At 39.9% G+C, this 144,179-nt stretch overlaps 2 protein-coding genes across 4 annotated transcripts; one reads left to right on the plus strand and one right to left on the minus strand.

Annotated features, from left to right (window-relative positions):
• Positions 1 to 9,311: 9,311 nt before the first annotated feature.
• Positions 9,312 to 56,595, minus strand: DNASE1L3 (deoxyribonuclease 1L3). 2 transcript variants are annotated; one of them, XM_087883722.1, is made up of 9 exons: positions 56,526 to 56,595; positions 21,199 to 21,282; positions 18,953 to 19,041; positions 16,719 to 16,802; positions 15,450 to 15,562; positions 13,219 to 13,331; positions 12,961 to 13,118; positions 10,299 to 10,395; positions 9,312 to 9,428 (listed from the first exon to the last, which is right to left on the minus strand). In XM_087883722.1, exons 3-9 carry the CDS (start codon positions 19,018 to 19,020, stop codon positions 9,330 to 9,332), a joined length of 732 nt encoding a protein of 243 aa, XP_087739848.1. In that variant the 5' UTR covers positions 19,021 to 19,041; positions 21,199 to 21,282; positions 56,526 to 56,595; the 3' UTR covers positions 9,312 to 9,329. The 2 variants fall into 2 exon arrangements, with proteins under 2 accessions (XP_087739848.1, XP_034264615.2); XM_034408724.3 differs by lacking the exon at positions 56,526 to 56,595 and having other exon boundaries at positions 21,199 to 21,330.
• Positions 56,596 to 59,504: 2,909 nt separating this feature from the next.
• ABHD6 (abhydrolase domain containing 6, acylglycerol lipase) lies at positions 59,505 to 104,207 on the plus strand. 2 transcript variants are annotated; one of them, XM_034436351.3, is made up of 9 exons: positions 59,505 to 59,576; positions 68,606 to 68,738; positions 81,962 to 82,118; positions 83,082 to 83,195; positions 94,719 to 94,851; positions 96,027 to 96,184; positions 99,636 to 99,690; positions 100,617 to 100,717; positions 101,595 to 104,207. In XM_034436351.3, exons 2-9 carry the CDS (start codon positions 68,620 to 68,622, stop codon positions 101,769 to 101,771), a joined length of 1,014 nt encoding a protein of 337 aa, XP_034292242.1. In that variant the 5' UTR covers positions 59,505 to 59,576; positions 68,606 to 68,619; the 3' UTR covers positions 101,772 to 104,207. The 2 variants fall into 2 exon arrangements, with proteins under 2 accessions (XP_034292242.1, XP_034292234.1); XM_034436343.3 differs by having other exon boundaries at positions 59,521 to 59,692.
• The last annotated feature ends 39,972 nt before the right edge of the window (positions 104,208 to 144,179 follow it).

Raw genomic sequence — 144,179 nt, forward strand, 5'->3', positions numbered from 1 at the left:
TTTTATCAGCTTCCATCTTGAGGGAAAGGAAAAGATGCAATATCTACACAATTTAGAAACAATCCATTTGAAGGCATTCCTGGAGGAAAGGAAGGAAGGAAAGGAGGAAGGAAGGAAGGAAGGAAAGAAGGAAAGAAAGAAAAAGAAAGGAAGGAAAGAAAGAAAGAAAGAAAGAAAGAAAGAAAGAAAGAAAGAAAGAAAGAAAGAAAGAAAGAAAAAGACAAGACAAGACAAGACAAGACATCTTGGCTGGTCTTCCTATTACCCTGAATTATCTGCCTCCCTCCAACTGAAAAATCACATCTGAAAGATGAAAACATATTGGGAAAACAAGGATTTCTATGGGGAGACATGTCAAATTAAGTCAATTGAGTTGGGTTGGGTTGATCGCAAGACTATAAGCATCAACATATTTTTACCCCCTTCCAATTGCTGATGCCCTTGCTGCCATTCATATCAAGAAGAGGAATTTATTTGAAGGGAAACAGTTCCCATATAGGCACAGATTGACTTCCAACATCACCACAAGTATTAATAAATTCAGTGACCTTTCATCCTATCTAAGGTTACAAACATTTATTGTATTTCTTTACCCCATATTCCATCCCTTATCTAAAATAAAATAAATATCATTTTAGTTCTAGAGGCTTGGGCAGACACTGGAGGCCTAGCAGCATAAGATGGTAGAAATGGGAGAAATATTCAGACTAAATAGTAAATAGGTAGATGTAGATAGAGACAAAGATCCAAGAAAGGAATATGGGAGGCAAGCCAAAAAACGAATAAGAATTGAAGTACTAAAATGGGCAAGACATGATGGATAGAAAGGAAATGCCTTTTAATATAATGGTAGCTTGACTAAAAACTAGAATAGAGGTAGAAATAAGAATACACATTTTTATGTAATAGAACAAAAGCAATAGCTAGACAGAAAGATTATAGGTTGAAAGATGGTATTATTATGTATGTTTAAATAATATAGTGACTGGCATTAGAATGGCATATTGAAACATTGAACAACTAAACAATGAAGGACTATATTTAAATACAAACATGTGTATCAATACTAGGACTAGTAATGGTGGCCTGCTTAGAAGCTTGAACAGAGGTAGAAATAAGAAATAGGGGGAATATTAGTATACACATTTTTATATAATAGAATAAAAGCAATAACCAGATGGAAAGACTAGAGATTGAAAGATGGTATTACTATGTATGGTCAAGTAATATTGTGATTGGTATTAGAATGGCATATTGAAATTCTGAACAAATAAATAATGAAGGTTTATATTTTAATACAAACGTGTATTAACACTAACATTACAAAAGTTTGACTAATGTAATAAATATTATTAATGTTATTATTGTTATTTGTATCACAATGAACGATACCCAGATGCCATACTGTTCATATATTGATGTTGATGAATATTTTAAAATAAAATTAAAAATACATAAAAAACAAACAAAGAAAGTTACAATGGCACTTTCATACTTACGACCTTTGTAGCATCCCCGTGATCATGTGATCAGATGTTTGACAGCTGGTTCATACTTATGATTATTACAGTGTCACAGGGTCATGTGATCACCTTTTGTGACCTTCTGACAAGCAGAGTCAATGGGGAAGCCAGATTCACTTAACAACTGGGTTACTAACTTATCTACTGCAGTGATTCACTTAACAACCATGTCAAGAAAGATCATAAAATGAGACAAAACTCACTTAACCAATGTCTCACTTAACAGCAGAAATTTTGGGCTTCATTGTGGTCGTAAGTTGAGGACTACCACTACTGAATTTTGGCAAGGAGTTGAGACAACTGAGGAAAGTTTTCATCTGGTTTACTCAGTGCCACATTCTTTTGGCATTTTCAAGCCACTTTTCAACTTCTTCATACTACATTTTATGGTTACCCACTGAACTTTACCAGAGAACAATATTTAATCAGAATAATTTAGTTCTCAAGATTCGGGGACTATACTTATATAGAAATGAAGATTTTTGTAGCAATATTTATCCTTCAGTAATTTTTCTACTATATATAACTTGTTTAATGTTCATGCTGCAGCTAATAAGAATTTCCTCTGATTCTTGCTTTGCCCCCTCCCCCTCCCATGTTGAACCAAGCAAGCTAAAGACTCAGGGGCCTCACTGGGACAATTTACTGAGATTTTTTTGTGTGTGTGTGATTCCGCCATCTTGGGCAAACTCAGTCCATTTGGTTGATGTATGATTGAACATATTGTTCAACTCAAGAAAAAAAAAGTGAATTCAATAAGCATCTCATTGGGTCTCAGTCCTACAAAGCATGTTAGTTTAGCCACTAAGCTAGTCAGGTTGGGTTTTTGACAGTAGGTAAAGTTTAAGGCAGATACCAAGTGAAATTTTCAGCATGGCATAGAATAAAATAGAAAATTACCAGAAATGTTGAGTTATGATAAGAAACAAAGAAATCAGGCTCTGGAAATCAGACAGGGAAAACTACAGGGGAAGGGTTGCCTTTATTTTAAATCTGAATGAGTTTTGTTGAGGCTAGGAGTTGATCGTTTTGGTGGAAGAAATAATTGATTATTTCTGGCTTCTTCTGCTCAATGGAATGAAGCTATGTTGGGGAAATAATTTTATTGTTGTGAATATTCCCAGTTGAGTCACAAGGAAATGAATGGATAAAATAGGAATTTGTCCTGGGTCAGGAATAAAGCACAGAATCCTCATTCCCCTCCCCTCCCCATGTAAGCTCTGTGTTTCCTCAGTTTGAAAAAAATGCCCAATATTTTTTGGGCTTGGCCACTCCATCAGCACCAAAGCAATAAAAATTATAACTTTGGGACACCGTCCTGTAGGCTGAAAATAAGTCTCAGGAGAACCTTAAGTTGGTTAAAATTCAGAAATACTGGTTTGTTCTATTAAGTAAATCAATTTTTTTTTAAAAAAAGCAGTGCTTTATAGTTAAATAGGTGTCTTGTGAGCTTTTAAAGCAAGAAAAGGTTTGTGCACCCTCTGGTGGGAATAGTAATGCAATATAGAATGAAGAAAAAAAAATATGTAAAAGAAAGAAAACCACTTACCGGTATTCCTTTATTGACAATCATAGTCCAATGTTTATCTAGGGTATTAGAGTGAGCAAATATAATGAGAAGGACAGAAGTGGATACAGTTCTAACTTGTGCAGTTTTTTTAAATAAGAGAAGCTCACATTTTTTCAAAAAATTATGTAATTCTCTTATCCCAGAAGGGACAGAATCTGCTACTTTTTGCTGGTAAAATCCTGCTTCGGGGAATTATTGATATATAATTATGTTTTAGTTCGTATGTTATTTTTGGAAGGGCAATGAATTTTCCTCCCTTAATTACATCTAGAAATCCTGTCAGGTGGGTTTAGATGGGAACTTTTGGCTCGCTTTTGGCTGCTCCTGAAGAATGACTTGCGCACACTCAGGCAGTAAAGGCCCTGAAGAAGGTTGCTGAGAAATGTGGTTTACAGGTAGGCTGGGTTTAACTGAAGTGTAGATGGTGTGATTTTACTTGGCAAGCTCTATGTTTATCATTCGTCAGTCTTTGGTTTTGGAGATTTACACAAGACTAATTCCTGTGTTGTGTTCCCTCAGCAACATCTTTCATTGTCCATTACCTGACTAAATCCTCTCTATAGGACAATGATAGTTAACCTTTTCGCCGTCATGTGCCAAAAGCAGGGGGAGTGCAGGGGGGGGTCACACGTGTGTGTGCCCACACCCATAATTCAATGCCCCCCACCCCCCGCCCCCCTGTGCATGTGTGCGCGTCAACCCCCACCCCATACTTCCCTCGCTTATGACACACAACAGCAAAAAGGTTACCAGTGGGCCCGGTAGGCCTGTTTTTCGCCCTCCCCAGGCTCCAGAGGCTTTCTTGGAGCCTGGGGAGGGCGAAAACAGCCTTCTCCACCCTCCTGGAGGCCCTCTGGAGGCTGGAAACAGCCTATTTCCCGACTTCCGGTGGGCCCGGAAGGCTCAAAAATCAGCTGGCCGGTGCATGCATGCAAGCTGGATCTGACCTTGGGCAATACGTGCCCACAGATATGGCTCCATGTGCCATCTGTGGCATGCGTGCCATAGGTTTGCCAACACGGCTATAGGATAATCATCTGGTTATGCTAGTTTGCATTTTCCTTTAGCATCCATCATTCTATTTGCATTCTTGAACTTCTCAATATTCAAAAGCATTGATTTGGGGACAGGAGGGAGAGCAAAATGTTTTTCTTATTTGACTTTCCAAGCTGCCATGTTTAGACTCACCTTATCAGCTTTTTAATGTCTTCAACTCAATTTGACCAAAGCTCAAAATACATAAATGAAAGTTGAATAGTGCTGGTTTGATATAAGGAAAGGATGGGGAAACAGAGAGGCAAGAAATATGGCAGTTCTATTACAACGTTAATAACATGTTCCTGTGGCATCTTGAAAATCTTCTTTACAGTTCTGTAGAACATTTGCTGCCCTGAGTTGCTTGACATGGGCAGCATATACATTTAATAGGTGTATTATAAATAAATAAAAAAATGGGTTAGTTGAGATATCAAAGCTGTTATTTGATCTCTCCATATTTTTCTCTTGAGAAAAATCATCAAAGCAGATAAGATCTTTATAAGGAAGCAAGACTGGGTTGCTGACTTGAGCAACAACACAAGCAGGACATTGTTAGCAACTCGTCACCCACCACAGGAAGTAAATAAATCATTTTCTCTCTTTCTGGAATGACCCTGCTAGAATCAAGTGTTTCCATTTTAGGGCAGAATTAATTATATCTGTAATATAGAACACCATTGTTGAAAAGAAGAATGACATTCTATAAAAATAGAATGGGGATGACAAAGGTAAAAGTTTATTATATATATATGCAAATCTTTTATGTCAGTTCTTATTAAGGCTCTTCCTGAGGTAGGCAATATATAATAAAAGTGTAATAAATTATTATTACTATTATTTTTAACATTGTCAGCAGGCCAATCCATAGCACAGCTTGCTTAATTTTGCCATAGTATACCGTACAAGTCAATAGTGGCATATTCAATAAACCACAATTAAACTATGATGAATAAATTAACCAAGTCTATATAAGCCATTCCTAATAATCCAAGGCACTTTCATTCAGGGGTGGGTTCTACTTACCTTTACTACCGGTTCACAATGGGGCCATGCTGGTTTCAACACTTACATGGTTCCTACCAATTGTATACACAGTTTGAAAAGATATTTCTTGTTTGCTTAATGAAAAAAAGCCTTGTATAATTGTTTGCTCTACTAATATAAACACTCACTGTTATCAGGTTTTAAACAACATTATCTCTAATAAGTTACTATAGTATCGCAAAGAAATTAAATCCTACACATCAAAGTATAGTCAAACCATGAGATAAAATCTGATACAAAATAATAGTCTTCAGTGGGCTGACCCATCTCTAGTTGAATCATCTTTCATGTCTTACTTGCCCAAAGACCATCAACATACATTACTATGAAAGAACATTTGGGGGCAAAAGCATCTTGAGGAATTCAAGAACAGCTTGCATTCAAAAATGTCTGGAGTTCAAGGATATCTAAAGTCATAATTTATTTCAATAATTATTTGGAGACAGAGCACATTGGGTTGGTTCATACATTTTGAGCCACGAACTCCAGGCTGTGTCTTAGCAATGTATGAACCAAGCCACTATCTTAGTACAAGAGAATTTATGAAGGCGACCTTTGGCATCCAGTCTGAAATCCATCTTTCTCTGAACTTTGTACATAGTAATGTATGTTGATGGTCTTTGAGCAAGTAAGACATGAAAGATGATACAAATAAAGATGGGTCAGCCCACTGAAGACTATTATTTTGTATCAGATTTTATCTCATGATTTGACTATGGTTTGCAAAGAATTTGAACATATGTGTATATATATATATATATATATATATGTATGTATGTATGTATGTATGTATGTATGTATGTATGGCTAGCTGATGAAAGCTAAAAAGCTTGAAATAGATCTATACTAGTCTCCCTTTATTTCTTTATCAGCAAAATATAAATTTGGTATAAAATGGTTTACCGTGAATGCGACTCCTTGAGGGATCCTGGATTGGAGCTGAAAGGTGAAAGGGAGCAGAATACCCCCTCCCACATGTTGGGGTAGACCAGGTGTCTTGATAGAAAAACACTTTATATATATATATATAATATTTTTGTCTTTTCACTGGTATATATGTGTGTACAGGTAATGTCTCGGGTGTTTTCCCGTGTAATTGTAAACATATCCTTAAAAGGGTAGTAGCGACGTTTCGACGAAATCACATTCGTCATCTTCTGGCTGATGTTCTCGGTTTGCTGCTTATGGGCAAACTGTGTGATCGTAACTGACGTTTTTCTATGAAAAGAGGCAAAGATGTATTCTGATTGGTCAACAGTGTTGTTGTATTCTGATTGGCTGATGACGTAGCTGTATTTTGATTGGGTGGAAGCACTGTTGCTTGATTGTGGGTCAATGGATAAGTTATTCTAGAACTGGTGGCAACACAGGCATTTTGATGAACCTTTGATCTATGGTTTATATTTTGTGTTAAGGTTCATCTGCTTATGAGAGCAGGTTTCCAAATAGTAGGCAGACGGGAAGTGTCATCATGTTTATTCATACAATATGGTCTTTTCTCTATTTCAATGGCCTCTCTGATTATTCTGCCATTGAGATGTTCTATTTTTGCAACTGTTTTTGTGTTATTAAAATTAATATTATGTCCTGTGGCATTTATGTGTTGTACTAATGATGATGTGTGTTCTTTCTTTTGTACAGAGTTTTTATGTTCCTCGATGCACACACTCATTCTTCTGTTGGTCTGTCCAATATATGTTGAGGGGCAGGAAGCACACGGGATTTCGTATATGCCTTGATCTTCTAATTCTATTTTGTCTTTAGGGTTTCTCAGAATAGACGATATCTTTCTGTCTGTGCAAAATATGGTTTTGATGTTGTGTCTATGCAGTACTTTGCTAATTTTATCCGTTGTTCATTAAAACATTAACCACAAGAACTAAACGTCTGGCTGATGAAGCACATTTACAAACAGAATTATATACATTAACTAACATACTGACATCAAATGGGTTCTGTAGAAATAAAATCATCAGTATGATCCAGCATGCAACATCCAGACAGAAGAGAAATCAACAAGAGGAACAAAACAATGGGAAAGCCATCTTGCCCTATATAAAAGGAACAACGGATGAACTAATAGGAGAATAAATGCACGCATTGCAGAACACAAGAATGCAGTCAGAAAAGAAGAAAAAACTTCCTCTCTTTTCCAGCACCTTAAAGCTACAGGACATGAAATTGATTTTGAAGGAACCAAATTAATCTCCAAAACTGAACACCTCAACAAGACCTCGGTGCCTTCCGCCGTGCCCTTAAAACTTTCTTTTTTCAGCAAGCCGGGCTAGCTTAACACTTTTAAATGTTTTTAACTGGTTTGTCATTGTTTTTTTAATTACGGGGCCAAATTTATATATATCTTTTTAATAGTATTTTAATGTTTGTAGTTTATGTTTTTATTTGGCTGTACACTGCCCTGAGTCCTCAGGGAGAAGGGCGGTATATAAATTTGATATAAAATAAAATAAATAAATAAATAAACAAGAGAATAATTATGGAAGCCATTGAAATAGAAAAACGCCCCCATAACATGAATAAACGTGATGATACCTCCCACCTACCAGACATCTGGAAACTAGCCCTTGTCAACAAATGAGTCCCAGCACCCACAGACAGAAAAATCTACATCCCAGAAGCCAAACACCCACCCCCCCGAGACCTCCAACCAAATCACATTCCAGCCAGCCACAAAGATGAAGCCCTGCCATCTGGTGGAGAAAAACCGACCATACACCCAAAGCCAAGCTAATAAACACAGACTGGGACTCCCAACCAATTAGAACGAAGAGGTGGGGACATCCCAGTAAAGCACACTACCAGCACCAGATTTGAAATAGTAATGGCAGTTGCTGCAAAAGACCCCTTGCATAAGCCTGATGATGGCAGATGAGATTCTGTCGAAACGTTGCCAAAGTGCTCTCAATCTTACACAGGAGAAGACCCGAATACACCAAGACTTGCATACCTGTACCCATGAAAATCTACGAAAACAAACATATATATACAGTATATACATATATACTGTACTGTACATATACACACACATACATGTATACACACACACACACACACACACACACACACACACACACACACATATATATATATATTTCCTCTAGCCAGGTTTTCCCTATGTAACCAAGGTTTTTCTGCAGCCCCAGCTCAGTAGAATCACATCCACTCGATTCTGGGCTTTTTTCTTTTCTAACAGCTAGCAAGCTCTTCCTGCTAGGTGGGAGACCTATATAGATCCATTTCTAGCTCGTTTGCTTTCATCAGTAGGCCACACCCACATCTTATGTATCCTCCCTGTAAAGGTATAGTATCTATTTTCTTACTTCTTCGTAGGGTTTATGTGTGTTTTTCCTCTAGCCAGGTTTTCCCTACATAACCAAGGTTTTTCTGCAGCCCCAGCTCAGTAGAATATATATATATATATATATGTAAAAAAAGAAGCAGACATAATGCGAACTCCAGAACTTAAGATTTTAAAAGAATTAAAATTTTATTTTACTAAGCTTTCATCAGCCATCTGCTGACATCGTCAGAGTATTAAACTACCATTAGAGAGATCTCTCCCTTTATACAGAGAGGCAGACATCTCTTTAATGGTAGTTTAATACTCTGACAATGTCAGCAGATGGCTGACAAAAGCTTAGTAAAATAAAATTTTAATTCTTTTAAAATTTTAAAATCTTAAGTTCTGGAGTTCGCAGTATGTCTGCTTCTTTTTTTACATATGTACCTGGAACTCGTATTTTTAGAATAGTTTGTAATATATATACACACACACACACACACACACACACCACACACACACAAACAGATCTGTTCTGGCTATTTAAATTTCTGTGTTTATAAGGTCAGATATGGAACAATTCTGAACAAACTCTTTTACCAAATAATCCATGGGACAGAGATGTAGACATTCAAATTAACCTAGATTGTTTATTTTATGAAAAAGCAGCATTTAATTAATCTTGAATGTTTTGAATATTAAAGATATGGGCTTTGCATTTTTTGGTTAAATATATCATAGTGTAGCAAGATTTCCATAGCAAAAATGACCAAAAAAATCAGCTATTTTCGTGTGAATATACATTTTTGTGTTTGCGTGTTTTAAGTTTGACTAGAACGACATTTGACGGGATTTATTATACAAGAGTTCTACAATATCTGGCTATTCTTCCTGAGGAACGTCTGGTTGTTCTCAGCTGGAATTCTACTGGGAAGTGATCGCTCACTGCTAAGGCCTGTGAAGAAATATATATTTTAAGTTAAGAGACTATGTTCGGCCATCTTTGCATTAATACATATCACAACTATTATGTATAAAATTAATATTATGATTAGTAGCTGATATTCATTGTTGTTTACAACAAACATGAAGCAAAACTACTTCTTTTCCCCAATTATATTAACTCCAGACCATGGACTTCGCTATACATTTTAAGAACTTAAATGGAAATAGAGGTACCCGTCTATTGCACAGACCATACTTCTGAAGGTATAGAAGCAAAGAACAGGATGGTTGTTAAACAAACTCAGTGGTTATTAAGCTTTTTTGGGGGGTAGGTGGGGAGGGTGTCTTCAAATGGTCACTAAGCAACCATTCATAAATCAAGGATTATATAGTAGCCTTAATTTTTCTGAAGACAAATTGGTGATATTTAGAGAAGCAGACACTGAAAAACAACAATTAGTGTAAAATCTCATAGGCCAAGATTTGCATATAGATCACCAACCCCACCAACACAAACACTTGCTAAGGTCAACCGTGAATTGTAGCAATTACATTTCCAACATACTGAGAGGTCAGCTGGGGAAGGCTGCTTTAGAAATGGGAATTCTTGCTTGCTTCCTCTCTCTCACTGCATCTTTGTCCATAAGAATCTGATTAGCATCAATGGAGGACTAGTGGGAAATCTGATGCCCATTGCTTTATTTTCCCTTCTTGGTCTACCTTGGTCTCAGTTCTTCCCGTCTTCTTTCCCGATTGATCCCACTTCCATTCCTCTTTCCCTTTTGATGCCACAGAGCTGTGACCACAAGCCCTGGCTGGTCCCAAAGATACAAAACCTCAGAAAAGTTTCCCTGGAGCATCACCTTATCCTTCAACCAACCTGTTCTTCAGTCATGGAGAAGGCACTCTGAAAATCAAAGATATTGGCTGAGCCCAGCATGGTGCTATTTATAAGCGTCTCCCCATGGAGCACAATCCTATAGAATAAGAGAAAGTGAAAACAAGACTGTGGCATGAGTAACTACCTAAGCACTCATAGAAGAAATACATTGCAGGAAAGGTTGCATATGCTGGAATGGATGGATACTCAAAAGCACCAATGGCCTGCAGCCAGCGCTCTGACCCACTGCTACGCTGCAGTATCATAAGCAGCTGGGGAGAATCTCTTATCTTCTGGCTTTTCGGAGCTGTTTTGTCCCTTGTATCCTTTGCACATAACACAGCAAGAAGGGAAGCATACAATAAGATTATAGGCAGGTGTTGTTTTTTTTAAAAGGCATGTTGAATTTAATGTATGTTGCTCCAATGGAACTGGTCTGGGTAATAGGGCTGCAATAGTTTATTAATGTGCCATTATATAGGATAGACAGTCTCCTGCTTTTTTTTTTTTTTACTAGTTTTCATTCAATTAAATAAAATATAATTTATTTTTTATAAATTGTCCAGGATAGTTCTGGAAAAATTCTTAGCTGTGGTAGTTTTGTACTAATATCATGTGATGACCTGGATATACAACCTTGTCTAAAACAGTTTACACCCTCCCTGATTTCCCATACTTTTATTATATACAAAGAGAAAATATCAGGGTAGAGAGCTGATATGAAAATTATGTAAAGTTCATGATTTTAGGCAGAGTTACAAGGATGCAAGCCTCATTAGACTTAGACCTTTGTGGAGTTTACCTGCACAAGATTTCATCTGCTTCATACGTAGATTATGAATTATAAGTAGATTATAAATAGATTATGAAGATGAGTAGATTTGTCCATCTTTTTTATTATATCGTTACCGTATTTTTCGGAGTATAAGATGCACCTTTTCCCCCCAAAAAAGACGGTGAAAATCTGGGTGCATCTTATACTCCGAATGTAGCCCCACCCAGCCTCTCAAACGGAGGTTTCAGAGGCTGAAAAAAGCCTCTGAAAGGGAGCTTCAGAAAAAAAGCCTCTGAAACGAAGCTTCAGAAAAAAAGCCTCTGAAACGGAGGTTTCAGAGGCAGAAAAAAAAGCCTCTGAAACTGAGGTTTCAGAGGCTGAAAAAGCAAGGCACATAGCTCACAATCAACGAACCTGTTGCTAAAATTCACTTCTAGGAACAGCTAATCGGGGATATTCCGGGAGGCTGATCCACCCGCCAATCAGCTTTTTTCTTATTTTCCTCCCCAAAAACTAAGGTGTGTCTTATACTCCCGTATAAAGAATGGGTTTCAGCAGGTTTTGACTAGTTCTGGAGAACCGGTAGTGGAAATTTTGAGTAGTTCGGAGAACTGGTAAATAACACCTCTGATTGGCCCCAACACCATCTATTCTCTGCCTCCTGAGTCCCAGCTGATCGGAAGGAAATGGGGATTTTGCAGTAACCTTCCCCTGCCATGCCCATAAGCCATGGTCACCAAGCATGCCACACCCACCAAGCCACACCTACAGTAGTAAAAATTTTTTGAAACCCACCACTGCAGCAATCCTACCTTCATCGCCAATGGAATGTTGTGGATAGGAACACAGATGAGGAGCCAGACTTCCAGCAGCAATGTTTATTTTAGATAAGGACTCAGTAAAACCAACATGCAATTTCTGGCTGACAGCCCCTTTCAAAGGAAAACTGTCAGTCTTTAACCAATAACTTTAAAATATTTCCTGCACTTGGGTGGCAGAAGGAAAAGCCTCTGCTCGTGCCTGCACGGACATAACACCAGGCACAAAGTTTTCTTTCTGAAAATCAAAGAAAAGTTCTTCCAGCCAAAGCTGGCAGCTTTAGTTCCATTTTGCTGTATCACACGGCACAATATGAATTAACTTGCTAAGAAGCTGATTGGTGTCCAACCTTCTCACCCTAGCTTTCTGTCATTAGACCAAGAAGCATTGGAATGGTCCCACCATTTAGACCTCTGAGCCAACCTGCTCTCAGCTAGACATACTTATGCCACGAGAGAACCCATGCTACTGATTGGGAAAGGTTGAATGATGGCCAGCCCACCAGCTGGCCTCCATATATCTTGGTCTGGTTCAATTGGTGGGAGAGGCTACCATAACTGAGTACGATCCTGGTGGAACCTTCTCACAAAGGATGGAAATTTATCCGCCAAAGCAGCCCAAGTAGGGAAGAGTGACCATATTAAGTGGTTGGGACAATGATGTGAAGAACATGGATTAAAAAGCAGAGATTTCCAAATTTTCTTGAATGTGCGCATATGTGTATAATAACACATTTCTTTGTTGCATGAAGACTTTTTAGGGTGCATATAGTTTTAGTACTCCTTGCTTCAAAATGATGGGTTGCCATGTCATCTACTTTTGATAGTCAAAGAGAGAATGGGAGGCCAAAACTGGGGGCTGCAGGCAATCTGGGACTATAGATTGTCTATTCCTGCCTTATATATAAGTTTGCTAGCTTGATTCTCACTATTTTTGTGTTTTGTGTCTGTGATGAGTCAGCTAGAGCTTTGCCAACCTCACAGGACAGGTTCTTTTCATACTGCAAATAATAGGTAGTATTAGTAGATGAACTGAATGGAATAAGAATGAGTCAGCCTGAAACATTACCTGTCATAGGGACAGTGTGTTGTTGATTTCACAGTTGTGTCGTTTTTATCATCAATTATCCAAACAAAGTCAGTGTGATTTCGTAATCGGATATTTTTCCACTGCTTCTTTGCCACATAGCCACAGCCAGCATTGAAGTCTCCCATAAATACGAAATTCTTTTAAAAATGAGAGACATATATTCAGATAGAGTTCCTAAATACATAATGCACACATGAGAGAAGATTGGCCCACTCCGTTGAGCTGACCTTGACTAACCTTGGTCTTCCAGCGCAACATGACATCCAGAAACACATCATAGAGTTCATCAATTTCTTTCACAGCCATTTCAGGCGTTGTGTGTATTGGGATGATCACAAATTCCTTGACCGCTTAACAAACAATTTTTTAAAGAGAAGAACAATGATGGATTATTGGCATTTTTAAACTCATAGACTGAAGAATCAGACATTTAATTTTCATGGACTTGAACCCAGAGATAATTTCCGAAAAACAAAATAAACTTTTTGTGCCCCTACCAATTGCTTTCTTTCTTTCTGATTTTCTGTCTTTAGTGTCTCATCCAGTGGTGTGTTGTTACCGGTTCGCCCCGGATCGGGTGAACCGGTAGCAGCGGTGGTGGGAGGCTCCGCCCACTTGCCCAGATGTCTCTGTGCATGCGCAGAAGCGTCAGTAGCGAATGAAATTGAAACCCACTACTGGTCCCATCCCTTCTACACTGAAGAATTACTTTTAAACTGGCACTGGTGGGAGAAGTAGGATTGTAAAAGGGGAAAGAAAGCAGACAAGCCTGTTGTGACTAGAGTTTCATTCAGCTATTCTGCAGGGGGAATTAATGATATCTCACCACCTGAGTCAGGAGAAGGCTCCAGCACTCCTCCTACCACACCACTTTCCTTGATGCAATAGCACCAGTTCATGCAGCTGGGCATCTTAGAAATGGAAACAGAAACAACCCCAGTTAAAAGTTGTCTATGTAGACCCAAAGGTGCTTTTTCAGGAGGCAACTGGACTTTCTTGTTTTTTCTTTTCTTTTTCCTTTAGGACTTGGATGACTGAGAATCTCTACAGATGTCTATTTGTCTATGTAGAGAAACAGCTAGAGAGTGGTCAGCTAGAGGAGCAAGCTGTTCTGAAAAATCTCCATTCCCTCCCCACCCAACACACGATGCTTTCCAGCTCTGTGCGCAGGGCAACAAAAGAAGACCCAGCCAATCAGCTGGGACTCGGGAGGCAGCCAATAGATGGGGGGCGGGGCCAGTCAGAGGTGGTAATTGCTGTTCTCTGAACTACTCAAAATTTCCACTACTGGTTCTCCAGAACCAGTCAGAACCGGCTGAATACCACCTCTGCTTTGGTGCAACGAAATGGCTGAATTACTTGAGAACAATGAAAAGGGCTTCACTTCAATTTGCCATTCTCCTGATCTGCTTTTCAAAGCTGCTGCTTGAATTTACCTAATAGTAGCTCTATTATTATTTTGGATATACTGTAGTATGGATAGTCCACAACTTATGACTAGTCATGTACCGACAGATCTCCCCAAAGCTACTTATGATCTGCTTTCTAAGTTCTTTTTGGGCGTTCAACAACCAACCCACATATACAGCTGTATGGAATGCCTCATGGTCACATGTCCATGATTTACCACAATTTTGTTGGAAACTGACATTTACTTCTGGTTTCTGGCAAAAAATGGTCCATAGCAAGCATTGGTTTTGCTTAATGACTTTCCATGCTCACTTAACAACTGCTACAAGAAAGGTCATAAAATTGGATCTGATCGTGTGATGACCCACTTTAGGATTGTCACAACTTTCAACCATAATTGCCAGGCACAATTGCAGTCATAAGTCAATAACTATCTCTATTGCCTTCTACAGTGCAAGGATATATGTGCCTTAAGTGTATGGACCAATTGAGATGCTTTTGTAAAGGCAGAAAAAAATAGCTTGATCTTTCTTTTGGCACCTTAAAGCCCTTTTTAAAAACATGTGATTATATCAATTGTGCTTGCTGGGATAATGGTGACCGTATCAGATTCACCAGATTGGTCCAAATACCATGTTAAAGCAGTGCTGCATTGAATCTTCCCTCTCCACATATACCCATTGGTTTCTGCCTAGCACATCAAGATCACCCTACTGAAATGAGATAGCTTCTGCAATTTGGACACATTTTTCAGAGTTGAGGGTCAAGAGTGAGTATTTGCCTCCTGGAGGACCCCTATCCCTATTCTTAAACACCTCATTAAAACTAAGTTGGGGGGAGGGATGGCCCTCTTTGGGGTTTGGGATAGGACCTGTTTATTTGGGTGGGAATGTTGGTGGTTTGCCAAACAGATATTGGTTTAGAAGAGCTCTGGTGTCGAATCCTTAGATTTAGAGGGGAGGGATATTTCTGGTTATTCCAGATCTCAGGCTTCTCCAAGGATCCCATTTCTTCTGACTTTCAACCTTCGAACAGGAAGTACATTAACTGTATCTAACCTGTTCTTGGAGAGTTGAACCAAATAACAAAAGGTTCTCTGGAAAAGGCATCTTCATCACCTGGCTGCAGATCAGGATACTGATAGATTTGCTTCACACAGACACTTTCCGATCTGCAGTATAAATTAACATATCAGTAGAAGGTTACTGTCCCAAGTGCAGACATGTTAATGTTGATGATTCCAAGGCTGCCTTTCTAATTTAACATGGCGAAGATACCTTACAAAATAAAAAATTAGGTAACAAAAAAAAATCTTTGTATGGTTAATTTACAATCCTAAAATAATTGAATTCAGTGGGACTTAACATCTAATTAAATTAGGTTAGCAAAAATATTTGGTATAATTAGATCTAATACCTGAGGAGCTGATGCACATGGGCACTTGAGCCTAGGCTAAACTGAGCTGGACAGTTTGTGATTTAACTTTCATAGAACCCATTCACAATGTTACTTGTTCATTATTAATGGCTCTAATGGCTTAGAGTTGTTATATTTGGGTTGTGAAAACCCAGAAGACTACCAAAAGTGTTTTTCCCCTTGACATCTAATGAATATCTAGGTTTTCACATGCTCGTATGAACTTTCAACCTTCTTTTCAAGAAGTTTATAGTCAATAGTCATTACAGTTACTAAGTATAGTAGCTTTTTATGTCTTCCTTATTTTAGCAACTGCAGATGTGCTAGATTCTGCTACCTATAATGATGCTTCTTTTTTTGTTTCCCTGAGAGCCTAGTGCATTAATAGAAAATTTCCTTTAATTTTCCTCCTATATTTTTATTTCATCTTACTGTTTTAACAACTTTTTTTTATAAAAGTTTTTTTATTTTTTTAAAACAAACACATACTACATCAATCCTTCCTTGTGTCTTCTCGTCTGTTTTAACAACTTGTGCTTATTATTGCATTTTATTTTTGTACATTTGTATATTTGTAGATAGATGATGGATGGCAATAGATAGGTAGATAGATAGGCAGGTAGGTAGGTAGGTAGGTAGGCAGGCAGGTAGGTAGGTAGATAGATAGAGATAGGACATAGCGAGATGGATGATAGATAGATATGGATAGATAGAGAGAGAGAGAGAGAGAGTGAGAGAGAGAGAGAGGACATAGAGAGATAGATGGTAGATAGATATGGATAGATAGTTATAGAGATAGATAGATGGATAGACAGATAGGGACCATTTCTGTAGCTGTAGACCTCTAATTTTTTCCTCACAGTTTCTGAATAATATCATCTATACCGCATGAAATTATGAAATCAACATACCTGTAGAAAAAAGCATATTGCTCCTTGTAATTCCTTCTTCCTAACCTGTTACTGACCACAAACCTGTATGGTCCTTCTGACTGTCTGGGAAGAAAAATAAATCTGATTTTTAATCTGTTTCTCAGATGCAGGTGGGCTTATCTTAACTGCCCCCAACAGTTTTAGGGAGAGCAAGAAGGCACATTGTCAGGTCCTTCCTTTTAGCCCACCACAAATATAATCTCTGCCTGTGTTCTTCTGCTCCCTGTCCAAAGTAGCCTTTTTCTGGTTTGCACCAGTGTAAGCATGGCAGTAGTTCACTTTCTTTTAGGCAACCCCCTTTTGCCAGATACTTCCTTAGCTCCTGTGCATAGGCAGGAATGCCCTCCTCCCACCTATTCTTCAAGAAGATCTGTAGCTTTTGCTATAGGTCATTCTCAGTGGCATAGTGGTTATAGCACTTGCTTAAGGTGAAGAACAGCTCCAGTTTCAAATTTGATCCATGTTTTTAAATATTATTTTTCTTTTCCTGAGCCACTTACTTTTCCTCTACGCTTGGGAGCTGGGTGTAAAGTCTTTTAAACTCAAGTGACTGGAAAAACCAATGAACCTTGCATGATGGACTTATAAAAGATTAGCCACTGGGAAGGAAGGTAGCTCAGGGAAGGAAAAATAATAATTAACCCCCCCCCCCACTTTGGCCAATTTACAAACTGCAGCAGACTTTTAAGAAAAGCTAGGAAAAGGCAAGAATATATATATATATATATATATATATATATATATATATATATATATATATATATATATATATATAATATATAATTTTAAAGTTGGATGTTATGCCTCCTGGATATTATGCATTTAATCCTTTAAATCTGTATTTGTACATTCTACTTAACGATATAAATGTATTTTTATGTGCATTTTTACAGTATTGGTGTCCAACTGTATTGTACTCTTTTACTCAGATCTCTGTATATGGGCTGGATTTATGTCCATTTAGAACAATTTAAAAAACTCCTTTGGAGGGAGGTATAAAGAAATGCACAACACGTCACAATAACGGTTCCTTTCTTGTGGTTACTATAAGTTCCAATCTTACTCTTTGCACATTTATTGTATTAGTTTATAGTTTTAATCATATTAAATATTTACAATTATAGTTATAAATGTTAGGATATGGTATAAGTCTAACAAGTTGTCGAGGCAATATATGTGTGCTATAACTTTAAATGTATTCTGTAACTTTAAATGTAATGCTGAGTAATTGTACTGCTGAGTCATTGTAATGACTAATGACTGCTGACTGAATGCTGACTGCAATTATCCTAATTGTACTGTTGAGTCATTGCACTGCTGACTTCACTTAAGTGGATAATTACTAGTATAAACTGTATATAAGGAGGAAGCCGAGCTATAGTCATTGTTGGACCTGCTCTCATCATTGCTTGACTTGCTGCTTGACTTGCTGGTTGGAACTGTTACTGTTGTGTGTGAAGACATGGATGGATATGCTACCATCGTGATTTGTTACCAGCGTTGAATTGCTGTTTATTACCAACTGCTTTTTGTCTGGTAAGAAGATATCTGTAACTTCGGACTGATTTGAATGGCTAAAGACTTGGATTAATTAAAAGACTATGCAATTGTTTTTCACTACAAAGTAAAAGCTTTGTTAAACCAGTTTGTATGTATTGTATTCATTGCTCTCAGTACTGTTTCTCTGTGCACTTACTCTGCTGGTTGGTAACACAACAATATCCTTAACAATAAATATAAATACAGTTTTAGTTATAAACATTATAATAAATATTATAAATATAGTTAAAGTGCAATATAGTTTTCAAATGTGCATGGTACAGACCAGTGGTGGGATTTAAGTAATTTAACAACTGGTTCTCTGCCCTATTGATTTCTTCCAACAACCAGTTTGCCAAACTGCTCAGAAAGTTAACAACCGGTTCTCCCGAAGTGGTGCAAACTGGCTGAATCCCACCACTGGTACAGACTAATATTTCATTCTGATCATCTTTAATCAATATTGGTTTTGTGACTCATACACATATCACCCACCCACCTATATATCAAACATATATTGCCTCTCTTTTTCTCTTCTTTCCTCCAATAATGATGAGAGCAATAAGGAAATATTTACTCTAATTAGTGGCTCCATTCCGAATATTTTATCCAATGTCACCCAAAACTGCATCCAACCCTGCCAGTTTTAATAAGACTTCATTTCTGTATCTTACCCATTTAGTTTCTCTAATAGAAAGGGACATATTCTGTTCCTATTGTCCTTTATTTCCATTAGTAGCATAATATCACAGCGAGATATAATCTGAGGAGCAAACAAAAATGGTCTGTAAAGGCTCTGTGCTTGGCATGTTATACTATGAGAACTGTTGATTAGAGCTCTAATTTAATTAGGATCCTAACAGTTACATTTCAGTAATAATGACATTGGAAAAAATAATACTGTCAACTTGACCATGCCTTTTTTGTGGAGAAATGTTGAAGGTATTTTTGCAGTTCATTTAGTTATATTTATTCATAATTTTCGTTTCTAAGATTCCCATTCACCAATGAACATTCTCTATGACCCTCATTCCTTTGAGAATATGTCCCCTTCATTGAAGAGGTTATGTGGTGGTGATGGTTACAGATGACACATTGGGAACATATTGGTTCAAATTTGTAATGCTTTCCAGGTCCTATACAACCTGTTATTCAGAGTTTTTCCTGATGATGTTCCTTGATAGTAGTTGCCTTTTTGTGCTTCTTAGAGGAAGTAACAACTCCCAGCTGACTCTTTGCCAGGCCTTAAGAAGCATTGCCATGGGGCAGTGATTGGGGCATCTATGCTGATAACCACTCAGCATTCTTTCCTGGGAGTGATGACAGGTGCTGGGACACTGAGGAATTCCCAGGGAAGACAGGTTGGTAAATTAAATTCTCACACATTTGTAATTAATAGTCTGTGTTGTACTAATAAATACTGAATGCTCAGTGTATTGGGTATAGAAATTTTATAAACCCACCCCCTGGAATGGGTATACCATGATGGACCAGTAGTGGGTTGCCCCCCCCAGTTCGGACCAGTTCTATAAAACCGGCAGTAAAACCGGAGGGACGCTCTGCCCAATCCCGACATCATCAGAATGCTTCTGCGCATGCGCAGAAGAGTGTGCGCGCGGCCCCATTGCAAACCGGTAGTAAAGGTAAGTAGAACCCACCCCTGTGATGGACCATTGCATACATACCTGGTATCCATTCCAGGAAGCACTGCATGTTTACTCCTGTAAGTATTAAACTTTAATAAGGCTTATTAGCTTTTGGTTTCTCTTTCTTGGAAATCTCTCATAATTAGTGTCCTGAGGGAATTTGCCTTGACATTTGGGTTAACAATAATATAATTGCATATGTTTTAATGCTTTGTGGGTTTTTTTTGGCTCAATTATTTATTTGCTGTTGTTTTATACCACCAGAGGCAACCTTGTTTGAATGGGGCAGCCTTACAATTATTAAACAAATTACAACAGTCTATGTCAGGGGTGTCCAAACTTGGCCCCTTGAAGAGGGGTGGACTTCAACTCCCAGAATTCCCCAGTCAGCATGCGCTATAAATATGAGCAAGTTGCTGGCTGGGGAATTCTGAGAGTTGAAGTCCACCCCTCTTCAAGGGGCCATGTTTGGACACCCCTGGTTCTACATCTCTAAATTTAAACACATACACATGGACAGGAGCACAGCTCTGTTAATGATTAAAGAGCCATAGGGGTATTCTAAATCTGCCTAAATCCAAATATTGACATACTGTTTGCTGAATAGCCAAATAAATTCATTCTGTTAAATGAACATTTTGGGCCACCCTTTAAAACACCACAGCAATGAGCCTGCATCAAGAGAATCGTACACACAATAGCATATTTTATCAGTATTAGAGATTTGAAATTATTTATTTATTAGATTAAAAAATCATGGAAAGAAGCTGCATTCTACTTTTCCAGAGAAATATAAAATGATTCCAAACAGAAGTCATTGCAATGTGAGAATAAAATACTATTTTTGTTAACTGCTCCTATCCAAACCTTTGAATGTATTCAACTCCTTTTCACTTTTGCCCCCAATGGCATCTTTTGACTTGTCACTATCATTTCTTCTTAATGAGCTCAGAAGTATTTTACAGTGGCAATTAAACTAATTAAAAGGGGCAATATACGAGGACACCTTGGTAAAGAATGTTTTTTCCCCCCTAAGAAATCAAATATTTTCATAATCTTACATAGTTATTAACAACAGCATTTGCAATTAAAGTCTTACTATCCATGTAGTTTTGATCTGGTGATGACTTTCTGGGGTAAGTTTGTTGCTAAAATCACAGATTTATTAACGCTCAAATAGACATTAATCTGAAACTCATCTATGTTAATATATAATCATTCAGTTGAAAGCCCCACTATTTAATTTAACTTAACCCCAAGAGTGAATTACATACCTCTACAATAACCTCTATGATTCCTGGGTTTTTTCTCTTAGCTTCTCCAAATGATCTCACGTTGAAAGAGCAGATTCTTAGGCTCTGAACAACCGGGCCAAAAAAGAGCAGGAAAAGAAAAAAACGGACCATCTTTTAAACTTTGCCAAAAGAGAATGCAGTATGATGAACTCCTTTCTCATTAGCATTCACACTGCCCCAAAAAGTAGAATTTATAACTATGCTCCTTTGTGACCACTATGCAAATTAGTGGTCACAAAATCTCCCAGCTCCATTCACTTCTGTTTTCAGTTTAAGGTTAACCTCAGTTGAGGAACTTAACTTTCTGCCCTGCGAGGATTGCCTGAAATGGAAGTTACCCTCACATGACTTGGACTACAGGTGACAATGATAGTCATTGCTTTTTCAGTCTCATATCAGGACAAAATGGTTCTGATTTTTAGAGGAAAGGGAGCCCAAGAAGGGCTCTTTTAGATCTTCATGCTTTTGGTTGCAACTTTCCACATGGGGTTGCAGCTGCCATCTTGACTGGCTTGACCTCCATGGACTGCACTAAATGGGACCATGCACATCCTGCATCTGGGCACTGCTGCTAATGAAATCCCAAGGCCTCCTCACTTCTTCACTGGAGGTTTTTGTAGAAGAGTTTGGACAACCATTTGGCTTAAATTTAATAGGGTCTCCTGTTTGAGCAGGGGGCTGGACTAGATCAGCGGTCACCAACCGGTGGTCCGTGAGAAAATTTTGGTGGTCCCCAGAAAAAGTATTTGCATTTTTTATATTGCACTAAATCAGAGGTCCTCAAATTACGGACCCTGGGCCGGATACGTGCAATGAACATTTGTGTTGCTGCAGAGAGTCTCCCCCTTTGGGGTCTTTTGTGCGAGTTGGAGGGGGGCAGAAATTCTGACTTGGGGTCTGCTTCAGCCTCCTGGTGTGGGGCTTTGGAAGAAGGCTGGAGGGAAGTGCCGCTGGTGACAAGGAGCCGGAGGGCCTTGTTCCAGTGGGATTGCATCATGGCCTGGAACTGGATGACCATTTCAGCGTGCTGAGCCTCCAGGCGCCGGTACCTGGCCTTGCACTCCTGCAGGTCTTCCCTCTGCTTGGAAAACTTATGCTCGTAGTCCTCAGTGAGGTGCTTCTGCTGAGTATCCTTCTCGGCCAGATCCAATTTGAACTGAGCCAGCTGTTTTGCCAACTCTTTCTCATGATGGCTGCTTAGCTCCAGCAACTGCTTCCTGTTGGGGCCCTAAAGAGCCTGGGCGGGCAGACGAGGAGTAGCGAGTAGAGGCTGGCAAGATGCCCCTCGACATGAGTGACATTGAGTTGGCCATGCCCACCCAGTCACATGACCACCTTGCCACGCCCACCCAGCAGGTCATTAGGCAGATCATATTAGTGGTCCGTGGGATTTAAAATTATGAATTTAGTGGTCCCTGAGGTCCGAAAGGTTGGTGACCCCTGGACTAGATGACCTCGAAGGTACCTTCCAATTCTGTCCTTCTATGATTCTATTTCCTTCTCCTTTTCCAGCAGCCACACTCTTTTGCTATTGGGGAATTCACCCAATGAGCGATATATAACATTTAGAAAAGGCTATGGAGAATCAAGCCATGAGTAATCCTGTTTGTTCATCTCTTTCAGGAGATGGAATTGGAAACTTTGTAGAAGTGGCTGGGCGGCCATTCCCTGAATCCCACTTAACCATTGGCTTGTAGGGCTAATTCAACAGTGTCTGGAGAGACCTACATTCCCCTTCTATTTAATGGACAGGGACTTTATAGGATTTAAATCATTATTTCTTTTTCATATGAGCAGAGACTTTTGGATATTGTATATGTTCTCTATTATTAAGTTTCATACACTTCCATCTTTCCACATGTGCAACTCCTTTTCTTGTCTCTAGTTTGCTAACAAAAGGTCAACTGGAATTTACAAAGGTGAAGGAGTCAGGGCTGTAGTTCCCCTATGACATCTGCAAAATTTATTCAAGTATAATATAGGAAACATTCTCAATGAGGAATCTGATTCCTTCTAGTTTAAATCAGTGGTGAAATCCAAATTTTTTTACTACTGGTTCTGTGGGTGTGGCTTGGTGGCATGGCTTGGTGGGTGTGGCAGGGGAAGGATACTGCAAAATCTCCATTCCCATCCCACTCCTGGAGGAAGGATATTCCGCTACCGGTTCTCCAGAACCTGTCAGAACCTGCTGGATTTCACCCCAGTTTAAATCCAAGTTTGCTCATGAGACAAACAATTGAAGACCCAGGATTTTTTCACATTGGTCTGTAGGACTTCCTATGATATTCTCACAAAACAACTCATACATACCACCATTCCTATCTATTATATTCCCTTTCAAGGTGTACAACATTGTGCTCACTGCTGAAAAAGAGAAAGAAGTCCTGCAATCGGTAAAATAAATTAGAGGCAGGAGACAAAATGAAACTATACATATAGTTTATACTGTTCACTATAATGATATCACAGTGTGGTAATGGTGGGGAGGAAAAGATTAGATCTAATTACTAAATATACAAGCAAAAACAGGAACGGAGAAAAATGAAGAGGAAGATCAGGCTTTAGAAAGTGAGAACAAAGCCAACGTTTTATACTGTTCAGGTCATAATTACATTTTCTGCTTAAATAGTAGTTGCTAAGCTCTTGTTCCCCTTTCTGATAGCTGTGGCTCTTAACTCTAATGCTCCTACAGATTGTTTCAACTTTGACTAATGGATGGGACTAGTCTGATTAATTCCTTTTGCCTTGATGATATTATTGGTGTGGGAGATAATTTATGAGAGCCACATGCACGTGGTCTCTTGCCACTAAAGCTAAGCAAGTTTAAACGTAAAATAAGGGGCGTGCATAAGTGCACCAGCGTGCCTACCATCCCTGTCCTAATATTCCTTTTTAATTACTCTTTTCATGTATTCAAATTATGTTTATACTTTTACCTGTTATCTTATATATGCTTGACAAATAAACGTATAATTATAATTAAAATGGGAACCTGGAGGGGTCCAGGAGAGGAGCCTTTTCTGTCATTGCGCCTGCCCTTTGGAGCATCTTGCCCCCCCTCCCCCCCCAGTGAGGTTGGTTCCAACCCTCCTGATATTCCCTGAAGACTTAGATGTGCCAGTTAGCTTGGGGCTCCAATGTGGGAGCATCATAGTGGAGGTGGTTGATGGATTAACAAGAGATCCCACCTCTCCCTCATCTTGCTGTGCCCTCCCCATCTTTTAATTGAGTTGCAGTATTTGGTTTTTCATAGTATTTTATTTATGTCTTTTATCTTGTGTATAGTTTTTACTTTTAGTTTAAGTTTAATCCTATTTTCTAATATAATAGTAGAAACCTTTTGGGTGGAAAGGGGTAAATAGGTTCTTTTTAGGGGATTTTAAGGAGAGTGGGGCATGAATTTGTTACATTTAATTGGAAAACAATCTCATTTGGGGAAAATAGATTGGTTTTGGAGACTGGTCTTATCAGATTTAATCAATCAGCAACTGATAAGAGATGGCATTAAGAAACCAACTTGGATATTTGATCTGGGACCAATTAGGGTTAATTTGGGATTGGGATTGAAGCCATTGTAAATTTTCTACAAGTTGATTTCAATAACAGTTCGTTAACAGAGGGTTTTGGAATTTCAATCTTGTCTCTCTTTTATTATTAATAATAATTTTTATTATTTTTATACTTATATATACTTTTATTATTATTGTTTTTCCCATTAACTATATTGTTATTAATATAGCATATAGATGACAGCCTAATCATTTGTAAATTGATTTAGTATTTTAGTCGGTAGTTTAAAATTCTTTTGGCCTGCTTTGCAGGGGGTAGGAAACTAACATTGTTGCATTATATTAATCAGCATTCAACTAAGCTTCTACTTATAAATATTATAAATGAATGAATGAATAAATAAATAAATAAATAAATCCTCCTGAATGTTGTTTGAGAAGTTTATCCTGATTGACAGGGCATGCATATACTGCAAGGGTGCTATTCAGCAGGTTCTGACAGGTTCTGGAGAACCAGTAGCGGAAATTTTGAGTAGTTCAGAGAACCAGCAAATACCACCTCTGGCTGGTCCCAGAGTGGGGTGGGAATGGAGATTTTGCAGTATCCTTCTCCTGCCATGCCCACCAAGCTACCCCCACCAAGCCACACCTCACCTACCAAGCCACGCCCACAGAACCGGTAGTAAAAATATTTGAATTCCACCATTGATATACAGTAGCTTGTGACACAACATCATGGCTAAAGCATTTGTTATGTGATACAAAAGCAAACACAAAAGACTGAGATTGGGAGACTGCCAGAATGGAAAGAATACAGATGAGTCAGAAAGTAATAGTCAGTGAACTTCACTGACATTAAATTGAGGAAAAGTGTTATCATGGAAATGCAGATACCAATTATCATGTCACCACCTAGCTGACTAGCTGTTGTGATCCGCCAACAACCTGCGGACCTGGCAATGGAGTCAGACAGTGAGGAGGCTGGGGAGGACAATGGGCCAGTCCTGGAGTCAGGGGAAAGCCCGGACGAGGGCTTTGCATTGGAGGCAGAGATGGGGCCAGGGCCATCTGGGAGCGATGCGTGGACTCCGGAGCCTCCAGAGTCGGACAGCAGAGAGGCAGAGGAATAGGAGGAGCCTGTTCCTAGTGCATGCATGCGAAGAGCTACCAGAAGGCAAGAGCAGCTGAAGAAAAAAGGACAACTCGGGAGTAAGGCCAGAAGATGATTGGCCATTCCCATAAGGCTTAAAAGAGCAGCAATGAGCTGTTGGGTTCTTTGTAGAAAAGCAACGTTGATTCCCATGCTTCTTGTCAACGTCTCTTGAACTTTGTGGGGTTTTTGCCATGAAAAGCCTTTGACAGGTTGCCAAAGACATCAAAGGTTGGTGATAAGGCCGACGGACTGGTTATTAAGAATTTTGTTTTGGACTAAGCTGAGAATGAATTAATTCTCAGCTGTTTTAATAAAATAAGTTTGTTGAGGACCGAACTGTGTTTGGTAATCACTACTTGGGCCTTGGTCACAACACTAGCATACAAATAAAAGCACACACACACACACATACCCCGTTCATGCCAAAAAGGTGCATATGCGAAACTCTCAAGCGGAACAATTCTCATGTGAAACACAAATGACCAAGCTATTTGGCCTACTTTGAACATATTATGGAAAGCCCCAGTTCTCTGGGAAAGGACAACTAGCAACAAGGTGGATGGACTCAGATCAGATTAAAGAGAGATTGTCATGGAGAAAGTTTATGTGGCCACTAGGAATAAAAAATGATGGCAATTAATAGTCAATCAATTATGGACTTAATAAACAATGCAAATGGACTTCTCCATGAATGTGTCTGGTTTCTACCTACATTAGTAGCCATCACAAACTCTCACAGTATTAAAGTGCAGTTTAACTAAGCACTGAGTACAGAATTACTTCATTTTAGCCATCTTGCCTTTAATTTTTAATAGATGGTCCTGAGTCAGTATGCACATGAGGGACAAATACTTCTTTTTCTTCACGTTTTCCATACTGTGCATCATTTTATATACATGGACCCTGTGTCTTGTTAGTCACTTTCTGTTTAGAAGTCCTAAAATCAGTGGTGGGATTCAAATAATTTAACAACCGGTTCTCTGCCCTAATGATTTCTTCCAACAACCAGTTCACCAAACTGCTCAGAAAGTTAACAACCGGTTCTCCCGAAGTGGTGCTAACTGGCTGAATCCCACCACTGCCTAAAATCCTATTGGTTTTCCTTGTAACCCTCTATAATTTTAGTAGCTCAAGTGCTTATCTGAAAAAGTATAAAAATTGGGGGAAAGAGAAGACACGACCCAATATGAAGTGATGCTAAATGGATCCTGCTTTCCAAATAAACATTCCTAATATCACACGGCTCTACAAATACTTTTGCCTGTCCTTTTTTTTAAAAAATAGTTTTTATTGAATATTTTACATTTTTAAAACCAAAAACATAATAGAAAAAGACAAAAAATGAAAAAAGAAGAAGAAAAAAAGAAGAGAACATACACCAAACGGTGCCTGTGCTTTTTAGAGACATTTATGTGTTGCTCTTAACATCTCCCAGACAAGAAGGAGAAATTCAAGGCCACATTGAAGAACTGATAGCAAAACAGGGAAGTTATAAAAAAAGTTTCTAAGGAAAAGAGATGCAGTTGTGTTACCACCTGGCAATTATTTTCATCCTCCAGAGGAAGTCTGAGTTTACAGATAAAGGAAGAGCCATTTGGTTCTCTAGTATGGGAATGTAAGAAGAATGGATGCAGATTTGAGGGGAAATATGGAAAGAATGACCATCCTGTGCTTTCAACCTAGCAGGTTTCTCTTTTTAAAATCAGATCCATTTTTTATATTTTCCTATTAAAACAGTGAGAAAACATAGTTGGCTTTGTTTTTAAAACCAGTAATTGAGGTTTACAATTCTATACTAGATGTAGGAGGATCAAGAAGCAGCTATACAGTATAGAAGGCATGAAGGGTGTTCCAAAAATAGACTAAAAGCAAAATATGACTAGAAGCTAGCTGAGTGTTATTTTTGACACAAGAAAAAAAATACAAGCAATAGTTGAATGAAGACAAACAATAAAATTGGTTTCAGAAGAATTTGAAATGATAATTGTGGAACATAGAAAATGTTACTCAGTACAATATTTTTAATCCATATCTTGCCCTTAGATATTAATGATTATTATTGCAGGGGCTTAGTTGCTAATTTGATTTATATTAATGCTTTATAAGTGAACAGGTATTGTGGAGTTGTGAACAAATGACTTCTAATTTTTTTTCCCAAAGGGAAGGGCGGGGAATTCATTGTTAGTAAGAATAGTAACAAAGTCTTTTTCTTAGATAGCTGTATCTAACATTTTACACTACCTGGAGTGCCTCAGGACCTATTTGTATTCATTGTGGGAAAAGCTGGCAGCTGTTAAAAAAAAAAACAGTGGAAGGAAAAATCTCAGAAATGGTCTCAGAAAAATGTATTGTGAGAAATGTTACTTCAGATTTACCTGTGACTGAAATAATTGTCTGCAGTTAGAGAAAATCTATGCAAGTGAACCCCTTGGGCATGTTATCTAGAGCTGCTGGGTATTCTAATTCAGAATGGATTCAGGGAACTACTCAACTTTTATATGTGAGCCATACCTTATAGGAATAACAGGAGTGGTCTGGTGGCCTAGAGATGGAGCTCTTGCCTAACAATCAGGAGCCTGTGAATTTGATCCTAGATAGAGGCAGATCCTGCCAACGAAAGTGCGTATAGTCAAGGCTATGGTTTTCCCAGTTGCAATATATGGTTGTGAAAGTTGGACCATAAGGTGTCAGGTTCCAAACAGAAGGAAATAAAAGGAGACAAACCTGGATGGCTGCTACCTTAGTTTAATCACTTCTTGGCACTCACTGACGATCACAGATGAAAATCTTGTTAGGGCTACTGCCCTGTGCTTCCCACCACCATTTATCCATTAGTTATCACCACCCAACCAATCATGCGCGCTGCTCCCTCCCATGTCACCCGGAAGTTGGCTTATGTTTAATTCTTGAGTATTTACAACCAGCATCTAAACAGTTAATCCACTTGTTATTTCTGGAGTAGGGTTGCTATGTTGGGGTTAAGAACTCCTCTTTTTTTTTTTTCTTAATCATGTCTGATTCACAGAGACTCCCTGGACAAGTCCCTGCAGCTTTCCTGGCAAGATTTTCCATTGCTTCCTTTCTGGGCTGAGAGAATGCGACTGGCTCAAGATCACTCTGCCTAAGGCAGGACTGAAACTCAAGGTCTGCTCAAACTAGCTCTCTAAGCAACTATTAGGAAGTGCTGCCATCTAGTGGTATCATTACCCTGATCACCACAATTTAGAGGCACTGGATGGTACAGTGCTTCTGTACCACTGAAAAAAGTAATCTAAGATTAAGGTGCACTTTAGCAGGGCTTGTACAAGATGCTGAACCCTACATCTGGATTAATAAAAGACGGCAGCTTAACATGATGTCATAGAACAGGAGTTTCCAAACTTGGCAATTTGAAGACTTGTGGACTTCAACTCCCAGATTTCCCCAGCCAGCATGGCTGAGTGAGGAATTCGAGGAGTTGAAGTCCACAGGTCTTAAAGTTGCCAAGTTTGAAAACCACTGTCATAGAACATCCTTGGAAAATGACTAGAGTCTCAAAGAGTGCAGTATCACACCATTTCATTTTGATCCAGTTGGTACATACAAAAATGTACAGAAAGTACTAAGATCAGGAAGGAAATGTATAAGAAAGAGAGTGCCTTGAACCCAAATATGAATGCATGTTTTATCCTGTGGAGAATACTTCCCTATTTTTCTTTTAATTTCTCATCTGCAGTAAAAACTCTTTTATGTCAACGTGCTGACAAGCATTCACTTTATATTCACTCTGGGTGCAGGGACCCTATGTGTGGACTTCAACTCTCAGAATTCCATAGCTAACGCAGAAAATTCAGAGTTGTCACTTTTTGCTAAATACCATTTAGACCTTAAGACAGCAAAATGGACAAGACACTTAACTCCCACTTCCAAAAAAGAGAAGATATAATGTATATATACAGAAAATGCTTGCATAAAATATATTTTAAAGATAAAGATTCTAAGTTACAAATAATTATTGCTTGTTGTTTAGTTGCGAAGTCATGTCCGACCCATCGCAATCCCATGGACAATTTTCCTCCAGGCATTCCTGTCCTCTACCATCCTCTGGAGTCCATTTAAGCTCATGCCTACTGCTTCAGTGACTCCATCCAGCACCTCATTCTCTGTCGTCCCATTCTTCTTTTGCCCTCAGTCTTTCCCAGTATTACACTCTTCTCCAATGAGTCTTTCCTTCTCATTAAGTGGCCAAAGTACTTCAGTTTCATCTTCAGGATCTGGCCACCTAGAGAGCAGTCAGGGCTGATCTCCTCTAGGACCGGTTTGATCGTCTTGCAGTCCAAGGGACTCTCAGGAGTCTTCTCCAGCATCATAGTTCAAACGCCTCAATTCTAACCTAACAATATACTGTATATACCTTAACTGAATTATATACCTTAACTAACCAGGGTACAACTTTTCTTGGCAACATATTTTTTTCTGCTGTATCCCTGTGTTCATTGCCTCTCTATCCATGAGTGAGATAGACTTTAATTGTCTATCTTAAGAGCAGGTTATTGCTCTTCCCTTGGTACCGGATGTATTTGGCGAGTGAGCTTCGTGCACTGCGAGACTCCCCCCTCTCGCAGGTTTGGTCCTCCACGCTATTGAGGGCCTACCTTGAGGATGGGTTTTGGAACCCTGAGAGGTGGCATGTGGCATGCGGCGAATAGGAGCTTGAGGGGATTTCTGGTTAAATTGTTGGTGAAAATTTTAAGGGGTTCTGGGAGGGAAGGGGTTAGTTATGTGAATGGACCTGGGGGGGTCCTGATAGATTCAGAATAGCATGCTAGCCTGTCTGAGGGTCCTGAGGAGGGGGACAGGGAGGGGGGACGGGATGGGGTACAGGGGGCAGAGGGTCACTTTATCACCATGAGGGGAGGTGCAGGGGTGGGGAATGTAGAAGGCCTTATGGTATTAGAGCGACGTGCCCCTGTTTTTTACAACAGGTGGTGCGCTCTGGCCCTTGTAGTCTGCCCTGCTTTCCCGGGGGGTCGGATATGCGGAATCTGGGACTCCGACTGGTGTATGTTAATGCCAGGTCCGTTGTGAATAAGGCCCCCCTCGTACGAGATATTACTGATGACGGGAGTGCGGACCTGGCTTGTATCACGGAGACCTGGTTGGGACCGGGAGGAGGGGTTCCCATCTCTGACCTATGCCCACCGGGTTTCCGGGTGCTACACCAGCCGCGACTCCACGGAAGGGGTGGGGAAGTGGCACTTGTTATTAGGGAAAGTCTTAGTCCTAGGGAGGTCACTGTCCCTCAGATAGGCGGGTGTGAATCCCTATTGTTGAAGTGGAACCCTGGAGTTCAGTCGGGCTTGTTGATTACGTACCTGTCTCCCAGCTGCATATCTTCGGCCCTGCCTGCACTGCTCGAAATCATTGCCGAACTGACGGTTGAGCTCCCCAACTTGTTAGTTGTGGGAGATTTTAATCTCCCATCAGCCGGCGAGACTTCTGGGCTGGTTCGGGAGTTCATGGCCTCTATGGCGACCATGAACCTGACTCAAGTTGTTCAGGGCCCAACTCACAATGGTGGACACACACTCGACCTGATTTTTATCTCTGGGCAGTAGATTAGTGCTCCGGGTAGGGGGCTATTACCCATCCAACCCCTGTCATGGACCGATCATTCCCTCCTTACGCTGGACTCTCCTTCTGCCAACACTCACCGCTGGGAGGCGGAACTGATTCGTTGGTTCCACCCCAGGTGCCTGATGGACCCTGAAAAGGTCCAGACGGAGCTTGGGACATTTCCCACATCCTTATCCTGCGATTCTCCAGAGGCCCTGGTTGATGCCTGGGAACGGGCTGTTACCGAGGCACTGGATCGAATTGCCCCATTGCGGCGTCTCTCCCGACGGGGATCCCGAAGAGCTCCATGGTTCTCCGAGGAGCTTAGGGAGATGAAGCGTCGGAAGAGATGCCTAGAGGGCAGTTGGAGATCCTCCCATGCTGATCGAACACAGTTCTGATCGAACACAGTTAAGAACCCATATTAGGTCTTATCTTGTGGCAATGAAAGCGGCGAAACCGTTGCTCTCATTGCGTTGCTCCGTTGCTCTCATTGCGTTGGCAGAGAATCACCCAGCAGCCTTGTTTTGGGTGACCCGTTCCCTCCTTAATCAGGGAGCGAGGGAGGACCCCTTGCAGGGTACTGCTGAGGATTTTGTCCAATTCCTGCAAGACAAAATCGCTCAGATCCGGATGGGGTTGGACTCTGATTGGGCAGGGTCCGATGAGGGGACGGGAGCAGATCTTGCATATCTGGATTGACTTTGACCCTGTTTCCTTGGAGGAAGTGGATAGGACTGTGGGTAGATTGAGTGCCACAACGTGTTTGTTGGACCCATGTCCCTCCTGGCTTGTTGCGGCAACCAGAGAGGTGACCAGGGACCAGATCCAGGCGATTGTGAATGCTTCATTGAGGGAAGGGGTCTTCCCCGCCATCCTTAAGGAGGCGGTGGTTCGACCCCTCCTCAAGAAGCCTGCCCTGGATCCAGCCTCCCTTAATAACTTTCGTCCCATCTCCAACCTTCGCTTTATAGCGAAGGTTGTTGAGTCCGTTGTGGCGTATCAACTCACGCAATTCCTGGAGGAAGCGGGACCCTTCTAGACCCTTACCAATCGGGCTTCAGGTGTGGACACAGCACAGAAACGGCATTGGTCGCTCTGGTGAATGATCTCTGGCCAGCCCAGGACAGGGGTTATTCCTTGCTCTGGTCCTACTTGACCTCTCAGCGGCTTTCGATACCATCGAACATGGTATCATGCTGTGGTGACTCGGAGGGTTGGGAGTGGGGGGTACTGTTTTACAGTTGTTCTCCTCCTACCTCTCGGGTCATTCGCAGTTTGTTTGGGCGGGGGAGCAGAGGTCCTCCTCGAGACCCCTCATTTGTGGGGTGCCTCAGGGCTCGGTCCTCTCCCCCTTGCTCTTTAACATCTATATGGAGCCACTGGGCGAGATCATTCATAGTTTCGGGGTGAGTTACCATCAATATGCTGATGATACTCAGCTTTACATCTCCACCCCGGACTAATCCAGTGATGTCTAAGTGTCTGGAGGCGGTAGGGGTTTGGATGGGTAGGAACAGGCTCAAACTCAACCCCTCCAAGACGGAGTGGCTGTGGATACCGGCATCCCAAGATCTAGTGGCCCCATCACTCTTGATGGGAGGGGAGATGCTTACTCCCTCTGAAAGGGTTCGCAACCTCGGCGTCCTCCTGGATTCATGGTTGTCTTTAGTAGACCATCTGACGGCCGTGTCCAGGGGGGCTTTTGCACAGGTTTTCCTGATGTGCCAGTTGCGACCCTACCTAAACAGGGATGCCCTTTGCACAGTCACTCAGGCTCTCGTTATCTCTTGTCTGGACTACTGCAATGCCCTCTACATGGGGCTGCCCTTGGGGTGCACCTGGAGGCTCCAACTGGTCCAGAATGCAGCCGCACAGGTTATTACGGGAGCTTCCCGATACTCCCAGGTTACACCTCTCCTAAGTGAGCTGCACTGGTTGCCGGTGGTCCTTCGGGGCCGCTTCAAGATTTTGGTTTTGACCTATAAAGCCCTTCATGGCATGGGCCCGGGATATTTGCAGGACCACCTCCTACCGGCCTCCCACCGCCTAGTGCGCTCGCATAGAGCTGCCCTCCTTCGGTGCTGTCGGCCAGACAATGTCAGCTGATGGGGCCCAGGATGAGGGCATTCTCTGTGGCTGCACTGACCCTCTGGAACGAGTTACCCACTGAGCTCCGGATGGCCCCTGATCTCCGTTCCTTCCGCAAGGACCTGAAGACATGGCTCTTTAAGCAAACTGGCTGAGTCTGTTCTGGGAGCTTTAATTTAATTGTGGGTTTTAAACTGAGTTTTAATTGTTAATTTTAATCGTCTTTATTATTGTATTTATTGTGATTCTATTGCTGTGAGCCACCCTGAGTCCCTTGGGAGAAGGGCGGCATATAAATTTTAATAAACTTAAACTTAAACTTAAGGATACGGGTGTAAAGGCTATTTCCCTACTTGAGTCAATAACAGCTTCTCACTATTGCAACCCTTCATATCAGGGAATGTTTTGGACTCCGGAGCTTCCAGAGTCAGACAGACGAGAGGCAGAGGAACAGGAGGGGCCTATTCCTAGTGCACGCATGCGCAGAGCTGCCAGAAGGCAAGAGCAGCTAAAATAAAAAGAATGACTCGGAAGTAAGGCAAGGAAATGATTGGCCCCTCCCATGAGGCTTAAAAGAGCAGCAAATGCTCTTGGGTTCTTTGTAGGAAAGCAACATTGATAAATCTATTTCCAGTCAGCATCTCTTGTTTCTGAACTTTATGGGGCTTTGCCAAGAAAGGCCTTTGCCAGGGTGCCAAAGAAGATAAAGGTTTGTGATAAGCCCGGATGACTTTTTCTTTTTTCTTTTTTTTTGTAAATATTTTTTTATTTTTTTCCAAACATAAACAAAAAATATAACTTTCAAGAACAGAGTTTCGATCCGGTCATAGATGGTTAACATGCTTACATTCTTTTAACATGCTCTATTCCACTTTTCCATTACATCTTTTAAAAGTTTAAAACAGGAAAAAAACAAATTTAAACATAACATTCTAACATTTTCATCTAAACAAATCTAATATATCAATACAATTTTAGCTTCAAATTAAATTTTAACTCATTATCTCTGTATCTATAACTCATCAATATCCAATTAATTGTTAACAATATTCTAGTCTCTTATTCTAATTATATACCTTACAATTTTATCATCAGAATTATCTAGTTCAATTTCAATACAACTCCATTTTGTTAAAATTTATAAAACACAATTTTATCAAAATCTTAATTATTTGACCCTTTTTATCAAATCACAGTATCTTAAACTTTCCAATTTAATATCCTACTTATTACACAGTTTTATCACAAGAACATATTACTTATTCTTTCCCAAGTTATCAACTCTTTTGAGATTATTCTCAATATTATCTCCTCCCTATCTCCCCACGTTATAGGCTGATTTCCAGCATATTGTATTTGGCTAGTTTCTAGCATAATCTTCTCCCATACTCCCTCCATTGTTTGGCTGACTTCCAGCATATTTTATTTGGCTAATTTCTAGCATAGTCTCCTCCAGAACTCCTTCCATTGTTTGGCTGATTTCCAGCATATTGTATTTGGCTAGTTTCTAGCATAATCTTCTCCCAGACTCCCTCCATTGTTTGGCTGACTTCCAGCATATTTTATTTGGCTAATTTCTAGCATAGTCTCCTCCAGAGCTCCTTCCGTTATTTTTCTCCAATTCTCCTCCTTTTGCTTGGCTGATTTCCAGCATTTTATTGGCTGATTTCCAGCATTTTGTGTTTGGCTGATTTCCAGCATAGTCTCCTCCAACTCTCCTACCATTGTTTGGCTGATTTCCAGCACTTTAGTTATTTTCCCACTTATTTCCTCTGAGTCTCTAACTCTTATCTAGTTAGTATCCTTCACCTCATTATTTTAGCTTTCCCTTACATCATAATTATCTATTTGATCTTTATGTCTCAACATATTCATCAAAATTAATTCTCATTATATTTCATAGTAATCATCATTTCCAATATTTGTTGAATTAAATCACAATTTATCTCTATCATCTGTGTATTTCATAGTTTCATTCAATAATATGTTAATCAATCATAGTCACCAGTCTAACTTTGTTTGCAGAGTATAGCGTATTACAACAAATAATAGGTTTTCTTAAAGTTATCTCACGTTAGTATACACTTCTCATTGTAATTTTTAACCACTTAGTATATAAATCCCTATTTTAATTGCCATTTATTATTTTCTTTCATTATTATTCCAAAAACCTTCCTGTTTTAATCCAAAAAAAAGGAAAAATAAAACCCTTTTATTCCTTTAAGCTTTTAAGCATTACATTACAATTTAATTACATTTAGTTTAAATCTATTTTGTTTCTTGTTTTTCCTGCCTGTCCACCTGTTCCACTTCAAAGTTCGTCTATTCAAATTAAAAGTGCTACATATCACTTTAATGCTCTTAAAATGTCTGCTCCAAGCGTGATATATCCACTTCCTATCTTGTATTCATGGGCCGCACCTTCTTTGCTAAGTCTGTAAATTTCCATTATAGAAAGGGTCCAGGATCTTTCTTCTTTCTTCTTAAAATCACCCAGAACAGAATAAAAATTTCCAAAATCCATTAGTCTAATGTTAACTCCAAAGTAATCATAATAATCCAAAACAGAAAGCCATTTAGACTATTTCTTTTACAAGCAGAAAGTAAAGTCTCTTCAATCAAACCCCCCGCACCTTTTTCTTGCTAGGCCAGTTAGTTTCATTTCTAGTAAATCCAGAGTGTTTCTTTTTTCTTCTTTTTAAAATCACCCAGCGACAGAACAGGAATCTCCAAAATCCTTAAATCTAAAGTTAATTTCAAAATAATCCAAAGTAAAACTCCATTCATAGTGTTTCTTTTCCAAATAGAAGGGAAATTTCTTTAATCCACATTCCGCCTAGTCACTGCAGACTCCATAGCTACAATGTTCATCAGCTTTTCTTCATTAACTTTCCAAAGTTAACTCCCAAAAAAAGGCACAAAAAAAAAAAAATGTTTCTCCAATCCATTCCAATTAGAAAAATAGGGAAAATAAAATCCAATTTTCTAATTCAGTAAAAGCCAATTCTTCCGAATCAATTATACTAAAAAATTCTAACATGGGTCATTTATTTCCAGTTAATTATTCTGTGTCAAATTTTCAAGCCCCAAAGCTCTGTAGCCGCTTTTTAAATTTTGGGTTGTTGGAAGAAATATCCTTCTGGGTTCTGCTCCAAGTGGGGAAACAGACACTGGAAACATGGAGACTGCTTGGAAAGATGGTTTAATGGTGGACAGGATCACATGGCTTGAGTTCCTGAACAGAAAAGGGCAGATACAGTAAATCTTCGGGTTTTTATGCTCTCTCTGGCTCTGCATTTCTTGGGGCCACGAAAGAGTATCCTGATTGGTTGTCAGACTCCCAGGGGGTGGGGGCCTTGCTGGCTGATGGTCACATGTGCTTCCCAGGTCACATGTGGTGAGTTTCTGCTGCTATTGTGTAGAGGGCTAATCCTTGTTGGATCTTTGGCAATTCCTACTATGGCTCTGCCTGAAGGAGGTAGATCTTTGTTATGTAGAATAGACTGGCCCAGGCCTTAATGGCCCATTGACAAAGGGTGGGGGCAGGAAGATGGGAGCTGCTTCAAAACATGCTTATCCCAGGGAAATAATATTCTGCCTTTTTCATATTTCCCAAAATATTTCACTCTTCCAGGAGAGGGGTGGGTGCTAACTTCCTACAGGGTTCTTATTTTTTCTTTAAAAAAAATATTCCGTTGTTTCTTGCCTTGGTCGGTGTCACTCACCCGGCTTCGAAAGACACTTCCTTTCCTCTTCTCTCCTGCACATTCTTTTCACGGTCCGCTGCGGCTTTGCGGCAGCCACCATGGCTACCTACCCCCACCGCCGACTTTGAGGATTCCCTCTGGCTTCCGAGGAACTTGCCTGTTCCTCTAAGCCTTTTGAGGTGCTCCTCGTCTCCCCCTATCCCTCCAAGACAGGGTTGGTCCGAAGACCGATCAATCGGTGGTTTGTCAGTCGGGGTTTCTGCAGGCTCGTTAGAGCCTGCCATAGCCCCGACTGTAGAGCAAATAATATCAGTAAGACAGGATGAAACACCTCATTTGTGCTCCATGACCAAGTCAGTCATCATATGAACATGATCCCATGCCTATGCAAATCTGCCTGTGGTTATTTAATCATCAGATAATTAAGTACAAAACGTTCTTCAAAATTAAGAATTAGCATAAGAAATAATTGTCTGTAAGTGTAAGTTGAAGGAGTTTTAATAAGGAGTTTTAATATTGAGAGCTCACAGTGTAATAGAATGTTTTCTGAAGTATGAATTTTAAACAAGGAAAGCTTACCTCATAGAACAAGCAGAAGAATGTTTCTCTTAAGATGATCCTTTAATCATCTATCCACTTCCCTCTCTCTCTCTCTCTCTCTCTGTGTGTGTAACAAAAATTCTGTATTAGTAGGCCTTCTCCTTTAATTATACTCTTTAGTTCTTTCTGATTGCCTTTAGTAACCAACTTTTAAGGTCTCCTCTTTAGAATAGAATAGAATAGAATAGAATAGAATAGAATAGAATAGAATAGAATAGAATAGAATAGAATAGAATAGAATAGAATAGAATTCTTTATTGGCCAAGTGTGATTGGACACACAAGGAATTTGTCTTGGTGCATACACTCTCAGAGTACATAAAAGAAAATATACATTTGTCAAGAATCATAAGGTACAATGCTTAATGATACTCATAGGGAAACAGTCAATATAAATCTTAAGGATACCAGCAACAAGGTTACAGTCATACAGTCATAAGTAGGATGAGATGGGTGATAGGAACAATGAGAAGATTAATAGTAATGCAGACTTAGTAACTAGTTTGACAGTGTTGAGGGAAGTATTTGTTTAGCAGAGTGATGCTAAACAAATTCTAAATTCGGGGAAAAACTGTTCTTGTGTCTAGTTGTTCTGGTGTGCAGTGCTCTATACCGTTGTTTTGAGGATAGGAATTGAAACAGCTTATGTCCACGATGTGAGGGGTCTGTAAATATTTTCACAGCCCACTTTTTGACTCGTGCAGTATACAGGCCCTCAATGGAAGGCAGGTTGGTAGTAATTGTTTTTTCTGCAATTCTAATTATCTTTTATGTCAACATGCTGAAAAGCATTCACTTTATATTCACTCTGGGTGCAGGGACCCTATGTGTGGACTTCAACTCTCAGAATTCCATAGCTAACGCAGAAAATTCAGAGTTGTCACTTTTTGCTAAATACCATTTAGACCTTAAGACAGCAAAACGGACAAGACACTTAACTCCCACTTCCAAAAAAGAGAAGATATAATGTATATATACAGAAAATGCTTGCATAAAATACATTTTAAAGATAAAGATTCTAACTTACAAATAATTATTGCTTGTTGTTTAGTTGTGAAGTCATGTCCGACCCATCGCAATCCCATGGACAATTTTCTTCCAGGCCTTCCTGTCCTCTACCATCCTCTGGATTCCATTTAAGCTCATGCCTACTGCTTCAGTGACTCCATCCAGCACCTCATTCTCTGTCGTCCCATTCTTCTTTTGCCCTCAGTCTTTCCCAGTATTACACTCTTCTTCAATGAGTCTTTCCTTCTCATTAAGCGGCCAAAATATTTGAGTTTCATCTTCAGGATCTGGCCACCTAGAGAGCAGTCAGGGTTGATCTCCTCTAGGACCAGTTTGATCGCCTTGCAGTCCAAGGGACTCTCAGGAGTCTTCTCCAGCACCATAGTTCAAACGCCTCAATTCTAACCTAACAATATACTGTATATACCTTAACTGAATTATATACCTTAACTAACCAGGGTACAACTTTCCCTGGCAACATATTTTTTTCTGCTGTATCCCTGTGTTCATTGCCTCTCTATCCATGAGTGAGATAGACTTTAATTGTCCTTAAGGATACTGGTGTAAATTTCCCTACTTGAGTCAATAGCAGCTTCTCACTATTGCAACCCTTCATATCAGGGGGTGTTTTGTGACCAGGAATGGGTCTGCATCTGTTCTGACCTAGGCTTCCTTAGAAATTAAACAGCACAAACGTAGTCCCGGCAAACCTCTTTAATACATATGGCTGTGAATTACTTTCATTTACAGTCCGCAAGACTTGATAAACAGTTTTTCAGAGGAAAGTTATCAACACCCACCTACCTCACATGGAACGCTGCCAAAGAGCTAATTTCCAGACACAGGGCAAGGCCAAACTTGGCACAGAAACAGAATTTTCAAATCTTGAATTGGCCAGATGAACTAATTGTTTCCTGCAAAAGCTCATGTCCCGTTCGTTTCTCTTTTATGTCTTAAGGGAGGGGCCAATAATCTCCAAGCCTTACTTCCAAGTCGACCCTGTTTCCTTAATTGTTCCTGTCTCCCGGCAGCTCTGTGCATGTGCACACTGGGAGCAGGCTCACACTGTTCTTCTGCCTCGCTGATGTCAGACTTTGGAGACTCCAGAGGCAGCAAAGAACTACCAGATGACCTTGGCCTCCTCTCTGCTTCCAACTCAGAGCCATCATCCGAGCCTTCCCCAGACTCCAGGACTGGCCCACATTCCTCCCCAATCTCCTCACTGTCTGAATCTGCTGCCAGCTTTGCTGGCTGCTGGTGGGCCACAACAGCATCAGAGCAGAACCTTTTAGCTGTTTCACCTCTCTGGCCCCAAATCAGAATCACCTGTGTGGTCCTTGTCCCTCCCCAATCCAGGGGAAGGTTACTGCAAAATCCCCATCTCCTCCCAATCAGCTGGGACTCGGGAGACAGAGAATAGATGGGGGCGGGGCCAGTTAGAGATGGTTTTTACCAGTTCTCTAAATTTCCGCTACCGGACTTCTGGTTTGGTGTCACGATGAGACAGTCGGGGAATTAGCGGGCTCTGAGCTCTGCGAAAACCCGGACTGACGAACCGCTGCCGATGGGTCTTTGGACCAGAACCATCCTGTAGGGACGGGGAAGAAAGAGAGGTACCTCAGACGATCAAGAGGAACAGGCAAGTTCCTCAAAGGTCAGAGGAAACTCTATGACTCGGTGGCGGGGGACGGCAGCCATTGTGGCTGCCACGAAGCTGGGGCAACCGGATTAAGTATTGAGCAGGAGTGATGAATGGAACGGAGCTTTTTGAAGCCAGGTGAGTGACAGCCAACCCAGTTTTGAAACAACAACAAGAAAAACATCTTTTAACTATAAGATCCCTAGTGATAAAATAGCAGCTAATGAGCGCAGGGGCAAGAAAAGAAGATTTTGAAACATAATTTTAAAGAGGCAAAAATCCAATAGAAAATTGACTTTTGAACAAAACTATTTGGACATTTTAAATAACTAGATTTGGTTAAGGGATCAGAAAGAAATAAAGAGATCCTTTTTTTTCTTTTTTAAATTTCAAGAAAATAATAATAAGCCTTAAAATTGAAGTGGTGTATAAATAAAAGAAAGGAAAAAAGGTAAAAAGAAGTGAGAAGAGTTATTTAAATTTGGACTGGACTTTAAAACTGATTTGATACTTTTAAAACCAAAAAGAAAAAGAAAAAGAGAAGCTGAGTAAGATTGTTAATGTAATTGAAACAAAATGGATACTTGTTAAACAATCAGAAATTGTGGATTGCAGAGAGACACCTTCAGGAATAAAAAGGAATATTGCAACTTGGTTTTCATTTTGGAAAATTGTGAACTTTACAGATAGCAACCGTGAGAATTTGTGGGGGAGGATTTCTTTATTTGCAAGCGGCTTGAGTTTTGAAAAAAAAAGAGGGGGGGGAATACAGCAGAACTCTTATAATTGGAATACTATTAAATTAAAAAGAATAAAATGGCACAGGAATTAGAGAAGGGATTAAATTGATGTACATGACTTGGAAAATGGAAATAATAGAGATAATTTTGATGTTGCATGGAAGACAAAAATTTGAGGACATAAAAGTTGAAATGGAGTATATGCAAGCGGACAAGAAAATGAAGATGGAGAAACAAGACATAGAGGCTGAAAATAAAGAAGATAAAGACATTGTGATTAAATATGAATAAATAATTGAACATGTGGATAGTAATAATAAAAAGGAGGTGTTTAGATATTATATCGAGATTAACAATAACATAAAGATGATTACACTGGGATTAAGAGAGAAATGACAAAAGAAAAAAGGGTGGAAAATATTAGGGAATATAGGGTAAAATAGAAGAGTCCAGGACTTTGATAAACAAAATGACTATATTGAGATTAACAATGGAAATAGAAATGAGAGAAGAAGATGTTGCAGGTATTTAGAATTGAAATATGGATTGAAGCTAAAATATATGAGAAATAGACTATGTTAAAAGAAAATATATCAATGGACATAATGAATCAATTTTTATTAAGATGTTAGATGGTATTATTTGAGAAAATTGATGGCTATAAATAATTGAGATATTGTTTAAATACCTATAACAATTGTAATAATTTGAATATTTTCAATAATTCATCTATAATTCAATAAGAATTATAATTCAAATAAGAAAAGAAAATTGAAATGATATAGGATTATGATTTATAAATAAGAATTACATAATTGGTTTTTATATAAATGGTATTGTTAAATAGAATTTAGGGAAATAATTGGGAATTGTAGTATGGAGTAATATTTGAATTAAGAACTTTGTTTAAATGTTAAATTACTATATTTTTAAGATTAGAGATAAGATCTAAATTTGATGAAGTAATAATGAAATAAAGATTTAATGAATATATATGAAGTAATAAATGTAAGGAAGTTTTAGAAATGGAAATAAGATTTTGAAATATAAACATATTTGAATTGCATTGTTAATAGTGAGGATTTATGGTAAGAATTGTGAAATGTATTAAGAGGTATTATTTGAATTAAGATTTAAGGTGGATTAAGAGAAGGGTAATTGCTTTGATTAAGTTAATATGAGTAAACTTTCATAAGATGGTAATAGTGGCGATGTGTGATTTAAGATTAAGAAATAAGTGCTATGGCAAAAATAGAATATATAAAATTGTGTTAAAGATGACAAAAAACTGAACAAACTTATGACCGGATCAAGGCTCTATTCCGAAAAGATGTATTGTATGTTTATTTGTGTGTTTAAAAAAAAAAAATTGCAAAAAAAAAAAAGAAAATTCCGCTACCGGCTCTCCAGAACTGGTCAAACACCTGCTGAAACCCACCTCTGCTCTACTGATTCGCCCACTGGCATTTGTTGCCTATATAAAGAAAGGAAAAGAGTAACATGGTTTAGTTCCCTGGATCACTCCATTTTTAAAACATTTACCTAGTCACCGGAAAGAATGCAAGAGTCAAAGGTATCTAGGGTATAGGCAAACATGTCAGTGTGGGAATGGCAACAGTACAATTAAACCCCACCTGCTTTTTATGTTCATTGTGTCACAGAGAAAACAGGTGGAACTTTAATCAACCTGTTATGGCTGTGAGCTTGATTTTTTTTTTAACCGCACCCTATAAAACATCCCTGAACAGATTACTGCAGCCTACCCCACCCTATTTCTGTATTTGCACTCTGGTATGTAGATGCCTTTCTCTGATTTCAGCTGGTGACATGATGAAAAGGATGATTAGCAAAGGCAGAGGAGTCAGCCCATCTGTTTGCCTAAAGCAGGCTGCATATGCAGAACCTGGACAGCAAAATTAAGCAGAGGCCAGAGAAGATGAAGGAGAAGCAGGAGATGGACTGGAAAAGGGGATAGCAATTTCCATGATGGGTGTTCAGCACTTTAATTCAGCAGGCTGTCCTAGCTTTGCACAGTAAGGAGAAGAAAGAAGAGCAATTAGAAGCAAGAGTCTAATTCTTCTTTAGGGTTGGGTAGCACAAGGGTTATCATACCAAAGTGCCTGAATCTGCAGGGGAGATAAAAATGGGCAAGATGGGACTTGAATAGTGATGCCACATCTCTTATCTTGCCTGTTTTAATCCTTCCTATGGATGCTATTGCTCATAACTTTGGTTTCTGAAGAGTGGAGAGAATCCCAGAGGAAAGGAGGCCAAATAAGAGGTACTCCCATCAGTAAGAAAGAATCCCATCCTACAGCTCCAAAGGAAGTTTAAAAGGTTACTATCACAGTGTTTCCCCTGGATTGAGCCAGTTAACTGCCAGAGTTAATTGGCTTAGCTTTCATTGCATTCCCAAAGTTCTCTCTAGTGGGGGAAACACACAAGTGCTGGCATAGTAGATGGGAACAATCCTCACATGTAGAAAAGCTCTAGGTTATTTTCATCAGCCAAAGCAAAAATGAAGAGAGAATCTCAAGAGTGATATGAAGAGCTTTGAAATACATTTTTATTTCCCATAATATTTCCTATAGCATTTGGAATACTGTACTAAACTCTAGTGACTTCCAGGGAAGCAACGGCAAACTGAAGAGTGGGGCTGATGACCTCCTTTCCAGATTAAGGGGAGGGCCTGGGATCCCCCACAGTTCTCCATACAGATGTTCCCCACAATGAGATCATAAGACAACAATTTCTGGCAGGCTTTATAGCCCTGGAAGTTTTGCCCAAATTGCATTGGGAGCCTTTTGTTCATTCACTTTTTGTCTTAATAACTTTCATTGATATGACTTGTAAATTGCTTTTCTGGATACCAAGAACCTTGAGAAGTGGATATTATTTTATTACACTGGATGATTTTCCTTCAATTCTCATGGAAAGAAGTTCCATGTAAGTTCACGAACTTAAAGAAAAACCTACTGTTGGAAATAAGCAACAAATAAGCAACCTTGAGCCTGGATAGCTCTGCAGACAAAGGCACTGTAATTTAACACCAGCTGTCTGCAATTAAAGTAAGTTCGAATCTCACCAGGCTCAAGGTTGACTCAGCCTTCCATCCTTTCTAAGGTAGGTAAATTGAGGACCCAGTTTGTGGGGGCAACAAGCTGACTTTGTATAAAATATACAAAAGTATGAAGGATATTGCTTAACGCACAGGGTGTAAGCCACCCTGAGTCTCCGGAGAAGGGCGGCATATAAATCAAATTAAAAAAAAAAAAGAGATTAGAATTTTGATTTTGGAGTGTTTTAAACAGACCAAGGGGCCACCTTGATTGGAAATAAGATTTTGAAGTAAGAATATTTCCTGTGGTTTGTTAAAATTCTATTTAAAATATATATTTTAAATTTAAGTGTGAGAAATGTTTCCCAGGGAAAATGTGAATTGGAGAAAAATATAAATAAAAATATACACAGACTTCAGAGGATAATTAGAACTGCAGAAAAAACAGTTACTACCAACCTGCCTTCCATTGAGGGCCTGTATACTGCACGAGTCAAAAAGAGGGCTGTGAAAATATTTACAGACCCCTCGCATCGTGGACATAAACTGTTTCAACTCCTATCCTCAAAATGACACTATAGAGCACCAGAACAACTAGGCACAAGAACAGTTTTTTTCCCAAATGCCATCACTCTGTTAAACAAATAATTCCCTCAACACTGTCAAACTAGTTACTAAGTCTGCATTACTATTAATCTTTTCATTGTTCCTATCACCCATCTCCTCCCACTTATGACTGTGACTGTAACCTCCCGCCTTGAAAGAGGCGGTGGTGAGGCCCCTCCTCAAGAAGCCTTCTCTGGACCCGGCCGTTTTAGCAAACTACCGTCCGGTCTCCAACCTTCGCTTTGTTGCGAAGGTTGTGGAGAGTGTGGTTGTGTGACAACTCCCACAGTTCCTGGATGAAACCGTCTATCTAGATCCGTGCCAGTCCGGCTTCAGGCCTGGGTACAGCATGGAGACGGCATTGGTCGCATTGGTGGATGATCTCTGGAGGGCCCGGGACAGGGGTTGTTCCTCTGTTCTGGTCCTGTTAGACCTCTCAGCGGCTTTTGATACCATCGACCATGGTATCATGCTGCGCCGGCTGGAGGGATTGGGGGTGGGAGGCACCGTGCTGCGGTGGTTCTCCTCCTATCTCTCTGACCGGTCGCAGTCTGTGTTGGCAGGGGGGCAGAGGTCGACCTCGAGGCGCCTTGCTTGCAGGGTGCCACAAGGGTCGGTCCTCTCGCTGCTCCTGTTCAACATTTATGTGAAGCCGCTGGGTGAGATCATCCGTGGTTTTGGGGTGCGATGCCATCTGTACGCTGATGACACTCAGCTGTACATTTCCACCCCAGACCACCCCAATGATGCCCTCGAAGTGATGTCCCAGTGTCTGGAGGCCGTGCGGGTCTGGATGGGGAGGAACAGGCTTCGGCTCAATCCTTCCAAGACCGAGTGGCTGTGGATGCCGGCGTCCTGGTATAGCCAGCTGGTGCCATCGCTGGCTATTGGGGGCGAGTCACTGACCCCCACAGAGGGGGCCCGCAACTTGGGCGTCCTCCTGGACACACGGCTGTCTTTAGAAGAGCATATGACGGCCGTGGCCAGGGGGGCTTTTTATCAGGTTCGCCTGATACGCCAGTTGCGCCCCTTTCTGGATCGGGACTCCTTGTGCACAGTCACTCATGCCTTGGTTACGTCACGCCTGGACTACTGTAACGCTCTCTACATGGGGCTCCCCCTGAGGAGCACCCGGAGGCTCCAGCTGGTGCAGAATGCGGCCGCGCGGGTGATTATGGGAGCGACATGGCGCTCCCACGTAACACCTCTCCTGCGCGAGCTGCATTGGCTCCCGGTGGTCTTCCAGGTGCGCTTTAAGGTGTTGGTTCTCATCTTTAAAGCGCTCCATGGCTTAGGGCCAGGGTATTTGCGAGACCGCCTGCTGCTACCAATAACCTCCCACCGGCCAATAGGCTCTCACAGAGAGGGCCTCCTCGGGGTGCCGTCGGTCAGGCAATGTCGGCTGGCGGCCCCCAGGGGGCGAGCCTTCTCTGTGGGGGCACCCGCCCTGTGGAATGAGCTGCCTCCTGGAATACGATTGATCCCGGACCTCCGGACCTTCTGTAAAGCCCTGAAGACGTTTTTATTTCATCAAGCCGGCCTAGCCTAAATGGTTTTAATTGGGATTTTAAATTTTATGGATTTGGGGTTTTAAATTGGGTAGCCAGTGATTTAATTCTTTTAATTATCTTAACTTTTGCATTTGTATGTTTTTTAATTTTGGCTGTTCACCGCCCTGAGTCCCTTCCGGGAGAAGGGCGGTATACAAATTAAATAAATAAATAAATAAATAAATAAATAATAAATAAACCTTGTTGCTGGTATCCTTAAGATTTATATTGACTGTTTCCCTATGAGTATCATTAAGTGTTGAACCTTATGATTCTTGACAAATGTATATTTTCTTTTATGTACTCTGAGAGTGTATGCACCAAGACAAATTCCTTCTGTGTCCAATCACACTTGGCGAATAAAGAATTCTATTCTATTCTATTCTATTCTATTCTATTCTATTCTATTCTATTCTATTCTATTCTATTCTATTCTATTCTATTCTATTCTATTCTATTCTAAAGAGTATAATTAAAGGAGAAGGCCTACTAATACAGAATTTTTGTTACACACACACACACACACACACACACACACACACACAGAGGGAAGTGGATAGATGATTAAAGGATCATCTTAAGAGAAACATTCTTCTGCTTGTTCTGTGAGGTAAGCTTTTCTTGTTTACTTCAGAAAACATTCCATTACACTGTGAGCTCTCAATATTAAAACTCCTTATTAAAACTCCTTCAAGTTATACTTTGAACAATATACAATTATTTCTTAATTTCTAATTCTTAATTTTGAAGAACATTTTGTACTTAATTATCTGATGATTAAATAACCACAGGCAGATTTGCATAGGCATGAGATCGTGTTCATATGATGACTGACTTGGCCATGGAGCACAAATGAGGTGTTTCATCCTGTCTTACTGATATTATTTGCTCTCAAAGCAGTGATTTTTTCATCCTCCCAAATGGTTTTCACAAGAGTCTTGTGGGACATCCTGGCTTCCATGTACTGGAAAGTGAACCATGTTTCAAAGCTGTGATACTTCAGTATAATAATGGACCACTGCATGTTTTCAGAAGGTACAGTGAACTAAATTAACAGACTATGAAATGAATTAGATTAATCCTCTGTTAAAATTGGTTTGTGAAATTTACTAGTGAGAGGGCAGAGAGGGTGATGGGGGACAGCAGGGTGGCTTTCAATTTCTTGTGTGGAATTGGTGAGTAAACAAAAAGAAGAAGGCGGCCACACATTTGTAATAGATTACTGTTGTGACCTAGGCTCACTTAGTCATTAAAAGACACAATTAGTCTTAAACAAACCTATTTTATTATAACAGTTGAGAATTACTTCATTCCCAGCTTAGTCCAAATTAATTCCAAAACAAGTCCTTCAGAAAAAGTCATCCGGGCTTATCACAAACCTTTATCTTCTTTGGCACCCTGGCAAAGGCCTTTCTTGGCAAAGCCCCCCGAAGTTCAGAAACAAGAGACGCCGACTGGAAACAGATTTATCAATGTTGCTTTCCTACAAAGAGCCTGTCACTGCGTTATTTTATTTACCAGCTGAGCTCATTATTTCTGGACTGTCAGACTCTCCGTAGCTTTGCCAACTTCTTATCAGTAAGCTACGTGTTTCCGCATCCACCCACATTCCATTCCTTCACACTCCTTTCCTTTGTTCTCTTTCCAGCAAGGTCCGGCTGAAAGATAGCTGGCCCGAATTACCTTCAAAAATGTAACAATTAACTTTTCTTAGTTAGTGAGGTGTTTTATTTTCTTTATAACAAATAAATGAGTTTTATTAGAAACCTTCCTTCGTGTTTCTTTATCAGAATAGTGCAACAAGGAATAAGCCTCGATTCATCTTCTCTAAACCAGGGTAATTAGTCCCAGAGCCAAACATGGGATTAATAAATGCCCTGACATTCTGATAGCACGAGGATGGTCTGATTTATGGCTTTTTCCTTGTTTTTGTTACTTCTGATAAGAGCGCATAGGCAATTAGTTTTTAGCTACTGAGGTACGCTAATTATATTGCTGAGATGCCGAAACAGAAGAAAAAAAAAAAGGCAAAGTGAAACCAAGACCACTCTTCGTAAATGATTTGATTGATCTTTCCAACGAAGAGGTGGCAGACAGGAGGTTTCCAGATTTCCAGCCCCTTACTACAGCCACACGCCTGGAACGAGAAGAAGCCGTGGGAACAGAAATGGATGGAGATAAGACAGAAGCTGTTTTTGAAGATGATGATTTACGACTGAGGTCAGTAACATTTTCTTCTGATCTTCCAAGCTCTGAAAAAGTCTCCCCAGAACCTTCTGAATTTGTAAAGCTCGGTGCAAGCACTGCTGAGCAAAATTCCTCCCATGCAGAGAGAGAAACAATTCATTATTCTCCTCGAAGCTCTAAGCTCACCCAGCGTGAGATGGCCATCAAAGCCTACCGTATAAAACTCTATGAACAGCAGCTATCCCAGGCAAAAATGGCTATATCTATGCTTGAGCAAGATATGGGAAATAACTTAAATTTTTCAAAAAGCGCCATATTGTCTTCTTGCTCAGAGCCAAAGACACTCCCCCTGGTGGATTCTGTGTCAGGCCAATTAAGGCAGAGAGCACTGCATACGTCACATGAAAGTCTCCCTGATCAAGTTACACATGTCTTACATAACCACTCCTACTCTAAAGCATACAATGCCCCGTATGCAAAGCTGCCCAAAGGTGCAGCACCATCTGCTGGCAAAAGTAATTTACTACAGGAAGCTGAAATGCCACAAGTGTCTCCACAGGCCCAAACTCAAACACCCCCTGGCGGTGTTGGTGTCCTTTTAGATGGAACACAGCAAAGGCAAATGATTGCATCTCCAGCAGGTCATGCCAATATTGCAGCTCAAGCACAAATGGCAACTGGAACACAGCAGATTCCAGTGCATTGGCCACAGCAGCTACAAATGCCTGCATATGTGCCCCAGCCACAAGTGCAAATAGGGCCACCTCCTGGCCCACCTCCAATGGCACAACCAAGACCATTTTTAGGTCCACAACAGGCACAGCAAATACCTCTGCCAGCACAGCCAGCATACCAAGTGCAGGCTCCTCACCAGGCATTTTCTGTCTCTCCACTAACTGGTGAGTCAAAACTAAAAATGTCAGGGCACAAAACTAAAAATGTCAGGGCACAAAGCCTGGGTCAGTGAGATTACACTATTGCTTCTTAGAGAAGGCAGTCATTTTATGGTTTTTAACCCTCCTGCACAACCATGGGACTTTGCAATACGAGATCTAGAGATAAGGGCTCGTACAACATTATTGATGTCCATGGATACTGAACTGCAGGTCATTTTTCCACCAAATACAACAGCCCGACAAATTTGGGCTGAATTGGAAAATTGCTACAGGCCTATCTCAATTGAATCTTCATGTTTACTCATGTCTGAACTCCACGGTTCGAGATTGAAACCTGGTGAACAAATTGGAGGACATTTGACCAAACTGAAAGGTCTGAGAACAGAATTGAGAGAAAGAGGCCATAACATTGAAGATATTCAAATGATCAGCATCATTATTAACTCTTTGAACTATGAATGGAAAGATGCTGTTACAAAAATTAACCAAGTCCCAATTGCTCAACGCACAGTGGACAATGTTTGTAGACTTTTAATTGAAGAAGAGGCATTCATGTTGGCCACGCCACACTTGAGAGGACCACCCGCATCAAGAGCTCCAGCTAGACGCCCCTTCCGAGGAAGGACCTACGCTCCAAGGATGCCAAGATGCTACACCTGCAATCGTGTGGGACATGCCACCCGGGATTGTCCCCAACGAGTTCCAGCTCCCGTCACATACCAGCCCAGAGGAACAGATTCCAGAGGCAGAGGCAGAGGCGGAAGACAAGGTCGTCGTGGTCCCCGGCGTGATCCACAAACTCCACTCGCCACATTGGCTTTAACCAATGATCCACAACCTCAACCAGAGTACGACAGACGACTCCTGTGGACTTTGGACAGTGGTGCAGCATTGCATGTTACCTACAGAAAGGAACTTTTCACAGAGATGCACGAGCCTGAACCAGAACTACGTGAACTTTACTCTTTTTCAAATCATCCTTGTCAGGTCAAAGGAAAAGGAACTGTTTATGTTGAAGAGCTCGATGCATTCATTCCTGATGTTTATTACATACCAACAGCAACCAGTAATTTGCTTAGTCAGTGTCACTTGTCTAGAATGTTAAAGTTCCAAGTTCACCACCTTGAAAAAGCAAGTTACATAGTTAAAGATGGAGATATTGTTGCTGAAACCATATTAATTGGTGGTGTTTATTACTTAAAGCCAAAGCCTAAACCACAAACACAGGCAAGTATGCAAACTCCAAAAAGGGAATGCACAGGCCCAGAGAGAGATGCTCCAGAGAGAGATCCTGTTGCTATTCCAAAGGCTCCTAAAGCCAACAAAAATAGAATTGGTAAACAGGTTGCTCAGAGCAAGCCTGAGGTTCCGCATAAAAATGTTAATGTTGAGAATTCACTAACAGGTAAACCTTTGCATTCCAGGTGTATCCACAAATGGCATAGAAGATTGGGGCATGCCAGTTTCCGTGTTCTTAGGAAGATGCCGGAGTTCGCAAAAGGTTTGGATCTAAAGGGGTGTAAGGTGTTTTTGGATTGTGCTGTATGCAAGAAGGCCAAATCCAAAGCAGCAGCCATTCCCAAACGCGCTACACGCCTGTCAACACGCATTTTTGATTTGGTTCACATTGACATAGTTGGTCCTTTCCCGCCATCATTTGGTGGTAGAAAATATTTTCTAACAATTGTTGATAATTACTCTAGATATGGATATGTATATCCTATGAAAGAAAAATCAGAGACCTTTCAGATCTTTAAAGACTTTGCAACCCTTGTTTCTACCCAACACCAAGTTCGCATCGCCAGAATCCAGAGTGATCGTGGTGCCGAATTCATGTCTCAGCGTTTCCAGGACTGGATGCGTAAGAATAGAATTATTCATCAGACTTCACCCCCTGACACACCGGCTCACAACGGAGAGGTACTGCAAACCATGATGCGTTGTCTCATAGAAGACGCCAACCTTGATATGATATACTGGGGTGAAGCTATCAAGTATGCAAATTACATTGTAAATCGTACTTGGAGCAGTGTAACAAATCAGACTCCTTTCTTCATGTTGTATGGCTACAAGCCCGATCTTAAAAACATCCATATTTTTGGTTCATACGCTATGGTGAACATTCCCTTAGCTCAAAGAAGAAAAGGAGGTCCAGCAGCAAAGAGACTGAGATTTATGGGTATTGATGATAATTCAAAATGGAGCAAATTTATTGACTCTAAACATGCAATTGTGATTTCCCAATCTGCTAATTTTGAAGAAGATATTGACTGGTCCAGGATTCATTCCAATGATCCTGGAGTTTATTTTCCCAGAGATGATACTGCTGATGTTACGCAGATTGATGATCAAGATTCCACTGATTCTTCTCAACCCGATGTTCCGTCTTCGCAAGCCGTGGATGCTGACGCTAGCGACGAAAGTGAGGACGAGGACGAAGCAGAAGAAGACTGGACAGTTGTTCCGAGACGTTCCAAGAGGGCCACAAAAGGAATCCCTCCACAACGATATTCTTGGCAACTGACAAAAGCACCCTTGCCTTTGATTTGCAATGTCACGCTTCCACCTGATAATTTCACACAAATCAAGCAGCTCCCTGATTCAGAGCAAGACAAATGGTATGAGGCAATGCAGGCTGAAATGGACAGTCTAAAGAAACTTAAAGTATTTACACCTGCAAAACCTCCAGCAAACAAAAAGGTCATTGGCACTCGATGGGTCTACAGAATCAAAAAGAAACCAAATGGTGAGTCACTGTACAAGGCCAGACTTGTAGCTCAGGGTTTCGCTCAACGTTATCCTGAGGACTACACAAATACTTACTCACCGACAGTCAGAACTGAGAGTGTAAAAATTGCTTTAGCAACTGCAACTATCCTTGGTTTAGAAGTTTTCCAGTTTGATGTTGACACGGCTTATCTACATGCAGACCTAGACGAAGAGATCTACGTGAGAAGTCCTCCAGGATTCCGACAGCAAGAAGGGGATATCTGGTTCCTAAACAAAAGTCTCTATGGTCTGAAACAATCTGGTTTAATGTGGTACTTATGTCTTACTGACAAACTAAATTCAATGGGCTTTATTAAGTCCGAAACTGATGAGTGCGTGTTCACAAAAAGATCTAACAATGCATATGAGATAGTTCTTGTTTATGTTGATGATATTGTTTATATTGGTCCAAATAAGCAAATGAGTGAAATTTTTGCCAAAGCTTTGCAGAGATACTTCACATTGAAATCATTAGGTCACATTAGCACTTATTTAGGTGTTCAGATTGAAAAAACACAGAAGGGGTTTAGTCTTTCACAAGAAGATAAAATTGAACAAATTTTGCATCATTGCAACATGAAAGATGCTAACACAACAAAGACACCCATGCAAACAGATTTTCACAACTTGACACAAGAAGAAAGTCCTGAGTTCGAGGATCAAACACTTTATCGTTCAGTCATAGGGTCACTATTGTACATTAGTAGTTGGACCAGACCCGACATTGCACTTAGTGTTAATCTCTTATCTCGACACGTAGGTAAGGCAAAACAGTTTCATTGGACATGCATTAAGAAATTATTGAGATACCTAAAATACACCAAACACATGAAGTTATTGTTAGAACCAACACATACTGATTATGCAGAATTATGTTGTTATGCAGATTCTGATTGGGCAAGTGATAAGAAATCACGTAAAAGTACTTCAGGTTATATGATGTTCTTAAATGGATGTCCTGTTTATTGGCAAGTACGTAAACAGAATTTTGTTTCTTGTTCATCTACTGAAGCTGAATATGCTTGTGTTTCAGATGCATGTAATTCCCTAACTTGGTTTGATGCTTTAGTCACAGATATCTGGACACACCCGATCCGACCGATCACAGTGATGGAAGACAATGAATCGGTGGTTTATATTTCTGAATCTCATTTCACAGGTTCTAGGTCCAGACACATTGACATCCGTTATCAAAACATAAAACATTTAGTGAAAAAAGGTTTTGTCAAAATGCAATATGTATCTACACATGATCAAATTGCTGATATGCTCAACAAACCACTTCCAGCAGCTCAACACGAGTATCTGCGTGAGAAGATGTGCCTTATTTGATGATGAACTGATATTCGCTCAACTGGCAAAGAAGGGGAATGTCACTGCGTTATTTTATTTACCAGCTGAGCTCATTATTTCTGGACTGTCAGACTCTCCGTAGCTTTGCCAACTTCTTATCAGTAAGCTACGTGTTTCCGCATCCACCCACATTCCATTCCTTCACACTCCTTTCCTTTGTTCTCTTTCCAGCAAGGTCCGGCTGAAAGATAGCCGGCCCGAATTACCTTCAAAAATGTAACAATTAACTTTTCTTAGTTAGTGAGGTGTTTTATTTTCTTTATAACAAATAAATGAGTTTTATTAGAAACCTTCCTTCGCGTTTCTTTATCAGAATAGTGCAACAAGGAATAAGCCTCGATTCATCTTCTCTAAACCAGGGTAATTAGTCCCAGAGCCAAACATGGGATTAATAAATGCCCTGACAGAGCCCAAGAGCCTTTGCTGCTCTTTTAAGCCTCATGGGAGGGGCCAATCATTTCCTGGCCTTACTTCCGAGTCGTCCTTTTTGCTTTAGCTGCTCTTGCCTTCTGGCAGCTCTGTGCAAGCGTGCACTAGGAACAGGCCCCTCCTGTTCCTCTGCCTCTCTGCTGTCTGGCTTTGGAAGCTCCGGACTCCGCGCATCGCTCCCAGATGGCCCTGGCCCCATCTCTGCCTCCGACACAAAGCCCTCATCTGGGTCTTCCCCTGACTGCATTGTCCTCCCCAGCCTCCTCACTGTCCGACTCCACTGCCAGCTCTGCAGGCTGCTGGTGGACCACAACAACTACAGGAATATAGATTCAGAATAAATCATCTATAAACTAACCTTTTCCCAAACAATAGAAACCAACCAGTGAACTTCCTTTGCCTTTTCTAAGAACATAGTACTTCTATCTGATGGATAAATGCCCCTCATGTTGAGCAACATTTTAGTTCATAGAATCATAGGATTGGAAGGCGAGCTTAGAGGTCTTCTAGTGCAATCCTTTACCCAGAGTAGTAATCCTTCCTAGAGAAATGGTTGTCCAATCTGTTCTTGAGAACTTCCAGCAATGGCACACCCACAACTTCAAGAGGCAAGCTGTTCCACTGACTAACCATTCTCACTGTCAAGAAATTTCTCCTTAGTTCCAGGTTGGATTTTCCTCTGATGAGCTTCTACCAGTTTGGTCAACTGGGCAGTCTGACACTGCCCAGAAAAGTTCATGGCTTAAGAGATGCAGACAATTTACAGAACTGGAAAAGAAGAATTGGGGTTCTTAGCAGTGGGCAGAAGATGACTTTTGCTGGAAAGCATTGCCTAATTCCCTTCAGGGCACTGGTGGCAGCAGGAACGGGACATTCCCCTTTTCCATTAGTCTCTACCATCTATTGACATCTTGATCTGGATCAGTGACATTTTCAGAAATCCATATTATAAGACACTATTGATAATTAATAAATCTTATGAAACAGAAATATCTATAATTAGCCTTATAAATAGTTGTTAACAGTAAATCAATTTGGTATATGAATTTTAAAGAATGAATGGAATAAGGAATTAGAGATTTTCATTTCATCTAAATAATGCACACCTTAAAGTCTGTATCAAAACATATGTGTCTTAAACTACACCTTATTAAATAAAATACAATATTTTGGACTTGTGCTTTTATAGAAAAGGAATGAGAACAACAATTAGACTGTAGGAGATAATAATATAACTACATTAAAATGTGTTTTGTGATCGTCTAAGGTTGTTGTATTTCAGGTAGAAGCCGCTACATATATACTGCATTTTCTGGCTTCATGATTCTGTGATAAGGAGCCAGGAAAGAAATATAATGAACAATAATTAGCAAAAAAAGAAAAAAAAAGAAGAAGAAAAAAAGAAAGACTGCAGAAGATATGACAGCTGTCTTCAACTATAAGCTGTCATGTACGGTAAATGATGAGGCAGGATTCTTCAAAACTATTCCAGAAGGTAGGACAAATAAGCTAAACAACTAATTCCCACAACACACTCAAATTACCTATTAGGGCTATATCACTATTATCCTTCTCATCTTTTCTATTATCTATTTCCTTATCTTCTTATGAGTATAACTTTGTTGCTTTTGTCTAATAATTTATATTAATTGCTTTATTTAGTCTCCTAGTATGATGTATGTTGCTTGCATATTTAGTATCCTATGACTAACACTAAGTGTTGTATTTTATGATTTATGATGAATGTATTTTATGATGATTATGATCATCATTATATGACTTGTTGCTTGTATGTATAGTGAGAGTTATGCACCGGAGAAAAATTCCTTGTGTATCCAATCACACTTGGCCAATAAAGAATTCTATTCTATAATGAAAAATTTCATTGAAACCCAGGAACAAATGACCTAATGGTAGGAGTCATTCAGCAGTGTGGGAAACTGTTTCAGAAGATGTGGACTTGCTAAAGAAGTTTACATATTTAAGATAAAACAAGCTGAAGTACATTTCCCTGAGGCTCTCTGCAGCCTCAAAGGTCTGACAGGAGTTTCCTATTGTTTTGAGCTGAGAAAAAGAGAAAAGCTATAAAACAGGTTTATTTCAGTACAAAAAAGAGCAAATTCTAAAATATATATATGTAAATTGCTGTGCCATTTTTGTTGGTTGTCCAACTAACAGCTTCATTTGGTTGCCAAGATGATTTTCTAATGTTTGATACTCAAAAAGTTGCCTTAGCCAATAAACAAACATCTTATTTTTTTCATTTTTCATAAGAAATATGTTTGCACATTTATAGGATGAGATTTACAAAGAATGTTTTGTCATGATAAATGCCTAACTACTATATCTCCCTGATCACCCGGACGTGCAAGGGTTAACTGACCACATATCCCATAATCCCTGTAACCACTCCTTACCTCTTTGCCCCTCCTCCTGGGTACAAAAGGTCCAACCACATGGTCCACAGATTATTCCAGATGTATACCTGAAAGAGAAAGGTACAAGGTCAGTGACCTCCAGTACCATCAGTTCTATAATAAAGCTACAGAAAAGAATTGGAGTCTGTCTTTGAGTTATTGGGCTAGATCCAGCTTTTAACATGTTTGTATTTTTAGCATGTTTAATATGGAATTAATTTGTATGCACAAGAATATTTTGGTGTTTTTTCCATTAAATATTCTTTAATGGAGGACTATGGAAAAGTCACTAAAAGTCACCTTCCATACTTCCACCTCTTACAATACTAGACAATACAGTATCAACAGTAGAGACCTTCAAATTTCTAGGTTCTACCATATCGCAAGATCTAAAATGGATGCCTAACATCAAAAACGTCATCAAAAAAGCACAACAAAGAATGTTCTTTCTGCACCAACTCAGAAAGCTCAAACTGCCCAAGGAGCTGCTGATCCAGTTCTACAGAGGAATTATTGAGTCTGTCACCTGCACCTCTATAACTATTTGGTTTGGCTCTGCAATCCAACAAGACAGGCACAGACGTCAGAGGATAATTAGAACTGCAGAAAAAACAATTGCTACCAACCTCCCTTCCATTGAGGGCCTGTATACTGCAAGAGTCAAAAAGAAGACTGTGAAAATATTCACAGACCCCTCACATCCTGGACATAAACTGTTTCAATTCCTACCCTCAAAACAACGCTATAGAGCACTGCACACCAGAACAACTAGACACAAGAACAGTTTTTTCCCGAATGCCATTACTCTGCTAAACAAATAATTCCCTCAACACTGTCAAGCTATTTACTAAGTCTTCACTACTATTAATCTTCTCATTGTTCCATCACCCATCTCCTCCCACTTATGACTGTATGACTGTAACCTTGTTGCTGGTATCCTTACGATTTATATTGATATTGTTTCCTGATTGCTTATTTGTAACCTATGACTATCATTAAGTGTTGTACCTTATGATTCTTGATGAATGTATCTTTTATTTTATGTACACTGAGAGCGTATGCACCAAGACAAATTCCTTGTTTGTCCAATCACACTTCTTGGCCAATAAAAATTCTATTTTATTCCATTCCATTCCATTCTAAAACCCAGCTTAAACTTTGTCCCATTGATTCTTATCTCCTATTCCATTACAGGTTCACTTAGTGACTCTTCAAAGTTACAGCGGCACTGAAAAAAGTGACTTATGACCATTTTTCAGACTTACAATCATTGCAGCATCCCCATGGTCAAGTGATTTACGTTTAGATGCTTGGCATTTATGACGGTTCCAATGTCCTGGAGTCATGTGATCATCTTTTCTGATCTTCTGACAAGTCAATGGGGAAACCGGATTTACTTAACAACCGTGTTACTAATTTAACAACTGCATTGACTCACTTAACAAATGTGGCAAGAAAAGTTGTAAAATGGGACAAACTCACTTAACAAATGTTTCATTTAGCAACATACATTTTGGGCTCAATTGTGGTCACAACTTGAGGACTACCTGTATTTTTCATACATTAGTTCAAAGATATCCCCAACATATTGTAGATAGGTAACCATACAATATTTTCAGGACCATCATTATAACAGTACTTCTTTGTCCCTTGAAGGATGTTGTGAAACCTGGCTTAATAGCAGTAACTGTGAGAGGGATCTTGGCATCTTAGTAAACAATCAATTAAATAGGAGTCAGCAGTATGTGGCAGCATCCAAAAAAGCCAATGCAATCCTAAATTGCATTAACAGAGGGATACATATAATCAAGATCAAGTGAGGTACTAATGCCACTGTATAAAGTCTTAGTAAGACCCCACCTAGAATACTGCATCCAGTTTTGGTCACTACACTGTAAAAAAGATGTTGACATTCTAGAACGGGGGTGTCAAACTCACGTCGTCATGGAAGCATCATGTGACATATCACAACTTTTTCCCCCTTTGCCAAACCGGGCATGGGCATGACCAGTGCGTGACACATTCGGTCCGTGGGCCATGAGTTTGACAGCCCTGCTCTAGAAAAAGTGCAGACAAGAGCAACCAAGATGATTAGAGGACTAGAGGCTAAAACATATGAAGAACAGTTACACGAACTGGGCATAGTTAGTCTAGTGAATAGAACGACCAGGGATGACATGATAGCAGCGCTCCAATATTTGAGGGACTGTCTCAGAGAGAAGGGGGTCAACCCGTTTTCCAAAGCATCTGAAGGCCAGACAAGGAATAATGGATGGAAACTGAACAAGGAGAGATTCAGTCTAAAAATAAGGAGAAGTTGTCTGACAGTGAAAATTATCAATCAATGGAACAGCTTGCCTTCAGAGGTTGTGGGATCTTCAACATTGGAAGCTTTCAAGAAGAGAGTCGATAGCCATCTGTCAGAAATCTTACAGGGTCTCCAGCTTTGTGGGGGGTTGGACAAGATGACCTACAAGAACCCTGTTATTCTGTGCTTCTAATATTTCACCTGCCATGCTGAGTCTGTGATACTCAACTTCAAATGATTTTTTTTTTTTTTTGCATTTTTGCAAAATGCTCCAAACCAGTACTGCACTGTTTGGGCCCCATTCCCTGGGGGCAAGCCCAACTGAATTCAGTGGGGCTCCTGAGAAGGCAACCCTAAGATTTCGCATTGAAAATCAGTGCAGCTCTTCAACCGTCTGCACCGAAGCCCAATGACAACCGGGACTGCAGCTTTAACATGCCCATTCCCGTTCCCCCGTTTCATTACAATTATTCATTGTGAGCTTTTTGTTTTATCTTAGGTGTGGAGAAATAGCTGACCCGGAACTGGACTTTGGCGTTAAAAACCTGCCAGGCTACCCTTGAATTTGACTTAAAGGCAAACCCATCTGGGTTTATTCTGAGATGATATTCTAAACAAAGGAACAGAGGCGGGAACTGCCTTTCAGATCGTCATAATTAACTATCGCGCTGATGCCCGGCGCGCTACCTACAGCACATCCATCTCTTGTCTTTAGCCAACCCATTCGCCTTTTCTGTCGGAGGGTAAGGAAACCACGCACCAGCCTTGCCTTTAACACGCTGCGAAGCAGAAAAAGACCGGCCGAAGGAGGTGCCGGGGAGCAGGTTATTCGTGGGGCTGAAGTCGCTGCAGCGCCCAGGTAGATTGCCGGAACAGGGTGGGCACGGCGGGCAGCCCCTCTAACGGAGGTCTCTGCAGTGCAAAATAGGGAGCGGGGAGGCTGGCTTGGTTACGGTTAGGGATGAGAGTCACATTGCAGGCTGGCTTGGCTACTGTTAGGGACAGGAGGAAGCAAATGAATGAGACCGAGAAGGCGCTTAGCGGTGAGGGATGCCGGAGCTGACGTTGCGCCACTGGCTAGGCGGATTAGCAGTGTGCGGGTTTTTCACCGGGGAGTAAAGGACCCTGGGACACCCCCCCCCCCGAGGCACGGCAGCCACCGGCAACCCTCCTTTGGAAGCCGGGCCGTGGCGGGGGCGCTTCCTCGGCGGAGCCGATTCCCGGTTTCCTAAACTTCCCCCCCACCCCCCACCCGGGTGGCCCCGCCGGCAGCGGGTCCATCGCGAGGCAGGGTTTGGCGGCGCTGCTGGATGGATTGGCAGAGACTTTAGGCCCTTTTCAGATTCATCCCTCGGCCTTCAAGGGTTACAGCTGCCGAGGCTGGCGCGCAACCTGGTGCGCCCTACTTAAGGGAGCGATCCAGTCGCGCGAAGGACGGGGTGGCGGCGGTGGAGAAACCTAATTCCCCCTTAAACGTCGCTCGTTAAAGTCGGGCTGGGACTGGTAGCAGGTGCTGCTTTCCTTCTGAACACGCGACCGTGGATGCAGACGTGGCCTCTGCCTTAACGCGTGCTTAAAAGTTGCCAAACTGCTTGGGGATTTGAGAGAACAAAATCGGACGCGAATCAGTTACAATAGAAAATCGGTAAAAAGGTCACGGATAGTCCGAAGGGATTGTTTACCAACCCTCTCTCAGTGAAACCCAGTAACTTGCTGCGGCAGATTTTTATGAAAAGAGCCGCTCAAAGAACGTTCCCACCTCCCACAGCCATACTGCATTACAACTTCCAATAGAAGAAAATATATGAGTTCAGGGTTGAACTGTAGAGTCCTTGGTGCTCTCTGGGCTTGGTTGCTCACTTACACAACTAGGGAATCATCCCTACTGCACTGATGATATTATCTATTTGGATCCGACACAAAGAAACCAAGCTGAGAAAGCCTGGAGGATTCCTCCTTACACCATCTCCTTACCTTACTTGGAAGGCATTGATTCGTGAAGGCTGTTACGTTTAAGGAAGAGAAAAAGAGTCACATAACTCTGTTAACAGACTTAATACATACATACATACAAATAGGTTAATGGACCTGTATGTATTATGCATCAGACACAATTGGCAGAAAGAATTATAATACCTAGCTTGTGTTATTCTCGGAACATCGGATTGTGCTTCCATTGAGAAATGAGTCTAAAGTCCCAAGTATCTCATTCTCTCTTTATGGTAGCCTTTCCCAGCTTGGTTGAGATTAGCTGAGATCTGCAGAAGTCTTGGCAGTTGGAAACAGTTCCAGCTTGCCTTTTAAAGATATTGCTGCCATGATATTATTTTGCATTTAGTGTGGTTTCAAAAACCCAGCATGCCCTGGGCGGTAGGGTTCAGAGATGGTGACCTTTCTTGAAGTCCTCACACAACTATTTGAGACACTATAATACTCACTATAATAGTGAGACACACACAGTTCCAAGTCATTAAAAAAAAACTTTAAAGAGGAAGAAAAATTAATAGTGTAGAATATTCAGTATAATAATCTCTTTTATTTTCCATGTTGCCCCGCTTTTTAAAGTTGTTTCACCCAGTGCAAAGATTATAGCTGTGCTGTGTTGGTGTTGCCTGTAGTTAATCTGCAAAAGTGTGAGTAGCCAATGTGCAAATTAATCACGCAGCTGGCATATAGAGTACTAAAAATTAGATATAACGAGCTAATGTAATTATAGTGTAAAGTGTAAAAACTTGTAGTGTAAAGCTACGATTTTCTGCATAGATTACTGGATGCACCTGCTGTGATAAGATGGCTTCAGTGGTAGCAAAATAGTAATGGTTGCTAACTAATGGTTTAGGGTCAGAGGAAGCATGATCTAAAACAGGGGTGTTAAACTCACATTGTCACGGTGGAGTCACGTGACGTATCGGAACTTCCCCCCTTCGCTAAACTGGGTGTGGGCGTGGCCAGCGTGTGCCGCATCTGGCCCGTAGGCCAGGAGTTTGACAGCCCTGATTTAGAATATCCCTGCAATTGGAGGAGCAGAGGAAGAGGGCTGTTGCTATATTTCTTCCTTGTAGGTTTTTGATTTAATCCAGCAGAATATTCAAAAACATGATGAATTTGTTTTTGAGTTACAAGGTTCCACTCTCATTTGAGAGTAACCAGGGGTACTCTTTACAGGGGTGAGATCTAAGGAATAGTTCTGTGTTTTCTATGAATATCTAAGAAGATTTTCTCAGGCCATTAAACTTATCAAAATTGAATGGTTATTCAGTGTGGCTCTTCCTTCTCCTCTGCTTGTTGCTTACATTAGTTATTTTTAATTTTTCTGGTTGGGATTTTTGTAAACCATCTTTAGAACATGTCAATGAAATTTAAGGATAAAAACCCTGAAACGAAGTACAGATAGTCTTAGACTTAGTGACTGTTCAAAGTTACAACGGAACGGTACTGAAAAAAGTGACTTATGACCATTTTTCACACTTACAACCATTGTCATGTGATCAGAATTGAGATGCCTGACAATATTCCACAGTTAAATCTGGTGGTTTAATCAGTTTGTATTTGGAAATCCCACAATATTTTAACTTCATTTTCAGCTACATTTTCAGCTTTATATTCCCACCAATTTTTCATTACTGGCCATAATTGGCCAAAATCAAGCCTTCAGTTTCTTTTTTTAATGTTCCACTTGCAAGCCATTGTCAAGTTTTGTCCTTATCCACTTTCCCCCGTCTTTTGTAGAAATTGACCATATAATGTTTTTCCTTGTCTGCATTCTATTCTTGTTTTTATTACATAATTTTGATATTGTTTTGTTTCCTGAAAATTTAGTAAATTCCAATTTTTAACTTGCATCAAATGCTTGTTCTTGGCTGTCTTTTATGTAAGTGTTGTGGCCCGTCAGTGGCCTGCGCGGATCGTGGCTGATCACCACGACGAGGCTGGTGTATTGTACCAGCAGTCCGTGCAGCCGGCGTTCATGTCGGACAGCGAGGAGGCTGAAGAGGATGTGGTGCCAGAGGCAGAGACTCAGCCAGGGCCTTCAGAACCTCCAGAGGCTCCTTCAAGTGGAGAGAGCGAAGTGGAGGAGCCTCTCCTCAATGCTTGAGCACGCAGGGCTGCCAAAAGGCAGGAGTGGCTACTTAGGAGGAGGAGGTTTCCTCGAGAGTAAGGCTTGAGGATAATTGGCAACTCCCTTAGCCTATTTAAGTTGCATGCAGTTAGTAATTTCTTGCTAGAAACAACGTGTAATTATCATCAGAGCATTTTTGGAAAAGTCTTATTGTATCTTGTTTTCTGGGCTGGTTGCCAACCTTTGCCGGACTTTGGTTTATTCTTGCTACTTAATAAATTTGATAAGGACCGTTAGTGTGTGTCAATATCCGCAGGAATCCGGAGCTGGGGCAGAACAGTAAGCAGCCAATGCATGCTTTTTTAACTTGAAGTAAACCTTTGCTGCATTTTTGTAGTGCAAGCATAATTTTTTGATATTACCACAGGAATGTAATACATAGTGAATAGTCATCAGTTTTCTTGTTTTTTGGTCCAAACCTGTTGATTCAGTTTGTATCCAGTTGAATAATTTCAGCAGTGTATTGTATTACAGGTATACCTCAGATATTGACTGGCTTTGATATTGTTTCCACTGTTCAATTTTGTCTTTAGCAATTTTCTCATTCTTTGGATGTATTCTTTATTATTCACATTTTGAACTTGTCCACGTTTGATGTTATCCAACTCTAAATACCCAGATACTTGTAGGCTTCACCCTTACAACTCCATTTGACATTTTGATTCCATTCCCAAAGCACACATTCCAGTAGAGAGAAGTTCCCAGAAGATGAGTTCCAGTATGAGTCCAAAAACTTGGAACAGTAAATCTCTGGTCCCGGTTGATCAACTCAGATTTGATCTTGATTCCATTACTGTTCTTGATTTTATCCTGCTTTATTGCTATTGTAACTAATTTCTTTAGACCAAATTCTACTGCTATATATATTTGCTAAAAATTCTTACAGTATTTGTCAAAGACTGGATTTTGATTTTCGAATTTCCATGAAGCTTCAGATTATCCTTATAAAAGAAATATGAGATTCTATTAGCATTTTTTTTTTGCTGTGGGATAGCTGTGATTTGTTTTCTTCAAAATCACTGAAAGCTGGATCACAACAATGACAATAGGGTGGTAATGAGTCACCCTGGAAAATTCCTACCCTAATGTTGATAAGCCCATATTTTTCATTTCCAACCATCAATTCTGTGCTCCAGTGCTTCATTGTTTTTTCTATAAACATTCTAATATTTTTTCTGATGTCAGTTGTTTCCAAACATTGATGATCCAACAATGTGGTAATGAATCAAGACTATATGTAAATTGTTTGGGGTTTTTTTTTGCCTTGTCTTGCAATTCTCCAAAACCATTTTATCAATCAAAAGTTGATCTTTGATTTTCTGTTCTACTGGAAGGATATTTTCTTCTAAATAATCTTGATTATGTTGTCTGCTATTATGTGAGTGTGAGAAATATAATATTGTAGGTGAGTGTGTTATGTCTCTAGTTTCTGGGTGCTGTCCATTTCACTAGGTTTTTAAAAATCATTCATTTGCTGATATCTCCTTTATGCAATATTTCATTAAGCTGTTTAGCTATAATTAAATGTAAGCTAGTCAGATATTTGAACCAAAAGACATGCGACTGATTATTTTCAGGAGATGTTCCATGTTTAGTCCTTTTCACTCAATGTTCAACCTTTTCTCCTCTTATTGATAGTTTTTCCCTGTAATTTTTGTTAAATTCATCTTCAGATGCTTTTATCCATGCAGCATTTTTATTATAGTCTTTTTGAATTTTCCATAGACCTTTCCAAACCTGGATTAGTTTCTTTGTGTTTAGTTCTCCACATTGCCATTTATACTTTGGTAGAATTGTCTTATTGAAATAGCTGGTTTTGCTTAAATTGGATGATTTGTGCTTCACAGTATTTGATTTTCCCCGCTATTGTTATTATTTTTTTGCTTTATGATTTCCAAAGGTTCTTCCATTTTTCTAGTGAATCTCTGCCTGAATATTTTATTTCTGGAATGAATTTTCTTTAATTTGCTAATAATTGTTCAGTGGTACTTGAGTTGGAAATTCTTTTCCAACACTCAAACATTCACTTTAAGTATCCCTGCTTTGGTGGTTTTGATTTATAATTGGCCATAATGGTGTGATTTTAAAACACAGTATACTTTTGTCTTGCTGTGATTGTTGTTCTTCCAATAATCCTACAGAGCTAGAAGCTCTGGTTGTGAGTCCTGTTGCCCACTTGTTGACAGATGCTCAGGAACTCTTAACATCTGTCACAGTCCTTGTTCACTTTGGCAATGTTTCATCTGGTATAGGATTCTTTTTCTGTTTTTTTACCATATTAAATGATTGTTGGATATGCTTAGTCTGACTTTTCCACTAAGACTTGTCTGACATGAATGCAAATTGACATGAAATCTTGGCTCCTAACACATCAGATTTAACAGTGGTTGTAAAAAAGAAAGCATGCATAAAAGATGTGGCAATACCAGAGGACAATAGAAGAGTAGACAAAGAATTGGAGATCACAGAGTATGAAGATCTGAAAATCAAAATTGAAAGATTATGGCATAAAATAGTTGTAGTGGTCCCACTGGTTAATGGTGCATAATTATACCACCTGTTGCATAACACCCCAGGCTTAACAATTGTCAGAAAAAAAGACCAAAAAAAATTAGTGTGGATAATGGATATGGCAGTACCTGCAGACAGCAGAAGAGAAGAGAAAGAACTGGAGAAAATAACAAAACAAAGACATTAATTTCCTTAAGAAAGGAAAAGGACTATGTGACCAATCACAATAATAACATAAAAAAGACAAAGTAATAGAAAATGAAGAAGCCAAAGTGCTTTGGGATTTTAGAATTCAACCTAACATACAACAGCCCGGACTTAATATTAATAATATGAAAGACAAAAAAGTCTGGAGAGTGGATGTGGCAATACCTAGAGGCAGCAGAAATCACAATTTTTTAAAATGAAAAACATGTTACTTTGCTGGTAGTCCTTGATTTACGACCACAATTGAGCTCAAAATTACTGTTGCTAAGTGAGACAGTTAGTAAGTGAATTTTGCCCCATTTTACGACCTTTCTTGTCACAGTTGTTAAGTGAATTACTGCCGCTGTTAAGTTAGTAACATGGTTGTTAAGTGAATCTGGCTTCCCCATTGACTTTGCTTGCCAAAAGATTGCAAAAAGTGATCACATGATCCTGGGACACTGCAACCGTCATAAATATGAGTCAGTTGCCAATCATCTGAATTTTGATCAAGTGAGCATGGCAATGCTGCAACAGTTGTAAGTGTGAAAAATGGTCATAAGTCACCTTTTCCAGTGATGTTCTAACTTTGAACAGTCACTAAATGAACTGTTGTAAGTGGAGGACTACCTGTATACATATATAAAATTATGTAAAATTATCTGAGATTTATTGGTTAAAATTTTTTTTGGAGCCTAGAGGTCATAACTTTGTTTCCTGTGTTCATCATTAAACACAAATTTCAATTTCAATCAGTGATTGGTGAAAATAATATCCTGCCCCCATTTAATTCACCATCCCCTGAAATCCATCCAAGGAGTCAGTGTACTCCAGGTTAAAACCACCTGAAACTGGTTTATCTGTTCATACCTGAGCACTAAATGTAATTACACGTAGTTCTTAACAATAGAAAAATCTAAATCTAAACCCCAAATTAGCCTGCTCATTCCGGATTTTCAGAAGTTATATATTTAAATTTCAGGTTGCTGAGCATACAGGGGGCTGTGCAGATGTTAACACATCCTGAGCATCCTTTTCTCAGCCTACAAGGAGTGAGGAAAATTTTTATTAAAAGAAAAGGAAGATAATTTATTAGAAAACATCAGAGTGGCAACAAGGGCTTATTGTGGGTTAGTTGTCCTTTCTGCAGTTGTATTTTTAGTATTATTCTAAATGCACTTAAGGTTCTAAATGCATTTGAAGTCATTTTTCCTTTCAGCTGGATGCATTATGTCTTCTCTCTTTGTGATATTTTTTATTCCCCTTTTGTTGAAGTCTCTTTTTACAAGAGAGGCTATACTGGAGATTTACAGCTCCTCCATAATTTACAAATACAGACTTAAACATAAAAATAAGCTTATAAATGTGTAGCAAATCTGACTTAACTAGGCTTCCAAAAAACGCTCATTAATTTCTCAAAGTATATCTCTGTTCAATCCACTCCACTTTTCGTCTCCCATTCAGGTTGCAATCTGGTTTCAACTCTGTCTAGAAAAGAACTTCCTGCAATTGAGTTAATCAAGTTAAGGTTGTATGTCTTTTGGATAACCTTTCCTCTTCTCCTGTTTCTCCATTAGCTTTTCAAGATACTTCTCTAGAGAAGCAATTTTGCATGCCTGTTTGTTTGCAGCCAAGAAGAGGCTCTTCCAGAACCAAGGATCTGGCCATTTCCCTCTCTTTTTCCAAGAGAAACCCAACCCATTGTTTCTGTGAATGCTTTTGTAGCATCAGTGAAATACGATTCCAGCGTACAGTACCTGTGTTTGTCAATTCATTCTCTTTTAACTGAGTATCTGTTTTATATGTGGTAACTGGGTTTTTAATTCATCAAGTTGTACTTTGGCCTTTGTTTAAATATTGTATACTTTAGTGGACGTAAATTACAGGATCTTATGTTAGAGACAGGCTTCTTTAGTGTATTTAATAACTCAGAGATGGTGGTCTGAAAGAGTAAAGTATGTTTTGCAAATGATCTGTGGTCAATATTGCATTGACAGTGTTTGGAGTTTGCTCTGCATTGAAATTTGTTGTGTAGATGTAAATCAGAAATATAACTTTGCCAACTGTTCTTTAATTAGTAATTGAAAAAATATAAATAAACCTAATGTCAACTCTGAAGCGAACCTGGCTGAAGGCATCTTGTGCTGCCTCATAGTTGCCACAAACTCTGGGAGGGGGAAGGGAGGGAGGAAATAGATATGCTTGCTAATAGTCAAAACAAAAGTTTTTCTGGTGGGAACCAAGGTCATCCCAACAGGTGGCAGTTGAGGGAGGAGAGGCATGACCAAGTCCCCCGCCAGCTACTCCCATGGACAATATGACTGGTGACATCTGGGGAGGGAAATATTTGCTCTTTTAACTAGGGAAAAACTGTGGGAACTTTTAGAGTTGGTTTTCACTAGCTGTGCCGATATGATGTATCCAATAAACATTTTCTTTGAGGAATCTACCTACCTTGGACTTTAGCAGATGCGTTACTCAGAACGCTGACACCTAACCCTTGAATAATTTAATGTTTTATTTGGTGGTTTAGAGAACTAATTTTTTAAGTGTAGTCTTCTAGTCTCTTCATTAGTTGTGCATTGGATTCTGCTGAATCCTGCCTCCAAAGTGGAATCAATATGTCAGAGTGAGAAATGGGAGTTTTGGATTTCAGTAATCAGATTATCCGCTGTCCAGGTTGATTTTGTGATTGGCTGCCCATTGGTCAGATATCTCTCCTATAGACATTTCCCTGTAGATGTCCCTCTTTACTCAGTCATCTCCTTTATTTTTGATCCTGAAATTTAACTGAAGGAAAATACTGGTATCCTGGAACATTTGAAAAAGAGAACAGATAGAGCTCAGAAATGATGCCTGAGATCCTGTACAATATCTGTTCTACAGCTTTGCCTTCAGGCTTTTGTTGCTTGGCTACTTTCAGACTTCTAATTTCTACTTCTTTTATCCATGCAGGTGAAGAAAGCAAGATGGATCTTGATGTGTTAAACATGTTTGTAATCGCTGGAGGCACTTTGGCCATTCCCATTTTGGCATTTGTGGCCTCCTTCCTCCTGTGGCCTTCAGCACTGATCAAAATATATTACTGGTAAGCTTTTCATTTTGCTTGGCATCAGTTTCTGTTGCTATTACAGAAAAATATGCAGTGCCTGGCATTTGCTTAATTAAAATGAAGAAAGCTACATTTCTTCCAAAAAGGGTTCTTGCTTTCCACCTTGTTATACCTGCTTTCTTGGCACTGCAAATTCTAAACTGGAGGTTGCTGAATGATGCCAGATGTAACATGATGTTCCTGTGGTGGGAAGAAGTAAGAACCTAGTGTAAATATTAAAGATTAAATCCTTTGGGAACATGATGTCCTTTCTCCTCCAAACTGTTCATTAATGAACATTGAAAAATGTTTCACAACTTTAAGATGTGTGAAGCTCATGTTGGTTGGGGAGTTCTGGGAATTGAATTAAACAGATTAAAACATTGAAAAATGTTTCACAACTTTAAGATGTGTGAAGCTCATGTTGGTTGGGGAGTTCTGGGAATTGAATTAAACAGATTAAAAGTGCTGAGATTGAGAAGCAATGTTGTAAGATACCAATTACATAGATGTTGAAATTAGCCTAGTTAGGCAGTGTTTTTGAAAAGTCTGAATCATAGATTCACTTAAAGTCAGTTTCTTCTAGGCATGATGAGAAAATACGATCTTATGCCTAACATCAGCTAGGCCAGTCACTCTCATTCCAACCCACGTCATATGGTTGTTGTTGGGAAAATGAGAGGTGGAAGGAATTAAAATATTCTAGCACCCTGTTATTTATTATGCATGCATACAGACCTAGTTGTAAAATAATTGTCTATCCCGACCTCAGATAAACCACAGCTGAGTGGAAGAATGCTATTCTGCTTGGCAAGGGTACTTCATTCAATCCTGAACAACTTGAGATAAAAGAATTTTAGGGTCAGGTGGTAGAGGAGACCTCTGCCTGAAATCCTTGAATATTACTGGTTTATCATAATAATATGGACCATTAAATGATCACAACACCCAATCTCATATAAGACATCTTCCAGCAATGGTATTTTACACAGAGATCAACTCTACAAAGAGCAGTGGATGCATGTCACTGATTATGTTATGTTGTTTTTTTAAAGTCCAGCCTTAATTATTTTTATAAATAACTCAAGGCAAAGAACGTACTTATTATCTCCTGTAAAATTGTTGTTACTGTTAATGCTCAGTTAGTATAATTCAGAATTCTCTTAACAGCATGTATCTAAGTAGCAAAGCATGTATTTAGTTTTGGTTGCTAGGCAGTAGATTATTACCTAGGTTACTTTGCCTGATTTAGGAAACTAGATCCCCGTGAGTAAAGATGTCGAAAGCTTATTTCCTTGAATGGGGACAATTCTTTACCAAATGGAGCCATCCACAAGCTATTTTAAATGATTAAGCATAAATAAAAGTTAGGTGGGATAAGAATATCATCTTTGATGATCTTAGCACAAGGAGAATTATTGATGAAGGAACATGAGAGGGAAAGTGAAGGACATGTTCCCCTGTGAACAAGGAGAAAAGGGCTATCTTAACTGTGAAGCATGGAATAGAACAAGGTAATTGGTTTTCCTTCTCACATATGTAACACTCATCAGCATAATGCTGCTGTGACCATTATGGGATTCTCTTGTGCCTGGTTGAATCTTCCCTTTGGAACAATTCCTGCTGGACTGTATATCATCAATAGCTGATTTTTGTCTTTTTTTTCTTCATTGTTGGTTGGTGCACAGATTTTCTGCTCTTCCATCAGAAAAGAACAAACAGCTCAAAATTAACACATTCTCTGGAATATGGCTATCTGGGAAATTGGATAGCTTCACTGTAAATGCATTATTAACCCCCAGTACCAGGTTGAATCCAGACTTAATAATATCTAGATAGATTTACTGAAATTAATAGGCTTAAGGTGGGCATGATTAATTTGTATCTCTCCAATTTTAGTGGGCCTATTTTTAGAACACCAAGTCTGCATTCAGTCCAGGGTTATGCAATATATTTTCTTGGCTTTTTTTGTGCTCCCCCCCGCCCCCCATCCACTGCAGAAAGTAATTGTGTCTGGGAGCTGCCTTTTTTCTTTGTGGTTGCCCAGATCTTTAAACCAGGGGGTAGGCTGGATTGATGGAGGAAGGGGACTGGAAGTCTGTGCTTCATATTTGGAAGCATTGGGATGTTTTAATCAATTTTAATAAAATAGATGTTTTGGTGCTTACCTAATTGCATTGCCTGGATCCAGCAGCTTGTTCAGGAGTTGGGGCTGTAAGGCTGTATATGGCTCCTGACCTAAAAGGTAAATAGACATGGGTTCAAATGTATGATGCACGAAGGGGCATTTGGGAATTATAAATAACAGCCAGTACTTGTAACACCTGCCAATTCATCTAAATGTTCTGTAGAAGTAAACATGTAGAGATTGCCAATAAGAGACCTGCAGTTGGGTTTTGTTTTATTTGGCATTGTTTCCAGCTCCCCCTTTTGCTCTACTGTGATTGAGACTTGATCTTGACAATTATGTCAAAAGAAATCTAAACAGCTGCTTTGTCTTTGCCATGATTCACCATGGAAATAGACACGGATTTGCCATGGAAATACACATAGTCGCAAAATGCTGATTCTTTTACTTTATCCCCATAAATTCAAGGGCATTGAAATTCCCGTTTTAGTCAGATTTGAAACATTTTCCTAATTGGAAACAATTAAAGATAGAGTTTTAAGAATAAATTGCAAAACTGATCTGTGGATTATAGGTTTCTTTATCTTAGTCACTTCATCTGGAGACTGGGTGAAAGCAAATGTATGCCCATGTTTATTCTTTGGGCTGGAAAAATTCAATTCCTGGACTGATTGCCCTGGTTTAGGTGCCCTTCAACAATCAAGTGAAATTCAAGGCAGAAATGTTCAGGGACAATACCATCATCCTTCTCCTCATCCTACAAAGGCAGATGTGTTCGTGTCCTATCAAAATTTAATAGGTGGCTTCCAGATATGGGGGGAAAATTCTTGGGAGTTTCCAGCCAGGAAATCTAAGAATTGTAATCTGTTATTCTTGAAAACACTAGGTTAGGGAAAACCTGTTGCAGTGTAGGACCTGCACCTATGAACAATATTTAAGATATGTGGGTCAATCTTTAATTTATACAGATGGGGAATGCTCAGGAACCTAAGGAAAATAGATGTTTTCTCCCTGCCTCCCCCAGCATTCCCACTGTGTTTGAGGTAGATGGTTTCTCAGCGAGATACCTGATGAGTTGGCTTGAGTTTTTTCCTTCTATTTTTTCGCCCACATTTTGGTCCTCATTCTTCAATGTTTCCCAGTGGCTGCTGCAGCTGGTAGTGATACTGTGCAAGAGATAATGTCACCTTTGGACAGTTAGTCTGTCCTATATATTGCTAGTCCATCTGCAGGCCCTGAGTAAAATGTTGATTTGGAACATCTTTCTAAAAATATTGATATAGGAACAAATTGTCCCTTGTGTAAAGAAGAACTTTTGGACTCAGAACGTAATGTCAAAAACCTCAAAGCAGGACCTTCATGGTTCAAAAAGTGATGGCGGTCATATGCCTTAGGCAAACTCAATCCTTTGGATCCCACTTTCATTTAACGACAGTCCTATCAGATATATCTTAAACTGCCTGTGGAATCCTAGAGATTAGTCAGTTCTGGTCAGGGTAGATTTGATTTAAATCAAACTGATTTAAATCACGATTTAAATCACTAGTCAGTAAGGCTTGATTTAAATCATAGTTTTCTACATAAAGACTAATTCTTGCTGGTATAACTTTAATATGCAAGTAGATGAAGATTTTTAGAATAACAACTTTTCATATTAGTTTTTTTATCCCCAGTTTAATAGGTTAATCATTCATATTTGGACAACTTTTCTGTTGTACTTAGGAAGGAGAAAAATAATCATTGCCTTAATAATAACGATTTAAATAGATTTATTCAACTGAAACAATAACATTACAGCATATGTTATTTGCTTAAACAAACATCCATGTTATATGTTATTTGCTTAAACAAACATCCATGTTTGTGAACTAATTTGGCTAAACAAAATATATATATTTTAAGAAATTTAGACTGTCAGCCCAGCCTACACATGAAAAACTACTGTCCTCTATAGCTCACTCGTCATCTTCATCTTCTTCTTTGTTCATAATCTGGAAAAGAAAAACAAGCTTTTCTGCTTTATCAGGTCCCAAACGATTTCTTAATTTAGAATGAATGAGTCCAAAGGAAGAGAATATTCTTTCAACGCCTGCAGAAGAAGCTACTGCTGTTAAAAGTGAAATCATTACTTGAACAGTCTCTAAATCCAAGTGCTTAAGTGACTTCCACCAGTTCACTGGTGTGACTTTCTTTAAAATATCTTCAGCAAACATATATTTCTTGAATGGTTCCCCCTTAGCTTTGAAGTTTATTGTAGTTGACATTACAGATGGATGATTGCTGGATACCCATGTCATAGCTAACTCCTCTTCCTCAGCACTTAAGTTTTGACCCTGATACTGGATATTGACAATATTTGCCAAAAAATAAGCTGGAGACAGTACTTGTCCCATTCGTTTTTTTAATGCTTGTAATTTAATTCTGTCTATGTGTAGTTCCGTTTTTAAGTGTTCACTCAGTTCCTTCCAAATTTCAACAGCATCAGCAATAAAACAGCTATTTTTCTGTATTTTGTTTAAAGCTTCAGAGATGGGTTTCAGGATGCTCAGCATATGTTCAACATTTCTCTTAAACCCAATATTGAGGATTTTGGCCGTGACAGTGCCATCTATTTTATCTCGATTTTCTTCACAAACTGTCATCAGAATAGGCCAGTTCTTGATATACTGCTCAAAATAGTCCACCACAGAATTCCATCTAACATCCTGTAGGAGCGTTAGCTTGGTTCCACCCATCCTTTTCAGAGCTGCTGCAGCAAAATGATTGTTACGGAAGTATTTAGCAATTTCAACAACATTAGTCTTTATTTCTGGAACACTTAAGTCTTTGGCTAAGAGGTGCAGCAAATGAGCACTGCAACCATATGTTATTAGCTTTGTATTCCCTTCCTGCTCTTCTAAATTTCTTCTCATCTTGGATACATTTGCAGCATTGTCTGTGACCAAACTGCATACTAGACATTTGAATTTTTGTTCACATGTTATTATAGCTTTTACTGCCACTTCTTGTAAGTATTCTGCTGTGTGTGCATTTCCTGACGTATCAATTGTTTGTGCAAGGAAGACTTTCCCTTCTTCTGTTGTTATACAAGCACATACAATAGGATCATTGTGGACATTACTCCACCCATCAATACTTAGGTTAACAATTCTACCCTCCAGAGCTGTTGCACATTGCTCCATTTCTCTGTCATATACTTTATCCAGCAGTTTCCCTGCAACATCTGCTCTGCTGGGTGGACTGTATCCTGGTCTCAGTGATTGAACCATATTAATGAAATGTGGGTTCTCAGTCAGACGGAAAGAAGAGTTCGTTGAATAAACAAACTGGGCAATTTTTTCATCAATTAACTCTTTTTCTAATCTGCTAGTTTTTATCAAAACTTATCTATGGTGGTTCCAGGAGGGAAGGGTTTTTTCTTTCTTTTAGGTGATAGTGATATGTGGCTGTGGGTGTCTGATGATGATGATGCTAATGAAGCACTATCCTGGATGGATAACTCTGAAACTGTAGAACAGGAGGATGGTGATCTTGAAGGTGGATAGTTTCCAGAATCCATGAATTCCCCTAAACAAAAAAGTCAATGCTGTTATTTTATTGTTTATACAATTTCTGCTTATTGTACACAGCACTGCCCCAAAAGGAATATTTGCTTTTCTTCATAACTGTACTAAATGACAGTAACATGCAGTAATAATAAGAAATATAATTTTGCTCAAACATGATAGTTCAAGGCAGTCTTTAGAAATATGATTCAATAAAAATGTTTACCAACCTGAAGATCCTGCCTGTTCAAATGTGTTTCTTTGGTCATCTTCATCACAGCACTTCTCATGATGTTGCCTCATTCGGGCCACCAGGCCTTGCATTTCTTTGTTGCAGTGTTTGCAGTTTGCACGCATGCCTGCCTTACTGATAGGTAAAGGAACTTCATTAAAATATTGCCAAACTGGGTCTCTTTTACGGCCTGCTGCCATTATAGGTTTTTTCCTCCAAGGAAAGAATGTGATAAACCTCAGGTCATACACACAAAAAGATCCAAAGACTTGTCTGTCTGTGGCTGTGCAGTATTGTGCTCAGAAAGTTTCACTTTCATTTTGTACTGCTTGTCTGCTTGCCCCTTCCTCCTCACACTTAGTTTCATTTTCTTCTTGTGCAGATCTATTCCACTCCAAACAATCAGAAAAATATTGTTTCTATTCTATTCACTGAACTTCTTGAAACTTAGCACTGAAGGGGTTGATTCTGTATTCATAGGTTTGTAGAACAATAGGATTAAGGTCTTTTTCTCAACTCTGTTCATGTTATAACATTTTTGTTGTGAAGAAGAGGCATGTGATCTCTGCCGAGTTAAATTCATTTTGAGAACTACAAAAGTAAACCAAGCATCTGTGATAATATCTTGTAGGCAGAGAAACTGCCCAATAATCTTACAAAAACCTCTGGAAGAGCATGACATTGTGAATGGATTAATGGAATTTATTTACCAAAAAAATTTAAACATATACAGCCTTATTCTACATAATTAAAAAACTAATCTTTATTTCATGATGGCATAACCTTTGGATGGTAATATATTTTCCTCAAAAAGCATTTTATTTAAAAAAATCTGATTTAAATCAAAAAAATCCGATTTAAATCAAAAAATCTGATTTTTTAAAAAAAATCATTGATTTTTATCCACCCTGGTTCTGGTGGATAGTATTTGATTGGGATTTGGAAACAGTGAGTTGAGATTCCTACTGATTTACCCTCTAAACAGCTTTATAGTGGCCCTTTGAGATATTGGTTAATCTAACGACCACTGCAAGGACTAGTGTGAGATGACTAGGTAGTAGAGCTGCCAATTAAAGGCTGGGAATACTAGCCTTTATATTCCAGTTGGAGGAGTGAACTGTGGAGAGGTATCTGGGCTGCCTAAGTGGAAGATGAGAGTTGAGGAAGGCTCAGAGTTTTAATAGGGTATCTTCAATGGTCGGGGGGGTGGGGAGGTGCGGGCAAAAGATATCTTGATAAGATAAGATATCTATATGATTAAAGCCCTATATTGGTTTTTTAAAATACACACATTGCATGCACAATGCACATATAAAAGGGGCAGGGCTACAATAGTGGGGCCATGGACCCCATCTTGCCTTTTTGACCCATCTTCTTTTTTAGTCAACCTTGGAGTTCCAGGTTCGGAATATTTCCCCCTGCCAGGTTAGGGGTATTTTTAGCACTCAAGTAGGTTAATATTGACAAGAGATAGACAACTATTTAAAATCCTTGTTTTAGTTATTCCGCAAAAGTCCATTTGTTTTTATTTTTTTGTTACTTTGCTATCTAAGCATCTCTGCTACCCTACCTTTTGCCTACCCAGTTCTATTTCTTAGAAACTTAAAAGAATTTCTAAACCAGCATAGGGGTTTAATGGCAGCAGAACAAAAGGATAGCAAAGGAAAAGAGCTCCATAACAAGAAAGGCATGTTACAAAAAAGTACTTTAAAAAATTTGCTGACATATCTAGTGATTAATATTTTGCTAATGTGCTGCAGTGTAGATAGGAAGCAGCTATTTTAATTCTCTTTTAAAGTGTAAATCAAAAGTACTTTAGGTCTGTCTCGTTTGTATCTGAATAAACATGACCTAAGTGAGTTTGTGTTAGAAAATCTGTTTTATTATGTGGAAATGGTAGCAGAGCAGGGGTGGGTTCTAATTTTTTTTACTACCGGTTCTGTGGGTGTGGCTTATTTTGTGGGCGTGGCTTGGAGGTCATGTGACTGGGTGGGCGTGGCTAGCTGGTCATGTGACCGGGTGGCCATGGCTATGTGTATAGGGACTACTCAGAGGGCTGAAAAAAGTCATTTCTGATAGGTCCTCGCACTTTTGATGGTCCTCACACTTATGACCATCCTCACATTTATGCCCGTGCAGCATTCTTAACAACCATGTCACTCATTTCACAACTGCTTCTCCTCACCATGGTGACAAGATAGGGCAAAAAACGTAAAATGTGAGGACAGTCATAAGTTCGAGGAGTGGTCAAAAGTGCGAGGACCAGTCAAAAATAACTTTTTCAGCCCTCTGAGTAATCCATATGCACAAAAGGATTCAGCAATAGAGAGGGATGAAGGAAGGAGAAGAGAGATGGAAGAAGGAAGGAGAGAGAGGGAAGGAAGAGAAGGGAGGAAGGAAGGGAAGGGAAATTAGAGTAGGAGTGAGGGTAAAAGAGGGAGGAAGAGAGGAGGAGAAGGAGAAAGGAAGAGGAAGTAGGGAGGAGAAGAAGGGGGGAAGAGAAAGTAAGAAGGAAAGAAAAAAGAGAGGTGGTAGGTTTGAGGAGAAAGATTGCTGTACAATTTTTTTTTAAAAAAATTGATTTATATGCCGCCCTTCTCCAGAGACTCAGGGCGGCTTACAATGCATTAAGCAATAGCCTTCATACCTTTGTACATTTTATACAAAGTCAGTTTATTGCCCCCACAATCTGGGTCCTCAATAAAAAAGATGAAAGGGAAGAAAGGCAACCCCAAACAAATACAAAGATATTAAGATAAAGAATGAATTGTTAAACTTTAAAGAATAAAAGAGAACAAATATGAATAAACAGCAATAATTAGAAACACACATACAAACATACAATGTATTTTCTTACATTACATTTTCTTACAGAGTATTTGGCCGGTTCACAAATTTAAACAGTATTTAGTCATTTCAATTAAATTTACAATTTCTATATTTCCTTTTTGCCATATTTATTCCTCATCTATTTTTTAAAAAAACCAATATTACCCTTCATCCTCATCTCTAATCTTAATCAAATTCAATTTCCCCCTTCTATTCTATATTATACCCCTTCCCATTGTCATCTATTTTTATATCCATCCTCACATTAGTTAATTATGTAATATTACAGTTGTTTAATACAAATTCAACATTTTAATATAAATCAATTAGTTATATAACTATCTTTTTTGTATATTAATCAATATGAACATAAATATTCCAATTATTTCCATGCAATCCAATTTCTTACAAATCAATTAATTATATTTACCAATAATAATAAACCAAATAATTTCCCCTATATATTCCTCCAAACCACAATTTAACCATTTCTGCTTTCAACACAATATACAATTAATAGTATCTCAATTATTACAATTCCCTAGTTAAATAGAGCTTTTTTTCTTTTGTGTTTTAATTTAATTTTTAATCTTTTGTGTTAAATCTTGAACTCTCCTCTTTTGCCCTAAATTTCCCATTGTTACTTTGCACCTACCTTTTTTGGTGAGGAAAAAGAAAAGAAATCTGCCTCTGCCTAATTTTCCAACGTTGCAGCAAACAGCAAAGCCAACAGCCTGCTTTACTTTCAGTTTTGTTTTTCAGCATAGCTAGGGGAAAAAAAAAATCTGCTCCAGCACTGTTTGCAAGCAAGCAGCAAAGCCCTGCACAAAACAGCTGAGAGCAAATCAGCTGAGAGTCGGGAGGCAGATCTAATCAACGGGCTAATTAGCCTATGCTGAAGCTGAAAGGAGTTGTTTTTTCTTGTTGTTTGCTTGCAAGGAGGTAACTGCTGTGAGGCACAGGCCAAAGGGTGGGGGCCACCCTCCTTGCCACTTAGCACCCCCTGTCGCCCCCTTTTGCCTCTAGCGCCCCCCCTGCCACCCCCCTTGCCTCTTACTGCCCCCCTAAGGCATGGTACTTCCCATTTTGGGAACCACTGGCTTAACTACTTAACAACTGGTTCTACCGAAGTAGAATCCTACCACTAGGTCTACCCATTTATTTTTGATTTTATTTTGATTTTATTACATTTCTATACCGCTCTTCTCCTGAAGGACTCAGGGCGGTGTACAGCCATATTAAAACAAACCCATCACAAAAATTTAAAAAACCGTTAAAATAAATTAAAACAATTTGGCCGTTATTAAAACCCTTAGCTAAAACCCCTTTAAAACAAATTAAAACCCATTAAAATTAATTTATTCGGTCAGGCCGGCTTGATTGAACAATAGAGTCTTCAGAGCACGATGAAAGGCGTGGAGGTCAGGGATCCTTCTTCTATTCGGGGGCAGCTCATTCCATAGGGCAGGAGCCCCCACAGAGAAGGCTCTCCCCCTGGGGGTCGCCAGCTGACATTGCTTGACTGACGGCACCCTGAGGAGGCACTCTCTGTGAGAGCGTATCGGACGGTTGGAGGCATTCGGTGGTAGAAGGCGCTCCTGTAGGTATCCCGGTCCTAAGCCATGGAGCGCTTTGAAGATGGTGACAAGCACCTTGAAATGCACCCGGAAGACCACTGGGAGCCAGTGCAGCTTGCGCAAGAGAGGTGTTACCCGGGAGCGACGAGTCGCTCCCATAACCACTCGTGTGGCCGCATTCTGGACCAGTTGGAGCCTCCGGGTGCTCTCAAGGGGAGCCCCATGTAGAGAGCGTTTTGCAGACACCGGTCTACTCATTTGTTTTCTTTTAACCCTGATCAGCTGTAGGGCGGCCCTTTGAAGCCCCGCGGCAAGAGTTTAAACAGTTTTTTTCCCTCTAGCCATCAGCTGGGACTCAGGAGGCAGCAATAGATTGGGAGTGGGGCCAAGTAAAAGGTAAGAATAGTGGGTGGGGGAAGAACCGATTCAGTGATGTCATATGGTCACTGCTACCGGCTTGCGGGAACCGGGGCGAACTGGGAGGAACCCACCACTGTAGCAGAGGATTATTATATAGCCATACAGATTGGTAGCAGAGGATGGCCACATAGGATGGCTAAATAGCCAAACAGATCAACTAAACTGTACAGTGTACAATTGCAGAGTATACAGTTGTACAGTGTACAGCTGATCAGTTTTAACTGTCACAGGAAACTTCCCTCCAAAAAACAGAATCATAGATTATAACCATAGATGCAAACTAAACACGCCTCTCTACTAGCTGAATGATTCTGTACAGGTAGTCCTCGACTTACAACAGTTCGTTTAGTGACCGTTTTAAGTTACAACGGCACTGAAAAAGTGACTTATGATCATTTTTCATACTTATGACCGTTGCAGTATCCCCATGGTCACGTGATTTACATTTGGATGCTTGACAAATGACTCACATTTATGACAGTTTCAATGTCCCAGAGTCATGCAATCCTTCTGACAAGCAAAGTCAACGGGGTTGTTAAGTAAATCTTAAATCATGTCACTAACTGAACAACTTTGGTGTAAGCCGCCCAGAGTCCAGCAGCATTGGGCGGCATAGAAATACGAATAATAAATAAATAAAATAAATAAACTGCAGTGATTTACTTAACAAACGTGGCAAGAAAAGTTGTAAAATGGGGCAAAACTCACTTAACAAATTTCTCACTTAGCAACATAAATTTTGGGCTGAATTGTGGCTGTAAATTGAGGACTACCTGTAGTTGTTGCAATAAAAAATACATCCTAACATGTATTCCAACAGTTTGAATCCAGGCTACAGTACTAATTTGCAAAATTAAAATAGTAGTAAGAAGATTACACTCTTCAATACTAGAATATTTCAAAAGTCAGTCATTGAATATATATGATGATTAATATGTCCTCCGTTCTCATCCTAGATAAAATGAATAAATTATATATATATATATATATATATATATATATATATATATATATATATATATACACTTTTTCTAATTATTTGATTACTTAGCAAAAGGTTTAAAGGAAAGCTATAGAAGGTCATGCCAGCATACTACCGTAGTAAGGAGCCAAAGGCATGAGTTAACTCAGGAAATGAACTGTAAGCCAGAATTCAGGGCTGAAAAACAACCAACAGGCAGAGAAATCTGGAAAGGAAAGCATTGAAGGTTCCAGATACAGAAGCATCCAGTGGCCACCCAAGCAGATCATTTATCCATTAGCTACACACTCTGTGGACCACTGTTTGCTCTTACTATATATATGTATATGTATATGTATGTATATGTGTGTGTGTGTGTGTGTGTGTGTGTGTGTATATATATATATATATATATGTAGGTCTTTGGTTATTCGGGTCTTCTCCCACATAAAATTGGAAGTGTCTTGGCGACGTTCCTGGAAGCACGAAGCCGAGAACACCAGCCTGAAGATGACGAATGAGACTTCGTCGAAACGTTCCTGGAAGCACGAAGCCGAGAACACCAGCCTGAAGATGACGAATGAGACTTCGTCGAAACGTCGCCAAGACACTTCCAATTTTACATGGGAGAAGACCCGAATAACCAAAGACCTACATACAAACACCCGCGAAAACCTGAGAAAACATATATATATATATATATATATATATATATATATATATATATATATATATATATATATATATATATATATATATATATATATATTGTAGCTGGATCTATCCAATTTATATTTCACTGATAAAGAAATAAAGGGACACTAGTATAGAACTTCTTCAAGCTATTTAGCTCTCATTAGCTAGCCATACCCTCACTTGGAACTTGGGCTGCCTGCATGTTAGGCAATTGTATTAACCTCTGAGCCACAAGTTCTCCTCCCTTCATCAGTTTGAGCCAGGGGAGAGATTAAGTGTTTTTCTATCGAGACACCTGGTCTACCCCAGCATGTGAGAGGGAGCATACTGCATCCCTTTTGGTTTGTCGTGAATGCGACTGCTTGAGAGCTCCTGGATTGGAGCTAGGCTTTTTCAGACAGCAAGCAAGCATTTTGCTGCCTATTGGGAGACTAATATAGATCTATTTCGGACTGATTGGTCCTCATCAGTTAGCCACACCCTTACCATATGTTCCCTCCCCATAGAGGCTAAGTATTTGCTTTCTTCTCTTGTTGTAGGTTTTTGTTATATATTATATAATCTCTAGAACAGTTAATATTCCTACAAAATTCTCAGCATCAAAGGAACCATTTTTGATAAATGTCAATGAACAGCTCCTTATTTTAAACCTTTTTTTAAAATTCCAGGATTATCACCATGCTGCTTGAACAACATATAGGCATGTTGGTGTGTGTGTGTGGATAGTGTTTGATTAATGGAAAGCAGAAAAGAGGAGAAGGAAAACTAAACTTGGACTGAACTCATTGCTTTACAATTTTTCTCCTTTGCCTTCCCCCCTCCTCCTTACTAGGTATTGGCGTCGAACCCTGGGCATGCAGGTGAAATACGTACATTGTGGTGATTACCAGTTTTGCTATTCTTACCGAGGAAGATCCAGCCACAAACCCTCTATCCTCATGCTGCATGGGTTCTCGGCTCACAAAGATATGTGGCTTTCTATGATCAAGGTATGCTTCTGTTTCTTTGACGTTAAAACAATTTCATCTTGGAATTCAAGTGTCACCTGAACAATGGGTCTTTAATCCTTGTGTGTGTGTGTGTGCAGCTGACTTTCATTGTACTGAATGTGGTTCATACTGTTATCTCATCTTGTAATGGGATGGCTGAAATTAACATGAAATGTTGATATTTCTGTTAGAACAGTTTGTATTTTCAGAAATAGTGTATGAATCAACCCCAGGGTTAAGATAATATACATTTTGTTAGAATGGTTACTACCAAAATATCTTTTCTGTCTTCACCCATGTATTTAAGCAAATGCACTTGATTCTACTAGGACTGTGGAAAATATGGTCATTCTTTCACATACCTATCTTTCAGGTACAGGTGACTGGTTTTTGCTAAGTTGGAAATGAATTATGATGTTGAGCCTGGAGAAGAGGATGCACCCTCTTCGCTGTTGGACAAAAAAAATCTACTTAATATGTTTTAAAAACTGCCATATGTTTGGGCACATGGATTCTCATAAAGAACTTGAGGTTGATGAAGAGTTTGTGACTGTGCTTTCTCTTGAAAGAAGACTTTTATGTTTTACAATACAAAAGGAGAAACTAAAGGGCCACATGTGGTCCCCAACCCTAGAATGGAACTTCATGATGGGAAAGAGCTGCCATTTCCTGTTTTACAAGAATGCTTTGTGCTGAGCCAATCTATGGCCAAAACAAGGCTGTTCAACTCCATGGGTAGATTCTTGTGTTGTGCTAGGCCAAAATATACTTTGCTTAATTTTGGCTTAGCTTGTTGTACAAACCCAGCCAATTACAGTTATTTGCAATAAACTATTGTTGAATGAGTGGTGGCTTAATATAATGTATAAACCAGGATTGTATTATAATAATGGTCATACAGAAATGTTGCCCAAGTTTGCTTTTGATGATAAAATATCTTCTGCTTATGTTTGTTTTTCACAGTTTCTTCCGAAAAACCTTCACTTGATTTGTGTTGATATGCCAGGTCATGAGGGTACCACTCGGTCATCTCTTGATGACTATTCCATATATGGACAAGTGAAAAGAATACACCAGGTAAAATCTGCAGAAGTGTCCCATACATTGTTGCAGTCTTTTGGTTTTTTAGAGCTTCCAGTTTTGAAGTAATAAAAAATGAATGGGGAGGTGTGTTTTCCTTTAAATTTGGGGGAAGATAGCTACCACAGATTATTCTATCTAATACTTTCTCTATGCATTCAACTTCGTTGGGAAGTAAGAGTTTAACTATATTAAAGTTGAGTTTAGTATAAGTAGAAGCCGAGCACAGACTCCAGACTCCGGCTTGTCAAGTTTTTTCTCTGAGGAGATTGTGGCTTTATTTTGTGTGTCATAAAGTAAACAACCTTTCTGTTTATTACATACTTGAGCAATATTGAAGGTCACTCTTTCCAACACATGTACCATGTAGGGCATGTCAAGTTTTTCAATTTTCAATTTCCAAACATTAGGGTTGCTCAAAATTTGTGACATGCCAGAACCTCGTGGTGAAAACGGCTAGAAAATAGTGGAGCTCTGCCAGGCTCTGTGAAATGCAGCTGGCAACTGCTTGCTGGGAAACCAGGGTTAAGTCTCCCTGGAAGGATGGTGAAGAAAGGAGAGATGCTTCATTGATTGTGAGGAAACAGCAATTTCTTCATTGATCCAAAGAAAGTTCTCCTGAACTGCAGCAGGGATGACGGCCATTTTTGGTCAGTCACAAGCTGGGACAACTGGGACACTAAGATATTGTGCTGGAGCAGTGTGTGGACATAGCAGTGAATCTGGGTGAGAAAATTCCCAACTGTTACCTTAGAGATTTAACCTAAGTTAAAAGTTCCAAAAAATGATCTCCAAACGTTAAAAAAGCAGCAATTGGATTTATGGAGAAAAATTAAAGACTAAAAATTAAAGAGGAAGATTAAACATTCAGAAGTAAAAGGAAAAACTAAAGGATGATTTAAAACATAGAAAGCCTGGAAAAGCCAAACAACATTATGAAAAATGACTATTGGGAGAAATTGCTCTTTTAAATTCTATCTCTAACTCCTTTGACTAGATGACAATCAGCTGTTTTTGACTTTTACCCTCTGTGGAAGATTGGAATTGGGAGCAGCAGAGTTATCTACTGGTGGAAGAAAGTTACTGCAACTTGTAAAATTCAAAGGAAAGTGAAGAGAGAAAGTAAATAACATCTAGAAAGCTACTTGACCTTGATTTTATCTTAGTAGGCAGTTTGGATGCTGGGATGTATTTTCCTACACGCTGTTCGGACACTCCTCAGAATGGGGATACGATCACTCCTATTTGCACAGCTGAGTGTCAATCAAATCCCTCTGGAGCTGCATCCACCTCACTTCCTGCTTCCTCCTCAGACTTTTTCACTCAGCCATTGCAATAGCATCGAGTGTCTGTTCTCTTGATTACATTTCGTTTTTAATTTAGTTTTACTTTACTGAATTGGCTAAATATTATTTATTTACTGTTTAAAGGTGCTGCGCTTCGTTTGCCTTCGCTTGGAGAGGTTTTAAGCGTGTAGCGGCGGTTCGGAGCTCCGGCCGCCGCTTGCGGCTTGGCTTGGCTGGCGCTTTAATTTTAACTATTTTTCCCGCCATTTGCCGCCATTGCCGCCATTTTGCTGCCAGTCACTTTGCGAGGCTCCGGTTTGCCTTAGTGGCCATTGATCGATCAGCTTGAGTCCCTGCCGGCTGGCATACTCATCAGCTGTCTTGAAAATTTGTGACTGCTCCCTTTGCTGCAGCTTCAGTCCGGCCGCAGGCGCTTTGTTTCGCCTGGCTTAGGACTTTGGAAATTCGCCTCGCGGGCCGCCATTTTGGGCCCTGATCATCAGCACCGCTTTTGGATCTCCGAGGCCATAGCGACCTGGGCTTTGGTTTCCAGGGTCGCTAGATTGCTGGCAGGTGGGGACGCTGTCCTGCTCGTACCTGCAATTCACAACGGCCTGCAGAGGGGTGCCTGAAAGTTCCAGGGAAGTACATATTGCTTGAATTAATTTACTTTCTTAATAAAAAAAAAAAAAGGAAAAAGGGCCGTTGCCTTGTTATATTGTTACACTGATTTTGGTTGTAGATATTTAGGGTATTTATTATAAATAAAAAAATTAAATTAAATTAAATAATAATAATAATAACAGAGCATATATATATATATATATATTACAATTATATTGCTAATATTCAATCAGATATATAGAATTGATAAGTTTCTATTTACAATTAATTAATTAATAATTTATTGGGGTGATTGATCATGGATGACAGGGAGGAAGGTGCCCTTTCTTCTGATATGGACAGGAGTCCTTCTCCCTCCCCAGTACCTTCCCCTAGACAGCTCAGGGGGAAGAAATCTAAGGCTTCCAGGCAGACAAAGTCCTCCAAATCTGCCACAGCAGATAAAGATGCCCAAAGGAGGCATAAAGCTTTAGAAAAGCAGTTTGCTAAGGCTAGGCAACGGGCCCAGGACCCTGGTCAAGGACCAATTCCTGAAGGCTTGAGCCACGAGGTGACCTGTGAGCCCTCGGCCTCTCATAATGTAGAATTGTTGGTCAGTGGTCTGAGGGAGGATGGCCCATCAACCTCTCAGGAGGCTCCAATGTCTGCGACTAATCAGTCAAGGGCCAGTGTTAGGTCCCGCTCTTCTAGTTTTGCAAGCCATTTTTCTCAAGCTTCTAGGCCAGGCCCTGAAGCTACCTTTACACCCACTGCAGCCGGCCTCCGCCCTGAAGCGGGCCCAGGGTTCCCTCAGCCTGTGGATTTTCAGTCCTTTTTTACTCAGGCCATGTCCCATATGTATCAAATGGGGTTGCAACAAGCCACTGGCGCCTTCCCGGCTCCTACGTGCCGTACTACTGCTGCCTTTTCCATGCATCCCCCTGGTGCACAACATCAACAGCAATCTGTTGCCTGTAGCCTTGTGCCTGAATCAGCCCGGGAGGACGATTTCCTAGATGACTTTGAGATGTCAGAGGATGAAGAAGAGATTCAGGACAAGCCGGCCTTTCCGGGTCTATTTAAGCCTTCTCTGTTTCGCTCTCTCCTACGCAAGGCAAAAGCTGCCACTAATATGGATTCCACGCCTCTTCAGGGCTCCGCTTCTTCTACTCCATCTGGTCCCAGTAGTAACTTGTTCAATTTACCTCAACCTGATGAGGATTTTGTTCCCTGCCCGGATCTTTTCTCCCAGGTTGTTCAAAAGCCTTGGGACCGCCCCGCCTCGTCTTCAGGTCCGAACTCATTTGATCGAAAGCTCTATGCTTCGGCTCCTGCGCTGGATGCCCTTTTGCAGTTGCCTACAATTGATGATCCGGTGGCGAGTCTCACATCGTCTTCCATCCTGGTAGGTGAGGCGGGGGATGGCCTCAAGTTTGAGGACAAACGGGCTGAAATGGGTTTTCGCAAAACACACCAAGCGGCGGCTTGGGCCATTCGTGCTGCAACCTCTTCATCATTTTTTAATCGGGCGTCGCTGGTGTGGTTACGTCAATTGAAGGACAGACTTCCCCCGGAGGATGCACGATTACAGCAGGACCTGGCCAAACTGGTTGCAGCTGCTGAATATTCAGCCGACGCGTCCTTGGACGCAGCCAAATTCGCTTCCCGGGCCTTAGCTTCGACAGTGTCTTCAAGACGTCTCTTGTGGCTCCGTAACTGGAGAGCTGATGCCAAGTCCAAGTGGCGCTTGACTGCGGCCCCTTACAAAGGCCCTGCCTTATTTGGCTCATCCCTGGACTCCATGTTGGTCGAGAATAGGGATAAGAAGAAGGTGTTACCCACGTCTTTCCGACGCCAGGAGAGGCGCTATGTACCTTATAATCGACTGCCCTTTCGACAAGAGCAAGGCGCCGGGGGCGCCTCTTACTACAGATCTTCACAGTCTCAGTTCCAGTCAACTTCGGACAGGGCGCCCTTTCGTGACCGCGGTCGCCGACAATCCAACTTCAGGCGACCTTTCAGACAGTCGGCGGGCCGTTTTTCCAGGCGCGGTAAGTGACTCACCGCCTCCGGTCCCAATCGGGGGCAGACTCCAGGCATTCTCTCACCTGTGGCCAACTACCACCTCGGATGCCTGGATTGTCCAAACTGTCACCGAAGGGTTACGTTTGGAATTCACCACCATGCCACAGGACTTTTACTTTCAATGCCCTTGGCCACTTCAGCCGGAGAAGCGATCTCTGCTGTTCCTCGAAATTCACCATCTGTTGCAAATCCAGGCCATAGAACAGGTTCCATCAGGTCAACTCAAAACCGGCTTTTATTCAACACTATTCCTGGTACCGAAATCCTCGGGCGATTGGAGAGGCATTTTGAACCTTCGACGTCTCAATCAACACATCTTGTACCGTCGGTTCAAAATGCATTCCCTCAAGTCTCTGCTGGGCTGCATTCGTCGGGGAGATCTGATGCAATCTGTAGATCTAAAGGAAGCGTACTTGCACGTCCCCATTCATCAGTCGCACAGGAAGTTCCTCCGGTTTGCGTTTGGAGACCACCACTTTCAATATCGGGCTATGCCATTCGGCCTTTCGTCCGCCCCGAGGACGTTTACAAAGTTGCTAGCAGCAGTAGCGGCGTCGCTCAGAGAGGTTCCGGTTCGTCTGGCATGTTACCTCGACGACATTTTGATCCTGTCGTCTTCTCCCGACCCAGGACCGGGAGCTAGTACTTCAGTCCCTTCAAGACCACGGGTTCACTTTGAATCTTGCCAAAAGCCATCTTGTTCCCACACCGAGTATCCTTCATCTCGGAGCAACAATAGATTCGACGCTGTGTGTGGTCTCCCTATCTCCCGACAGACAAGCCAGCATTCGGGAACTGACATCTCAAGTCTTACTACACCGGACTGTGACCTTACTGTCTCTCTCCCAGCTTCTGGGAAAGTTGATATCTTGCATAGACATTGTTCCGTGGGCGCGTTTCCATCTTCGTCGCCTCCAATGGTTCCTGCTCCCTTACCAGAGACAAGGTCGAGCGGAGTCTCTTCTCAAGGTGAAGGTTCCAGCTCACGTTCGCCTTTCCCTGAGGTGGTGGCTGTCTCCGGCCCTCAACAAGGGTTCCCCCTTTCTGGAACCAGCTCGGATGGTGTTGACCACGGACGCAAGTCTGCGAGGCTGGGGGGCTCACCTCGACCGTCAGCTAGCCCAAGGTGCCTGGTCGTCGGCAGAAAAGCTGCACAATATAAATTGGCTAGAGCTCAGAGCGGTCCGACTCGCCCTGATACACTTCAAACGCCTTGTCTATCGTCAGGACCTTCTGATTCTAACGGACAATGTGGCCACCAAGGCCCATATCAACAAACAAGGGGGGACCCGCTCCTGGACACTAATGCAGGAGGCGGAGCGTCTTCTGTCATGGGCGGAGCTCCACCTCTCGTCGATAAAAGCCGAACACATCTCGGGGACTCTCAATCGAGAGGCAGATTGGCTCAGCAGAGACCAAATAGATCACGCCGAGTGGAAGTTGGACCCCGGCTTGTTCCAGGACCTGTCCAGGAGGTTCGGCCGTCCCCTAGTGGACCTCTTTGCGACGGCTCAGAACACCCAATTGCCGAGATTCTTCTCCCGCTATCCATGTCCAGCAGCGGAGGGGCTGGATGCTCTTCGGAGTCAGTGGCCCCGGGGCCTTCTTTATGCCTTCCCTCCCCTTCCTGTCATCTCCAAGGTCGTGCGGAAGGTCATTCACGAACGGGCGAACCTTCTACTGGTAGCACCGTATTGGCCCCGTCGAGAGTGGTTCGCCGACCTCAAGAACTTGTCGGTCGAGCCACCGTGGAGGATTCCACCCGACAAAATAGTACTAACTCAAGGAGCCATCCGTCATCCGGAACCAGAATGGCTTCGATTAGCCGTGTGGCATTTGAGCGCATAAAGCTCATCAAGGACAATCTGTCTGACGATGTTATCTCCATTATTCAGGCAGCTCGAAGACCTTCCGCCGCGCCTTAAAGACCTTACTATTTCACCAGGCCGGCCTGGCCTAATTTTCCCCCTCTTTTATAAAAGATTTTTAAAATTTTAAATATTTTTTAGTATTTATATATTCAATTTTAAATTGGTTTTAAAAGTTTGGGGTTTTAAATTTGTCGGGGCCAAAATTATTTAATTTGATTTTATTCTATTTTTTAAATTTTGTATTGTATGTGTTTTTATTGTTTGGCTGTGCACCGCCCTGAGTCCTTCGGGAGTGGGGTGGTATAGAAATCTAATAAATAATAATAATAATAATAATCAACTATTCGTATTTATAACGCCTCATGGACTGCCTTCACGAGATGGTGCGGGGATCATCACGTAGATCCCACAACGGCTTCTGTTCCGGACATTCTGTGTTTTCTGCATGCGGGATTCTCCAAGGGCTTGGCTCCCGCGACTCTACGCCGACAGGTGGCGGCTCTGGCGACTGTCCTGTCAGGAGACTCTCATGTTCCTTTGTCTCAGGACCCTAGGATCCGTTCCTTCCTCCAAGGGGTCTCAAACTTGCGGCCTCCGCCGATTCACCGCTACCCCACTTGGGACCTTTCCTTGGTGTTGCAGGCCCTGACGGGTCCTCCGTTCGAACCCATCGCTTCGTCCAGTCTACGCTACTTGTCCTTAAAGATGGCCTTTTTGTTGGCAATAACTTCAGCGCGCAGAGTATCCGAAATTGCTGCCTTGTCCATGAGGAGTGATCTCTGCATCTTCTATCCTGACCGGGTTGTCCTACGACTCGACCCGGCCTTTGTTCCTAAAGTGAATACTCGCTTTCATCGAGCCCAAGAACTCGTCTTGCCTAACTTTTGCCCGAACCCGCGTCATCCTGCTGAAAAGCGGTGGCATACTTTGGATGTGCGACGGGCATTGAGAAGATATCTTAAAAGGACTGCCCCTTTTCGAAAGACTGAGGCTCTGTTGGTGTCCTTCCTTCCCTCTTCCCTGGGCCAGAAGGTTTCTTCAGCTACAGTAGGCAGGTGGCTCAAAGCCTGTATATCCAAGGCATATGGCTTAAGAGAGGCCCCTGTCCAGGGTGGTATACTGCCCCATTCTACTCGTAGCGCCGCAACCTCTGCGGCTTGGGCTACCCAGGCTTCGGTAGATTATATTTGCCGGGCGGCCACGTGGTCTTCCCTTTCATCCTTTGTAAGTCACTATAGGCTGGATAAGTTTGCTTCTGCAGATGCTGCCTTTGGCAGAAGGGTATTACAGGCTGTAATTTCTCCCCAAGTCCAGTCTACGGCTTAAGCCCCCCCCTTCTTCTCTAACTTGGGTATGTCCCATTCTGAGGAGTGTCCGAACAGCGTGTAGGAAAATGGTCGTTGCTTACCTGAACGACCCTTTTGTACACGCTGAGAGGACACTCCGTCCCTCCCTTTTTCTTGGCCGTGCCTAGCTTTGGTGGAGGTCTGCTTTTTCTCCCTCTGTAGCTGTCTGCTTCCTGTGGGTCTTCCTTATGGAGTTTCTCGCGGTCGATCCTGCTGCTATTGAACCAAGTTGTCTTCGTGAAAAGTCTGAAGAGGAAGCAGGAAGTGAGGTGGATGCAGCTCCAGAGGGATTTGATTGACACTCAGCTGTGCAAATAGGAGTGATCGTATCCCCATTCTGAGGAGTGTCCTCTCAGCGTGTACAAAAGGGTCGTTCAGGTAAGCAACGACCATTTACTGAGCTTTTTGAAGATTCATAAGGCAAATTAAATTAAACACTAAAACTTTATTGGAACGCTACACTGAAAAGCGGATTTGAAGAAACTTGGTGGGTTAAGTTGGATTTGGGTTATCAACATCACGTGAAAAAAAAGAAAAAGAAGAAAAGATAAATAAGACTTTAAAATCTGGACAATTGGGAAGGCGTAAATTGGAAATTCTAGAGATTGAAAAGCACAAATTTATAGCATTTAAGGATTAGAAATTTAGGGGACTTAGAGGAATAACTTGGGGATTGACCAAATCTTATTAACAAATCTTAATTAACAAATCTTAATTGACTTTTTCTGGAGTTTTCAGATATTGGGATACAGGGATATTAGAGGTATATTAATTTGTTACAAAATGACCCAGCAGAAGAGACAATAAAGTTCTGTAAACAAAATGTTAGAAATAGTGACAAAGAATTATAAGAAGTTGATGGGAATATTTAAAGATAAAGACGTGAAAATAGAAGGCTCTCAACAAATGGTGGGGAAAGATGAATATAACACACAGAAGACAGCTGAGAAATTAGGAGGAGTGGTGGAGGGGACAAAGCAAAATAAATTACAAAAAGATAAAAATAAGTTAAAAATAGATAAAAAACAGAAAAAACAGCAATAATAAATACTAAAAATCAAATAGACAATCCTTTAAGACCTTATAGTAGAATAGAGAGAAAAAAAGGAAGATCTTTCAAAAATAATGAAAGGATTATGGATGAATATTCAAAAGATGCAGCAGAAGGAGATAAAGGGTAAGGCAGAGGGAACAATCAGTCTGTGTAAAAATGCTAGAAAGACATATAGGATTCTAAGAGAGAAACATAAAAGAATCACCCCAAAAAACCAATAAATGATGAAATTTTAAAAAGGCTGAGATGATGGATAGAGATATAATATTTTGCAATATATCATGTTTCCCCGAAAATAAGCCCTCCCAGGATAATAAGACCAATTAGGCTTTTGAGTGCATATGCGAAAATAAGCCCTTCCCGAAAATAAGCCCTCCCTGAAAATATTTAACCGCATGCACAGCCGGTTCCTGCCATTTCCTCTGGTTAGGGTTAGGAAGACAGAGCTGGAAATAAGGTAAGACAGCAAGAAGAGCCCCATATTGCTCCACGTGCCGCAAAATAATAAGACCTCCCTGAAAATAAGGCCAAATAAGGAGCCTTGGTAGTACAGTGGTCTAAAGCACCCTGTTATTAAGAACAGCTGCCTGCAATTACTGCAGGTTCGAATCTCGCCAAGGCTCAAGGTTGACTCAGCCTTCCATCCTTTCTAAGGTAGGTAAATTGAGGACCCAGTTGTGGGGGCAATAAGCTGACTTTGTATAAATATACAAAAGAATGAAGGCTATTGCTTAACGCATTGTAAGCCGCCCTGAGTCTCTGGAGAAGGGCGGCATATAAATCAAATTTTAAAAAAAATGCTTATTTCGGGGTTCAAAAAAAATATAAGACTGGGTCTTATTTTCGGGGAAACACAGTAGTAACAATATTGAAAACTAATAGAAATAAGTGGAAAGTTAAAATTGGGAAAATAGTAGCACATACATAGATATATAATAGAATTTATTATAAACATAAATATATTAGGAGGTGGAAGACTAGGACTAGGTATATCTAAAGGTATTATTATTATGATTAGCAGGATGTAAACAATATATTGGAAAATATAGTTTTCAAGGACTATAAATTCAGGGAACTTAGAAATATAATCTTGGAGACTGATTAAATCTTATTGACAACTGGTTTTATTGGTGTTTATAGAAAATTGAAATATTGAAAATATGGTGGAACACTGAGCAATATTTATAATATTAAAATATTAGGGGTTAATAAGTATATTGTATAAAGAAATGTTATTGGGACTTCCGGGGTACCGTCATGCTGGTGTGGTGCAAGGAATTGGAATCTCCACTTCTCCTGCCCGATTTTCCATGTCTGGAAGCCGATAATGGCAACACAGAACCTTGAGGAGGACAGCGAATGAAAGGGGATAGCCCAGAGATGGTGGAGTGAAAGGCGATCCTCCACCAAGGAGGGTGGAACCCCCTGAATCCAGCGTGGAAGAGACCAGCTGTCAGAGCCCGGTCCGGAGACATGGCGACCTGAATGGAAAACGAGGAAGCAGAATAGTGAGAAGCAACAAGAAGCATTGGCGAGAAGAGTTTTACAAGGGTAAAGAGTAAAGAGTAAAGTAAAGGGGTGGGACTGTCATTATCAGAGAAAATGAGTGGAGATAACTTACATGCAGTGGGGCAGGAAGCACAGTGGCTCTTGACTTGAGCACCACACCACTGGCCTGTCACACCACTTTGAATTTATTATTTTTAAATAGATTACTTGCCATACAAAATACCAATAATCAAATAGAAACGCTGCACCTTCCCCCCCCCCACCTCCGTATACCTGTTCCTTCATTTTTTTAATGAAAGAAAAAATAGCGATCACTAGACGGCATAGGAGTTTGAGGGTGAAGGGGTAAAGGGCCCATGTGGTCCACCCCAGGTGTTCTCTGTAAAGTGGCCTTCACACACACAGCTACCTTTAGTTGGAAATCAGCTATAAGTTACAATTATAAATTATACTGTTTTGGATGGTTTGGGTGAATCTGCATATTCCTTCTTTATCTGCCACGTGGAGTTTCATAACTAGAACTGGATGTGTATCCTGGATGATTACAGCAACCATGATACAGTAGTTACTGACTTCAGTTTGTGGCTAACTCTAACTGGACATTATATGATTGATGTTTATGCAGTGGACAGAAAGAAGCTTCTATTTTGAACAGTGGACTAGAAAGGACAGCAACTTGGATTAATCCCCAGCTGTCTCCTACAGTTTCCTTCTCAAAACATCCACAGTGTAGTATTTAAAGTCTGCCATACTCTCTGGAACGGCAAGCTGACTTTTAAATGCCTACACCAACTTCTGTAGAGTATTTGGCTGGTTTCTGACTTGAGAGTGAGGTGCAGTGGCATGGGGTAAATGGGAGGGCCACAGGGTGGGAAAGAACTGCTGGGAATGGTGAGTCTTGCTCCTGGCTCATCAGTCCACCTTCTTCTGGACTCAAGCATCAGGTCTTCTTTATGGAACATCCTGAACCCTACAGATGGCACTGGCAAACTGGTGGCCCGTGGGCCGGATGCGTCACGCATAAGCCATGCCCACCCCAGCGCCGTGAATGGAAAAAACTTCGTGAAACATCACGCGACAGCAACGTGACACAGTGAGTTTGACACCCATGCCATAGAGGATGGAGGAAGGAAGAGAATCTCATTAGTCTTAACAAAAAATGAGAATCCTACTATCTTTATGGTATTTTTAAAAGTCTCCCTCGCTAAATAGCCTCCTTGAAATCACATATGACTTCTGGTGACTCTATGAACACATTCTTGTACTTTCCTTGGCAACAGAACAGAAATGACTTGCACGTGCTTTCTTCCAAGATGTTTTTCTTTACTTCTCAGTTTAGTCCACTGTTCTTGGGGTTCCCTGGAGGTCTCCCATCCAAGTACAGACTAGGCCTGACCTGCTTAGCTTCTCAGCCAAAACTACCTAGTCAGAAGCTAGTCACATCTTGAAATTTCAAAAGTCGAAGTTAGCAGGATTTTGCTACGGTATTTTAAAACTTGCAGTGTTTGCTCTTTGGGGATATTTACTTCTTCCTGATCCAGCACAACTTTTCATAAGTAACAGCAATTCTTTCTTAATTGAAAAAGAGCTCCCAGATTAAAACAATTTCTGCATCCAGTCATTGTTTGCCTATACACTGATCTTGAAATAAGCTTTCCTAATCCTTCCTATTTTGGACTAGGAGGGAGAGCAACTTGGATTAAGCCCCAGCTGTTGTGTTGTGACTTGCAGGATGCTGATGCCTGGCCTCTCCTTTAATTTTTCAGTTTGTTGAATGCATCAATCTGAACCGAAAGCCATTTCATCTGCTTGGAATTTCAATGGGTGGAAATGTGGCTGGTGTTTACGCTGCTCAGTATCCCGCAGAGGTCTGCTGCTTAACTCTTATATGCCCTGGAGGTGAGTCCCCCCCCCCCGTTTGTGTTGGATGCACCATCTAAGGCGCTTTTGGGTTGAAAGGATTAGCCAGTGACATCACTATTGCCCGGGGAAACCCGTGGGGGGCTTCTTTCATATTCCTGTCAAGGAGCGGGAGCGATGGGAGCTCACCCTGCCACGCAGCAGCATTCGGGTCTTGAACACAGGCTTGTTAACCTTCAACCCAGGGCCACGTGAGCCACTGCATTCCTGCAGGTGAATGATACAAAGGAGATCTAACTTCTGAGAAAGTACCATAGTAAAATGGTAAAATTGGATGGGATTCAGAAAATTATGTTTGCATGATAGATCCTAGGAAGAAACAAACGGATTTTAAGTCTTTTTGCAGTTAATTTTGTCCTTGGTTCAAGAAATCCTATGTACTTTTCCACCCCCCTCCGCATTCTTATTATTTATTTTCTCATCTCATCCCCATTTTAGTGCAATAAATATGTTAAGTCTATTGAAGGATTCTTCCCCAAGCTGGATGACTTCCAAAAATGTGGGCTTTAAATTCTAGAAATTTCAATGGCCTATTTGACTGCACAACTCTCACTGTTGGGGAAGGTTGCAGAAATTAACATATTTCTGTTGTAGTTTTGAAAGGGAAATAACTTGCCTCAAGATTTCAGTGGTGTGTTACTGAATTTTATGTCACAACTTGGGATCCTGCTGTAGACTTGGTCATAGGCTAAAGGGCTACAGTTGAACTGTGGTTTGAATATCATTTGTTGTGATCTGACATCAAGAAATTAAACATTTTGGAGCACATCTTCTCTCTTCCAAGAACAGTCCCTCTTTAGTGGAAATAGACACAGGTGAATCATTCTGGATCTTTCTTTCCCAGTCTGGTGCCCTCCAGATGGGCTAGGATGAGAATGTTGAGGGATTAGTCTACTGTACTATTTAGAGCAGGAGATGCTTCGCAAATGCTCACTGAATTCAACAATAGAGATATTTTTAATTGACTTCGTAGTTCCATGCATTTAACTGAATTGTCAACTAAATCCTTAAGATAAGTCAGAGTTGTCTTGTTATCTCTTCCTTTTCTTCATTTTCCCCAGCTTTTATTTTATTTAATCCTCTGGCAGGGTTATTGATAAAATCTATTGCTTTGTGATCTTACCACACAGTACTTCTTTCTTCTTTCATTACAGGTGTGGACAATTCCAAAGAAACCGCCTTTATAAAACAAATGAGGGAGCTGAGGGAGAAAGGCTGCTTTGATCAGATTCCTTTGATTCCTTCCACTCCGGAAGAAATGGCAGACATGTTAAAACTGTGCTCTTATGTTCGCTTCAAAGTGCCCCGTCAAGTAAGCGAGTGGCATCATAGGAAAATACCTTTAACTAGAATTTCCCCCCACCCCCAAATTAGTTGTTTTATTGTAGATTACTAATAATACATTGTAGAGACCAATGAAAATTAAGTGCAGTGGTGTCTATTTAATAGAAACTGAAAACTGTTAATACTGAGATTAAAGTAAATTAAATTAGCAAATTCATATCAATGTACATATACGCATATATGTACGAAGATAGACTTGCTTATATTATTTATTTATTTAAGAAAATTTGGATGGCCGCCTGCTCTCAGTGATTCTGGGCGACTTACAAAAATAAAAACCCAAAATACAAACAATAAAAAGCAAAGTCTCCCCCCACCCTTCCATAGTTGTTGCTTAATTTGACATTGATTAGAAGTTGCAAAGAGCATTGAATTATTTTCTAATGAAAAAAAAGTTTATATTTTTGAATGTAATATTAAAGCCTCTGCTATTTACAGGTGAAACTCGAAAAATTAGAATATCGTGCAAAAGTTCATTTATTTCAGTAATGCAACTTAAAAGGTGAAACTAATATATGAGATAGACTCATTGCATGCAAAGCGAGATAGTTCAAGCCTTGATTTGTCATACTTTTGATGATTATGGCTTACAGCTCATGAAAACCCCAAATTCACAATCTCAGAAAATTAAAATATTGTGAAAAGGTTCAATATTCTAGGCTCAAGGTGTCCCATTCTAATCAGCTAATTAAGCCATAACACCTGCAAAGTGTTCCTGAGCCTTTAAATGGTCTCTCAGTCTGGTTCAGTAGGAATCACAATCATGGGAAAGACTGCTGACCTGACAGTTGTGCAGAAAACCATCATTGACACCTTCCATAAGGAGGGAAAGCCTCAAAAGGTAATTGCAAAAGAAGTTGGATGTTCCCAAAATGCTGTATCAAAGCACATTAATAGAAAGTTATGTGGAAGGGAAAAGTGTGGAAGAAAAAGGTGCACAAGCAGCAGGGATGACCGCAGCCTGGAGAGGATTGTCAGGAAAAGGCCATTCAAAAGTGTTGGGGACTTTCACAAGGAGTGGACTGAGGCTGGAGTCAGTGCATCAAGAGCCACCACACACAGACTGATCCTGGACATGGGCTTCAAATGTCGTATTCCTCTTGTCAAGCCGCTCCTGAACAACAAACAACGTCAGAAGCGTCTTACCTGGGCTAAAGGCAAAAAGAACTGGTCTGTTGCTCAGTGGTCCAAAGTTCTCTTTTCTGATGAGAGCAACTTTTGCATCTCATTTGGAAACCAAGGACCCAGAGTCTGGAGGAAAAATGAAGAGGCACACACTGCAAAATGCTTGAAGTCCAGTGTGAAGTTTCTACAGTCTGTGTTGATTTGGGGAGCCATGTCATCTGCTGGTGTTGGTCCACTGTGCTTCGTTAAGTCCAGGGTCAACACAGCCATCTACCAGGAGATTTTGGAGCACTTCATGCTTCCTTCCGCAGACGAGCTTTATGGGGATGCTGACTTCATTTTCCAGCAAGACTTGGCACCTGCCCACACTGCCAAAAGTACCAAAACCTGGTTCAAAGACCATGGGATTACTGTGCTTGATTGGCCAGCAAACTCGCCTGACCTGAACCCCATAGAGAATCTATGGTGCATTGCCAAGAGAAAGATGAGAGACATGAGACCGAACAATGCAGAAGAGCTGAAGGCAGCTATTGAAGCATCCTGGTCTTCCATAACACCTCAGCAGTGCCACAGGCTGATAGCATCCATGCCACGCCGCATTGAGGCAGTAATTGATGCAAAAGGGGCCCAAACCAAGTACTGAGTACATATGCATGCTTATACTTTTCAAAAGTCTATGTACAATCCTTGTTTTATTGATTTCATGTAATATTCTAATTTTCTGAGATTGTGAATTTGGGGTTTTCATGAGCTGTAAGCCATAATCATCAAAAGTATGACAAATCAAGGCTTGAACTATCTCGCTTTGCATGTAATGAGTCTATCTCATATATTAGTTTCACCTTTTAAGTTGCATTACTGAAATAAATGAACTTTTGCACGATATTCTAATTTTTCGAGTTTCACCTGTATGACTAGAAACTAGAAATTCCCATCATTAAATGAGGACCATGCAGTTCATTAAGGACCTCACATGATCATGACTTACCACTACCTGCCAGCTTCCCCATTGATGTTGGGAAAGTTGGAAATCACAGTCATGTGATCATGGCTCACTGCAATGCTGTATCGAGTGTGTAGATTGTGATCCTGTGACTGTGGGGATGCTATGATGGCTGGAATTTCATGGAGACATTGTAAGCCCCTTTTCTTCAGCACCATTGGAATGTTGAATAGTTGCTGAATGAATGTACATAACCTGAGGACTACCTATAATCCTATTTTTGTCACTTGACTTCAGCAATATTCAGTGAATCCCTTTGGGAGTTTATTGTATGATTTCTATAGAATAGAATTATTTATGTCATTTTATGTCTTTCTATGTCAGCAGGCTTGGGAACAGCATACCTTTATGAGTCTTTTATTCACCTTTCTCATTCTGGGAGTTTCAGCTATGATATCAAATTCCACACTAGTGATGGAATTTTCATCATTAAACTGTAAGCCAAAGGTTTGGCAAAGGACATTAAAAGCTTGATCTGCTCCTCTTTGGATAATAACATATATGAGGAACAGAACAGAGGGCTATAAGAAGCCACTTTAAATGGAGACAGACTTCTTTCTTCAGAGCTCACACAGGAAAGCCTTTGCCAATTCTAACTGGAAATACCAGTTTACTTCATCTACTGTGAACTGGCAGCCCTTGGCAACTTGTGAGAGGCATTTCATTTTTCCTCTAATTGATTCTAATTTCCTGAACACTTAGCAGCCGTACAGGTGCTAGAAAGAAAAATTACCTGTTATGTGCTATGTTGGAGGTACAATTTTTTTAAAAAAAAGAATAAAAATAAAAGAAATGGAACTATGCAAACACTTAAAAGTTAGACTCTTCACTATAAGGGGCATGCAAATCTGACTTAAATATGTGAGTTATACAAGATCCACAAATTATATTAAAAAAAAGTTATATAAAATCAAGATGTGGGGATGATTTTTTAATGGATGAAGCCTTGATTGACCTTTCTTGTTCCAAGCTAACTTTTGATTTTCCTTTATTTTCCTTTTTTAATTACCAGGCATGTGAAACTTTTAGTTAAATTTTCTCTGGTAATATAATAGGCCTCTGTTTTCCACATTTTTCTGCACAGCCCTTTGCTGTCATAAGTCTCTAAATAGTTTATATCTTAATTTAGTTACTTAACACTGACTGCAAATCTGTGTGTTCAAGAGTCAGATTGCCTGCAAATGCCCAGCAAGCTCCTAGAAATGAATAAATGAACAACATAATTATTTTTTTTAAAGAGGGAATGTTGTGCCCTGGCCTCATTTTTTAATATCTCATTTTATATTCATAGATCCTGCAGGGCCTTGTTGACGTTCGGATCCCACATAATGACTTTTACCGAAAATGTAAGTGCCTTATAATAATTTTCTCTTTGATTTGAGCTGTTTTAGGGTGTTTTTTTTTTTAAAAAAAACAAACTTTGCATATTTAAAGGAGTAGAATCCAGTAACACTGGATGGAAGCTGCATAACAAAACAATAGCCAAACAGAAGCCTTTAGCTTTGAGGACCTGGGCAGAAGAAATCTGAAGTGGGTGTTTTAGTACATTTGATTTCTGAAGCCTCTGCTAACAAATTGCTTGTGTGCTTCCTTTCTTCACTGTAATTTGGTTCTAGCTTTGAGTAAATATCTCATTTTGGGAGACAAAGGTTAAAAACTTTGCAAATGTTGCAGAGTCTTTTTACATGCTGTTTCAATTCCTCCCCCTTGCTTTTCGATTGGTATAGAAATGCATGATGTACAGCTAAGAGTGAATACCTGAGACTGTGAGAAGGTAGAGAAATGGCCATGGGAACAGCGGTTTGGGTTATAACCGCAGAAAAAAATGTTTCATCTGTGTTTGTTTTCCAAGGAAATGTAATTTTGCTGCACCGGAATTAATCAGTGAATGAATGGCTGGGTTTGTTCCCTAACTCTCTTAGCCTTAGCATTTTCTCTAGATTTGCCCAACACATCAAATCATAAGCTGAGGGACCCTCCTCACCCTGGCACTGTTGTTTCCTCAACTGACCTTGTTAAGTATGTCTTGTGAAGCCAGTCAGCAAATTGTCTGAAAAATCTTTTGTGTCTCTCTGCCTGTGCAGGCTCTCTTCCTGCTAACCTCAGTAATTGTTTTCCTTGTTTCTGCTGTCTCATTGAGAGCAGTCTGTTGCCATTATTTTCTTTCTGGGTGAAAATCTTGAAGTCTGTTTCATCATAATTGGAATTCCACGTTGCTTTGGGTGGACTGATTTGCTTCCTTCCCCCTCACTTCTTTTTCTCTTCTGTAAAGTGTTTCTAGAGGTGACAGATGGAAAGTCACGGACTTGCCTCCATGACAACATGAGCAAGATCAAAGCTACAACACAGATTATCTGGGGGAAGCAAGATCAGGTACATCAATTTACCTCTAGGGTCTTTAACCAAGACCAGTCTGTACTATTCTCTCTTTTTTTTTAGCATAATGTTGCCTCACTTGTGAAATATATAATGCACCTGTATGGTATTGAGTAAAATGTTTCAATCTCCTTTACCTCAGAAGCACTTTTAAAATTATACAACCTGTCTCCCTGACTTCTCATTGGATTTCCTGCAATTTGATTTTATATGAAGAAAATAGAGGGAAGAAAAGAGCTGGATGAGCCTGAATGAGAATGGGCCTAAGTATATAGTGGTACACAGTCATAGTCTCCAGCAACCTTTCTTTAAAATCCTCAATTCTCGCATAGAGCCCATGTCTTTCTTCTGCTAACCATCTCAAGCTGTAACAAGCATGGACTATCTCCAACAGCCTATAGTGTTTTTGAGCCACGAGATTTGAGTAATGAAATATACTTCATATATCAATTATTGCCATGATATAGCAACAATTCCTTTTATTAGGGGTCCTTGGTGCTCTCTGAGTTTGGTAATTTTCTTGCAGACATTTCATTATCCACAGTGGGTAAACATCAGTGCTAGACTAGCCCTGATGATGTTACCTATTTTTGGTAAGAAACATCTGCAAGAAAACCACCAAGCTCAGAGAGCACCAAGTATACCTCATTTCAACCTTGACCTACAAATATTCTCCCTTATGGAACTCCATTTATGAAAACAAGTGTGAAAATTGTGGCAATTTTTTTTTTTTTAGATTTCTTGTCCTAGTTGTTTCCTTGTGCAGTCAAATTGGTTCCTTTGTGAGCCAAATTTGGTGCTGAGGCAATTCAGAATATCTTGCTGAATTCATCATGGAAGTCACTTTTTCTTGGTTATCTTTTTCTCTCTCTAGTTGCTGGATGTTTCAGGAGCAGACATTTTAGCAGAATCAATCTCTGGTTCCCAAGTACATATTCTGGAAAATTGCGGGCACGCTGTAACCGTGGAACGGCCCAGAAAAATAGCAAAGCTTATTCTGGATTTTGTCACCGCCGTACAGAATGCTGAGAATAATAAGAAACTGGCTTGAACTTTTCCTATGGGTTTGAACCCTTAAGCCTAGATGTTTCAGTTGAGAGGAAATACTGCTAATTTAATCAGTTCTCAGGGATCTTATAATACAGAACTTGGTGATTGTGCCAAAATCCCTGAAGAAATCTGAATAATTCATGTATTTAATTTAGAAGTTTTATCAGTGGAATGACTCTGGGATACTGAACAGTCTCACATACATATGCTAATGATAATAAACTTATAAAAATCTGCATTTCTAGATATTTTGAAGAATAGTGAAAGACTTACAAGGTAGATGTGGAACACACTTTCCCCTCAAAAACAATCCTCTGTTTTTGATACCAATCACACATTTTAAAATATCCAATTTGAATTGGACAACATGATTATTGCTAGGTAAAGTAGGAAAAAAACCACTGTCTTCTGTTGTTAGTGTGCTCCTTTCTTGGTCTGGTAATGTTTCACTGAACTAAACATCAGAGAAAAAAAATGGCAAAGGGCAAATCCTTTTGGGACAGATTCCTACAGTATATGGGTTCTATGTTATCCAAAAAATTTGCATCTTGCCTTTCATTTGGGCTTTACCTATACAGTAGCATATCAATAATATATAATTATTGATATATTTATAAAAGCTAAAATATGACTGTGTCAGAAAATTCTGCATTATGGAATGCATTGGCCTCTTCTAGGTTTATGCAGTGACTTCATGTGATCGAGCATAATACCTAGTTAATTGGAATGTAGATGGCAATTGCAACTGATTTTAAATATGTAGGAAAAATGGCCTAGAGCGAAATTTCATACAGAGAGGGCCAAAGTGAGCTTCCATCTCTTAATATAGATGACTTTGTATGAGGAAATGTTGTGACAAAAGGCTTGGATGATCCAGATATACATTGAAGTACTATTTCTATTAAGTTACGATTTCAACCAAGAAAAAATATGCACTACATATTAAACCTATGAAAGTTTTCCTGATGCAGTGCAAGTCTTCAGTGTTTATATTGATTTATGAAGAAGGTGGTTTTGTATTCTTCCACAGCTCCACAGTTTATATGTATGCACTGCATTAGGAGCAAATTGAAATATTGATGTCATCTGGACCGACTATAATTGCAATAGTCAAGCAGTTGTGAAGTAGCTGGACCCCTTCCTTGAAGGGCAGGTCGCTGAGTATAAAACTTGTGCACGTGTGGTTGTATGTGCACACAAACATACACATACACAGAGGTTAAATTCCATTAAAGTCCATGTGACTATTTCTGATGCAAGTGATTAGCAAACTCCCTGTGAAGAGTAATTTTACTGTACAGCTAATTAAGTAAATGGAGCTGTCCCAAAGCCATTTCTGGAGCCATTGTTTCAATCTAGATGGGACCTGATCCAAGCAATAACACTATATGTAAATAAATGTAGAAGTGATCAATTTTTGGTTAGAATTGGGTGGAACTGCTTTTTCAGCTTCCCCTGCTGCCCCTTTTGATTAAATGTTCTACTGAGTAAATTATTTACTTAATGAATTCTGTAAATTCTGTGAATTGTTGAGTTCGGGTGGAGGAACAATAGAACTGAAATGTGCACCAATAAAGTAGAATTGGGGTATTCTAAATGTTTATTTGTTATGCTCACCAGACTCTTACAAAATGAATTATTTATCAATCTTCCAGGTACTCTGCTTTTAAATTAATATCTAAAGAATATAAAGCATACAGTATTTCTTTTCCTGGGTATGTGTTCTCATTTCTGAGTGCAGTTCTTTAGTGAACAAAAATTCTGTATCAGATTTCGAAAGTTGGACTTCTTACATCCTTGTAACTCCCCTTTCCCTTTTTATATTTATATGGAGGCTTGTGAAAACCCCTTCCCACCAAGAAACATTCAATGAATGTTGTTGTTCCATTGAGTAACAATTTGTAGCATATTGGGTATATGTAGTCTATAACCCAATGCATATTTTAGAATGGCAGTTAAATGAGTGAACTGATTCCAACGTAATTTGACTTCAAACAAAACTTGTATTTGTTGAAACATTAAGAGAATATGTTGATACCAGGTATGGTTTCTGATTTTACAACCACTGTGGAAGTGAGATACCATTATATAATACTGTAATTTTGTTCCAATTAAAATACTTTATTGTGATTGATTTCTTCCAGTCAAATCCTTGCAATTCCTTGTATTTTCAACTATTTAGGAATGCAATCAAATTAACTTGCAATGCATTTTCATTAGAGAGTCATGAATGGTCTATCTTTTTCTCAAATAGGGTTGGGGGAATTAACTTTTATTGAGGAAAAATGAGAACCTGTGCATTTTATTTAATAACTGATCAGTATTTCTAGAAGTAGAGATTAAAAACCATACAAAACCAACAGAGAACAGGTCAATTTTTAGAAGCCAATGTACTCTACACAGAAAGACTCAATTAAAACATAATTGAAATATCGAAGTCTTGAATTTGTGTGGTTTGTTTTCTACCATTCTTTTTTTTATTTCTGGTGTTCAGGCTGTAAGTGCCACTGTGATAGCTAAACCTACCCATTGAGCCTGCTAACACAGGTAGGTAGCCCTTGGCTTCCAACAGTGGTGGGATTCAATTTTTTTAACAACCGGTTCTGTAGGCATGGCTTATTTGGGTGGTTGTGGCTTGGTGGTCATGTGACTGGGTGGGCGTGGCTAGCTGGTCATGCGACTGGGTATAGGGACTACTCAGAGGGCTGAAAAAAAGTCTTTTTTAACTGGTCCTCACACTTTTGACTGGTCCTCACACTTATGACCATCCTCACATTTATGCCTGTTGCAGCATTCTTAACAACCGTGTCACTCTTTTCACAACTGCTTCTCTTCACCATGGTGACAAGATAGGGTGAAAAACATAAAATGTGAGAACAGTCGTAAGTGCGAGGACCAGTCAAAAGTGCGAGGACCAGTCAAAAATAACTTTTTCAGCCCTCTGAGTAGTCCATATGCACATAGGGACTATCCAGAGGGCTGAAAAAAGTGATTTCTGACAGTTCCTCGCACTTTTGACTGGTCCTCGCACTTTTGACCGGTCATCATTTATGCCCATTGCAGCATTCTTAACAACCGTGTGACTCATTTCACAACTGCTTCCCTTCACCATGGTGACAAGATAGGGTGCAAAACGTAAAATGTGAGGACCGTCGTAAGTACGAGGACTGGTCAAAAGTGCGAGGACCGGTAAAAAATAACTTTTTCAGCCCTCTGAGTAGTCCATATGCACAAAAGGACTACCCACAGGGCTGAAAAAAGTGATTTCTGACAGGTCTTCGCACTTTTGACCGGTCCTCACACTTATGACTGGTCATCATTTATGCCTGTTGCAGCATTCTTAACAACCGTGTCACTCATTTCACAACTGCGGTGGGTTATGGGCCCAGAACGTTCCAGGGCTCTTTAATTTGTTTTTGCGGAAGTGAGAAGTGCAGGCAGTGGGTGTAATAGTCAAGATGATGGCTTTTGAGCAAGGTACAAGTTATTCTACCATAACCCGGTTGGATGGTACAAACTATGTTACCTGGTCCACAAAATGCTGTCTACTTTTGCGAAAAGAAGGACTGTGGGACATGGTTAATAATCCACCGGACATAACTGTATTGAATGCTGCTGACGAAGAAGATGCCAAAAAGATAGCGAAGTTTCACAGGGACAACGAGCGTGCTTTATGCATCATTGGCCTGACACTGGGAGACCAGCAACTTGTCCATTTTCGGGGCGAAGAGTCTGCTGCGAGGTGTTGGACAAAGCTAAAGAAGCTCTACGTTCGTGACTCTGTGGGTGTCCATATCTACCTGACACGGAAATTATTTCGCTTACATCTTCAGAAAGGAGGAGACATGATGGCTCACCTGGACTCCATGACAGGGCTTTTCCAGGAGCTACATGAGAAAGACCTTGTGTTTACTGAACTGCAGCAAGTTTATATTATTCTTTCATCGTTGGATGACAGTTATGACTCTTTTGTTTCATCATTAGAAGTATTGTCTAGAGATGAACTAACATTGGCCAGTATAACTGGTAGGTTACTGGATGAGGCCAAACGTAGGCAAGAACGAGACCAGTTAAGGATGCAACAGCAACCAAAAGTGGAAGCTGTATATGAGAATGTCAATATTGTTAAACGCTGTTATGCATGTGGGGCTAAGGGGCACATTGCAAAATATTGTAATAATAAGAAAGTATCTGCTAGAAACTCTGCTAAACCCAGGAAAGGGTGTAATTTAGCAACCAGTTCATCTATTAATATAAGAGATGATTGGTGGGTGATTGATAGTGGTGCCTCTCAATCAATAACAAAAAACAGAAAACTGTTTCTAAACATGAAGAAAAGTACTAAAAAGGTCAAATTAGCTAATGGCTGGAATGTGACTGTAGCTGGGGAGGGACTTGTTCAATGTTCTATTAGTAAGCACCCTTTACCCATGCTTTATATCCCTAGTTTGAAATATAACCTTTTATCTGTAAAGTCATTACTACATTCTGGGTTTACAGTAACTTTTAAAAACAACAAATGTTTACTGGAATGTGAAGGCACTGTAGTTACTGCAGAATTAGAAAACGATTTATTTGTCATTAGGGATAAGTCATTACTGTTAGTTCAGTCAAAAGCTAAATTTGGAAATGTAAAGCCGCATGATGAATGCGTACATTTACTACATAGAAGGCTTGGTCATCTGAATTTCAGGTTGTTGCATTCGACTGTTAAGCAGTCTAAAGGCATTAAGTTAAGGGCTTGCAGCAAATACCTGAACTGTAATACTTGTAACCAGCATAAAAGTAAAGTTACACCTGCAAACTGCTGCAATGGGTTTAAAACAACTAAACCTTTGGAGGTAGTCTTTTTAGACTTAATAGGGCCAAAGAAACCCAGTTTAGGGGGAGCATGCTATATTTTGAGTATAGTTGATCACTTTACCAGATATGGTTTTTGCTACCTTATGAAGTCCAAAAGTGATACGTTCCAATGTATCACAAACTGGCTTCGTTTTGTAGAAAGGAAGCAGAGGTTTAAGGTGAAATGCATTGTTACTGACAATGGAACTGAGTTTACTAACCATCAGTTGGCTAAGTTTTTGAAGGATGCTGGGATACAGCATAAACGTTCTGCCCCTTTTCGGCCGGAACATAATGCATATATAGAACGAAGAGGCCAGACCCTACAAGCTATGACTAGGACTATGCTGGCTGATGCTTGTTTACCTGATAAATTGTGGGGAGAAGCAATATTATGTGCCAATCATATTTTAAATAATGTGGTGCACTCCTCTACAGGAAAAATACCTTTTACTTTATGGCACGGGAGGAAGCCTGATTTAAGTTATATACATACTTTTGGTGCACCAGCCTGGGTGCATATACCGGTTAGTCAGAGAAGGAAGGACCAACAGAGAGCAAAGAAAATGATTTTTGTTGGCTATGAGGCTAACCATAGGTCCTATAGGTTCTGGGAAAAAGGAACAACAAAAGTTTTGTGTAGCGCTAGTGCTAAATTCCTAGAACATGAAGGCTGGGACAGGTTAGAAAAAGCAGACTATGGTTTTATAGATGTAGATGTTAAGGTAGACCATATTCCTGATGATAGTTCATCTGAGATGGATGATAAACCATCTATTAAGGTTGAAGAACAGGAACAGGAATCAGGGTTAGGGGAGGATGAACCCAATATACCTGATGTTAGTCCTGTTATGCCTAGACGATCTTCCAGGGACCGGCATCCACCAGATCGCTATAAAGCCACAGTGGTTTTGCCAAGTAGATATCGAACCATCCAGTTATCATGATATAAAATTATATCCAGAAAAGGAGCAAAAAGCCTGGCAAGAGGCAATGGATGAGGCTTGGTGTCTATGAAGTTGTAAGAATACCACCAAATGAGAAACTTATAAGCTGTAGATGGGTCTACAAGGTAAAGAAAAGTGTAGATGGGGTAGTAACCCATAAAGCTCGACTTGTTGCACAAGGGTTCTCACAGACAGATAGAGACTATGATGAGGTTTTTGCTCCAAGTTTACGAGTGAGCACTTTGAGAACGATGCTGGTTTGGGCAGCTAGAACTAAATGCTCTATTACTCATATAGATGTTGAGACAGCTTACTTGAACGCTCCATTGAGGCATACAATATATATGAAGAAACCTCCTGGTTATGATACACAGGATAGCACTGAGTGTTGGAGGCTACAAAAAAGCCTATATGGTTTAAGGCAATCAGGTTACGAGCGGAACCAATGTATAGTGCAGGAATTACATAACATTGGGTTCTATGAGGGTGTAGCAGATAAATGTCTGTTTAAAAAAGAACAGGATGGATGTGTTTCATTCTAGTTACTCTTTACAGACGACATTGCCATAATTACCAGAACTGACGCTGAGGCCAGAGAGATTATCGGTCAGTTGCAAACAAAATTTAAACTTAGAAATCTAGGACATATACGGCATTATCTAGGGCTGGATATCCTGAAAACATCTAGAGGATTTAAAATTTCACAATCTAATAAAATCTGCAAATTGTTGAAAAAATATGGGATGGAATTATGTAAACCTGCCAAGACTCCTATGACACAAGAATTCCAACAGGATAGTTTGCAGAGTCCACAGTTCAGTAAAGAACTGTATCAATCATTAATAGGCAGTTTGTCGTATTTGAGCAACTGGACACGGCCTGATATAGCTTTTAGTGTTAATCAACTAGCACAATATAGTTCAGAGCCTACTGATAGGCATTGGCAAGCTGCAAAATGTATTCTTAGATATCTTAAAAGAACGTTACATTTTGCTATGTATTTAGAACCAAATGCCAATATGGTGTTAAAGGCATATGCTGATGCCAGTTTTGCCAGAAAATCTACGTCTGGAATAGCAATCATGTTGGATAACTGCCTGATTGGATGGAGATCAATTCACCAGAAACACATCAGTTTGTCTACCATGGAAGCGGAGTTTTCTTGTCTATCACTTACATGTACTGAACTGATTTATTATAAACAGTTGATGGAAGATATTGGATTCAAAATGGACTATCCTATTACGGTTTATGAAGATAACCAGGCAGCCATTACAATGGCAATGAATCTTGCTGTAAAGACAAGGACTAAATACACTGATATACGTTATCTGAATGTTCGGAATGTGTTAAGGATAACATGATTACATTGGAATATTGCGCATCAGAGGACAATATTGCCGATAATTTTACCAAAGCGCAAGGTGCCATTAAACACACCAATTGTTGTGAAAGATTTGGATTAAGAATCTGAAATGTAACTGATACCACTGTACAATGTATGATTTGGATGTGTATTTTTGTTTCTGTATCTATTGTGTATATTGTCCTGCCCAATGGGGAGAATGTTAGGTTCAGCTTGTAGCTTACTCCTAACTTGTTGGTCAGGCAATATATCTGTTTCTTTAAGAAACAACTGAGCCACGTAATCAGGGTTTGCTGAACCCTGTAATTAGGCTACATTGCATACATAAACAGCACAGAGAAGCGTTCTTTATTCCTGATTGTTCATGTTCCTGTTGCTTCCTGCGTCTTTCTGCTGATTGGTGTTAAACTGAATTGTTATATGGTACTGTATACCAAGAGTTACTAAAGTCTGTTTGCTTTGGTAAGGGAAGATACTTACTGGACTGATATTACTGTTTATGACCTTGGACTGTTTTACCTACACCGAGACTGCTTATTATCTTGTATATAAAGTATTTTTCTCACATGAGCTGCACGTTTATCTCCTTCCCTGTGTGTTTCTGCTCTGCTCGTTGCACAAGCAACAAATACTTTTTACACACACCCTAATAAAACCAATGACCAGAACAAATAGACACAGAACTAGTCAGATTTCCAAAGCTGCTTCTTTTCAGGAACAGAGATTAAATTTTTTCCTTCCAAACAAAGCTGAATAGGAAAAATTATCACTAAATGCAGGATTAAATATCACCAAGCACAGAATTCACCTTCACCAAAACTGGTGAAGAAAGGGTAGGTAAACTCACGTTTGAATGTCAATCTTTCTAGCTAGCCAATAAACCTTGCTGAATGTCACTCATCTTGGTTCCTTGTCATTAAAAGCTTCTGCTTCATTATTCTTCAAAGTGCTGATCATTGCACCCTGGTTGGAAGAACTCCCAACAGGGGAGTATTTCCTCCCAACAGCGATGTAAAAAACTTAAAACAACGCTTCCCCTTACAACTGACTTACAACTGATACAACTGCAACCATCTCAACAACTCCATGGTCACGTGATCAACATTCAGGTGCTTTGCGATTGGCATTATACAATATTTACAAGAGTTGCAGCGTCCCAGGATCACATCACTGCCATTTGAAACCTTTCCAGCCAACTTCTGACCAGCAAGTCAAAGAGAGGAGCTGGATTTGCTTAATGATGGTGCTTCATTTGACTGCAGTGATTTGCTTAAGAACTGTGGCCAAAAAAAGGTCATAAAACTGGCCACGGCTCACTTAACAATCACTTTGCTTAACCATGGAAATTCTGGTTCCAATTATGGTTGCGTGTTGAGGGCTTCTTGTAGTGGTATATAACCATCTGCCCCCACCCTCCCAACAATGTAAAATTGCCAACTTGTGATCAATAGTCACAGTTGACTGCAGGGGTGGGGTGGAGGTGGAGAGAGAAGTAAATATACGGTGGCTGGGTGGGGGAAATTAAATACAGTGAAGTCCTCCATTGGAAAGTCTCCACGGAATTGCCATTTGTGAAAGATTAATAATGTACTTTTGAATGAATATGGAACCAGTTTCAGGTTTTAGACCTCAAGATGCTCTTTACTTTTATATTTTCTTCTCTCAATAGCTTCAAAGAAAGCAACGTGGAGGTTACTGCTAGTTTTCCTAACTGCTTCTTAGGTAGCAAGAGATGAGAATTTGAGCAAGGTTCAAGAGGTTAGGTTTTAACAGTTGTTTTCCATCAATACGGACCCCAAATTTTCAATTCAATTGTACAGAAGGTGAAGGATGTGTGTTTGTGTTTTATTTTTATAGTTATAATGTACACTGAAGATGGCATTTAATTTTGTTGTACGAGGTGCAATGACAATAAACTAAACAAGTCTTTGACACAGTGCCAGAATAAATAACAACTTGATTTAGCCCAATGGTTTGACCATTATTTAGTCCTCCATAGCCATTCATATAGAGGATGTTGATCAAAGTTTTGATAAAAATCAAAGCAAAAATCCTAAACTAAACTAAAATAAAGTTAAAATAAAAGATTCAGGCAATTCTTTTGCTCTGGGATTATATTCTTGTGCTTTTGGTACTACATTGGCCATTCCTGTGCTGATTGATGAGCTGAATTTTGCATTAAATTGCTTGAGAAACACAGGTCTATTGCAATGTGATAAACATTTTGGGCTGTGATACAAGCAAGGAGCTGATAAATTTGGCTTTTATGATTACAACAAATCTAATTTAAAAGTTCTTTAGTTGTTCATACCTACACCCTTAGGTGTTATTTTTGATTTGCAACTTCATATTCTTTTTCAGTGTTTTTTGTACCTGTTGCTGTTTCAGCAGAAGGATGTGTAAAAAAAAACAACTTCCTTTCATTTTTAATGGTCTGTTTGCAATGACCAATATTAGCCTGTTGTGGGAATCCAATCACTGTGGTTGCCAAACCATGGGTTTACAGCTTAGTGCAAATTGTAAATGCAACCAATTATTTCTTCTATAAAACATCTTAAGGTAGAGGTTTGTTCTGAGTTTATTGCAGTCAGAAAACCCTTTGCTTTCTTCCTTCTCCCTTTTGGCTTACTTTGAAGTCCTTATCTCTACCCACTCTGCTCTGAAGGATCTGTTCCAGAGGTGGGTTTCAGCAGGTTCTGACCAGTTCTGGAGAACAGGTAGCAGAAATTTTGAGTAGTTCAGAGAACTGGTAGTAAAAATTCTGACTGGCCCCGCCCCCATCTATTCTCTGCCTCCTGAGTCCCAGCTGATCGGGAGGAAATGAGGATTTTGCAGTATCCTTCCCCTGGAGTGGGGAGGGACTGGAGATTTTACGGTATCCTTCCCCCACCATGCCCACAAGCCATGCCCACCAAGCCATGCCACACCCACCAAGCCACACCCACAGAACTGGCAGTAAAATTTTTTGAAACCCACCACTGATCTGTTCCCTCTTGAACTGGAAGCACTGCCCAATCCTAAGAAATGCCACAAGTTACACCTTGATTCTCAGCTACTAAGAAACGGTAGGTAACTAGTGAATATTCTGGTTGTCAGTAAATCTCCAGGTTTTTCTTGTTTTCTTTGTATGGTTTCCTAAACAAATCCATGATAGGAAGGATTCAGAAAGGCACCGAGTGTAGGTGACAATTGTTCTCAACATCCTCTATAAATGTTGGTTGTCACAAATAGTGAGATTCTTAAAAGGAATTAGAAGAATTATAGCTATAAAGGGAAAAAACAAACAATTACTGTGTTCTCTGTAATTACATTTTTGCATTTTACATCTCACAATAAGCTCATCTGAACAGTTTACTAAAAGGGGATAGCTCCACCTAGAGGCCAGAAAGGGCAATTTGAATAGTCTTTGTTTAGCAACCACAATTAGGAATGGTTAAGGAAAGCAGTCGCTAAGTGAAACTGTGACTACACTTATGGTCTTACTTCAACTTTTCTTTGGATATTTGTAAAAGTTTTAAAAGCAAGGATTGCTCATAAAGTTATTTTTTTTTAATCACCACCATAATTGCAAATGTTCACTAAATGAGACACTTGTTAAATGAGGACTTCCTGTACCTAAAAAGACCAAAGGGACACTTTAAAAAAAGAAAGATTTCATAGGCAACAGCAGTATTTGATCAATCTTACCAAGGGACCAAAGAAACTAGGTCTCGCCTATTTAGTATCAGGATGGAATTTTACCAGAATATAGAAAATGTGGTCTAGATTTGCAACAGAAGAGAAGAGAAAGAAGAGAGGAGAGGAGAGGAGAGGAGAGGAGAGAGAACAACAACCCTCCCGTCCTTGCTGGGACTCAGTTAAAGTCTATTTCTCCCCATCCAGAACTGGACCTTCAGGCACTGGTTCAGGTCTCCACCTCATCTTCTGCTTGGCCCAGGTTGAAGATAGGGCAAGGGTCAGCAACCTGCAGCTCTGGAGCCGCATGTGGCTCTTTCACGCCTCTGCTGTGGCTCCCTGTCACTCAAAATATGCATCACAACCAGGGGTGAAATGCTCCCAGTTTGGACTGGCTTGGGCGAGTAGGTAGTGATGGTGGCGGGCAGTTTGGAGAACCGGTAGCAAAAATCCCTGCCCCCGCCCCCCATGCCCAGCTGAGCCGTGCGATCATCAGAGCCTGAGCCAAGCTCTGACTATCCAAGCTCTGATGATCCCAGCTGAATTGCCTGCTAATCAGGCAACTTAGCTTGGATTGTCAGACCCATTTAAAAGAAAAAAAAGTCCCCCCCCCCCAGCCTCCAGCTTGCTTACCTTAGCTGCTGGTCATAATGCAATCCATTGCATCAGCAAGCAACTGAATCTTCCTGCTTGCAATCAAGCTCATGGGTGAGCAGCTCTATCTGCAACTTTAAGACTTGTGGATGTCAACTCCCAGCAAAGGTGGCTGAGGAATTCTGGGAGTTGACATCCACAAGTCTTAAAGTTGCCAAGGTTGGAGACCCCTGTTCTATTGGGTAATTTTTTTTCCCCTTTGGGAGCTTTAAAAAAAATAGTTAATTGGGGTTTTTTTAGTTGTTCTTTTTTTAGACCTAGCCATTTAAAGTTTATGAAGTTTTAAATTTAGCTGCTTTTATATAAAAATAAATAAAAATAAAATAATATTTGTGCAGCTTTCTGAGATTTAGTGTGTTTCTGTAGTGTTACACTCTAATTACACAAGCACACAAAATCTCACAAAGCTGTATGTGGAATTTTGTGTGTGTAAAGTGTGAAAGTTGGGTTTTTGGGCTTTTTGTGGCTGTGTGAGGTTCCTGCTTGTTGCAGGGCCATTTTGGGTCTAGCATAGCTGCTTTTACATTGTGGGTGAGCCTGTTGTGTTGTGTTGTGTTTTGTAGGTTAAAAAAGGGCAAAGAAGTGACATTGACTTGGCCACGCCCACCCAGTCACCTTACCACCAAGCACGCCCACTAATTAAGCCACGCCCACAGAACCGGTAGCAAAAAAATTTAGATTTCACCCCTGATCACTACCACCAATGTGCAACACCCGCTGGCACGCGATTTATTGAGCTTTTCCACTCCCAGTAGACCAACCATGGATAAATCCAAGAAAACAAAAGTTTCAGAAGAAAACTGAACGTTTAATTCAATTACATATGCTAGTTTTGTGGCCGCTCAAGAAATAGCCAGGCAGGGGAAGGGTTTTGTGGCTCCTGGTGTTTTCTTATCTGTGGGAAACAGGTCCAAATGGCTCTTTGAGTGTTTAAGGTTGCAGACCCTTGAGATAGAGTATCATCAGCATCCTGATGACTCTTACATGCTGGCAGATGAGCTCTCCCAATCCCTTCATGTATAGTTGTGCTTTTTGGCCTCCACAACTTTAAATGTGTGGATTTCAATCCCCAGAATTCCCTAGCCAGCATGTTAAGGGGTGGGGGTGGAGAAGAGAGCCAAGCCCTGTGACATCCTATAGCAGAGTTCCTAAGGGCCCAACTTCTCCTCTCTTCACCTGCTTAGGAAAGAGAAGAAACATTACAAAACAGTGTCTCCTGTTTCTGGGCCTTCCAGCTATCCCAGAAGGATAAGTCTCCAAAATCATTAGGGGAACAAACAGGACCAGGAGATTCACCCAACCCTATTCTAATTCTATTCAAGATCAACAACAAGAATGACTAAGAGAGTTTCAATTTCATATCTAAGTCTATCCCTGACCGGAAAAATTTCAGATAAATAATTTCATCCAAGGTTACTTTTAAATGAAGCCTTCCCCGTTGGCCTTCAGAAGGCCTTGAGAACTTGGCTTTCCCCCCAGATGCTGAGTGTCTTCTGTTTTACTGTTAGAGAAATTTGTAAAGGCCTTGACTGGTAGAGAAAAGAAACATTTGCTCATCTTTTAAAATGCAGCCACAAAGTCAGTGTTGGGCTTTATGGTTACTGGAGAAGTTTAGAGAGCTGTCTTCTCCCTTTCTCATAACAAACGCTAACAGTTGAGGTCATTTCTTGAATTTGCAAGATGAGAGTTCCAGAACAAGTTCAAGGAAGAAACACTGCGTCTCCCAGACCACAATTTGTGGATCTCTAATCCAGAGGGCTTTAAAAAGCAATTGGATCAATTCCAAAAGCAGAAGGCCAGCAGGGATTCTAGATATTGTCAACCCTAAGGTCTCTCAGCCTTGTCAACTTTAAAATGTGTGGACTTCAGTTCCCAGAATTCTCCAGCCTGCATGCTTGTTTCTGAGGGTTGAAGTTCACACTTCTTAAAGTTGACAAGGTTGAGAAATACCAGCGCACAATACCAGAAGTGGAATATTGTACAGTATCCATTTTTGGGGAAGGTGTGCAGGAAATCTCATTGTGTATTTGCTGATTTTCCGTTGATACAGTATCAGTTTTGCCAGAGAGAATTATTGTTTTTTTTTAAAAAAAAATTCTTAAAATGTAGATTTAGAAATTTGTCTGACATTTGATTCATAATATAGTTAACCCATATTAATAGTTTTCCTGTTTTCTGCTTTTTTGTTTCTTTTTTTGTTAACTTGGTCAGCTCTATTTTTTTTAGTTTTTTTTAGCTTTTCATAAAAAATAGTTTTCTGTTTTTGAGGTGTGTGAGTATTTTATATTCTTTTTCTATTTCTTTCAATAAAATGTGTTAAGACAGTAAATAAAAATAACTTTAAAATACATCAGAATTTTGAACCTGGCTCTGCCCTGATTTAGCACGGCTAAATTGTTTACTCCTTTCTTTTGTAAAATATTTTGCACCCTGATCCTCAATGAATGGAAACTTTGCTTGCTGGTCGTCCCAAAGGTGCATTTTCAAGAGTAAGGTGACCAGACATCCCGCTTTTGGCGGGACAGTCCCGCTTTTGAGCAATTTGTCCCGCGTCCCGCGGCGTTTTAAAAAAGTCCCGATTTTTGATTCTGCCTCCTGAGTCCCGGCTGCCTCCTGAGTCCTCGCTGATGGCTAGAGGGAAAAAACCTGTTTAAACTCTTGCCGCGGCTTCCCCCTCTCAGCTGATTTGCGCAGGGCTCTGCTCTTGCTAAATTGCTCAGCAGATTTTTTTTTCTCTTTGTGCAAACCAAGCTCAAAACGAAACTGAAAGTAAAACAGGCTGTTGGCTTTGCTGTTTGCTTGCAACGTTGGAAAATTAGGCAGCAGATTTATTTTCCTTTTCCTCACCAAAAAAGGTAGGTGCAAACAATGGGAAATTATTTAGGGCAAAAGAGGAGAGTTCAAGATTTTAAAACACAAAAGAAAAAAAAGCTCTTTTTAACTAGGGAATTGTAATAATTGAGATACTATTAATTGTATACTGTGTTGAAAGCAGAAATGGTTAAGTTGTGGTTTGGAGGAATATATGGGGGAAATTATTTGGTTTATTATTATTGGTAAATATAATTAATTGATTTGTAAGAAATTGGATTGCATGGAAATAATTGGAATATTCATGTTCATATTGATTAATATACAAAAAAGATAGTTATATAACTAATTGATTTATATTAAAATGTTGAATTTGTATTAAACAACTCATATTACATAATTAACCAATGTGAGGATGGATATAAAAATAGATGACAATGGGAAGGGGTATAATAAACCCATTTATTTAAACAAGCCGGGCTGGCTTAAGATGAAATTTTTAACTGTTTTTAAATGTTTTAAATGTTTTTAATTGGCAAATGAGTTTTAATTGGGCCAAATTTATATATCTTTTAATTGTTTTTAATATTTGTTCTGCATGTTTTTTAATCTGGCTGTACACCGCCCTGAGTCCTCAGGGAGAAGGGCGGTATAGAAATCCAATATAAAATAAAATAAATAAATAAAAATAATATAGAATAGAAGGGAAAAATTGAATTTGATTAAGATTAGAGATGAGGATGAAGGGTAATATTGTTTTTTTAAAAAATAGATGAGGAATAAATATGGCAAAAAGGAAATATAGAAATTGTAAATTAAATTGAAATGACTAAACACTGTTTAAATTTGTGAATCAGCCAAATATTCTGTTCAAAGAAAATACATTGTATGTTTGTATGTGTGTTTCTAATTATTGCTATTTATTCATATTTGTTCTCTTTTATTCTTTAAAGTTTAACAATTCATTCTTTATCTTAATATCTTTATATTTGTTTGGGGTTGGCTTTCTTCCCTTTCATCTTTTTTATTGTACAGCAATCTTTCTCCTCAAACCTACCACCTCTCTTTTCTTTCCTTCTTACTTTCTCTTCCCCCCACCCTCTTCTTCTCCTCCCTATTTCCTCTTCCTTTCTCCTTCTCCTCCTCTCTTCCTCCCTCTCTTACTGTCACTCCTACTCTAATTTCCCTTCCCTTCCTTCATCCCTCTCTATTACTGTATCCTTTTATGCATATGGACTACTCAGAGGGCTGAAAAAGTTATTTTTGACTGGTCCTCACACTTTTGACCAGTCCTTGAACTTACGACTGTCCTCACATTTTACATTTTTGCCCTATCTTGTCATCATGGTGAAGAGAAGCAGTTGTGAAATGAGTGACATGGTTGTTAAGTATGCTGCACGGGCATAAATGTGAGGATGGTCATAAGTGTGAGGACCAGTCAAAAGTGCGAGGACCTGTCAGAAATGACTTTTTTCAGCCCTCTGGTTAGTCCTTTTGTGCATATGGACTACTCGGAGGGCTGAAAAAGTTATTTTTGACTGGTCCTCGCACTTTTGACCAGTCCTCGAACTTACGACTGTCCTCACATTTTACGTTTTTGCCCTATCTTGTCACCATGGTGAAGAGAAGCAGTTGTGAAATGAGTGACATGGTTGTTAAGAATGCTGCACGGACATAAATGTGAGGATGGTCATAAGTGTGAGGATCAGTCAAAAGTGTGAGGACCTGTCAGAAATGACTTTTCAGCCCTCTGAGTAGTCTCTATACACATAGCCATGGCCACCCGGTCACATGACCAGCTAGCCATGCCCACCCAGTCACATGGCCTCCAAGCCACGCCCACACAATAAGCCACGCCCACAATGGTGTCCTTCTTACCAATGTTAAAATCTGTTCACCTTACCCTATACACATAGCCATGGCCACCCGGTCACATGACCAGCTAGCCACGCCCACCCAGTCACATGACCAGCTAGCCACGCCCACAAAATAAGCCACGCCCACAATGTCCCTCTTTACCAATGTTAAAATCTGGTCACCTTATTCAAGAGGCAACTGAACTTTCTGGTTTTTCTTTGAAGACCTTTCACTTCTCATCCAAGAAGCTTCTTTAGAGCTGAAGAATGGATGAGAAGCAAAATGTCTTCAAAGAAAAACCAGAAAGTCCAGTTGCCTCTTGAAAAAGCACCTTTGGGACAACCATGACTTGGATGACTGAGAATCTCCATAGACATTTTGCTTGCTGAGGCAAATTCTAATTCTGGCAGCAGGTGGCAGCATTGTCTCTTTTAAAGGTTTTTTTTTTTCACCTTTAGTAATTTGCTGGAATGCCTATACTGAGATTATAGGGTTCCCCCCCCACCAGATGTTTGCTTATTCAGTTTTAATGACTATTTCTTTGATCCTATTATACTGATATTGGTACTGAAAGCTTGGTTTCTAATAGCAATAATAAAAATATAAAACTCTAAGTATAATATCTACTCAACACTTAAAACATTTCCATAAAAGCAGCCACTCACTTTAGTGTAGTGGCTAAAGTGTTGGATTAAGGAGCAAAGAGATCCAGGTTCAAATTCCTCCCCAGCAGTGGTGAAATGTAAAATTTGTTGCTACCAGTTCTGTGGGCGTGGCTTGGTGGGTGTGTGTGTCATGTGACTGGGTGGGCGTGGCTTGGTTGGGGGGTTCAGGTGACTGGGTGGGCGTGGCCAACTTTTTTTTTTAAAGCATTTTTTTACTACCGGTTCGGGCGAATAGGTAGTAAAAAATGCTTTAAAAAAGTAAAAAAAAAGGTTCTGACGATCATGTGGCACAGCTATGCCCCACGATCATTGGAACCTTTTTTTAACCTTTTAAAAGCATTTTTTTTATAACTGGTTTGCCTGAACCGGTAGTTTTTATCACTACTGGTTTACCCAAACCGGAGAGAACTGGTAGCATTTTACCCCTGCTCCCCAGCCATAAATGCTCTCTAAGTGTTTTTGTGAATGTTGCCCTTTCTCAGCCCAACCCAGACTTACAAGGTTGTGCGATTGTGTGCTCCTGAATGAAAGCCAAGAGATAAATCTAATAAGTAAATAAACTTTATTTATTTATTTAAACGGATTATCTAGACCCTTTTCAGTCTGGCTGAATTTGGGTGTCCTCCTAGACTCACAGCTAAGATTAGAGCAACATCTGTCAGCTATGGCTAGGGGAACCTTTGCACAGGTTTGCCTGGTGCACCAATTGCGACCCTACTTGGATCCGGAAGCTCTCCTCACAGTCACTCATGCCCTTGTCACCTCACGGTTAGATTATTGCAACGCGCTCTACATGGGCTACCCTTGAAAAGTGTTCGGAGACTACAGTTGGTCCAGAATGCAGCTGCGCGAGCTGTCGTGGGTGCACCTAGGTACACCCACATTACACCAATTACACCAATTCTCTGCGAGCTGCACTGGCTCTCTATTGGTCTCCGGTCACAATTCAAGGTGTTGGTTATTACCTTTAAAGCCCTACATGGCTCAGGGCCAGGTTATCTTCGAGACCGCCTTCTACCGCATAGCTCCCAGCAACCGCTAAGATCCCACATAGTTGGTCTCCTCCGTCAGCTAAACAATGCCGGCTGGTGGGCCCGCGGGGGAGGGCCTTCTCTGTGGCTGCCCCAGCTCTCTGGAACCAGTTACCTCCTGAGATCCAGACCATCCCCATCCTATTGGCCTTCCGAAAAGTGGTGAAGACCTGGCTTTTCCGGCAGGCCTGGGGCCGGAGATCCGGCGAGATCCGGCCATGAATGGTGTGAATGGGTTTTACTTGTTTTTAATGTTTTAATTTTTAATGTTTTTATATATGTTTTTTTAATGCATTGTAAGCCGCCTTGAGTCTTCAGAGAAAGGTGGCATACAAGTTGAACAAATGATGATGATGATGATGACAATAATAATAATAATAAAAAAAAAAAAACCCTGATCTCTATCATTCTTGAAAACAGAACCTTGCACATTGGTCTTGGGTTACAGGAAAGCACATTCTGGTGGAATCGTTTGATCATTCCTTCAGAGAGGTCAGATTCCCCAACCTGATGCAATCCAGGTATATTAGGACTACAATTTCCAGCATTCCAAAAATGGGGGAAAAATACATGTGTAAGTGGGAAGCTCTGAATTTCCTCCTAAGACAGTCCTGGCATGGACATTGACATTCTCCAATAACAACAGTTGATGATCCTTCTGTTAGGATATAATTTAGACAGAGAACAGAGCTCTAGCCCAAAATCACCTTCATAATCTTATATAGCCAATCTCTGGGTGGACATTACAGTTAAGAGCATTAAGGTATAGTACTTTAATTTCTCCTGTCTCCAAGTACAGAATGTGATGTCCTGAAAACTGATGGTAAGAAGATGGCATGCAAGTGGGTAATGCTTTCCTAGGCCTGGCTGGTCTGTAGCCTTTCTGAACCAGAGTTTAATGATACATGCCAGGATGACAGCTTAATGAAATTACCAGTCCCAGCAAATTAACTAGTGATGTATGCATAGTCTTGCTATGTTGTTATCTCCTAGAGGTATCTGAATGTACTGTATTTAGCAATAGTCTTCTTAGCTAGGCCTGGAATACCGCTTTAATGTTCCATGAATGTAGCATAATCTTAGATTAACCCCCTTCCTCTCCTCCTAGTACAGTCACTGTAGGAGGCTGGCTATTTGAGAAAGGTCATCTTGTGAAGAGTAGTGGCAAAATCACATTAAGAATAAGAACATTAGTTGTAACTGATTAAGATGAAGGTCTATAGCTCTCTTTGGATAATCAATATCTGAGTTTTAAAAGACTGTTATATTCAGGCAGATAGGAGACAAAGAAAAATGGTCCTATAGATGCACAAAAGGATAACTATTTTTTTATTAAACATGGCTAAAGTCTTCTTGGGGACAAGTTCAGGAGTGGGTTCTACTTACCTTTACAACCGGTTTACAACGGGATCGCTTCTGCGCATGCACAGATTGCTTCTGGTGATGTCAGGGTCAGTGGGCGGAGCCTCCCGCTGGTTTTACTACTGGTTCTATAGAACCAGTCCGAACCGGGGGCAACCCACTACTGGACAGGTTTACACCTTACATGCATAGGAACGTGCAAATCAGTCTGTATCCATTTCCAGTTTGCATGTCTTGAATCACAGTTTTGTTCCATCCAGTTTCCACACCATTCTGCAAACTTCAGCTTCCCCTAATGTCTAAATATATGTCTAAATATACATTTCTTTGCATGCCATGGTTGAATTTAAAACTCTATGGCTCTTCTGACTAAAGATGATGGCAGTTGTTGTTCAGTTCTTTCGAGGACACTACATTTATTTATTTGTCAAGAACGTATTAGGTAATTTATATAATTATAAGCATGAATTGAATACATGAAATAGATACAAGTAGAGGAAACATTAGGACAGGGACGGTAGGTTGGTACTCTTATGCACGCCCTTTACAGACCTCTTAGGAGTAGCGTGAGGTCAACAGTAGGCAGTCTTAGATTAAAATTTTGGTGGTTTGGGGATGAAACCACAGAGTCAGGTAGTGCATTCCAGGCATTGACCACTCTGTTGCTGAAGTCATATTTTCTGCAATCGAGTTTGGAGCAGTTTACCTTAAGTTTGTATCTATTGTGTGCTCATGTATTGTTGTGGTTGAAGCTGAAGTAGTCATTGACAGGTAGGACATTGTAGCAGATAATTTTATGAGCTACGCTTAGATCATACCGAAGACGGTGTAGTTCTAAGTTTTCTTAATTTCTTTAAAACAGAGAGTCAAAATAAAAATTAAATGTTCCACTTGTACATTTCCAGCTTCTCATGTATGTAATCCCATTTCAAAGTATAAATATGTCCCTGTTGATTTGAACTTTAATCTGGGTACAGACTTGTTTCTCTGCTGAAGAGCTGAGGAATATCCTCCGAGAGTTGGTGAAACAGTCCCTGCCTTGCCAACAACACTTTGTCCAGGGAAAATAAACAAATTTCTGTAGGTAAGGAAAATGAAAAAAAAAAAAAATCCCTCCCATCCATCTTTCCACAGAACGTGTTTCCAGCACGTACACACTGCTTGACTCAGAAGCAGACAAGGAGAACCAGGGGAAATTCCAGAGTTTTCTTTTTAAAGAAAGAAGATTGCTATACTGAATGCTCATTTGCCAAGAGAATAAGACCCAGTAACCGGAGTAATATGAAAGGAGAAAGTGAAGCAGAGGTGCTGATTTGATATTTGTGTGAACTTGAAAACACACGGCTGACTAGGTTTTCAGTTCACATCACACCACTAACTGGAGAAGGGTAATTAGACTCACAACTGTCCCAATATGGTTTTGAGTTGAAACCGCCCCTTCCAGATAGACTGGGTTACTGGGCCACACCACATACTGGACTCTTAAACTGACCCGATTACGTTGTTTAAATGAAGCCATAGTGTGAGCTGCATGTAATTCAGGCCAAACAGATCAATGTTAATGCTCTTTAGTGGCCTGGAAAGAAAGAAATCTGAAACTTACCCTGTGTTGACCTGCTTCCTACAACCACTCTACTATTTTTGACTGGCCTTATCGGACATCTTTATTCATAAGGTAATGGTTCAGGCAGTGAAGAATTCTAAATGGACATTTCAGAAAGATGCTTACTCTTCCTTTTTTCCCAATCTCCCTCAAATTCTGTCTGCATCTGTACATCTTTCTATCTATATCTATCTGTCCCAAAGATAGCAACAGCACTTAGACTTATATACTGCTTCATAGTGCTTTACAGCCCTCTCTAAGCATTACCCATCTCCTTCCACTTATGACTGTATGACTGTAACTTCGTTGCTTGTATCCTTACAATTTATATTGATATTGTTTCCTGATTGCTATTTGTACCCTATGACTATCATTAAGTGTTGTACCTTATGATTCTTGATGAACGTATATTTTCTTTTATGTACACTGAGAGCGTATGTACCAAGACAAATTCCTTTATTGGCCAAGTGTGTCCAATCACACTTGGCCAATAAAAAATTATATTCTATTCTATTACAGAGTCAGCCTGTTGCCCCCAGCAATCTGGGTACTCATTTAACTTCAGAAGGGTGAAAGGCTGAGTCAACCTTAAACAGATCAGGATCGAACTGCTGGCAGTAGGCAGAATTAGCCTGCAATGTTGCATTCTAACCACTGCGCCACCATGGCTCAGATCAATGCATCACAATGTTCCTCCACCTAATGCCTGAAATAGAAGTAGTCCTCAACTTACAACCATTCGTTTAGTAACCGTTCAAAGTTACAAGGGACTGAAAGTGACTTATGACCGTTTTTCACATTTACAACTGTTGCAGTATCCCCATGGTCACGTGATCAAAATTTAGACGCTTGGCAACTGACTCATATCTATGATGGTTCCAGTGTCGCGGTGGTCAGGTTTTGCAAGCTTCTGCCAAGCAAAGTCAATGGGGAAGCCAGATTCACTTAATAACCATGTTACTAACTTAGCAACTGCAGTGATTTATTTAACAACTGTGGTAAGAAAGGTTGCAAAATGGAGCAAAATTCACTTAACCACTGTCTAGCAACAGAAATTTTGGGCTCAGTTGTGGTTGTAAGACAAGGACTGCCTGTATATAGTTTAACCAAGGGTGTTTTGAAATGTGACTTTGCAGGTTTGCAAGTAACTTAGAGGATGGATCACATTTTTAAAGGTTAATTAGGCATATGCAAACAAAATGGATCTAGAGATCAGTCAAAAACTATCCATCACCCCAGCAGTTTGACTACTTTGTTCTTTAACTTTGTTGCTGTAAGGGGCTTGCACACATTCATCATTTTAGAGGGTGATAGAATTGCAAACTTTGAAAATTTCTGGTGTACTCAGCTAATGGAAAACTAGTTCCTCTGATTTCTCTTCTCTTGGACTCATCAGTCTTTTTTCCAGAGGCCCTTGAAACAGATCTTCTCCTGAGAGATAACACATGGCCTGCTGCATATTTTTTCTAACCCTACGCCAGTTCGCTTATCTTTATATAATAAATCTTATTTTAAACTAATTCAGGTTTACTGGTGCTTCTTCTTGGAAACTACACTAAAGCACGATTAAACTTTCTAAGTATCTTTGAAAATGGAAGGCCGGAATTTAAGAACCTATGATAGATGCAGTTTCAGTAATTATGTTTTCACATTTGTAGCTCTGCCTTATTCATGGATAAAGGGGGTTGTTGGAAGAAATGTTCATCTGGTTCAGTTCGAAGTGGGGAGAAAGACACTGGAAATATGGAGTTGATTGGAAAGATGGTTTAATGGTGAAGCAGAATCACCAACCACATGTGATTCTGGGCAGCTGACCACCTGGTTTGATGAGTACATGGATTTTTATACAGCTTGTTCTACAGTATTTTGTAACTTAGAGGTTTGTTTTGTGTATTTTGTTATTCAATTTTAATTAGTTTGTCTTGTGAAGGCCGGCAATGAGTTGGGGTTTTTAATCTTGTTTAACAAATGTAATTAACCCCAGATGCTGGCTTCCTTGGGATTTTAATCCTGTCTTGAATGGATTACCAAATCTGCATTTCTAAAAGTTGGCCCCTTAGTTTCTACTTGGGGCAGAGCACTGAGGCTCTGAGTTTCTGTCTTTAGAAACATGTTTCTCCTTTAGGGAAAATATAATATTCTGCCTTTTTAATATTTCCTAAAATATTTCATTCTTCTATGAGGGGTGGGTACTAACTTTCTACAGGGTTAAATATAATTTCAACTGATTTCTCCTGTTTCTTTGACTTTCTCCATAGTTTGTTGCTTGAAGTATTTTTCAAAACTCATTTCAAGTACTATATGGAGAACTGAAAATAAGGGAAGAACTGTTTGGGCAGTGGGAGGCAGAGAAGTTTGCTTTTTTAAAAAAGGGTGTTAAATGCACTCTTGCACCCCACTTTCAACATTAATAGACATAACATGGGTGGTTGCCATGCATCATTGCAATTAGTTTGGCCTGACAGATTCCGCTCTGGAGTTTTGCCCTACCTAAACACAGAAAAAGACGAAGATTGAAAAGAATGCACTGAATTTCCTTGAGGGATCTTCATTCGTTTCCTATTTTGGATTAAGAAAGCAAAATGTTCCTGCTGTAGATCTTCCTTCCTGAATAAACACTTTCTTTGTGGATTAGTTTCCTCTGGAAGATGATTTTAAAAAATGCATTCCCCCCCACTCCCCAGCAAGGAGACACTCTGACAATAAAATGTCAGGCTGCAATCCTAATTTTATTGATGTAGAATACAGAGTTTTATCCAAAATCAATGAAATTTAATGGATAAAGAATCGAGGACTTCAAATATTGAAAGCTATAGGTTTATCAATGCTTTTCACAGGATTCTAAAATATCACACACCTTTGTGGGGAAAGGGAAAGTTCTAATTGGATGTAACTAAGATGCTGATGGGGCAATTTCAAGGCTACTCTTTCTTTTTAAGATTATTTTATGTTTAGGATTAATTTAACTTTAATCTGGAGCTGGGCTGGAGGATGTCCTTAGACACAGAAATGTTCTCTGATTGTTCTTTAAATAGAGTTCATTTTCTAAAAATAGGACACATCCTATTTGTAGACTACATCCTATTTGTAGTCTATTTTTTCTTAAGATGAAATCCATCCTTGTGTGAAGTGTATGGGATGAGGATGAATATTACGTTTGATATGACATCAGTTGTGCTTTAAAATTAATTGCAATGACATATAGATGATATGATTGTTGTTGTTAGTCGCAAAGTCATGTCCAACCCATCTCGACAATGTTACTCCAGGCCTTCCTGTCTGCTCTGCCATCCCCCGGAGTCCATTTGCCCCAGGGATATTTAATCAATTCTCCTTTTAGTCATATTTCCCATTAAGTTGGGTTTATGGACGATGCTTAAACTGATGACTAAATTAACCCATTTTCTGAGTTTGTACAATACATTTACCCATAAAACAGCTTGATTCAGACAATCCATGAAGTCATAGGAAATCTAATTTAATTTAATTTAATTTAATTTAATTTAATTTAATTAATTCAATTTATATGCCGCCCCTCTCCGAAGACTCGGGGCGGCTCACAATACATTTTAAAAAATCATTATAAAAAACATTTAAAAATTAAAAACATTAAAGACATTAAAAACTCATTCACACTATTCAGTGTAGATTAATGAGAGAGAGAAAAAAAAGAATTCCAACAACTATAGAATCAAGCTGCAGCCTAACAAAATTGACAAAAGTGAAGGAGATTTGATTACTTTCTGAATGCACTCTATGTATAATAGCTTTCCAAATACGGCTATACTTTGTGAAACTTTTTATTTCAGGCAAGAATGAGATTGGATGGCTCTAGTAGCAGAAGAATGTGGATATAAGCAGAGATCAAACTATTGTCTTTCAGTCCAAAGGTTTTTGAACAATCTTTTAAGACACTTGGCTGAGTTTTCATAACTTTAATTAAATAGCTGAATCTGCAAAAAAAAAACCAAAACCCTAAGCTTGGTTGTTTTTGACCCTAATTAGTTCTTTTGATAATTTGTAAGCCCACCAGTTTGACTACTTTGTGGCAAAATGTAATATGAAAACCTAGAAGATGAGTTAATGCATTATCCATGTTAAATATATTGTGTGAGACCAATTCCCAAATTGCACTGCAAACAGACCACAGTCATTTGTTCTGAACATTATGTATGTTTGTGTATTTCTGCTGCAGCTGCCAGCTTGTCTAACTGAACCAAAGCCTTTGCTTGTCCTCTGAACAGTCTAAAGTCTGAGTCTGCATAGAGCCTTCTTGACCTTATTTATTCTCTAACTTCAGAAGAGTGAACTAAAGGAATTTCATCTGGGCTGGACTAAAAGACCTCCAAGGCATTGGCAAGAATGTTCCCCAACACTTCTCCAACTTGCTGGAAATGTAAATTTTATAAAGGAACTTATTATCACATGTGGTGGACCTGTCCAAAAACAAAACAATACTGGCAAATGATTAGAACACAAGTAGAAGAAATCACACAATGAAGATTAGAAATGAGACCAGAAACCTTTCTTCTAGGTATAATAAATGGACAATATGAAAAGGAAATAAAATATTTAATCATCCATATAATAACAGCAGCACGAATAATTTTTGCACAGAATTGGAAGAGTAGTGACACACCGATAGAAGTAGAGTAATTAATAAGATTATGGAATGTGCAGAAATGGACAGACTTACAAAAGAATTACAAGATAAAGAGGAACATGATTATTATCTAGTATGGGAAAAGTGGTATACCTGGTTGAAAAATAGAAAAAGGAAAAAAGAATAGGGAGTAATTGGAGTTACAGAAACAGGAACATAAATCACTAACATAAATTAACAATGAATCCTAAAAATAGATATATGAGTAAGATCAAACAAGGAAGAGTCAAAACACAAATAAGAACATACATTACTGTTGTTTATTTGACAATATATATTTGACAAAATGTATATTTGAAATCTTTGTTTACATGTTTGTTCTGTATGTTTTGTTGTCACTAGTTCTGTTTTGTTTGTACTTTTAAACAAATAAAAATTTATTTAATTTTTTTTAAAAAAGAAGACCTCCAAGGTCCATTCTATTCTATTCTATTCTATTCTATTCTATTCTATTCTATTCTATTCTATTCTATTCTATTCTATTCTATTCTATTCTATTCTATTCTATTCTTTCCCAAGCTGATATTTCACCCTTGAGATGTAGAAGTTCATCTGGGACTCCCAATGCTATTGAGCAACCAGACCAATCTCAGAAGCAAGTTTCTTTTAGGGCACTTCAAGCTGACCAGAAATGCAGGACTTTTGAGGTAAATCTACAAACAAACAGAAGGACTTGAATACACAAGGATTATCAGACACTCACATCATGTTCATTTGTGAAGTGCACTGTAGAAAGTCACAGTCCCTTCTTTTAAAAGTAACAGGACAAAAGACAAAATAATGAGAGTATCAGTTTTTTTTTCTGTAAAGAAGTATCCATTTATTTTAAAATGTTCTGCAGAAAAATGGGAACAGTAAGTAATGTCTGAGTGATTGCTACACACAAGTGCCCATCAATAATTTACCAAGTTCTTTCTTCTCTTTTCTCTGTAGCAATTAGAGACTGTAGGCTGCAATCCAAAGTACACTGTTACCAAGAAGTCACCAAGTGAGTGGACAATCATCTGTTGGGACATGCCATGCGCTATACATATTGGATCGCAATCTTAAATGTTCGTAAGAATGAATTATGGGGGAAAGCATGGGAGATACTTTCAGCTAAATACAATTAGAAGTATACAATAAATCAGCTATAAAGGCAAAGTTAAAAGAGATTGAACTTGCATTCTAATTTCAACCAACTATGTACTGGTTACATTCAGACAATATTGGTTGCAAATACATTTAAGCATAAATTAACCAAAGAACCTGGATTTGCAAAGCTACACAGCTTACAAATTTAGCATGTTATGAGAATACATCTGCTAGGTCTTTACCTGACACAATAAAGCACAGGTGGCAAACTTGCGGTGTCACGGTGCTGTCATGTGACGTCGCGACATTTCCCCCCCTTCGTGGAGCTAGGGTGGGCGTGGCCTGTGCATGACGCATCCAGCCCACAGGCCACCAGTTTGACACCCCTGCAATAAACCATGTATGTGAACACAGTCACGCTCTGATTATTTTCTCCAAGGAAAGTGAGTCAATTTTATCTGATGGATTGTCAGAGAATAGTCCCCTACTTGAAACCTGCTTTAAATACAGCTCAGTGATCATGCATGTCATTTTATATAAATTGATATTCTTTTGTCCTTTGGAAGGAAACAAATTTCATATCCTCTATTCCCCCCCCCCCCCCGTGACAACATGTGAGTAGCCATGCTACTGGTAATATTTTTTTCCAAATGTTCTTCAGCTGCTGGGTGTATGCGCTACAGGAGACGAGGGATTATTTAGCTTTGTTGCCTTTGCCAAATACTGATTAAATCGGGTCCCAAGGCAGCTGTCTGGTTTGAAATGGTGATGCCTTATTTAAAGCTTTGGGTGTCCATATTTAGGTGGGCTAAGGAATTGTTCCTGACAGGAAGCATCTGTGCTGGAGTTAGGGGATACATTCCAGAGCAAATTTCTTCATAGTAACATGTGTCAACCCCTGCCTAGACTTTGGTGTGTTCACAGCAGTGCCCTGTAAAGATCCCATGCTGTGACACTTTAATCAATGATGTTCAGTTTCTCCCAAAGCCTTTCCTATGTAATCCTATTTATACAATGGCACAACTGGAGAAAACTGTCCTGCATCTTCATCATTCTATCAAGGCTCATTAAAGTGTGAGTTTATCTGAATATTTCTGAATAGCTATTGCTGGTCCATCAGAGAAGATTTTCCTAAGCAGCATTTAGGGCCCTTTTCCTATTTCTACCTAACCATATTACCAACATGCTGCCTTTTTGCTGTTGTCCATGACACTGCCTTCGTTTTATCTTCAGTCATGAGAGAAGCAAGGTCAGGTCATCCATAACTAAAAGTGTATTAATCAGGGATGGGTTCCACTTACCGTTACTACCGGTTTGCAGCGGGAGTGCGCATGCGCGCTCGCTTCACTCACACGCGCGCACGCTTCTGCGCATGCACAAATCACCCATGATGATGATGTGGCAGGTGGGCGGAGCCACCCACCAGTTTTACTACTGGTTCTATAGAACTGGACCGAACCAGGAGCAACCCACTATTGGTATTAATCTATATTAAAGTTATGTTTTCCTTTATTATGGCATGCTATCAGGCAACCTCCAGATCAGAGGTGGGTTTCAGCAGGTTCTGACCAGTTCTGGAGAACCGGCAGTGGAAATTCTGACTAGCCCCACCCCCATCTATTCTCTGCCTCCTGAGTCCCAGCTGATCGGGAGGAAATGGGGATTTTGCAGTATCCTTCCCCTGGAGTGGGATGGGAATGGGGACTTTGCAGTATCCTTCCCCTGGAGTGGGGTGGGAATGGGGATTTTATAGTATCCTTCCCCTGTCATGCCCACCAAGCCATGCCATGCCCACCAAGCCACACCCACAGAACCGGTAGTAAAAAATTTGAAACCCACCACTGCTCTAGATGTATAACATCTGTCAGTCTTTGTAATCTGTTAGTTTGGAAGAAAGTCAGATGACTGCAGGGACTGCAGAACCAGGATAGGTATTGCCAATGGGGAGAGTAGATGTCATAACAGTATTGTTATCTAGCAACTTTAGTGTAGGTAGATAGATAGCACTTCAAGTCAACAGGAGGGAAAGGTCTCCAAAGACTTTATCTGCTTGTCTTCTGTACAAGATTCTATAAACATGAGGACAGTGTTCAGAAAAGGGGAAGGGAGAAAGGGAAGAAAAAAAAGAACAAGAAGAACCTGCCTATCAACTTCCATGAAGGAAATCCATATAATATCTTTGCATCTATATTTTATATAATGAATTGTTAGAAATTTTAAATGATGTTATTGCTGGTATAACAATCCCAGACTCCTGGAGGGAAGCGTACCTGACGATCATTCTGAAAGAAGGTGCCGACCCGAAGCAGATCCCCAACTATAGACCTATCTCACTGCTTAACGCAGATTACAAATTATTTATGACTATAATAGCGGAGAGATTCAAGAAAATTTTAAACCAATGGATACATAAGGATCAAAATGGTTTTCTCCCAGGGAGACAGATTAGAGACAATCTGAGAACAGTCCTAAATACTTTTGAATATTATGAACAACACCCTGGAAAACAGATGGCTTTAATGTTTGTCGATGCCCAAAAGGCATTCGACAACCTGAATTGGACCTTCATGATAAACCAAATAGATCTAATGGGATTCGGGACTAACTTTAGGAGGATGATAGAGAATATTTACCAAAATCAGAGGGCAAATATATTAGTTAACGGAGGCAGAACCCAGACATTTCAGATCCAAAGAGGAGTTAGGCAGGGATGTCCCCTATCCCCCTTACTTTACATTCTAGCATTAGAGGTCTTACTTAGAAGGATTAGAACTAATGAAAATATCAAAGGCTTGAAGATTAGGAAGGAAATATTTAAAACACAGGCTTTTGCGGACGACGTTGCCTTCACAATAGAAGACCCATTAGATACCAGCTTAAAATTAATGCAGGAAGTTCAGAATTATGGAGAAGTCGCGGGCTTTAAACTTAATAAGAACAAAACCAAAATAATTGTGAAAAATATGACAAACCTACAAACGAAAGAATTAGAAGATTTATTAGGCCTCCAGGTAGTTAAGAAGATAAAATATCTGGGAATATGGATTACGGCGAGACTCTCTTCATTAAAAGATGATAACTATATCCCGTTATTGCAGAAAACTAATCAAGATCTTGATAGGTGGAGGAGGCTTAAATTGTCCCTGACTGGTAAAATTGCGGCGATCAAAATGAATATTTTACCGAAATTTCTATTTCTATTTCAAAATATACCGATATCACTAGATAAAAAAATTTTTTTGGATCTGAATAAACATATCAGGAATTTTCTGTGGGAGGGTAAGAAATCGAGGATTTCTCTCAAGACACTTCAAGGGAAAAGAAATTTGGGAGGGTTCGGGTTCCCTGACTGGGAATTATATCAAAAGGCGGCAAAAATAATTTGGATAAAGGAGTGGATCAAATTACAAGAAGGTAGAATCTTAACACTAGAAGGACACGATCTCCTTGAAGGATGGCACGCTTACCTCTGGGATATAAAGGATAGGAAGAAAACTCATTTCCATAAACATAAAATTAGAGAGACATTGATTCGTACGTGGCTGGAAATTAGACAGAAGATATATACCAAGGTTCCTAGCTGGTTGTCGATTATGGATGCTCTAGTGGCCCCAAATAGAAGAGAGAACTATAAAATGGGCACATATAAGGATATCTTGGATGAAGAAGGGAAGCTCAAACCCTTGGAAGTACTGAGGGACCAGGGGTTTATTCTGGATTGGTGGAAATATCTTCAGATTAAGTCTAGATTTCAAGAAGATAGAGATAAATGTGGTATTGAAATGAAATATGGATATTTTGACAAAATTATTTGGGGACCAGATAAGAAAATGCTATCGAAAATCTATAACTTTATATTAGATGAGGATAGAGCCGAGAAGATAGCTAAAAATCAGCTAAGCATTTGGGAGAAAAATTTAGGATATGGCCTTAATTTCAATGACTGGGAGATAGCTTGGAACAGAAATCTCAAAATAACGAAATCGGTAACATTCAGGGAAAATCACTACAAAATGCTGCATAGGTGGTACCTAGCCCCGGACAGGCTGGCCAAAATATTTCCAAATTCCTCTGCTTTATGTTGGAAATGTGGAAAGACGGTCGGCACCTTTTACCATCTGTGGTGGACTTGCCCTGAGACCAAAAAGTTTTGGTTAAAGATTCGACTCTGGCTCTCGGAAATAATGGGACAAGAGATAGCCCTGGCCCCGGAATCCTTCCTCTTAGGTATGATTGAAGATGGCCTCGACAACAATAAAACCCAACTGGCAATTCAAATTATTACTGCGGCTAGATTAGCCTTTGCGAAACTCTGGAAATCCAACTCTACCCCCTCTGAAGAAACATTAATAAATAAAATTCTAGAGTGCGCAGAGATGGCCAAATTGACGAGCGAGCTAAAAAATGAAGAGAATTTTAAGTACTACGAAGTATGGGGAATTTGGTATAACTGGTTAAAGAATAGGATAAAAATATGATAATAGGCTACGATTTGTTAGACACCCGAAATGGACTTAATTGTATAGAAATGTAGAGAATTGTATAGAACTGCATATTGTATAGCTATGGATGGAATTCATTTAATGTTTGATCTATGAAATGTGTAAACATTGCACCTCGGATCAAGATTGTGATTGTACATTGTCTTTTTAAAAATTGGAAAATTCAATAAAGTATTTAAAAAAAAAAAAAAAAAAAAGAAACCTAGGTACTTATTCAAATAGACAATAAATCCTTTGTGGATACCATACCCTTGCCAAGGGCCTGGGGCAGGACTTCAAGACTTGCTTGAAGAAAAGCATGATTGGGGCTATTCCAGCATTTAGGCAGTCTTTCTCATGGCAAATTTATGCTGAGAGGACTTCAACTCCCAGCCAGCAAGAAGTCTACACATTGTGGACTTGACAGAGGTGTCAATATTGAGGAACACTGTTCTGGAGCAATGCTGTTCTGGAGGGCAGATATGTGACAGAGAAGACACATTTCTGGGTCCCATAATGTGGCATTGCTTGATAGATGGGAGCTGGAGTACGCCAAGTGTTCAGCTCTTATAAGATGGACAAAGAATTTGTCATGAATATTGTAATTGGCCAGGCCCGTTGTGTGAATAGTCTGGTTATTAATTTCATGAATGCGTCTATCCTGTGCTATCAACATTCTAAATGAGCTTCTGCTCCAAACAGCTGCCCTTTTCTGATGCAGGCAAAAGGCTGATTTGAGAAGATATATGATGAATCATTGTGCCATATGGGATTGGAGTAGCCTTTGCCTGTTTGCATTCCAGCACCCAACCAATGCGTAATATTCACTAGACCTGTGTTTAGAAAGAGCTGAATTGACAGATCACTGGCATGAAGCACTCCTGCACCTGTTAGTTGGGCCACTTGACAGATGGCACGGTTCTGAACATATGTCTACATTTTCCCCATCGTACATTAGAGATAATAATTGGTGGTGGCTCTTCAATTAGAGGGCAATAGGTGGTAGGAAGGGTAACAAAGTCAGAAGTATCCAGCAATCCTTTTCCTTAACTTGACCCATAGTAGGTATGTTAACAGGACTTCCTTCCACGGTGGCGCAGTGGTTAGAATGCAGTACTACTTCTGCTGACTGCCAGCTGCCTGCAATTTGGCAGTTCAAATCTCACCAGATTCAAGGTTGACTCAGCCTTCCATCCTTCCAAGGTCGGTAAAATGAGGACCCAAGTTGTTGGGGGAAATGTATTGACTCTGTAAAACTGTTTAGAGAGGGCTGTAAAGCACCATGAAGCGGTATATAAGTCTAAGTGCTATTGCTATTCACTCAGCTTCTTTTGTTGCAGAATAAGGACCACCAATGGGAATTATGCATTGCATGCCACTATTTTCTTCTGACTTAAGAACTTCTGGCTTTCCACTGTATAGTGATTTCTAGGTCACCCAATTAGTACTGTGTTGAATGACAATAATGAGGACAGACTTTATATCATTTCAATGATGGCTGGGTGATGCTATAGAGAAACTATAATTTTCTATCAGGAAAATAGCCTGAGTTGTGCACAAATTTAGTTCAGGAAGGGCTGGATTTCAATGACTGCTATCTAACTATGGCTGAATATTATTATTAATAATAAATTTCTGAATTTATGTTCTGACTCCCAGTGACTCTGCAGTCTACCACTCCCCACAAGCATGTCTAAACAACAACAACAAAAAAAATGCAGTTCAGTGAGAAAAATAAGGTCCTGCACTTAGGTAGGAAAAACAAAATTTACAGCTAGAGAATAGGCCACTCCTGGCTCAATAGTAGTAACCGTGAGAGGGATAGGCATCCTAGTGGACCACCACTTAAGTATGAGCCAGCAAAGTGCTGCAGCTGCTGAAAAAGCCAAACCAGTCCTAGACTACATTGACAGAGGAATAGCATCAAGATTATGAATATACTGTTTTATACCGCACTAGTGAGGCCACATGTGGAATGGAGGTGGGGGGGGCACATGATAACTGTCTCCAGTACTTGAGAGCTGACAGAGAGAAGGCGGGATTGACCTATTCTCCAAAGTACCAGAGGACAAGACAAGAAGTAATGGGTGGAAGCTTGTTAAAAGGAGATCCAATCTAGAAGTAAGGAGAAAATTTTCTGACAGCGAAAACAATTACCATATTTTTTGCTCCATAAGACACACTCCTCTCCCCCCAAACGTGGGTGGAAATGTCTGTGTATCTTATGGAGCGAATATGGTGAATAGCAGCCGAGCCGCGGTGGTGGGATCCTTTTACAGTGCTGAACCCCACCTCTTCTGTCTTTGTCATTGCCCACCTCTTCTGTCTCTTTTCTGCAGTACAGGAGTCAATAGGCAGAGCTGGCACATGAGAGGACACCTATCTGTGGTCCTCTCAGGCTCCGCCTCCTGCCCTCACTACACTGCTGCTCCATATTCGGCGCTCCATATTCACAGTGAGACAGCACTCCATATTCATATTTTTTTTCTTGTTTTCCTCCTCTAAACCTAGGTGCGTCTTATGGCCAGGTGTGTCTTATAGTGCGAAAAATATGGTAATCAATGGAATTCCAATCCTGGAGCTGTGGGTGCTCCATTACTGGAGGATTTCAAAAATAGATTGGACAACCATTTGACCAGGATGGTATGAGGTCTCCTGCCTTTAGTAGGGGATTGGACTAGAAGACCTCTGAAGCCCCTTCCAGCCCTATCATTCTATGTTCTCTTTTCTATGAAAGACAAATGAAGTGGAAGAGACATAAGGCAAAGGACAGATCTGGGCTTTACGCTTGTCCCATTGCCAGTATGTGACATCCAACACTTCTTGGGTGCAGGAACATATGACATCATCCTCCATCCACTTGTAGCTCATCACAAATGTTGATTGATAAAAGTTTGCAGAACATGTTTGTGCATATGTATCTGCTGGCGGTATAAAAGTCATCAATAAATCTTTGAGCTTATTCTTCAATTTCTGTGATGGATCAAAACATTTTGGCCGTGAGATTTGATCATTGGTAGGGGGGCAAAATAGAAACAAGAGCAAATTGCTTGTCTTGAATATACTATATTAGCTGAAATTTTTAACTTTCTTTAATTAAGGCAGTGAATGCATTTTCTCAATGGCATGAATCAAAGGAAATATACGCATACCTTTAATTCACAAGAGTCGTTTCTTCTGCACTTAACTGCATAGTAGTATAATCCAATGAAAGATAGGCTTAGAAACTTATATCATGCTCATTTGCATTTACCACAATGAAAGAAAACTTACCATGATGCATATACATGAACGGTACTGCAAGTTGTACAAGTGATTTTAACAGTAGCTTCTACTCCTGGGATTTTATCATAAAGAGATCTGTGTTGCTTGCCATTTTCAAGTAAATATAGACATGATCAAACTCTGTAAATTATAGCATATTCCAAGCTACAATTATTGCCTGAAAATGCTACCTCGACTTTTTAGTAAGGTTGATGTCCAGCAAATGTATTGATAAAAAAGCAAACATCCAATAGCTAAACTCTACCACCCATTTCCCAGCTATTCCAGCTTGCCAAACATAAATATATGGATGGGTGAGCGAGTAAAACACATGCATGCGTGGGCGTGCACAAGAGCGATCAGTTTATTTTTGTATGATGCTGGGTGACTATAACATGAGTCAGCAGAAAGCTTTGGGCACTTTTGGAGAGCAACAGATATAACATACGTAGGAGTTATTGTTGTCTTGAGTTGGTTTTATGGCCTAGAACATCATTCATGACACACAGCTCTCCTAATATTCAATTTGTTCTCAGGATAATTCTCCCCAAAAATGCTTCTAGGTAACTTTCTCTATATCAGCCTCCTACACGTTGGAAGAGAGCATCTGTGGGATGAGATTTGCTTTCCTTTCCTTCCTGCTCCTGATGAGATTCACTAGTCACCTTTGTGAGACAAATGACCCGAGAAGAGAAGCCACTTCCTACCCAGATATTGGATGATTTGCGGATCAGTTCTTTCCCCCCCCCCAATTTACCACTAAAATGCAAGAAAGGGCTGCTGCAGTTTAAAAGAATTTGTCAACTGAATGTGTCAGAGGATTGCCGCAAAATGGCCAAGTAATAATAATAATAATACTGCAGAATTGTCAGAGCATTCTCAGATGCAGATTCAGACTATTGATTCACACAAAATGGCTAAACTAGGCTAAAAGCGAGTTGAACAGATTGTGGTCCAGTGCTTTGTGGGAATCCAATCATTGTTTTAATACGATGTGTGTATGATGCCATTTTATTCAAGCATAGTATGGCAGTTTGGGCACAGCATTGGCTTAACTAATGTGGACTTAGCATATTGTGTGAGTCTAACCAATAAAAATCACTTCTTCTGTTTTTTTTTCCTGAGGCAGATTAAAGCCAAAAGTTATCTTTTCATTGCAGTTTCCCTCCTATTTCCCCCCCCCCACCCCTAAGAGAGATTGACAGATGGTACTTCAGCTTCAATACCTCAAAAATTATACTGGGAACATTTTCTTCCCACTTGTCTGACACAAAACAGCTCTGCCACAGTTAACTTTGGATTTAAACACTGCCTTTCCTCCTCTGCATGAACGCTGGAAGAAAGAGTGACAAATGTTTGGATAATCCATTCATCTAAATCAATTTTTTTCTTATTCTTTCACTATACCAGAGACGGGATGGACCCAACCCTGTAAAAAGCCCCTTATATTTCCAAGAATATCCATGATCTGCTCAACCAGCTCTTGGCTTTTACTATCTCAGAACTACAGAAAAGAACCATCAGTGAACAGAGAAATGGTGGTGTGTGAATCCAGCCAGTATTTAAAACATATGGTGCCTGTTAATATTTTTTCTTCCTCAACTTACACAACAACACATTCCCCCTCTCATTGTCTCCTGGTCCTTATTTTTTAAAATGCATTTAGAAGGGCATGTGCATTTACTGGACTTAAAACAAATAAGAAAATCAAGCAAAAATGACTTGAAATGCACAGTTTCACAGCAGCACAGTTGAAGAAATGAAAGCTATGGATTCAGTGGACGCCTTCATGGAGGGAGAAATAAAACAGAATTAATTGGAGTCCATTGGACTCAAGCACTTAGCCAAATGTGGCCAATCTCAAAAAGTTAAGCTGGGCTATAACTGGTTAATATTTGGATGGAAGACCTCAGGAAGTGTCAGGTTTGTAATTTAGTCAAGACTTCCTAGAAAAAGGCAATGGCAACCCATTTCTGTGCTGATGCCAAGGAAGTTATGTGGTTATGTTCATGAGATCATCAGGAATGGAGCCCAACACAAAATAAATTAACCCACTGGGGCAAAATTTTCCATACGAAGCAACCTGCATTCCCGCACATCTCCAAAACTATTTACGTAATCGCCATGATAAACAGGAAGAAAGGATGTGACCTCCCATTTCACTTATAATTGCAGTGTTAGAAATATCTTGCTGTCACACAAAATGCATGAATAATAAAATGCACATGATCCTTTTTCACCCGTTTATTTCCCCTGCCATGTTAACCTTATGCATTGCTTTAGGGTATTAGCCTTCCCCTCACGTTAAATGCAATGAATAGTTGTGCTATTTCATTGGCCTGCATCCATAGAGATGAAGTTACTCTTGGAAAAAAAATACCAACACAGCAAAGCCTTAGGAATGAAAAGGCTCCGACACTTTGTTGAATTGCTGTAGATTGTACACCTATAGCAATGGAAACTTTCCAAAGATGTTCTGCTATCTAATAAAGTCTAAAAATACAATTATGTAGTAACTTTGAATAGAATCTCAGCTGAAGGAAAGGAGTTGCAGATACAAAAGGTTATCCAAGGATCCTGTTTGCAACTGATAAACTTGTGTTCTGAGTTATCAACAAAGGCAGTGTTAATCTGGGCCTGGGTGTCTGGAGACAGGTTGGAATTGGGAAATAGCAGGAATCTATCGTTTGCTTTGAGAGTGTAAATCATAGATAGCACATCACATCTCTTTTCCTTATTTATTTATGTAATGGGCTCTAGAGGGCCTACAGAACTTACAGTGAAAACATACAATATAAAAATCAATATCATAAATTTTAAAACAATAAAATCCACAATGTTCTAAATAAAAACTAGAAGTAATAAGCTGTCAATGTAATAGTAATGAGGACAGGCTTTCTATCACCTCAGCCATGGATGGGTGATCTTAGAACCCTGCTAAACATTGTTGGGAAAATGGCCTCCATATTTTTTTTCTCCTCAATTCAGGTCAGTGAGCAATTTGGACTGGGAGGCCCTCTCAGTATATTGATATTTCCTAGGCTTAGGTTCATTTTTCTATGGCTGAAGGATAAGCCTAAAATGACAGCAACCCAACAATTGTCCTCTTTTAAACCAACACTAGCCCACTCTATTAATAAGTTCACATGTCAAAGTGGATATCCTGAAAGGAAATGGAGAAAAGAGCTCTTAAAAAGATGGCAGCAAGGAGGTCAAATGCCATGGGACAGCAAATGTGTCTCTTTCTGATGCTGTTCTCAAGGTTCTGGGTTATGGCACTAGAGAGCACTGTAGAGCTAAGAGATCAGGGTGGACAAGAGGTTCCTGCTGAACAAGGAGTTATCCTGTAAGGCAAGTTGTTTATTCAGAAACTAAAACAGGATGCTGCACTTCGCCCTGATAGATACCAGGTTGCCATCAGATTGTCATTTTAATGGTTTAGAAAATTGTAAACACATATGAGTGATCATGTTAAGCACACTTCATACATGGCCAAAGTGCTCTGTTGTGGATCTCTGGTCAGATTGGGTCCTGTAACATTATCCTGGGACACGTATACTTGCCTTCATTTGCTAGAGGTTAGAATTTCTTTTTCCCTGACATCCTTTAAATGAGTCTTGAATCCTTGGCTCTTTCCCCAGGCCTTCAAGTAGAAAATATGTGCCTTCATGGACATTTTATCAATATGTCAGGCACCTTAGTCCCTGACATATTGCTTTTATTTTTGTTTTTTTTTAATTGCATCAGATCTTGCTTTTAAAGAATTATTTATGGGTTGGGGAATTTATAAATCAAACTATAAATTTGATGGAAAGAAGGAAGGAAGGAAGGAAGGAACTAGATTTTGTAGCTTGACCTTGCCAATTTCCTGTCTTGGGCCTCACATTCTAGAGAAACCCTTGGCTCAAACATATCAATCCAAACATCTCACACCCAGCGTAAGGCACATGATAGACATATTTTGCCTTAGGCTTTCACAGGACATTTCCCAAGTGACAGAGGATCCATGCTTTTTAATGTGTGCATAATTTTTAACTACCGTAGCTTCTCTCTAAAGCATGCTTGTTATTTTCTAGTCAGCGCTGCTCCTGTGGAATTAAAAAGACTTATCCATGAAATAACAAGGAGGATTAAGGTACACCCAGTTCTCTGCAGGCATCCCTTTTCCTCTATGTCCCAGTATTACAGGAAGCCAAAGAAGGTGCAATGCTCTGTCAAGGGATGTTTATTTTATTTATATAGATGTGATTAACAACAGTGTTTTTCCCGGCCTGCTTCTCATGATGTTGCCTTCATCTTGTCAGCAGTCCACAAGTGACACAGATTTAAGATGTCCTTAGCTATTACCAAAGTAACAGCTGGTTTTTGTCTCTTGACCCAGCAACAACCAGTAGCAGTTGCTAGATGTATAAAATGACCTGTAGTGGGTAGGATCAGCTTAACCTTTATTGTCCATTCCAGCCTTTGTGGACAAACCTCTCCCTTCCTGCTTCCAAATGGTCTCTTTATTGCCATTCTGTTTCCTCCCCCCTCCTCCCAAAAGCATTGGGCTCGGTCTACCATATAAAGTGATTTCAGGAAACATGGGAGCCATACTTCATGGCTACTCACTAGAAGGGGCTTCTTTTCTCTTGGATGTGACTATCCAGCCTTGTGTGTTTTCAGCAAGGACTGCAGTGGTTCTAGGAAAACAATGCTACTTTGCTAATGCTTGTGATGACTTGGCATGAGGCCAAAAGTACGCAACATGATGCTGTGGATTTGTACGAAATGGCTAGAGCTACAGGTTCCCAATGCATTCTGTTTTCAGTCCCAGTTCCAGAGAGAAAGAGATGCATGGAGCTTGGCATCTTTACCCCTTATATTTCTCTACTGTTGCACATGCATTTCTCCTCTGCAACTATGAAGACATAAGACTATTTTTATTGTCACTTTAAAGATACAATAATTGGCATACATTGAAATGAAATTTCATTGCATACAGCTCTCAAAGGGTCTTCACCTCCAATATACTCTACGTAAACATGACAAATAAATAAATAAATAAATAAATAAATATTATTCAAATACCCATATACCCACATATATGATACAGAGAAACAACACAGTCTAATTCGGATGTGTACATGTACATGGCGAGCAAAACAAATCTTGCAAGTTTACCAGATGGATGGCATAGGGAACAAACTTGTTACAGAATCTGGTAGTCCTGCTAGAAAACTGTTTCACTCTGTTCCCTTCCCTATGCCATTGACAGGAATGGGAGCAAGGGTCACAAATTGCTGGCATTGCACAAAATTGTAATTGTGCAACAATGAAAGATAGGCCAATGATGGTCCCCTGGCTGCCCAGAACTAGGGGAAGTTGATATCTGTGTATTTTGCATATTCATGGGACTCTATGTGTGCTTGTGTAACATAGCTGTGGTCTCAGTCCCTTCTCAGTGCCTAGCCTTTATTGGTGTACAGTGAAATAGCACAAAATCTTGAATATGCGAAATTCCACACCACTATTGTATCACAGTGAAGATTAAGGGATGTTTTTCTGGTGTCTGATGCTGTTCTCCATTCTTAAGGGTTAAGCCAAATGGTTTGCTAGTGCCCTGTAGCTGCATAATTAGGACACTATCACTTGATAGCAAACCCAAACAGATGCACTAGAGCAGGGGTCTCCAACCTTGGCAACTTTAAGATTTGTGGACTTCAACTCCCAGAATTCCTGAGCCAGAAAAGCTTGGAGACCTCTGCACTAGAGATAGGATAAAGACCTCATTGGGAGCAGCAAAAGGTATATGTTACTGCCAGTCTCAGTCTCAAAGATGCCCCATTAACTCAGCAGAAGGGAAGGACCAGGGATGGTTCCTGAACATGAAACTAAAATGTGGCACATCACTAGTGGTCTGTGGCTTAATCTAAATTGAAAGAGTTGTCCTAGTTTAATAGACAATCATTGACAGACACCTCCATTAACTGGGAATTACCACAACATTTATTTGCCTGAGCTGAATCTGCCACAGCACCTGAGCAGGCTAATTTAGAGGGCCAGGCATGGCCACGAGGCATTGTGTTATTTCCTCCCACTTGTACCACTGCCCAACGCCTACAACTTGCCTAAGGATAGGGCCGGTCCTGAGAATAACCTCTTCATCAAGTGTGCTGATGAAAGCACTGCTTGTTTATTAGGCCTTTAACCTGTCTTGTCTTTAGAGACACAGGACAAATAATATTTACAAAAGAAAATGTAGCTTGATGGTGATTTCTCACACAACACACTTACACAATTTTGTGCAGTTTTTATCCATTCCTATCCCTCCTTGTGAAATGAATCAGCTGGAAAAATTCCCAGGCTTTGAATTTCCAGCTATTATGTTGTTCATAATTGGCCCTGGTTGTTTACTTACAAGGCTACAGAATATGGATGGTGCTTCAAGGAATATCCATAAAGATATTCATAATCTATGTATTTAAGATGCAAAATCCTCCATTTATGGTCTCTTCAAAATCTCTTGGTGGTTCTCTAAAGAAGTCTATAAGAAAACAATTCCTGTTTGTCTGTCTGTCTAATTTCAATAGCCTATTGAAAGAATTGCCATAATTGATGTGTCAACAATACCTGGAACCTTTCGTCCAGGAATTTAAGTGAATATTATAGTTGAAACGGGATGGGGTGGGGTGGAGGGGCGGTTGGAATTTCTGCATAAACATGCCTGTATAGAGTGCAAAATCTGAGAGTTTAAGCAACTCCAGAGAAATCAAGAGGCAAATATCAAGAGATCAAAAGTCACAAACAGATGTGTTCCAGGGAATTGGGGGGCCAGAAAAAAATGTCCAGTTGCAAAAGTCTTCTACTAAATATATTCTATGGCACTGGAATTGGCAATTCTAGGCAAACAAACCACACAGCACATAAGATCTCAGAGGTCTTATCTATCAGAGCGCTTTGAGACCTCTGCCTACATAATCAATTTTGTGTAATTCTTTTACCTTTTCCCCACTGAAGTGTCTTTTTGTCTCAGGTTGTATTCCCTGTACAATGTAATAGTGAAATAAGACCAAAAATAAAATGTTCTTTGCGCCAAAGTCTTTTATTTGGCTTCCCTGAATCAACAGAAGGAAATTCTGCAATATTTCAGAAATCACAGCTGTCTGCGATTATCTTCCATGAGGGTATATTTATAACAAGCTGGGAAAAATGGTGGCTTTCCCATCATTATGGAATTACAAAACCAAATATGAAGTCCATGTGAAAGTTATCAGTAGCTGTAGTTTATCAATAAACTACAGCTACAATAAATAAGCTGTAGTTTATCAATAAACCGTTATATCAGTATAACGGGCCTGGTAGCTCAGCAGACTAAAAAAGCATTGTGATTAACACCAGCTGTCTGCAATTACTGTAAGTTCGAATCTCACCAGGCTCAAGGTTGACTCAGCCTTCTATCCTTTCTAAGGTAGGTTAAATGAGGACCCAGTTTGTGGGGGCAATAAGCTGACTTTGTATAAATATACAAAAGTATGAAGGCTATTGCTTAACGCATTGTAAGTCGCCCTGAATCTCTGGAGAAGGGTGGCATATAAATCAAATTAAAAAAATATATATTATGAGTTCACAATTTTCTATTTTACACTGTAATCTATTTTGGAATCCCTTTATTAAATCCATTGCCATGCCATATTACTTCTGCCTTTACATTATGAAATGTAGAGCCATTTTTCCATATCATTTTAGGTTTGCAATATTCTAATTTCTCTTGGATTTCTGCAACTTTCTCTTTTCTAGTTTCTTATCCTGCAATTACTGTTCCCTTATCTCTGTTTGGACATGTACTGCCCCTACATTCAGTCTCTCATTGTTGAACTCTAGGGATTTCCAATCAGATAGCTTCTTTGTCTCTCTCTCTCTAATATATATATATTAAAACGTAACTATATTAGCTTCTTTAAAGCAGAGGCAAGAGCTTATCCACAAATATAGCAGTAACATTTGATGAGAATAATCATAACAATGGGAGAAGGAAATTCCCTTCTCCAAATAACAATTATTTGAAAATTACACGGTAAAACAAAAATATTGGGGGTAGGCTGAAAGTGGGTATCTATGTATCATGACTGCAT

The sequence above is a fragment of the Pantherophis guttatus genome, chromosome 2 (genome assembly GCF_059756535.1).
Source record: "Pantherophis guttatus breed Tessera chromosome 2, ASM5975653v1, whole genome shotgun sequence".
NCBI lineage: Eukaryota > Metazoa > Chordata > Lepidosauria > Squamata > Colubridae > Pantherophis > Pantherophis guttatus.

What these genes read in the sequence shown, in the direction of transcription:
- ABHD6 (XM_034436351.3), top strand. Translation starts at nt 68,620, where the DNA reads ATGGATCTTGATGTGTTAAACATGTTTGTAATCGCTGGAGGCACTTTG. An exon ending in AAGTGAAAAGAATACACCAG is followed by an intron (nt 83,196 to 94,718) that starts GTAAAATCTGCA and finishes TTAATTTTTCAG; the next exon opens with TTTGTTGAATGCATCAATCT. An exon ending in TCTGGGGGAAGCAAGATCAG is followed by an intron (nt 100,718 to 101,594) that starts GTACATCAATTT and finishes TTCTCTCTCTAG; the next exon opens with TTGCTGGATGTTTCAGGAGC.
- DNASE1L3 (XM_034408724.3), bottom strand. Translation starts at nt 21,330, where the DNA reads ATGGTCCGTTTTTTTCTTTTCCTGCTCTTTTTTGGCCCGGTTGTTCAG. An exon ending in TGTTGCGCTGGAAGACCAAG is followed by an intron (nt 13,119 to 13,218) that starts GTTAGTCAAGGT and finishes CATTTTTAAAAG; the next exon opens with AATTTCGTATTTATGGGAGA. An exon ending in ACACACTGTCCCTATGACAG is followed by an intron (nt 10,396 to 12,960) that starts GTAATGTTTCAG and finishes CTTATTCTATAG; the next exon opens with GATTGTGCTCCATGGGGAGA.